A 144179-nucleotide genomic window follows, 5' to 3' on the forward strand; every position below is an offset into this window, starting at 1 on the left:
ACACCCTAACCTAAACCTAAACCTAAACTTGAAAACCCAAACCTAAACCCAATCCTGAACCCGAACCTGATTTCCTAAACCTAAACCTTAACATATTATCAATTCCCTAAAGCTATAACCTATAACCTATAACCTAAACATAAACCTTAACCAAAACCTATAACCTATAACCTATAACCTATAACCTAAACCTATAACCTAAAACCTAAAACCTAAAACCTAAACCTTAACCTAAACCTAAAACCTAAACCTTAACCTAAACCTAAAACCTAAACCTATAAACTAAAACCTAAAACCTAAACCAAAACCTAAAACCTAAATGTATTTTTAAATCCCTAAACCTAAACTTACACCTAATCCTAATCTCAACTCCCTAACCTAAACCTAAACCTAAACTTGAAAACCCACACCTAAACCCGATCCCGAACCCGAACCCGATTTCCTAAACCTAAACTTATAACCTTAACCTAAACCTATTCTTAAATCCCAAAACCTATAACCTAAACCTAAACCTAAACCTAAAACTTAACCTATAACCTAAACCTTAACCTATAACCTAAACTTATAACCTAAACTCAATTTCCTAAACCTTAACCTATAACCTAACCTAAACCTAAACCTATAACCCGAACCTGATTTCCTAAACCTAAACCTTAACGTATTCTCAAATCCCTAAACCTAAACCTACACCTAATCCTAATTTCAACTCCTTAACCTAAACCTAAACTTGAGAATCCAAACCTAAACCCAATCCTGAACCCGAACCCAATTTCCTAAACCTAAACTTATAACCTTAACCTAAACCTATTCTCAAATCCCAAAACCTATAACCTAAACCTATAACCTATATAACCTTAACCTAAACCTAAAACTTAACCTATAACCTAAACCTTAACCTATAACCTTAACTTATAACCTAAACCTATAACCTAAACTCAATTTCCTAAACCTTAACCTATAACCTAACCTAAACCTAAACCTATAACCCGAACCCAATTTCCTAAACCTAAACCTTAACGTATTCTCAAATCCCTAAACCTAAACCTTAACGTATTCTCAAATCCCTAAACCTAAACCTACACCTACACTTAACCTAATCTCAACTCCCTAAGCTAAACCTAAACCTAAACTTGAAAACCCAAACCTAAACCCGATCCCGAACCCGAACCCAATTTCCTAAACCTAAACTTATAACCTTAACCTAAACTTATTCTCAAATCCCAAAACCTATAACCTAAACCTAAACTCATTCTTTTGAAAAATAGAAAAATGAGAATATTAGTAAATATGGATTTTCTTGTTAAGAAGAAAATAGAAGATGGATTGAAAAAACATAAAAAAGATTTTTTTTTCTTCTTTTTCGCTTCAAGAGAGAGAGACTAAGCTAACAATGAGCTTCTTTCAAAGGATCAATTGGTTTTGTTTCACAATAAACCAAACTTTACAACTAAGCTAACAATGAGCTTCTATCAAATGATCAAAATTGATAGCACTCTTACCTAAAAAGTATTGAAGGTCTTTAAAGTCCTTTATCTTAAAATTTTGAGAGAGATTTTTCAAAATTTTCACATATCCTACAACACCACTTGTGATGATCAAATTATCTATGTCAACAACACAAAGTTTCATTTATATATTTCTTCATAAAAGTGCATGTATTAGTAAAAGGGAAAATAAAATCACTTGAAGAAAGTATTCTCTAACCTTTGTAACCAAGCTTTAGATGCTTGTTTTAGATCATGGAGTGCCTTTTTTGGTTTGCATGCATGCCTTAGCTTCATATGATCATAATATTCCATAGGTTGATTAATATATATGATGAAACCCTACTCTCTCACAGCAGTGTGACAATAACAGCATTCCAGATATGCATATCCTTTATCTTTCTTGTATGTAGTTACATGTCGAATTTCTTCGTTCTTTGATTCATTACACTCAATTCAGGTATGGTTTGTACCAATTCAAGAGACTGTACATTAGGCATTCAATATATAAGACTAGAGTGAGACTGATTAGGCATTTAAATGTGTTGCAAGATGTTGTTTGAATTGCTTATCCTAACAGGTGCACAAGTTGGGATGGATCGGACTTCTATCTTGAGAAAATGTCATGATTTCAGGTAGTTATTATTGTAATGGAAAGTTAAAAAATTAAAAGAGAGAGAGATAATGAATTCATGGAAATAAAAGTTCTTTATCATTAGGGCTGCTTTCGCCGGGTTTGATGCAGAAATCGTCGCTAACTTCACAGAAAGGCAAATAGCATCAGTGGCCACAGATTACAACCTGGATTTAAACAAGGTTCGAGGTGTCGTCAACAATGCTAACAGAATCCTCCAGGTCAGATTGTTGATTGGACTTGATTTTATTTAAATGATCTTGATAATCCATTTTATTTAAATGAGCAGACCTAGATGTGCGTTGGAGTTATCCGGATGTTGAGCAGGGGTCCCTGAAAGGTGGGAACCGCTGTTATGACCATGATGAAGCTATCCATTTTCTATGGACAGCATTGGAGTGGCCTGGCCATTTAGACAGGGCGTGTTTATATCTGTATTTGCTCGAAATTAATGGAGCAGACCCGGATGTACGTCGGAGCTATCCGGATGTTGAGTGGGGGTCCTTGGAAGGTGGGAACCACTGTTATGACCATGATGAAGTTGTCTATTTCCTATGGACAGCATTGGAGTGGCCTGACCATTTGGACAGGCCGTGTTTATATCTGTATTTGCAGGGACCACACCCTTAACCTATAACCTAAACCTATTCTCAAATCCCAAAACCTATAACTACAACCTAAACCTTAATCTAAACCTATAACCTATAACCTAAACCTATAACCTAAACTCAATTCCTTAAACTCTAACCTACAGCCTAACCTAAACCTATACTTATAACCTAAACCTATTCTCAAATCCCAAAACCTATAACCTAAACCTAAACCTTAACCTAAACCTATAACGTATAACCTGAACCTATAATCTAAACTCAATTCCCTAAACCTTAACCTAAAACCTAACCTAAACCTATACTTATAACCTAAACATATTCTCAAATCCCAAAACCTATAACTATAACCTAAACCTTAACTAAAAACCTATAACGTATAACCTAAACCTATAACCTAAACTCAATTCCCTAAACCTTAACCTACACCCTAACCTAAACCTATACCTATAACCTAAACCTATTATCAAATCCCAAAACCTATAACCTAAACCTAAACCTTAACCTAAACCTATAACCTATAACCTGAACCTATAACCTAAACTCAATTCCCTAAACCTTAACCTATAACCTAACCACAAACTGAACCTATAACCTACACTTATAACCTAAACCTAAACCTAATCCTAAAACCTAAACCTAAACCTAAAACCTAAATGTATTCTCAAATCCCTAAACCTAAACATACACCTAATCCTAATCTTAACTCCCAAACCTAAACTTAAACCTAAACTTGAAAACCCAAACCTAAACCTGATCCCGAACCCGAACCTGATTTCCTAAACCTAAACCTTAACCTATTCTCAATTCCCTAAAGCAATAACCTATAACCTAAAACCTAAACTTAAACCTAAAACTTAAAAGTATTCTCAAATCCCTAAACCTAAACCTACACCTAATCCTAATCTCAACTTCCTAACCTAAACCTAAACCTAAACTTGAAAACCCAAACCTAAACCCAATCCCGAACCAGAACCTAATTTCTTAAACCTAAACCTTAACCTATTCTCAATTCCCTAAAGTTATAACTTATAACCTAAACATAAACCTTAACCTAAGCCTATAACCTAAACCTTAACCTATAACTTTAACCTAAACCAAAACCTATGACCTAAACCTTAACCTATAACCTATAACCTATAACCTAAACTTATAACCTATAACCTAACCTTAACCTTAACCTAAACCTAAAACCTAAACCTTAACCTATAACCTAAAACCTAAACCTAAACCTAAAACCTAAATGTATTCTCAAATCCCTAAACCTAAACCTACACCTAATCCTAATCTCAACTCCCTAACCTAAACCTAAACCTAAACTTGAAAACCCAAACCTAAACCCGATCCCAAACCCGAACCTGATTTCCTAAACCTAAACCTTAACCTATTCTCAATTCCCTAAAACTATAACCTATAACCTAAACCTAAACCTAAACCTTAACCAAAACCTATAACCTAAACCTTAACCTATAACTTATAACATATAACCAAAACTTATAACATATAACCTAAACCTAAAACCTAAACCTAAACCTATAAACTAAAACCTAAACCTAAATCTAAACCTAAAACCTAAATGCAATCTCAAATCCCTAAACCTAAACCTACACCTAATCCTAATCTTAACTCCCTAACCTAAACCTAAATCTAAACATGAAAACAAAAACCTAAACCCGATTCCGAACCTGAACCCGATTTCCTAAACCTAAACCTTAACCTATTCTCAATTTCCTAAAGCTATAACCTATAACCTACAACCTATAACCTATAACCTAAACCTAAACCTTAACCAAAACCTATAACCTTAACCTAAATCTTAACCTAAACCTTAACCTAAACCTAAACCTTAACCTTAACCTTAACCTTAACCTAAACATAAACCTATACTTATAAATCCTAATTTATTTTATAAAAGTTCATTTACGGTTAAGTTATTTTCTTAATAAGTTTATTGCCTTAATCTATTATTTACAAAATTGCAGGATAAATTTGACTTGGATTTGAGTGTTCCACACATCTCCCATGCTGTCGATGACATAATCAAGGAGCGGTTTAAGAATTATCGCGGTAAGTTGTTTCAAGCTCTCGCTGCACGCTTACCCACCAATGCCCCACCACCTCCGCTTTCATCTTTGTTATTTTTTATATTTTTGTTTATGATGTTAAACTTATATGTATTTATGCGTGAATGAATGTGGTGTGGATAAGATTGTTTGTGTTTGGATGAATGTACTTTTATGTTTGGATGGATTTACTAGTTTGGGTTTATATGGATGTGTATGTGAATGTGAATATGATGAAATATATTATATAACAGGTGTATTTCAGGAAGAATATGATGAAATATATTATAACAGGTGTATATATTGTAACAGGTGTATATCAGGAAAAATATTTGTTTGTGCAATTTTGTGCTTAAAATTTTTTTTTTTAAAGAGACTTTTAGCTACGAAAATTTTCGTAGGTAAAAGTTTTGTAAATATTTGTAGCAACGAAAACTTTTGTTGCTAAAAGTCTAACAACTTGTTTTTAGCAACGAACATTTTAATTGCTAAAAGTTGAACGAATATTTTTTATCAACGAATATTTTCGCTGCTAAAAGTCTTGTAAAGTTTTTTTAGCGAGCTAAAAGTGGAACGAATATTTTTAGCAGCAAAAATTTTCGCTGCTAAAAGTCTTGTAAAGTTTTTTTTAACGACGAAAATTTTCGTCGCTAAAAGTGGAACTTATATTTTTGGCAGTGAAAATTTTTACTGCTAAAAGTCTTGTAAAGCTCTTTTAGCGAGCTAAAAGTGGAACGAATATTTTTCGCTACTAAAAGTCTTGTAAAGTTTTTTTAGCGATGAAAAGTTTCGTCGCTAAAAGTGGAACGTATATTTTTGGCAGCGAAAATTTTTGCTGCTAAAAGTCTTATGAAGTTTTTTTAGCGATGAAAATTTTCGTCACTAAAAGTGGAACGTATATTTTTGGCAGCGAAAATTTTACTGCTAAAAGTCTCGTGAAATTTTTTTAGCAACGAAAATTTTCGTCGCTAAAAAGATTGCTTTTGGCGATGATTCGAATTTTTCGCTGATAAAACCCTTTTACGCCGGTCTTTTAGCGACGAAAATTTTCGTCGCTAAAACTCTTTAGCTACGAAATTTTGGCTTTTAGCGATGAAAATTTTTGTCGCTAAAAGTGGGATTTCTTGTAGTGAAACTAGCATGTGTAGGACATCTGAGCTGTATAGATGACAGAGAGATAACAAAATGGAAAATGAGAAGTTCTGGTTTAATACAGTTTTGAACTTTTTTTTTAAAAAAAAAAATGTCCATATATCCACACGTGTGATTACATATAAATAAGGTTAAAAGAGAAAACTTCCATTAAAAAATTAGACTTTCTTTTGAACATGTTTAATTCATTTTCGCCCCAAAAATCTTTTTTTTTTCTTCTTTCCTATATTTCAAAATATATGGAGTTTTAAATGCTTAATCAATTATATGAGGTTTTTTTTTTTTTTCAAAAATACAGAGTTTTGCTACCTATGAGATGACTTGGCTAAAAATCAGGCGGGTCAACGGGGCAGCAAATGTATGAAAATGATGGCTGGTTTATAAGAACTTGTCAAATTCTTTTGGACCGTCCATTGTTTCCTTACATATGTGGCCTACCTGGTGATTTTTTATGGCCAGATTACTAGGCTAGTTCATCAAGATAGCAATCCCTCCTGTTACATGGCCCAGGTGTCCTACACATGTTAGCCACATACAAAGTTTAAGATCATAAAGAAATGATTGTCATTGGAATGGAGTACAGATGAAATGACCTGAAGCCCAAGCGCCCACTTCCTTTCTTCAGAAGGAAACTGCAACCGTGGAGATATTTCATTCGGATTCTATACTCATTTTGTTGTATACTGTGTACAGGGACTGAAGTTGTGGGACCACTGCAGTTTGAACTAGAATAAGTGCTTCCCTGGAGAAACATTGATTGAGAAGAAATGATTTGTGAAACAGACTCAAAACACTTGAAGATTTATATATCCAACAAAGATTAAAATGCCAACTGCCTAATCTCGTGACTGCAATTCAAGACATTGTAGTTGCAACATTAGCAAAAGCGAACAAAACTGTCGAGACAACAAGTGACGCAATTTGCAGGCCAAGGACCAAATGGTTAGAATGGTCAGAATGTGATGACGTTTTTGGGCTCATGGCCCATCCATGTCTAGATCACCAAACCATGTGCCCCTCTTGTAGAGACTCAAAAGGCCTGAGGATACTTTAAATATCCTTGGGTTCGAGCATTGAATCATTCTTCTGAAGATGTTGCCAACTACTTGAATGTCAACTAAGCATTTTGTAACTGCATTTTCAGATTTTGAATTTGTAATGATATCAGAATTTAATGGAAACTGTCACAACAGTAGCAAGAACGTCAATCTAAAACTTAATTTGCAAGCTTTAACAAGAAAATTGAAGTTAATTTGCAGGCACACAGGCCACCACATTGACAACAATAAAATTGAAGTTAATTTGCAGGCACATAGGCCACCACATTGACAACAACAAAAATTTTCAGCAAGGGAATGCATTTCAATTCTGACAGAATATTTGAAATGCAAATCTGCCTTTTCTGAAATGCATTTCAGATGGCCCTAGGGTGTTTCCAGCTACCATGGTCAAGATGAACTATTTCACATATGTAGGTTACAACTACCATCAAGAAACATGTTTTCCTGAATGGTGTGGATCTATTACCAAAGAAATCAATCAGATACCTATCCATTTCACACAACCAATTGATATTTAGTGCATTTCAAGGTCACACATTAACTAGATTTTATCATAAAACTACCCCAGGTGCCATTTTTTTAATTCTATATATTTCTTTATTTTTCTTTCTATTTTGAGAAACATGGTGGTGACTCAGCTGAGTCACCCCAACTCCAGTGCAACTCATCTCAAGACCAAATGAGTTGGTGCAAGTCTTAAAACCATGCAGACAATGGATAACTAGCATAAGTCTGAGCCCAACCTCTCACCTATGGAGCCATGAACACAGAGCCCCGATTAAAGCTAACAGGTATGGATCTCTCATTCTCCACAAGCACATCTTCAGATTTCAACAATACAATGTACGGATCTATGGCATGCATACAAGTTCCAATAGAATCAAGTTAAGAAACCTAACTGTACAAACAAATGAACAGATCCAGAAACATACATGCTTCAACAACCCAGTTTCGATTCTATAGATAGAGAAAGGATCTAATTGAGTCCAAAAGCATGAAAACTAGATCAGACATCAATCAATCACCAAAAACATACAGAATTACACAATCTGGGTTAAAAAAGAGAACAAAAACCATCCAGCATCCAACATTGAGAGAGACAGGGGTGAGATCTGATACTAATAGTGGGGATGTTGGTGACAATCTCTCCAAGCTTAAGCTTGTAAAGGATGGTTGTTTTACCGGCGGCATCAAGACCGATCATCAAAATCCTCATCTCCTTCTTTGTGAACAAACGGCTGAACAGCTTCGTAAACGTGAGCCCCATTTTCACCTACAATCCAAAGTTGAAAAAAGAAAAATATAGAGATGATCAGATCAAACAAAAGGAAAGAAAGAGATGGAAGACAGAATATCAGATCTGATTAGATCACTATAAATGAGAAGCAAACGAGAGAGAGAGAGAGGGACGTGAGAGGGAAGTGGGAGATCGAGAGAGAGAGAGAGAGAGAGAGAGAGAGAGAGAGAGAGAGAGAGAGAGAGAGAGAGAGAGAGAGAGAGAGAGAGAGAGAAGGGGCGTGGGAGATTGAGAGAGAGAGAGAGAGAGAGAGAGGGAATGGGGTTTTTTTCCAAGGAGCGGAGGGAAATGAAACGTTTCGTGAGAGGGGGAAAAGAAAAAGGTAGCGTGGATTCTGCATTTTTACTTGCTACAATTTTAAACTGTAGCTAAAAGCCCTCAGACTATAGCCATTGTACATCCTTCATAGCCCCTCCGCGTTCACACCACGTCTGACGGTGCTGGACGGACGGTTTTGTCAAGGGCTTTGTGGGGTCCATCATGATGCATTTGATATCCACTCCGTCCATTAATTTTGTAATTTTTTTTATAGGGAATGACCCCAACATCTAGGCAAATTGAAGGTTCAATTGAACCACACCATCAATCAATGGTAGGAATTAATCTCCACTGTTTCCTACCGTGTGGTCTACTTGAGCATTCGATCTACTTCATTTTTTGGACTCTTGCCCTAAAATTCTATTTCAAAATGGATAGACGTATTAGATGGAGCACACACATTTTAATAGGCCTCGTAGAGCCACTTATGGGGCTATCCCAGGCTAATTGAACATTTAGAAGTGTTACCTTTTAGCTACGGTTTGGGGATCTTTTAGCTACAGTTTTAAGACGTAGCAAAGTAGCTACGGTCTATATCCGTAGCTAAAAACTAGTATAGTCCGTAGCCTTTGATCATTTTTTTGGTAGTGTTGGATTTCTGTCTCTTATCCCTTTCATAATTTGTCAAGTCTTTTTCAGTGCAACCTATATTTTTGTACCCACCCAACTGTGCTGAAAGAACGACCACTGTTTGCGTTGTCTTAATGTTGGATGCTTGGAAGTCGTCTTGTAAGCTTCTCTGTGTTTTTGTCACCATACGGTGGGAGTTCAATAGATGCTTCTTACAAGGTGTGTCTAGGTCATGACTATGCACCTCAATGAATTTTTTAACAATGTATTTAGAATTGGATTTTTGAAATGCCACAATCATAACAGCAGGACAATTATCTCTTGTTTCACCCCTTCTCCTTTTTAGTTGGCCTTTTTTCTTTTGTGCCTTCTGATCTGTATTTCCCTCTCTCGCACATACAAATCTTTTCCAAACTATCAATCTATTTTTCTTCAAGTTCAATTCATCTTCCATTGCACTATTGCTATCATCCATCTTACTTTTGTGAGCATACTTGCAAGAGCATTTCCTAACACTAAAACCAACACATCTTGCATAGTTATTGTAAAATTCATAGGCTTCTTCCAATTAAGAGAATATAGTTTTCCCTACAATTGGTTTTTTAGATTCTTCTGCTTCAGGAATCCATTCACTTCTAGAAACAGTTCCTTCACATGATTCAGTCGCCTTAATGTGATCCTCTCCATTGGCATTCATTTGTTAATAGTAGTACGACCTACAAAAAAATTTGATGCTTTCTTAGAGGCATTGTCCAAGTCCCATATGAGGAATAGAAAATAGCAAAAGTACCATAAAACAATAATTTCATTCTACGCGGCCTTTGAGAGTAATTCATCTGAACTAAAAAAGAAATTACATGCTAGCATATGTTAGGGGATTCGCGGGAGTAGAGATTTAGGATAACATTAGTCACAATTGTGTCAATGTGGTACACATTTTTGAGATCCAGGCCACTCATCAGGTGGGTCCCACTATCAACAGTCCCTGGACCAGAAAAAAACCCCACCAACTGTACTAGCATGTACATTGAATAACCTATTAGTCCTTTTTTTTTGGTTACAACTAGGGCTTGATTTTGGGTAATGTGCTATTCATGGTGGACACGTCTAATGAGTGGAACGGATCTCTTCCTAGACCACCATGACTCCCGCATATGCTGAGAACAACATCTTCTTTCCTATTTAGAATCTTATATCACTTCACTTGTAATTAATTCAATCTCATTGTTCCCTCGTCTCCTTTGGCTTAATTGAAATTCTTCCTTTTGAAAAAAAATAATAATAATAATAATTCAATCTCATTGCCTATGCTAAATAGATTATTATTATAATTATTCATTGTTACACATTTCTTCTTTTGGATATGTTTTTAATTTTAAGACAATGTTATCAATTTTTTTCCTTATAAGTTTATAATGTGAAGTTTTTTCCTTATAAGTTTATAGGAAGCCCTAACCAATCCAAAACAATAAAGAAGGGGGAAGAGAGAGAGAGAGAGAGAGAGAGAGAGAGAGAGAGAGAGAGAGAGACTAGATTCTTGGAGAACGGAAGAATGACACAATTAGAAAGCTGTTACGGATGTCGAGCTGAGAGAGAGGTGTATGGTGTTTTTAATAGGGTGGGTTTGAGAGAAGATTTTGTTTAAGGATAGAGAGAGAGTATGAGAGAGGGGGGCTTGCATGTGAGAGAATCGGAACACTGATTTCCTGCCTTTTGTAGGAAGTTTCTGCGTTGGAAACCTAGGTGGGGCCCATCATCATGTTTGTGAGAAATCCAATCTGTCCATCCGATTCGTGAGATCATTTTAGGACATGAGGCCAAAAATGAACAGGATCCAGTACTCAAGTGGGGCCAACAGAGAAATCCACACGTTCCATCCATTTTTTCTTATCATTTTAGGGCATTATCCCAAAACTGAGGTAGATCCAAATCTCAATTGGGACCAACACCCTCAATTACTCTTAATGCATCCAACCCCGCCCCTACCCAGCTCAAAATGGGTAAGAGCTTTGAGTGGCCATCGTGAAGTATGGGTTTTATCTACATCGTTCATCCATTTTTCAGCATCATTTTATTGCATAGAACCAAATTTAGTCAGATACAAGGCTCAAGTGGACCACACCATAGGAAGGAATAATAATTCTCATCGTTGAAAATTTTCTAGGACACCATGATTTATATTTGCCATCTAACCTATTCATAAATTTACATATATAGATCTGGATGAAGAGAAAATACAAAATACTTCTTTGGCCCCCATGAATTTTTCAACAGTAAGGGTTTAATCCCCACTATGTAGCCCACATCTATCTTGGATCTGCCACATTTTTGGGCTAATAGCTTAAAATGATGAAAACAATGGATGGACGGTGTATATAAGACCATAGAAAATATCACGGTGGCCACTCAAAGCTACCGCTGTTCCCAGAGACAGGCGGAGGTAGGATGGATATGCGTCCCTCACCTCCGGCGCATATTAGCTACTGATAAGAGTAACCAGACTCCCTAATGAAGTGAACGTCACCAAGTTCTATGGGCCACACCATGATGTATGTTTTTTTTCTACACCGCCCATCCATTTGGAGAGATCATATTAGGGCATGATCTAAAGAATGAGTTAGATCTAAAGATCTAGTGGACCCCACCACAAAAAATAGTGGGAAGAGTGACGCCCACCATTAAAAAGTTCTAAGGACCACAAAAGTTCTTGATCAAAGCTAATATTTGTGTTTTCCCTTCTTTCATGTCAGCGTTAACACATGAACAGATTGGATCTTAAATAAAAATTATGGTGGACCTTTTGAAGGTTTCAACGGTGGACATCACTCTCACCACTATTTTCTATGGTGGGGTCCACCCCAGCCTTGGATCTACCTCGTTCTTTAGACAATATCCTAAAATGATCTCTCCAAATGTATGAACGGTGAGGATAGAACACATACATCATGTGGGGCACACAGAACTTGGTGACGTCACTTCAGTAGCGACTCTGGCTACTCAACCTCTGTCAGTATCCAATCCGTATCAGCTACTCAGCCTCTGTCAGTATCCAATCTATGTCCCCTAATGACGCACTCAATTTGTAAAGTTTGCTGGAAATTTAGATGGGGCCTACCATGATGTTTTTGAGAAATCTACCCCATCCATCCATTTTTCCTTATCATTTCTTGGCATTATTCCAAAACTGAGGCGGATACAAATCTCAAGTGGACCACACCACATGAAGCAGCAGTGATAATGATTCTCACCGTTAAATATTTTTTAGGGCCCACCGTGATATTTATTTGACATCCAACATGTAGATTAGGTCATACAGACCTTGATGATGGAAAAAAAAAAAAAAACAAATATCAGCTTGATCCAAAAATTTGGTAGCCCCAGAAAGTTTTTAATGGTGAGAGTTCAATCAACACTATGTGGCCCACTTGAGAATTTGATCTACTTCAGTTTTGGGTTCATTCCATAAAATTATTTTTAAAAATGTATGGACGGCGTAAATTTATCACTAACATTTTGGTAGGACCCACCTAGCATCCTAGCAAAAGAATTTGATGTGAAAGGCTTCCGCTGCATCCTTTGGAGAGTTAGAATAGGGTGAAGAGGTGGGAGAGAAGGAAACTCGCTCTTTTAAGCTCGCGCTAAGAGCGCTTTCATCTAGACTATCTGCCTTATCTGATCTTCATCTACACTGTCTACCTTATCCGGTGGTTGATAAGAAGGTTCGACGTGTGAACTAGTGCGTAGCTGAGCATTCCTCTCTCTCTCTCTCTCTCTCTCTCTCTCTCTCTATTATATATATATATAGTCAAACTCACGCATGAAAATGTGAAGTTCCACGTTGATATTTTAGGCTCCAGCACATGATGGGTATGTGAAATTTATTACCGACCATTACATGTGACATCCCATGTTAAGTCCAATGAAAAAATAATAATAATAATCTGACTAGTGATTAGGGTGGCCATCAAAGAAAACAGTTGGGAGAAAGATGTGCACCGTTTGATTTTATTTTATTTTTAAGTCCCACAGTGATGATCATGCTTACAGTGAATTTCCTATAGGGCCCTGTAAATACCTACGGCCTTCTATTTTTACATAGTGGATTATTATTATTATTATTATTATTATTATTATTATTACATGGGAGATTTTCAACATGCCTATATGAACATTGAAAGTCAAAGCCCCTCCAGAACTAAATTGTCTATTTTATGCACTCTCTCTCTCTCTCTCTCTCTCTCAACAAAAATGTCTGTTACCTCTTCATTGCACTACAGACGTCTTGCGTTTCTCTTCTACATCATTTTGTTACACCAAACAATGCTAATGGCCGCCCAAGGCAACAACAATAAGCAGAAAACAGGGTCGGCAGGCAGCATTGGTGCCATCATAGACTCCACGACTCGAGCCGGAAAAGAAGAGAAGATTGCCATCGAGATGGCCTTCAGAGATTTCCGCCGCTCCACGGGTTTTAAAGCAACAGCACACTTGAGAAATTCTAGAGGCGATCCGGTTCAGGCAGCCTCGATTGGTACCCATGTTTTCTAGATTCATGGATTATTATTATTACTATTATCTGTATTATTATTAATTTTTCTTTAGCTTGATTGTAGATTTTATTTTTATATATTTTTTTAATATAAAATGGGAAACTCGACTGAATTTTTACTCTAAAAAACTCGAAAAAACCCAAACAATCGAAAGGAAAAATTTTTAATGTAAAACGGGTTATCAGTTTACTCGAATGCACTCCCCGCCAAGATTGGTGGCCTGATCTTCCTTGACAGAACAGGCCCGGGCAGCCTTCGCATTGTTTAGGCTTTTTTGATCTGTTGTACACGATAGGCGTGGTCCGCTACCTTTTTGTTGGGACCTGCCCGAATGACTGTATCTCCTTTTCACATATATATATATATATAGTCTTCTTTAAAAATAATAATAATAATAATAAAATAAAATCAAGTGACTACACAAGTATTATATGTAAATAGGCACAACTTCGGTACACACAGTGCTCACCAAGAGTCATGCACCCATTATTTCTCACCATTCAAAGATGCTTGGCTAGGATCCAGTATCATCCAATAATTTGATTTTTGAAAAATCCAGTTGGAAATAACCATTTATCACGAAGGGTCAACATGGCACTCACACGAGGAGCAGCCAATCTTCTCTACATCGCTCAGGTAATTGTATGCAAGCATCTCTTTATGTACTTATATGTATTACTAGGAATGGGTATAAGAAATTTCCATCTTCTAACAAAAAAATAAAATTATAAACAATGCAACCATACAGATGAAATAATCATCCTCCACTTCCCATAAAATGTTTTGGATCATACAACAATTCTGATATCCTTCTTCTTTTTCTTTTTTTTCTTTTTTTTTTTTTAAAAGCAAACAAACCACCTTCATCTCTTCATCAATACCTCTCTTTCTTTTTTTTCAAAACCCAATTCAATCATACAAATAAGCTCACATGGATACAGTTAGCAAAAGCCACAGAAAACCAACAAAACAAGAGAGTCATAAACAAAATTCATCAGATAAATCACACAAATATGCTGAGAGCCACGGCTCACACGTATGAAATCCAAACCATTCATCAGGTGGGCTACACAATGTGGATGGCCCTGTCCAAAAACCAGGCCAGTCCACTCATAGGGTGGACCATACATAAAAGAAGCTGATGGTAAAACAAAACTGGTCTATGTCCACATCCAGTGCACATGGGCAGCCCTCCGGACAACTTGGCCTGATTTTTCAAGCTGGGCCATCGACATCTTCGATTGGTCAGCAACAGATGGGGCACCGGATCAAACCGTTCTCGTTGCATTCCCCACATTTCACCATCTTCTTCTTATCCTCATCCAGACCTTGCAGCTCCCACTGCAATCCATGCACATGACGAACCGCATCCCTCCACACCCATCGCACGATGCTGTGGCCCGCGGGGTACTCTCGAGCAAAATCCCCAATTTTCCCTCTTCTTCCAGCTTCATGACCTCATCTGCACCCCCAATAAGCCTCCCTTTGACAAAGGCCATAGGAACTCTAACCTCCTGTCCCATCAACACCCTCAGCTCCTCCCGAAGCCCCGAAACCATTGAGACGTCCCGCTCAATTGTCCGGACACCGTAGGATTCAATCACTGACCGGGCAGCATTGCAGTCCTCGAACGTCTTCCTGATCCCCCTCAATGTCGTCGTGTAAAGTACAACTGCATTCTCGCCACCCGGCGGACACCTCTTCTGGAACGATTCAAGCATCGTCTCTGATTCTCTTGACTTTCGGCTCTTGGGTATTGGAGACAACATCTTCTTGATCTGTTCTCCCTCCTCCGACAGCTCTCTTTCCATAGACTCAAGAAGATCCGGATCGAACAATGGGCTAAAGTTCCGCCTCGACATCGAGAACCCCGAATCGCTCCTCTGGATTTTAATATCGGCTGGAGCATTCTTCAACCAAAATTCTGATCTTGGCGCAGCCGGTTTTGAATTCTCCAAAGAACTAAAAGGCCTCAACACCTGTTTTTCATTAAAATCCAACCGCCCACCGCTGCCAGGCCCGCACTCTTGTCTCCTAACATTCTCCTTCCCCTCAAATTTCTTCTGCCTTTTTGGGGATCGGGTCTGCTTTCTTCCATCGAACTCTGAAACAGTATGCATAAAAACATGGCTTTTAAGCACCGTCTTCGCTGGTGGGGAGATGGGCATTTTTGGGATTTCGTCTTCGAGGTCCTGCATCAGCTCCCAGGTATTGATGATCTCTGGTTCTTGTTCTGGAACCTTCTTCTGGGTGAGATAAGGGGGTGATTTCTTGGGTTCTTTGTTGGGTCCGGTGGCATCGAGCTGAAGAGCGCCGTTGGTGCTCGAAGTGAGGGAGACGATGTGATTGGAAGTCGCCTTTGCTGAAGAGAATTTCTTGCTTGAGATCAGTTCTTGCCAGCTTAGATGAAACACAGCCCATCTGAATCCGACTGAGATTTCTTCAAATTCAACTTCTCTCCACCTTGAATTCTTGATCCTTTCTTTTTCTTCTCTTGTTGTTGTAGATTTCAAAACGTCTGTTTGGGGAGGTTTTGAATCTGAAAACGGTTGTTTTCTTTTTCTTTTCTTCTTCTTTCTTTATGTTTGTAATTCTGATATCCTTACCATCTTGATGAATTCATAGATCTAGAATTCATTTCATACAAAATAGTCAGTCTTCAGTATTTCAGAGGATGATCAACCACGATGGGGCTGAGACATGGCCCCCTCTTATAGGAGGCAACAAATGAAAATTTTCCACAATAGACGAAATCCTAAATGAGCAAGTCTGCTCTAAGATAGAAGGCGCAATGTTTTCATTCTGTGGCCGATCCATTGCTGGATCAATTCAGATGGGCATGGGTTCATTTAGAAAATGAGGTTTGAGGAACCATGTGTCATGCAATGCGGCCTAAGTTGTAACTTCAAATCCATTGATAAGCACTTATGATTTACTTTTTATTTTTGGGTGTATACCGTGCTTCCTTAAGTGGATAGACATTAAAGGTTGGCCCAGGCAAATGATGTAAGCCATCGTGCAGTACGCCCCGTGTACCATGTACCGTACGTATGGGAAGTTGGAGGATGAAAATTCACCTGCATGATTGGACTGCATCTCCTTTTGTGTACAGAGGAGTTGATTTGTCTGGTAGGGACATTTCAGGACTAAACGGACAAACAGATTTGCGCTGATAAATTATATAAGGTTGCAGCATGCAACACAATGCGTGGTGGGTAATCTTCATCTAGGTGTAAGCACTTTACCCCAGCTGGTTGTGCCTGGTGCTTGCAGTGTGTCGCAGATTTCTTTGGCTAGTGGCTTGTTGATATGTGGTTGTTTGCGGTGCAGTACAGTAGTGCTGGTTTTCAGGTTGTCTCAGGAGAAGTTTCGCTTGGGTAGTCTTGGTTTTGCAGTTTGGAGAGGCTGGTTGATTCTTTTCTTCAGGGTGTCTATAGCTTTATTTTCCTTTTTGAGTTCCCTTTTTAGGCATTATGATAGGTGAGGCCTGACATTTTTTGTGGAGCCCACCTGAGAGTCTGGTTGATGGGGACATCATGCGCACATGCACACGCACACCCCATACGCACGTACGTATGCAGAAGGAGGGCCCCACCATCGATATAGCTCGATAACGACGTCCAGGGAGGGCCGCCTACATAGAAGATGAAGTTTTGGTTCAAAAGGGCGGGCCCGATAGTCAAGAACAGCCCATCATGGGATCTCATGATTGTAGTCTACTCGTCGAATTGATTTCATATTTTAGGTTTTGTTTATTGTTATTATTTAGAACATCATGAACGCTTTAGATTTCTTTGCTTGGTTTTTATTTTAGTTTACTTCATCGCCAAGTAATAAGTTGCGCACATGGTACGAGTTTTTGGGATATAGGGTTTTCTCTATAAATAAGCACCCCTTGTAGTTCTTTTCATTCATTCAAGTTTAATAAAAATTCATATTTTATTTTTCTGCTCTCTTCATGAGTTGTAGAAGAATTCAAAAGTAGGTGCGAAGCCCTCCATTCTTCGGAGGTCTAACTACCGTAGTACGAAGCCACATTTATCCTCATCCGCCCCTACCCTCTTCTATCCATATATCTCATCTTCTATCATCATTATTGCTTTTAATTTCTCTACAGCCAGTTTCCAAAATCTATACCTGTACGATGACTGAAACTTCGGCGGGGCACTATGCCTCGACCTTACGTCGGATTATCGTTAAACTTGGAAGGATTGGAGGTCTCCCCTGGCCGACCAAGGCCTAGGTGTAACTTTAGGGAGGCAGGCTTCCATCACACGTGCGGCCAACCCACCCGCGCACGTGCATCAGCCCCGGGTCACCATCTGCATGTAGGAGCTTTCTCCGAGTTAGGTTTTCCTCTGATTTTTCTCTTTTCATTCATATTTCCTAAACCCTAGCCTTAGTTTGCATTAGATCTAATTTATTTGCTTATTTTTTTCACCCTAGAGTTCCTTGAATTGAAATTGGGGAATCCATTAGATTAGCGACTGATTTTTATGCATGTGTGGTTGATTTCTATTTTCTTTTGATATCGTTTGATTTATAATTTTTATTGGTCTAGTCCTAGCCTGTGTCGGCCTGGACCCGCATAGATTCTCCTTTTTAATTGAATGATTTAGATTGTCATGTAGGATGTGGAATTTGTGCAACTGTTTCTGAATTGGTATGATCTAAGCCTAAATTCTTGCATCTCATACTTAAATTTAATGTCCTGCATCAAATTTGGTATCAGAGCCTAGGGTTCTTATAAGGGGATTTATTACATATTTAGCGTTTAGTTTATTATGTCATCATGCATCCAGTCTCATCATATATAGTTTTTTAGAGGTCCATAAATCCTGATACAAGCTGTTGGAATTTCTGTTATCCCTTTAGTTGATAGCTATATTGCTGGATTTTAGTAACTCTGCATAGTTCCCTCATATAGAGTCACAAAGGATCATTTAGCCTTACTTAGTTGCATATAGTCGTCATAGAAAGTCCTTAGGTTGAGTTAGCTAGTGTATGCCCACATGTACGGGTCATGATTTTGGCTTGCACCCTACACTAAACATGGAGCAACTGCTAGAGTCATTGAACAAGTTGTCCTAACAGATCGAGTATTTGGGTAAGCGCTATGAAAAATATATAGACCAATGCTTTGATCAATTTGATGTGCGCATTACCTAACTAAAGGCCTCCGCTGGGACAAATCACAGCATTGGGGTAGATATCCAACCTCAGGCAGGTGGCCAGGAGGATAGACCAATGAATGGAGGTGGCCAAGTAATCAGTCATGGGCATGCACCAGTGCACCACCCCAAGAGGGACATCAAGACTACTATTTTGAGTGGCATTACATGTACGTCCTTGTGGCTAGAGAAAGAATGCCACAAAGGCTAGTATAGAGTTACCCACTGTGGTCATTCCGGTAGTAAATGAGTTTCGTGATGTCTTTCCTGATGATCTACCAGATGAGTCTCCCCATATGAGGGATATAAAGCACACTAGAACATGGGACACCATAATACCTACAGTCGAGTTTGCATTTAATAATTCTGTCGATAAGTCTACAAGTCTCAGTCCTTATAAAGTCGTTATTGGTTATAAACCTAAGAAACTTATTGATCTTATTCCTATGTCACTATCTCATAGGCTGTCAGAGCTTGTAGAGTCTTTTGTGCATCACATTCATTCATAGCATCAAAAAATCAGATAGAAGATCACTACTAGTAATGAACATTACAAATTTTCTATAACTACCGTGGTACGAAGCCACATCTATTCCCATCCACCCCTACCCTCTTCTATCTATATATCTTATCTTCTATCATTATTATTGCTTTAAATTTTTCAGATTTTGCAGTTATTCATCCCCCTACAGCCAGTTTCTAAAATCTAGACCTATATAAAGGCTGAAACTTCGGCGGGGCACTACGCCTCGACCTTACGTCGGATCGCCTTTAAACTTGGAGGGATTGGAGGTCTCCCCTAACCGACCAAGGCCCAGGTGTTACTTTGGGGAGGCGGGCTTCCATCACACGTGCGGTTAGCCCACCCGCGCATGTGCGTCAACCCCGGGTCATCATCTGCATGCAAGAGTTTTCTCCGAGTCAGGTTTTCCTCTGATTTTTCTCTTTTTATTCATATTTCCTAAACCCTAGCCTTAGTTTGCATTAGCCCTAATTTATTTACCTCTTTTTTTTCACCCTAGGGTTCCTTGAATTGAAATTGGGGAATCCCTTGGATTAAGGACTGATTTTTATGCATGTGCAGTTGATTTCTATTTCCCTTTGACATTATTTGGTTTATAATTTGTATTGGTCCAGTCCTAGCCTGTATCGGCCTGGACCCGCATAGATTCCCCTTTTTAATTGAATGATTTGGATTGTCATGTGGGATGTGGAATTTGTGTAACTGTTTCTGAATTGGTATGATCTAAGCCTGAATTCTTTCATCTCATACTTAAATTTCATGTCCTGCATCACTGGTCTGTTCATCTTCATATTCAATGATATAGGGGCATGACCCCTCCTTTTGAAAAAAAAAACTCTTTACCCCAGCAAACTGTGCACCCATCCAAAAGGAAATAAATTTTGAGCTTTGAACCTTTAGGAAACCAGCCTAACCAACCAAACTCTTCATTTACAATAAGGCTCATGGGCCCCATTAGGCCGATATGATTCGTAGGTAAACTTGGAGTGTAAACCCTTGCTTGGGCGACTCATATTATCCCCCATGCTATTTACAATGGACAGTAGCCTGCCATGGAATCACAATAGGTACAGGTGGCAATAAGGCTACTAGCTAGCCCGTGTAAACAAGCCAATACAATAAACCCCCCCCCCCCCCCCCCCCCCCAAGTCCCTGTGACAAAAAATGCAAAAACTGTATACAGGAGGCTTGATTACCGCCCCAGGTTAAAACAACAATCTCATCTCCTTGAGGGGTAAAATTACTTGTTTTACCACCTATCAAAGCAAATCCATACTACCAAGTATCCTCCAACCATTCACATCATGCCAAATAATATGTTTATCCTCCAAATTATTAAAAATTACCAAATTATCAGGACAACCTCTATAATTAGAGGATTAGTCCTCTCATTTCCACAAACTAGCAATACTAAGCACAACATCTATCAAAAGCAAACTAATGAGATATAACATCTAACTAGAGTAATAATGAGTGTAGGAAGAAGTTTGAGAGTAAGAGTGAAGTAAAAGTACATCCTATCCATCTAAACTTTCTAATTCAGCCTATACTTTTTTTTTTCAAAAAATAACTTCGTATTATATATCATCAAAGGAGAATAGATTTACAACCTAAAGCTATAAGGACAACCCTGAAATAAAAAGACGGGCTGACCTATGCAACAACACTACTGAACAACAGAAAAGAGAAAAGAAGGGACGGGGAGAGCTAAATGGCGGTACGAATCGTTCCAAGCCCAACCTTATCGAGAAAAATTAGGCCCCTAATCTCCTTGGGTATGGAACCAAAATGCTCATGAATGATTAACGCCTGAGACCCACTCCCTTCTTTTGCCAAGCCCTTAGCCGGATCATTACCTTCACAAAAAATGTGATTAAAGGAAAAGATTCTGGATTTTTTCAAAGAGATTATCCTGTCTACCCAAGGCTTCCATTTCCACGGGCACGTCGTTTCACCTTGCAGAATGCCTTTAGCCAACTTTGAATCCATCTCGACAATTACCCTGTTCATACCTTTTTCTAAATATATCACCATACCGTCATAAATAGCACGCAATTCCGCGAGGTTATTCGATCCAAAACCATAACCCGCAAAGAAAGTGAAAAGAAAAGATCCATCATCCTTCCTACAAATACCACCACCGCCAAAGTTACCAGGGTTTCCCCTCGCGAACCCATTGACATTTAATTTTACCCAACCCAGGGTTGGATGCATCCATTTGATCACCGAGGAAGCTGATCTAAGAAGCCTGGGAGAAGGAGATACTGGAGGTGCTCTGTTCCGAACAGATGGCTGAGATAGCAGCTGAAAGTTATGGAGAGTTTGCGAGGCCCACCAATTGATCCGACTAATGGAATGCCGGGCGTTCATCACCTTTTCTCCGAAGGTTGCTTCATTCCTAGCTCTCCATAATTCCCAGAGAATAAGCAGAGGGAGGGTGAATCTGATATGTTGAGGAGTGGAACCTAGCGCGTCAGCACTTCTCCATTGAAGGATTCTAGCAAGCACCGAAATTGTGGAGGAGGCAGATACGCCACAAAGCCTTTCAAAATGCGCCCAGATTTGGACCGCTTGTTGGCCCTCTAGGAAAAGGTGGTTGAGTGTCTACCTGTTGGGTAGAGAAGAACTACCCTGATGACAGCAATGGCAAATGGAAGCCAGCGCAATACCCTTTGATTGGACTCTGCTATCAACCGGGATGGCATTTTGAAGCAGCCTCCACATGAACACAGATATTTTTGGGGGCAAATGGTTATGCCAAATCCAGTTTCCCCACTTAACAGAATTGGAGGAAACTCTGAGAATTCCACGCAGATTTTAGAGCGAAATCGCCTGACGGATCTTGGTACCAAACACAAACAGCCAGTTCGTCGGACGTAGCAAAACCCCTTGAGAAGATTTCATCTATGATATGCTGTGGCAGGAATTGAAATATCCTGGATGGAGGCAACGGGCCTGCCCTGCCCAGAAGGTCCTTCACCTGCAGATCACGCAATTCATTTGGGATCTGTCCTTCTACGTACTGCTCCAACGGACCCAAATCACACCAGTTGTCTCTCTAGACATTTGCTTCTCCTCGTCCCACTGTCCAGTGGGAATATTCTTGGATAATAGGGAGGAATGCCCTGATTTTCTTCCAGATTGGAGAGGCGTTTTGTTGGGCTGACGTAGCTTGGATCTCCTGCAAATCTCTGGCGTGTTTAAGATGCATCAGATTAGCCCAAGGCCCCTACGTATTTCCATGTTTGAAATTCGAAGAAAGCTTTAAGCGAAGGACATTTAAGACCTCCCTAAGATTTCGAATTCCTAGACCCCCCTCTTCTTTTGGTTTGGAAGCTTTTTTCCACGCAATCTAATGAAACTTCTTCTTTCCTTCGGCCCAGCCTCAAAAGAAATTAGCAAACTGACTTTCTAGTTTTTGAATTACCTGGGTAGGAATGTGCAAAGCTGCTATTATATGGATCGGATAATTTGCTAAGACATGGCGGATCAGCGTCGCTCGACCAGCCTGAGAAATGTGTCTGGCCGCCCAGCCCGCAACTCTATTGCTGACCTTGTTTAGTAAGACTTGAAAATCTGAAGATTTAATTCTCCCTCTGAGTAAAGGGGCCCCCAAGTAAATCATACCATACCAAATTCAGCCTATACTAGTATCTAAGCCATCTCTACCATTTAAGATTGACAGAATAGAGTTTTCATCCGAGATTTACGATCGTCTTCTCCTTGGAGGAGTATCCTAGCTCTCCTTTCCTTCTCCTACATCTCCATGTGCATTGGCGACAATCTGGTCATCCATCTTACCTCACATCTCCTACTTATGGTTTAGGCAATTCCCTATGGTATGCTCTATACCTTACAATGCATTAGGATCCAGTGTATTGTAAGTCGAGTCCTGTTTGGACCTTTTTGTTTCTTTGATCATTTGCAAACTGCATTAGTTTGTTTTTTACCGGTAGATACACCTCCTTGAGCTCACCCTATGTTGAGACATTGCGATCTTCTTAGTGGTGATTTGAGCGGATAGCAATATATTAGATCATCAATCTACATTAATTGTTACATCATTCCCATATTGCATCTACTTTTTATTTCTTTTCTTTGTGACTACTATATTCTTTGAACCTACCCTAAGTTGAGACATTGTGATTTCCTTACCGGTAATTTAGGAGAATGGTAGCTTAGTAATTATTTTAGCATTGTCAGTAACTAGTACATTAATATAAGGCTTTTTGAAATCCTGAAAATCTTAAAAATTAAAATTCTAAATTCTGTAAAGACCATGCGCAAATATTAACGGTTGAGGTACCTAACCCATTCGATCATTTCTTTTTATCGTATATTAAAGGACGTAGCTAATGCATGGAACTCTAAATGCAGCAATGTGCCTCATCAACGATCAGCACGTGCAAGCAATCCTTGGTCTCCACACCTGGGAGGAGACAATGTTCGTGGCCCAGCTTGGTGACAGATCCCACGTGCCAATTCTTTCCTTAGCTGACGATGCCCCACCTTCGTCCCCTCACCAACCATTCCTAGTTCAAATGGCCCCCAGTCACCGGTCCCAAATGCAAGCTGTGGCCGCTATCGTTGGTTCATGGGAGTGGCAGAGGGTGGTGGTCATCTACGAAGACTACAACTACGCCGCAGCCGGAGACATCGCCGATCTTGCGGATGCCCTCCAAGAAGTGAACTCCAATATCGACCGTCGATCAGTCTTCCCCTTCTTTGCCTCCCAACAGGACTTAATCATTGCAATTCAAGAAGAGTTGGACACCTTGAAAAGCATGCAATCTAGGGTATTTATTGTCCACTCATCATTCACCTTCGCTGTTCAATTGTTCTCACAGGCCAAGAACATGGGAATGATGGGAAGAGATTATGTGTGGATCACCACAGACAGCATTACAAATCTCTTGAACACCGCCAACCTGTCCATTATTTCTTCCATGCAAGGTGTTGTCGGTGTCAGGAGCTACTTCCCGCGGACCAGTTGGCAGTTTAAGGATTTTTGCATCCGATTCCGGCAACGTTTTCGTAAGAAATATCCCATAGAAGATAACTCAGAACCCAGTAGTTTTGGAGCCCGAGCATATGATGCTGCATGGGTTGTGGCTCAAGCCATGGAAGGGCTTGGAGAAGGAGCTTGGTCAAAAAGTCAATGGTCAAACAGTTCTACCGTGTTGACTGATCTTAGGGTTTTCTCAGAGGGTAAACAGTTGCTACGACGTATTGTATGGAGTAATTCAGCTAGATTAAGTGGCCATATCCGCTTCTTAAAGGGTAGATTGGTGCAAGCGGCTGCTCTTGAGATTGTTAATGTGGTGGGAAGAAGTTACAGAGAACTTGGATTTTGGTCACAACAATCTGGTTTTTTTGGCATGGATGGAGTAGAACTGAACAACAGCACATTTATGCCCATTTTGGGCCATGTGTTTTGGCCGGGGGGCTCTTATGTGCGCCCTAGAGGATGGGCCACCCCAACAACCGCAAAGCCTCTGCGGATCGGAGTTCCTGAGAAAAGTTCATTTAGCGAGTTTGTAAAGACGAGATTCAATGCAACTTCGAATGAATCATATTTTGAGGGCTTCTCCATCGATGTTTTCCGGAATGTTGTGAGCAACTTGCCGTATGATTTACCTTACAAGTTCGAACCTTACAGGGGCACCTATGACTCTATGGTTGAGAAGATTCATCTCAAGGTTAGTTATTTCTTTATTTTTTTAATCGTAAGCCTTTCATTGACTAACCGACAGCTGGCGTATGCTTTTAATCGTAAGCCTTCACTTCATCCTCTTTGGAAATGGGAGGTATTACTATAAGGAAAAAAAAAAAAGAAGTTATTTATTTATTTATTTATTTATTTATTTTAACATGGCCTCAAATATTATTGATTAAAATAATAATAATAATAATAATAATAAATATAAATAAAACCGGATGTACAACTGCAAACTTCGGACAGGCCTAACAAACAAAACGGGACCCACCCATCGTATACCAATAGACACCGCTACAAAGAAAACTACACGACCAGCCAACCAACAAAGACTCAATCGAAAGGGAGCACAACCAGAGAGCCCCCACGGCTCTTTTTTATTATTATTATTTTTTTTATTTTTATTTTTATTTTTTATAAAGGAAAAGTGGAATCAGTCCACTACCAATTAATAAATGAACATGGGATATACAACCATCATGGCTGGGCCTAACAAAAAGGAATTGGACCCATCCTATCATATGAGACCTATACAAGGCTAAACAGAAAACGAGAGAAAGAAGACGCTCCTAGAGAAGCAGGAGGGGCTGATCAAGGCGAGCCGAAACACTCAAGGAAGGCAGGTCTTCACCGAGCGAAGTGTTCACCACCCCACGTATAGGGTTGTGATGTAGTAATAATCTCGGTAAGACTGAGGTCGAATCCACGGGGACTGAACCTTGTACGTAATTTGAAAGTAACTCGAACTAGAACTATGTGAAGATATAATCTAAATTAGAAAATTTTAAATGAATATTGGTGAAATATTAGACTAAAACTTGTAAAATTCAAAGGTGGGAAACTAGGGTGCCAAGGATCCACTTGTAGAGATCAAGGAGATCTATGCTTGATTTAAGAACACAACTGGATTCAGAGTCCCATCTTCATCCAATTGGAAGATAATTCATTAAAAACCAAATCTAAACTTCCTTTGATTCAGTTTTCAATAGCAGATAGGTATGAGAATTAGAATTGATTCCATCATAAAACCATGCCTATGAGACAAAGCAAACAACAAAATTTAACCAATCCACCACCAATTTAAGAGAGTTACAAACGTTAGGAACGATTCCATCATCCAACCATGCTCAGGAGACGATGGTAAACAACAGGGCCTCGTATATTCACAATCTCATAATGAAAAGAACATACTCAAAGCTATTGCAGATCTACTATAATTTGAGTCACAATAAACCATTAAAAACTAAAAATATATCTTATAATCAAACTAGTATCAAAGAGAGCTCATTGCATGAATCAAAATCATAGAAACTCACCCATCACGCTACAAGCTTCACCTCTTAGTCATAGCTAAGAGGTTTAGCCAATCATAGGCATAATTAGGCTAAAAATCTCTTAGAAAACAATAAAGGAAGGAAAAAGAAAAGCAAGGAGAAAGAACAAAAAAAAACTCCCAGCTACTAGCCGTCCACCTCTCTCTTTACATCCTTGAATTGCCTCCACGGCTGCCCACGTCCAAGATATCATTCCAAAGCTCTCTCTCTCACATCTCCTTTTATAGCAACAGGGAGCAAGGTCGGTTTGGAGTTGGACGAACCGACTTTGCTTACACACGAGGGTTGCGCTGAGCTCTCAGTGGGACTTACAATGATATTTTCAGTGGAATCCACCCCATCCATTAAATTCCTAGCGAAAAATCAGTCGGGAAGGAGTGGTTTTGGTCGAGTTTTAGTGCAGTCCACTGTATAAAATCAATTCACCATCCATCCTACGTTTTCTAGACTATATAAAATCAATTTGCCGTCCATCCTAAGTTTCGAGATGAATGGATGGTGGGAACCCTGTGATCTTGCATTTTCAGGCTTGTTTAATGTAAGTGGCTTGATTTTTTCAGATCTCTGGCATGTAAATTCTTCGATTTCGGTCCTCTAAGGTCCGTCCCTTACCTTGGTAATTTCTGAGCATTAAATCCAGGCTTTTAATACCCTTTTCAGTCCAAGCTCTTTGAATTCTCCTTACAACAAAACACGATTAAAATAGGACGTTAAGCATTATCATGTACGTAAAATCAGGTAATAACTGGGGTCTAATATGCAATATTTGACCCTCAACACAATCCCCAACCAGCATTTTACTAATCTTGAGCACAGTATGCGAAAAATAATTTACAAATTACGGGACAATTTCTATAAAACCGAGTGATATGTGAAAAAAAATCCGGTCAATAGAATTCTAGGATTCATGAATGTTGGGCATTATTTTCTCATAGACTCAAGCGCATAGTAAACTTTATAGTCAAGTTTAAAGCATTAATATATCTATCAGAAGAATTCTAAACATTGAGTTCCATGGGTGTACAGTGCAACCTTGATTTATCACTATTAAAGTTCTAATCGTCAATTTTCATGATAACATTGATATCCAAAAGGAACACTCCGGATAACCGAACCTAAACCAAAACTTGTCTTACAGTTCAATTTCTTTTTAATTGACAGCTTTCACGCCGTGTTAACCTTGGAAAATCGAACCCTCACCTATAGGGAGCAGACCTATGGTGAACACCATTCGCCCACAACCACATTTATCGGGTAGAGTTAAGGAGGGAAATCGAACCATCACCTATAGGGAGTAAACCTATGGTGAAGATCATTCGCCCAACCCTTTCTAAGGACACCTTTTTTTTTTAATATGATGGACAAATTCCTCGGGTTAGCTCCTTCCATGTCTAATAACTATCAGGTTAACAATTCAATATCGAACTGAAGCCTTAATGTATAAGATAGGTGTGACATGTGAAATCATGAATCAATCAATATTTAAAACTTCTAATCATGGATTAACAATTCGACTTAACTATGAAATCTAACAGATGGCTGAATCCAAGAGTCATAAATTAGCAACATTACGTATCTTATAATTTTAAATCAAAAGATGGCCGTCAACATCACTTCGAATTCACAAGAATTTTCATAAAAATTTAAAAAAATTTCACAATTTTTGCACATGAGACAACGAATGTAAAGGAGAAGTGATGGAAAGATAATACCTGATAATGGAATTAAGCGGCTTCTTCCAAAGAGATCTCAGCAAACTATCCTAAAACAACTGGCAAGCAAACTATCCTAACGGCATAAAGCCGACTAACCTAGAATGATATAAAGTAAACTACCCTAGTCCTATGAAAGTAGGGAAAAAGTTACTTAGTCATGCCACAAAGTTCCTCTTCCGGCTAATATCTTGATAAATTTCTCAGTAGGATTTTCAACAAGATCATCCAAAAACCCTTTTTACAATAGGCTTGGATGCCTTGGAGCATGAATTTCCAGAGAAATTTATGGACCTCAGCATGAAATTGTCGCTGAATCGCTTGAGGTATCCAAAGTATATATGATTCACCTGTGACTGAAAAAGTTTCAGAGTTAGTATCCCATGGTGAATCAGAAACTACAAGTAAATATAATTCAAAAAAATTCTCAGCAGATGATGTAGTCTCAACACAATCCGAAGTTTCAGACTTCTGTTCAATTTTCAGCTCCTTTTTTAATGATAAACATTCAAGATCTGGTGAAGAAGGGGCTTCTCGGTCCGTGACAACTACCGAGATATTGTCTTGCAAGGCATTCACTATGTCTCTTATCATGAGATCGTTTTAAGTGTGCTAAGCAATCATCTAAAGAGTTGAAAAATTCAGTTGAGAGACTCATTTTCCATATTAAAGTTTGTGATGATCTGCCCAAGGATTCCATCGTCTCTAAAAGTAGATGGACGCATGCTCTCTTGCTCTTACCCTGCACAAACAGATTAAAAATCAACAAGGGAAGCATTGACGTGAAAACTTTGTTCATTGAAACTATTTAGTTGAGGCATTGAATCATCAAATGTGTACAGCTCAGATGATGATCTCAATTGTGTGGTTTCAAATTCTAGAGTTGTATCAAGCAACTCGTCCCCCTCCTGAATCATATCATCATTCAATTCAGGGGAGTGGTCCAAATATGTCTCACAAGAGTTAGAGGGGTCGGTTAAAAGGGGTTCATTCTCTACATTTAAATTAGTCATGTTAAATGGGTGGAGTAAATCATTATGATCAACCACTTCCTATTCCCTTGATCATTGACCTGGACCATACTTGAGATTGATTCCAAGGGAATTTGGGTTACACATTCATAATCGTCATCCCAATACTCATCATCGTCTAATTCCGTGTAATGCACACTTGGGATGGGATCACATTCCTTACATTCTCTTTCTAAATTGGGTTGATGTTTGAATAAACTGACCTCTCCCTCATCATTGAAACCTAGAGTGTTATGTGAGTGAAGTGTGTCATCATCATTATATTTGAAAGACACCCACATCTCTTGATCATTCTTTTGAACCGTCATTGAGATTGACTCTTCGAAAAATTGAACCATATGCTCATTAACGGAATCCAACTCTTCATTCCAAATTCCAAAGTTCTTTAAAAATGAGTTAGCTAGGATCACTTTCCTCACATTTTATTTCTGGATTGGGTTGTGGTTGGGATGAATGAGCTTCCTCTATCTTATCAAGGCGTGAATTAAATGCTTCCAACGTTTTTCTAATTTCCGCAAGATAGTCCATGTTACGCTGAAATGAATCCTCTTGGATCGTTTCTGATTGGATCTTAAAGGTAGGGTATCCAAGATAATAATCATTATAAAATGTTGTTGGTTCATCTTCCCAATTTTGATGTTTTCACTGGTTATAGTCATACTGATTATATGTGAGAGAATATGATGGTTGATAATAGTCCTCATTCCCATAATTATGATCGTGTAAGGACTTATTAACCGATAGAGTATAATATTCCAGTTGGTTCTCGATGATGGTTTTAGAAAAATCTTGAGATATAGGTTGAATTACATCATAATCATTATGCATCCCTCCCCATTATCACTTATCCATCTCAACATAGTGACGTACCCGCTCATCCATGGTGAAACCTTAAACTCTAAATCTAATCCTAAAAGAAAATAAAAGAAAAATCCTATAGCAATAAGAGATCTAGATAGAGAAGAAGTTAGAAAGAAGTTAGTAGATTGGAGGTTTCAATGTTAGATCCTGCAGAACAAAACAAAACAAGTTAATTTCTAAAACAGAAATTCTAAAATTAGAAAGTTTCTAAAAATAAAAATAGAAAAGATGAGTAAACTAGAAAAAGGAAAGTTTTTAAACCTAGAAATAGAAAGCTAAGTTAGTTTCTAAAAAGAAAAGTTCTAAAATAAGAAAGTTTCTATAAAAAAAAAAAAAAAAAAAAAAAAAAGAAAAAAAAAGAAGAAGAAGAAGAAGATGAGTTAGTTTCTATGACTTAAAAAAAAAAAAAAAAAAAAAAGAAGAAAAGAAAACGAAATAACTAACCTAGTTTCTAAAAATTAATCAGGAAGGTTCTAAACCTAGAATTAAAAAGTTTCTAAAACAAGTTAGGTAAGTAAACTAATTTCTAAAAAAGGGGAGTTTCTAAAAATAGAAAATAAAACCCTAATCCTAAAAATAGAAAAATAGAAAAATTAGAAAGAGATTACCAATTTAGAAAGTTTATGTCAAGATCCTACAAAACAGGAAAGTTAGGTTAGTTTATAAAAATCAAACAGAAAAACCTAAACCTAGAATTGAAACTAGAAAAAAAATCTTAATGTTAACCTAATTCTAAAACTAGTTAATCTCAGAAAAATGTAACCGTCAATCCCCGGCAACGGCGCCAAAAACTTGTTCACCACCCTAAGTATAGGGTTATGATGTAGTAATAATCTCGGTAAGACCAAGGTCGAATCCACATAGACTGAACCTTGTACGTTATCTGAAAGTAACTCGAAATAGAACTAGGCGAAGAAGTAATCTAAATCAGGAAATTTTAAGGGAATAATGGTGAAATATTAAACTAAAACTTGTAGAATTTAAAGGTGGGAAACTAGGGTGCCAAGGATCCACTTCTAGAGATCAGTGAGATCTTTGCTTGATTCAAGAACACAACTGAAATCAGAGTCCCATCTTCATCCAATTGGAAGATAATTCATTAAAAACCAAATCTGAACTTCCTTTGATCTAGTTTTCAATAGCAAATAGGTATGAGAATTAGAATTGATTCCATCACAAAACCATGCCCATGAGACAAAGCAAATAATAAAATTTAACCAATCCACAACCAATCTAAGAGAGTTAACGAGTTACGAATGTTAGGAAGAATTCTATCATCCAACCGTGCCCAGGAGACGATGGTGAACAACAGGGCCTCCTAGATTCAAAATATCATAATGAAAAGAACATACTCAAAGTTATTGCAGATCTACTGTAATTTGAGTCACAATAAACTATTAAAAACTGAAAGTATATCTTATAATCAAACTAGTATCAGAGAGAGCTCATCGCATGAATCAAAGCCATAAAAACTCACCCATCAAGCTACAAGCTTCACCTCTTAGCCCTAGCTTAAGAGGTTTAGCCAATCATAGGCATAATTAGCTAAAAATCTCTTAGAAAACGATAAAGGAAGGAAAAAGAAAAACAAGGAGAAAGAACAAAAAAAAATTCCCAGTTGCTGGCTATCCACCCTCTCTCTTCACGTCCTTGAATTGCCTCCACGGCTGCCCACATCCAAGATATCATGCCAAAGCTCTCTCTCATGTCTCCTTTTATAGCAACAGGGAGCAAGGTCGGTTTAGAGTCGAACAAACCGACTTTGCTTACACATGAGGGCTGTGCTGAGCTCCTAGTGGGACCTGCAATGATATTTTCGGTGGAATCCATCCTGTTCATTGAAGTCCTAGCGAAAAACTAGTCAAGAAGGAGTGGTTTTAATTGAGTTTTAGTGTGGTCCACTATATAAAATCAATTCGCCGTCCATCCTGTATTTTCTGACGATCCATGTGTGTACATGTGCATGAGAACAAAAGGAAAGCATGGCTGGGGTCATCTTCACCTCATGAGTCGATTGAACAGGTCAGATCATCCAATAAAATGATGAATGGGGCCCACTATCAAAATCCAATTGACTCGGGTGCATCCGCTGGGCATTTTACGCGAAAAGGGCCATGTTTAGATGTTTTGTTCAAAAAATAGGTGGGGCCCATTTACACAAAGATCCAAGGGCTGAAATTCGACGTGTATGGTTAATTTATGGTCCTCAGGATAGATATAAAGTTTCGAGCCGAACGGATGGTGGGAATCCTGTGATCTTGCTTTCTAGATGATTTTCAGGCCCATTTAACGTGAGTGGCTTGATTTTCTCGGATCTCGGGCATGTAAATTCTTTGATTTTGGTCCCCTGGGGTCCATCCCTTGCCTTGGTGATTTCTAAGTGTAAAATCCAGGCTTTTAATACCCTTTTCAGTCCAAGCTCTTTGAATTTACCTTGCAACAAAAACACGATTAAAATAGGACGTTAAGCATTATCACGTACGTAAAATAAGGTAATAATTGGGGTCTAATATGCAATATTTGACCCTCAACACGAAGCAACCACAACTCAGCTACCCAAGAAAGAGAAGAGATCCAGCAGCCTCAAAGTGGAGCTGCACACAGCTTTTTTTTAGGGGGGGGAGGAATAGACTGGATGATAGTAGTCTCGTCAGCAGGTACAGATGATAAGGGGCCTGAGAGCCCCCATAGCTCAAAAATCACTATAGCATGAGACGTAGTTATAGTTGTAATTCACATTATGGATGTAGTTGTAGTTGTGTGAATGAATAAACGGTTAATATCAATAATAGGTTACAACCTACCTAAAGAATAAATTCCATTCTATCATATTCATGTGACATCCAACCCCTCCAATACATTAGACTGACCATAAGGGATCATCTTGTGCAGAAATTAGCCCCACACTATTGTACAGAAACTGTTCTCATTTTTGAAGATTTTTTCATGTTATTTTATGTTAATCAAATTGATTATATTGTTTGCATAAGGTTAATAACTTGCACTTAGTACATAAGGATTTTAAATATGTTGTTGGTGGACTTAGGTATGCCCTTTTTTTGGGGTGGATTTGGGTATGCCCTCTTACAAATAACATGTGTTAAGAAAATGAACACAAGCAAATAAAATGGAACACAGCTCTAAAACTCTTTTTTTTTTTTTGCCCAAGAACTGTGTATCAATTGAGTTCTTAAGCTCGCATCAAGTTGACTAAGGCAATGAGCAAGTTTTTAATCCCACGACTTCTTTGAGAGAGGAGTGTTGGGGATTATGCTGTGGAATCACATAGATATGGATCCAGGATAGCAATCCAAGAGCACCAAGCAAACACAAGAGAACACAAAGATTTAACATCGAAAATACTTTGGGAAAAAAACCACCGTATAAAGTGATAAATCTTCATTATGAAAGCAGAAATTACAATGAGAAAGAACTTACCAGACTTGAGTAATCCTCAAATCTCTCCCTTGCTCTACCCTTTTAGAAACTCTAGAACCCTTTTAGAAATCCTTAGAACCCCTTAGAATGCCTCCCAATCTCATTTATACTTATATATATATATATATATATATATATATATATATATATATATATATATATATATATATATATAGTTGTAGAAAGAATATATATATTTCAAGTATTATCATCATCGTCATCATGGAATCCTTATCCTAACTAACTAGGGTCAGCTACACAAATCTTTTTATCCCATATTTGGGCTCTTATACATTATTGATATTTTAAACATTTTATTTCTCTAAATATAATTAATTGAATTATTAAATATCGACTTAAGTAAATACTTGTCCACATCTCTGAGTTGAATTTTAAACATTTTATTTTTCTAAATATAATTAGTTGAATTATTAAATATCAACTTAAGTAAATACATGTCCACATCTCTAAGTTGACCGAACAAGCTTGAGTATTAAGTTCGTGAAACGTAATAATAGGTAGGCCCTACTATTAAAAAAAAAAAGAAGAAGAAGAAGATAAAAAGGTGGGCCCTGCTTTTTCGTCTATTAGAGCCCTACCCGAATGTGTCTATGTTGTATCAAATATATATATATATATATATATATATATATATATAGTTTGCAAAGCGTAAATATATATGTTGTTGATGATAAAATCTGGATCACCCTCCACTCGGTACGAGGAACCTCCAAGGAACCCTGGTCCTACACAAATAGTGAGTAAAGGAGACCCAGGCTAGGCTGGGGGACCCTCCAATGCCTAAGTCAGGTCAAGAGAATCTGGGTCTATGTTGAAGAATCGAGGGAGAATGTCAGATGTTGCGTACCTGTAGCAATGGAGTCTCATCGTATTTATACTTGACTATCGGGCGGTCTGGGTCCGTTAATCTCAGCACGATTCGCTCAATCAGCGGGATACTATGATCGTGGAGATACGGCCCGTAATCCAAAGATCGTGTAACATATCGTGCGTATCTATGGGCGAAACAGTCAGTCATGTCTGCTTAAGGTAGTTTCCTAGTTTAGCGCATGCATGATGCGTCCATATTCAGCCCCGGACTCAGCTCAGAGCCTCTGGCTGTAGGGGCCTCAACTACCGTACACGAGGGCCTTAACCGTTTGTTTGTTAAAAGAAGGTCGCGTCTCAAGTCCGAGCCGAGCTCCGGCATGGACTTACAATGGGCTTGGCTTTTCTTTCCTGTCGGGCATTCTAGAGGCCTCCCCTCAGAGTTCCGAGGCAGATGGTTAAGTCATCCGTTTCTAATCAGACAATAGCGAGACAGTTTGAGATCTCACAAGTAGATTCTGGTATGACCTTTATACCATCTTAGTCTTGGGATACTCTGAGCTGATAAGCTCAGAGCTGAAGTTCCGCAAAAGTCGAGCCGAACATCCTCCTTAAGATCAGTCTTGTCTTACTTTTATGTATCCGATCTGATTAATGTTGTGTCGACCCTTAGAATAAAAGGGGCTCAGATCTTCTCATAACAGAAGCCCCCTACTCTTTGAGTTTGGACATGGACTCGGAGAGTAATCATATACGGAAGATCAACTGCTTCCTCCGTTTCGTCTTCCACGCGTGCGGTTGCAATTATGACTCCTACGTTAAAGGGACGCGTCCTCAGCATTTTTCGTTTGTGGGTTAATCTCCATCAGGCACGTGGTGATGGTTAAGATTTCGTATAACGGTTGAGCCTATGGGTGGCTGCCACGTATGCCGTGGGGGACGTTCGAATGACGCTTCCCCTGCTCGAGCGCCGCTTCCACTATTCCGAGCTTGTAATCCAATAACAAAGGCATGTGGCCTGGCAAGGGTTGAACCAGTGACCTACAGCCACGTATGTCCCTGGAGTCGGCTATCAACGGTTCGACGGTGGCCATTATGTTTCTCCATTAATGCAGAGATTCTTCTTGGGCTATATAATTCTCAGCATTTTTGGAAACGCTTTTTACTTTCACATTTTGAATTTGTGTTCCCTGAGGAGGCAGTTTCCGGCGAAGGCGATTCTGACCGATTCGAATCTTCCGGCAAGGCGATTTTGACCGACCAGGGGTTTGATGGTGAAAGCGATTCCTGGTGATCGACTGGTGAGTCTCCCTCTCTAGCGCTCTTCCATTTTCCTTCGTTACAAGATCTCGTTTGATTTGGAGATGGTCTGAGGGGACTATGATGATTCCAAGTAGGGAAGCTTGGATGACAGGAGAGGGGCATCTGAAGGCCCTTTAGAAGTTGTGCCTCTATACCCTCCGTCCCGAAGAAACAAGGAGGCGGGGGCTCGGACTCACCGGGCAGGCAAGAAGAAGGCCGCCCGAGCCCCCCAAGGCTTATCTTCAAAGGCCGGCGAGATGCCCGCGAGTGGACAGGCCTCGAAGGCTGTCCATGAAGGCTCTGTGCTAACGGAGTCATAGATGGGGTGAATCCGCTCGGAGTTTAAGATCTCAAACTTCGTTCAGATAAGGGCGCTAGAGCCCCTTGACACCGCTGGCTCGCCAACTGAAGGGGAAGTCTCCATTTTTCTCTATGCATTGCAATGTGGGCTCCGACTTCCCATGCAACCTTTCGTCCATGCCCTAACTGCTTACCTGGGACTAGCTCCCTGTGAATTTACCCCCAACGCTTAGAGGGTTCTCATCTCTTCTTTTATCATCTGGCGTCAAGTTGGGAACCCCGAGCTAACACTAGAGGAGTTAATTAGCCTGTACTTGGTCAAGCACAATAGCCACGAGCCGTGGTACTACTTCGTGACCCGAGGCAGCAAAGAGTCAGGGCTAGTGATGAATCGTTCGTCCTCTAATAAGGACTGGAAGAATAAATGTTTTTGGGCTTCGGGCGAATGGGAAGCACCGGTGGTGGAGCTTGGAAACTTGGTAATTCGGGTTCCCACCCGATTCACTACACTAGGTCGGACCCTTCACATATATTTTTTTATATTCTTCTTCATTCTGTTGTAGACGGACTAAGGTTTTCCTTTTATTCCTGTAGATTTTTCAAGAGGTTCGCCTCTCCTCACCTCGGACCAGAAAAATCAAGTCACCAAGGCTAGGGCGCGATTGGGAGAACTTCCCTCCTGATCAGACCTGATCATAGCCGTCAATCTTCACTAGTCTGGGCTTTACAAGTCCAAGCCTCTCCCTACCTGCTTCAGTAAGTTTCTCATACGTCTCTTCCCTCGTAATGACTGAACTTCCTGGCTTGCTAATGATTCATTATTTTTCATACAGGCATGGCCAAGGCAGTCGGGTCCCGAAGGAGGAAAGCCGCCCCAACCGTTGACGAAATGTTGAGGGCCAAACCTTGAATGAAGATAATCGTTCGGAGGAGGCAGGCGGCTCCTCACGGTGAGGGACCCTTGGCCCCAGTTTCTGTTGTTGCAGCTCCAGCTGCAGCTTCAATTTTTGTTGATGCAGCTCTAGTTACAGCGCTTATTGCAGTCAAGGCCGTTGTTAATAATGCTCTAGCTCCACTCCCTCCTCCTGCCGCTACCCCCATACTATCGAGGCTCCTCCTATAGCCCCTGAGCCCTGCATTATCGTCCCCTCTTCATCCAAGTGAGAAGAGGCCGTTTGGATGGCTGACGTCATGCTCTCCCTTCCCGAAGTCAGGAATGACCTCAGGGCTGAGGCTCAGGCCTCTGCAGGGAGCAGGACTAAGGCTAGGGAAGCCATAAGATCGGCCTAGGTGGGGATGAGCGGAGGGAGGTTCCAGCCGGGCTACCATATGTCTTGCCTGGTTCACTGGGTGACGAAACATGCCCCGGAGGAGGAGAAAGCTAGCCTTCTCGATAAATCGGATGAGTCTTTCGTCAATGATATGGCTTCTGTTTTCTACCGAGTACCTTCGTTATCATTTCTTGCCTTCAGTTTTTACCACATTTGGATGCTCATTCTCTCTCTTTTTATTTATTTATTTTTATTTTTTATTCCGTCCTGAGGCTTCTTCTGACTTGGGAGAGAATGAGGGAGGCTGCTAAGAAGGATGCCGAGATGGAGGCCCTCAGAGGCGAGGTGGGGATCTTGCAGGATGAGGCTGCCTTCCTCCAATTGAAGCAGGCTAAACTGCGTCGGCAACTTGGGGATGGGAGAGCCCGAGAACTCCAGCTATAAGGGACCATGGGTGATCTCGAAGCCCGATGCGGTGCGGTGGCGGCTGAGTTAACACGGGCCAGGGCCCACGCGGATTCTCTGGCCAAGGAGAATGCCCGATTGGGAGAAGTCTTGGAGTAGACTAAAGCCGAGGCAGCAGAAGAACGGAGTCGAGCCATCTCTCAAGCGAAGGAGGTTCAGCGAGTTGAGGATGAGGCCTCCTTGGTCGTAGCGGTGGCTGCTGTGGTGGACGCCTTCAAGGCTTCGAAGGAGAGGGCAGCCAAAGCCACCAAGTTTTACTACTACGGCTTCGATGCTTGTGTTGAGCCGGTCCAGGATTTATACCCGGACCTCAATCTTGAACCTCTACTGCCTAAAGATGTGGGAGAGAAGCCCTCCGTAGATGCTCCCCCGGATCAGGCTCCTGGCTCCTAAGCTCCTCCTCCTCCTCCGACCGAGTAGCTTTCAATATTTCTCTTTTTATGGTTTTCCTAAACTTGTCTTTTCGCTAAATGGTTTGGCAGAAATTATTTTTTGACCCTCTAGAGAGGACGCATGGATGATGATTTCTTTATGTGTTAATCTATGGTCGGTTTTTGAATGTTGATTGTTGATCGTTAATTGCCGAATTGGTTTATTGACAGGTCAGTTTACTTCAGGGCATTGTTGAGCCGGCTCCTTGACGGGTTAGCTCATTTCAATGCTGCCTTATAGAACTTTAAATCTTTGTAGTATTGCCATTGTTAAGTCCGAATCCTTAGGGGATCGGCTCGTCCCATGATTAGTGAACAACCCTTAATTTATCCGACGATCTGGCTCCTTTATTAGGGAGTCAGGTCATCCATAGGGATACCCTGTCGAATTTCCATGGGATAATGTTCTAACCCCTTCTCTAAGGGATCAGTTCGTTAAGTCTGCCCCTGCTTATGAGAGGTGACTTTTTCTTAATAGATAGTCCGTTCGTGTAGATGGGAAGAGATGTAAGTTTTATTGAGAGCCTTAAAGGCTTGCCGCCCAGAGGCGTTGGTTGAGATCCTTAAAGGCTGACTGCTTGGAGGCATACACTTATTAGAGGCCTTAAAGGCCATTACATCAAGGATAGTAGACATTTAGGTGCTCGGCGTTCTAAGGGTAGGGGAGTTGACGGCCCTCAAGATCTTCTAAGTGATAGGAGCCTGATTTAGTCGATCGGACCACACGGTAAGGCCCTTCCCAGTTAGGCTCGAGTGCCCCTACCCCCGGCTCAGCGGTGTTCTGGTAAACTCGGCGAAGGACTAAGTCTCCTGGACGAAATCACCTGATCTTGACCTTAGAATTGTAAAATCGTGCCACCTATTGATGTTGAGTGGCGACCCGAAGTCTGGAGACGTCTCTGGCTTCTTCAAGTAGATCTAGGTTAGCTGCGATTTGCTTGGTGTTATGATTTTCTTGATAATTTCTAACCTAAGCTGTAGGAAGGACAATTTCGACCGGCACCATTTCCTCCGAGCCGTAGGATAGCGAAAATGGAGTCTCCCCAACAGACGACTGAGCAGTGGTCCTGTAGACCCATAGGACGAATGGGAGCTCCTTGGCCCAATTGACTTTTGCTTTCTCCAACTTTGTCTTGAGATGATGCTTAATAACTTTATTAACTGCTTCAACCTGTCCATTAGATTGCAAATGTCGAGGCGAAGAATACACGTTTGTGATTCCGAGCCCCTGACACATGCCTTGGAACTTGTCGTTGTCAAACTGCCTGCCGTTATTAGACATAATAATGCAAGGAATCCCGAACAAGTAGATGATGTTTTTCCACACAAAGTCAATCACCTTTTGTTCTATAATTTTTGCAATGGGCTCGGCATCGGCCCACTTGGTGAAGTAATCGACTGCGATGATGGCGAACTTGACTTACCCCTTTCATGTAGGCAGGGGGCCGATGATGTCAATCCCTCACTGAGCGAACGGCCATGGACCGCTCATGGGAGTCATTTCCTCTGCAAGTTGCCTCAACACAGCCGCATAGCACTGGCATTTGTCGCACTTTCGAACGTAGTTCTTTGAGTCTTACCTGAGGGTCGGCCAAAAATATCCTTGTCGGAGTATCTTCAGGGCTAGGGCTCTGCTGCCAGAGTGATTTCTGTAGATTCCTTCATGAATCTCCTGAATCACATAATTTACCTCGTCGGATCAGAGGCACCTGAGGTATGGCTGTGAGTACCCTTTCTTATATAGTATTCTGTCCAGGACTACATACCACGCCACCCTGACTCTTAGGCACCTAGCTTCCAGCTTATCCGTGGGGACTTCGCCAGATGTGAGGTAACTGTAGATTGGATCCATCTAATTTGGAGTATCATCTACTGGATTAACTATTTTCTTTTTCGTCTGGTCGATGCTTGGATGTTCTATGAACTCCACGGGGATTATTCGTGGGATCTTCCCTTCCATGGCTGAGGCTAGCTTTGCTAGGGCATCAGCCCGTGAATTTTTCGTTCTAGGGATTTGGTGGATAGTGCAACTCCAGAATCATTCTATTAATTTCCTTACCTCGTTTAGATAAGCAATCATCTTCGTCTCCTTGACCTCGTACTCAGTGGAGATATGATTCACCACTAGCTGAGAATCGCTTCGTACCTATAAGGACTGGACCCCCAGGCTTGCTGCCAGTTTGAGTCATGCCAGTAAAGCCTCGTACTCCGCCTCATTGTTAGAGGCCCTGAAGCTGAGTCTGATCGCGTACTGGATGGGCGTGGAGTCGGGCGCAATTAGAACAATTCCTACTCCGGCACGCTTGGCATTGGATGACCCATCCACATAGAGGACCCATCCTAGTTCCGATACCGTCTTGGGACTACGTGGGGGATCAGGCGAAGGAGTCGCTTCGGTTTCTACATTAATCCTTTCTTCCTCCGGGGTGGTAAATTCTACAATGAAATTAGCCACTGCTTGGCCCTTAATTGCTGTCCTTGGCCAAAACTGGATGTCGAACTCCCTAAGTTGAATGGCCCACTTGGTCAACCGACCCAACATTCGAGCTTCTGGAGGACTTGCTTAAGGGGAGAATCAGTCAACACCACAATGGAATGAGTTTGGAAGTATAGACGTAACCTCCGAGCTTAGACGACGAGACTGAGCGTTAGCTTCTCCAAAGCCAGATATCTTGTCTCGGCAGGCACTATGGCCTTACTCACGTAATACACAGGATGCTACCTACCCCCTACCTCTTTAATCAGGGCTGAGCAGACAGCTGAGGCCAAGACTGCAAGGTATAGGAATAGGGGTTCACTTTCTTCAGGCTTAGACAGTAGGAGTGGTGAACCTAAATACTGTTTGAGCTGCTGAAAGGCCTGTTCACATTTCAACGTTCATTCTTCCTTCTTTTGACCCTTCAACTACTGAAAGAAGGAGAGGCATTTGTCTGTAGCTCCGGATATAAACTGTCCGAGCGCTACCACTCGTCCGGTGAGGCATTGTATCTCTTTGACAGTCCGAGGCGAATTCATGTCGAGGAGTGCTTTGATCTTGTCGGGGTTCGCCTCGATACCCCTCTGACTAACCTAAAACCCAAGGAATTTTTCTGAGCTGACTCTGAAGGCACACTTCGCGGGGTTTAGCTTCATCTGATATTCTCGAAGGATGGTGAAAGTTTCTCCGAGGTCTGTCAGGTGATTGGATACCTTAACACTTTTTACTAGCATGTCATTGATGTACACTTCCATGGTATGTCCAATCTGCTTGGTAAACATCTGATTCACTAACCTTTGATATGTGGCTCCAGTGTTTTTCAGGCCAAACGGCATGACCCGGTAACAATAGAGTCCCTTATCTGTGACAAAGGTAGTCTTCTACCTATCTGGGGGATGCATTGTGACCTAGTTATACCCGGAGTAAGTGTCTAGGAAGGAAAGTAGTTCGTGCCTTGCCGTGCTGTCTACCAACTGATCAATCCGAGGCAATGGGAAATTATCTTTCGGACACACCTTATTTAGATCCGAGTAAATTTATTGAGTGGAATGAATTTTTAAATGCGTGAGCATTGAGAATTCAACAGACAGGTTCTCCGTTGTTGAGGTTGAAAATTTATCCCTTGGGGTTTAATGAGATTCCTCATCACAAACTCCGAATCCAATCCATGCTGGAGTCTAGGGCATCCCCATGGATCCCTAGACCTTTTGGATTCTCAGTTTTTATTGGGAATCTTCCTTTTGATTATTCGTCTGCTGATGTCTTCGCGATTTTGGGTAAGAATGGGCAAGTAATCGATGTATCCATCCCAACTTTCCCCCGAACGACGAAACCAAGGGGTTTTCCGTTTGCCACCTTCTAATACAAGGATGATGCTCACGTGGCCATCGGCATTCTCGACGGGAAGCGGATCGACGATCGGATCGTCACCGTTCAATATGCCAAATCTAAGCCGCAGACCCAGGAGAAACCCAGCCTTCATCCCCAATGTGCTCCACTTCCGGCACCTCCCAACCCTCGCTCCTTCAGTGGAATCCTTCGGCGCCCTCCCCCTCCAGCTTTTCAGGCCCACGATACTTTGGATTCGTCCACGGTTACTGCTGACAGGGCGGCAGTCGCCGTTCGGAGGTGCAGGCTCCAGACAACCCTGGTGGGGTTCTCCTCGGTCACATTTGCTTTGGTGACTAACATTGCTCGTATCCTGAAAGAATCAAGGTTTGATGCCTCCGTCATTGAAATCATCTGGCTATCTCCCATAGCCATCCTCTTCCAATTCAAATCTAAGGAGGCCCTCACTGACTTCTCCTTAGACTAATTACTAGCAGAGATGGGCATTCGCGACACCCACCCATGGGACCCGTCCGTGGTTCAGGGCATTGGCGGCAGATGGATCAAGCTTCATGGTATTTCCTCCCACGCCTGGTTTGAGTCCACCATCATCTACATTGGGCAGCACTACGGTAAGGTCGTGTAGTTAGATTCCCTGGCTAGATCTGACCTCTTCCAGGCGTTTGCAAGGGTCAAGGTGCTCCTACGGACAGGGGTCGCTCTGTCCATGGTGGTTAATCTCAATGTAGGGAAGGAGGTCTACCCCATTACTGCTACTTTGGAGGACCTGGGGGGTGAGTTAGCCTTTCCTCAGGATGGGCATCTACCCTTGAAGGACGGGGTGGCTGCTGCTTTCCCCCCCATTCAGAGTATCCATGTAGGATGCCCTCCCCTTGTTCGACCAAATGCCCCAATCAACAAGCAGTCCCCGGACCCGTTCACAAGCCCGGTGCCCAGGTCTGATGCGAAAAACCTCTCTGATGATTCGTTGCATCAGACAGAGCATCCATCTAGTGGTTCCTCCTCTCAGAAGGATTGGATGGGAATGCCCAAGCATCCTCTTCTGTTCGATCTTCCATTGAAGGATATTGCCCCCGCTACCTCTCCTCTGGCCAGCAGTGCGCGCCCTGCCCTAGTGAACTATGTGCCTGCCCCAGAGAACAATGGGCCTGCAATAGTTAATTCCAAAGCAGCCTCTTCTATCCTCATTGCTCCCAGGGCAGGCCCTGCTATGGCTGACAGTGATACCCTAGCCTTGAATCGCGATGACCCCCCCTGCCCATTGAAGAGCGCTGTGATGTTAAGTGCGGGTACTGGCATCTATCAAACTGAGCTTGTGGCGCCTCCTCCTCAGCATAGACGTTTTCTCTCCCTGTCAGAGGGAGCCAAACCCAGGGATCTCTCCACGTTCCACCCTCTGGAAGGTGAACTCTCTTCCTCTCTCATGGTGCCTCTGGTTAGAGCGGTTCCTCCCTCCCCTCCCTTCGGCCACTTCCACATAGACCTCTCTCCCTTCTTCAACAAGGAGAATTCAAACCCCCATCCTCCCCTCCCTGAGCAACCCCCTAACCCCTTTCCCTTACATGCCCAATCCAAGGTCCCCTCGCAAACTCAGAATACAATTCAACCCCTAGCAGCCAACCCACCTCTGGCAGAGATCCACTTGGCTCCCCCTCTCCTGCATCAGGCTTCCGATGAGGCTGAATTCTCCAAGTCAGGCCCAGAGTAATTGAGTAATCTCCTAAAATCCTGGAGGGCATATCTAATGCTTCTCATGGTGGGAAGATTTGGGCCTTCCACCATCACTCAATTTCAGTTGACTTCATTTCAGCTTCTGAGCAATTTCTTGCTTTCGTGGCTATGATGCCTGCGCTCGGCGTCTCTCTTTTCTTCACCTGCGTGTATGCCAAGTGCTCTTATGTGAGGAGGAGAGAGCTGTGGGGGGATCTGGCTACTCAGTCCTCGGTGTTTGCCGGCCCTTGGATTGTCTACGGCGATTTTAATGTAGTCACGTCTAATGTAGAAAGGAATGGTGGAAATTCCTCGTCAGCTACTAGCTCCAAGGAGTTTCAAGATGCTATCAATCAGGCCATCTTACAGGATGCAGGATTCTCAGGCAACACCTTCACCTAGTGCAACAACAGGTCAGGGCCGAACAAAAAGTGGGCTAGGTTGGACTGGGCCCTTTGCTCCTCTGCTTGGCTTCACCTGCTGCCCTCGTTCCTAGTCCAGCACCTCCCAAGGATCCACTCAGACCATTCTCCACCACTCCTCTCTTCACCTACGGCCCCTCCTTCCTCCCCAAAGCCATTCCGGTTCCAGAGAATGTTGACTCAGGACCAGAGTTTCTTGGCCCTCGTTGAGTCGGCCTGGAAGTCGGACACATTCTTAAACCCTATGATCCATCTCCTAGCCAAGCTGAAGAACACTAAGAAGGCATTGAAAATCTGCAATAAAGAAATTTTTGGCAACATTTTCTCCCAAATCAAGCTCTCCACGGCAAAGGTTGAAATCCTCGAGCAAAATGCCTCCCACGCCCCCTCCCCATCGACTTTGGATAGCCTTCACTAGGAGAAGAAGAACTTGGAGTGGCTGGAGCTCCTGGAAGAAGTTTTCTGGAAACAAAAGTCCAGGAATAGGTGGCTCAAGGAAGGTGATCGAAATTCGAGGTTCTTTCACGCTTCCACCTCTGACCGCTTTAGGAAAGCTCAGATTAGGGAGCTGACGTTGCAAGACGGATCCAAATCTTCGGACTTATCTCAGATGAAGCAGGTAGCCTCTGAGTTTTTAAGGTCCTATATTCCGTGGAGACCACTGACTCACCCGACAATTTCCTTGTCAGCATTCCAGCGCTGGTCTCTAGTGCTGACAATGATTTTCTGCTTGCGCCTCCCTCCATGGAGGAAGTGCACCTTGCAGTTAAAGCTTTACCGCTGGAGGGTGCCCCGAGCCCCGACGGTTTTTCTAGTGCTTTCTTCGCTAGCTGCTGGCATATCATTGGAGTGGACATCCACAGAGCAATCAAGTTCCTCCTCCAGGGAGGTAAGATTCCTAGAGCCTTCTCTGCAACCCTCCTTTGCTTAATCCCTAAGTGCGCCGCCCCCAAGACCCTATCTGATTTTAGGCCGATAAGCTTATGTAATTGCATATATAAGATTTTTTCTAAGGTAATTGCAACCAGGTTGAGCTCCATTCTCCCCAAGCTCATTTCTAAAGAACAGATGGCCTTTGTACAAGGTCGGTCTATTTCTGAGAGCATTGCTTTGGTCCAAGAGTTACTCAAGGACATCGACAGGAAGGTCAGAGGGCACAACACCATTTTCAAAATTGACCTCGAGAAAGCCTACGATCGCCTTAGCTGGTCCTTTCTCAAAGATGTCCTCCTCAATTTTGGCTTCTCCGCTGCGTAGGTTGCCATTGTTGAGGGTTGTTGGTTGTCCCGTGGCTCTCAGTTCGCCTCAACGGTGAATCCTCGGGGTTCTTCAAGTCGGGGAGAGGGCTTCGCTAGGGAGACCCCCTCTCCCCAAGCCTCTTTATCCTGGGTCTGGAAGCGTTGAGCAGGGCCCTCTCGGCCTTAATCCCATCCATCAAATGCTAGCCCTTCAGATCTTCCAAGTCTGCGCCGACCATCTCTCACATCCTTTTCGCGGATGACACGATGATTTTCACCAATGGTGGGGCCAGGTCAATCAGGAACCTGATGTCCTTCCTCCAAGGCTTCTCTCGAGCATCAAGTCTCAAGATTAACTCGGCCAAGAGTTGCCTTATCTCCTCCTCCAAAATGTCGTCTGCTCGAATATGCAAGCTTGAGGGTCTATTAGGCTTCACCCGTTCGCCTCCGTTCTTCACCTACCTGGGGGTTCCCCTCTCCATCGGGCATCTCAGATCCTCACTCTTCTAGCCTTTGGTTGACAAAATCCTCTCTCGCATCTCGGGATGGACGGCCCGCTTCCTCAACCAGGCTGCCAGATCCGTCCTGATTAAGCACGTCCTTGTGGGTATCCCCATCCACACCCTTGCTGCGGTTGATATTCCTTCCAAAACGTTGGCTATGCTGGAATCTGGCTTTGCGAACTTCTTCTAGGGGTGGACCGAAGGTAAGAAAAAACTCCACTAGGTCAGCTGGAGCAGGATCTCAGTCCCCACTGACGAAGGTGGTCTAGGGTTCAAAAAGCTGAAAGATATCGTCTTCTCGTTCAGATTGAAAAGGGCTTGGACAGTCTTCTACGACCCAGGTAACAGCCTTTGGGCAGTCTGCATGCACACAAAATATGGGATTGCCAGCTCCCGTCCTCCTCTCGCCCAGCGCAGCGCTGCGTCTCCTGCTTGGAAGAAACTCTCGCAGCAATCTGAGTTCCTAATGGATCACTCTCATCTACTCGTGGGAGAGGCATCAAGCAGTTTTTGGGATACCAACTGGTCCGGAATGGGCCTCCTCAGAAACCATATCCTAGGGGACATTCCGGTGCATCTTCAGGAATTACAGATCAAGGACCTCATTAGCCCTGAGGGCCTGCGGCCAGAAGTGACCGTCCCATCCTTCCTTCCTGCTGAAGTTTGTGACCAAATTGCTTCGGATGGTATTTCCCTCACCTCTGGCCAGGAATTATGGGTGTGGACAGCAACCAACTCTGGTGAGTTTTCCGTTAATTCAGCTTGGCAGATTATCTACCACCGAGGTCTCCAGTCGGCTTGGGCCAAATGGGCCTAGAACTCCGTCCTCCCGCCAAAACTCGGGTCTCTTCTTTGGCATGTGCTTAACGATGCAGTGCCTATTGATTGCAATGTCTAAGGTAAAGGCATTCAGCTCGTGTCCTCCTGTATTTGTTGTGGCCAAGCGTATCGGTAGGAGGAGTCCTCCGACCACCTTTTTGTGTTGGGAGAGCTTGCAGCTGCACTCTGGGGCCACTTTAGGGTGATCCTATCAGTTGACCTTCTCCCAGGCCAATCGCTTTAGGCCCGGGCAAATCAATGGTGGGCTGGTTCGTCTCCTTTCTCTCTCTTGGGGACCCTGAGAGGCCTTACCCCTGCCTTGATGCTCTGGGTAATCTGGTCCGCCAGAAACTCCGCCAGATTTGATAAGGTGCAGACTTCCCATGCCAGGCCATCGACCTAGTTTGTAACTGGTTTTTCCGCATGGCCTCAAATTTCCCGCTTCCCCCTGTTAAAAACCAGAGGGATAGAAATGCCATTTCGGACCTTCGGCTCCCCCTCAGGGAAGGACCTCCCCGTCGCATCTCTCTCATCAAGTGGACCTGCTTGGTGATGGGTTGTTTCAAGCTGAATGTTGATGGATCCTCTCTTGGCAATTCAAACCCCTCGGGCAGCGGAGGAGTGTGTCGGGACCATTTGGGAGAGTTTCGGTTTCAGTTTTTCCAAGGGTTATGGTCACGGCTCTAGCTTTTTAGCGGAGGTTAAAGTGGTGCTTGACGGGCTCTCCCTATGCTTCTCCAATGGTTACACCTCTGTTGATGTGGAAAGCGATTCCCTGGTGGTGGTTGATCTGCTCTTGGAGTCTTCCAAACCTCCGTAGTTCTCCTTTTACTGGCTGAAGAAAATTACTGCCCTGAGAGAGAGGGGATCCATCGCCATTTCCTACATCCCTAGAGAAGGCAATCGGGTGGCGGACTACCTAGCTCGTTGGGCTAGCACTTCCCAAACCCAATCCTTCTTCCTCTCCCACTCTCAACTCCCTTGGTTAGCTCATGGTGAGCTCACCCTAGACAGATCGGGCCTGGGAGGGGTGCGCATATCTTAGTTTTCCCTAGTTTTTCATTGCTCCTTATGATAGGTGGGCCATTCTAGTGCATGGCCTTCCCGAATGTGCATCTGGGTTTGTGATCTGGGTCCACGTTCAGCCTGTGGACCATGACATCCGGAGAGATTCCGGGCATATCTCCATGGGACCATGCAAAGACATCTTTGTGTTGTCGTAGGAAGGCTAGCATTCCAAACTGTTGCTCAGGATTCAACGATATTCTGAGCTGAACAGTTCTACTCGGGTATGCCTCGTCGAGCTATACTTTCTCCAGGTCTTCCACGAATGAGTCCTCCGCGGGTCTTCTGGGATCCAGAACGTTGACGGTAAGGGCTTACTTCACTGACCCTTTCTTTACTGCTATCGTGTAGCATCCCTGGGCTTCGCGTTGGTCACCTCAGAGGTAACCTATCCCGCCCTTGGTGGAGAATTTCATCATTAGATGATAGGTGAAGACGACTGCCCTCATTGCATTGAGAGAAGGTTCGCCTAAGATGACGTTATGTACAGATGGCATATTGACAACGAGGAAGTCCACCATGAGGGTGACTCAGTGATGTCCTTCTCTCGTAGTCACAGGGAGGGAGATGGCTCCCTCGGAGATCACCCTTTCTCCGACAAAGCCGTGTGGGGTGGTCTTCACGGGTCTGAGGTGCAACCTCAGAACCCCCATTCTTTTAAAAGCCTCGGAGTAGATTACATCTGTTGAGCTTCTGATGTCGATCAGGATGCAGTACACCTTGTGGTTGGCTATAGTCATAGTAACCACTAGGGCGTCGTCGTGCTGATGTTGGGTCCCACGTGCATCATCTTCTGAGAAGGTCATGCTGCACAGACTGACACGGGGTTCTTTGCTCGGCCGCTCGGTCAAGTGGATGTAGTGTTCCGGATCGGACCTCTGAGAGTGGGCTTTTCGAGCCCTGTTCGAATTTCCTCCACTAGACGAGCCCCCGAAGATGGCACGGATCTCGGCTGGCTCTTCCATGGCATTATTCGACTGTTCTTGCTCTCGCTCTTCTTTTCGAGCGATTTTTTCTCCCTTAGCGTATCGACACAGATGTCCCTTACAAATAAGAGTCTCGATCTCATCCTTGAGATCCATGCAATCAGCTGTGTTGTGGCCATGATCCCAATGGAAGCGGCAGTACTTGCGTTTGTCTCGATGATCTGGGTCGGCCCTCATGTAAACAAGCCAATTCAGAAACTTGTGCCCTCTAATGTCTAATAGAATTTGCTCGGTTGACTTGTTGAGGGGGGTGTAGGAACAGAATTTACCCTTCGGTTTCTTGCTCGGATGACGATCGCGAGGGGCATGGTCGTGTAGTCCTTTACTGGATGGCTGAGGTTCTTCGTTCCTTGGCCTCTTCTCCTTACCAGTCGGCTCTGTCACTTGAACATTTTTGCAAGTGTTAGAGAATTCCACAGCGTTACTATACTTCTGAGCTCTGACGACGAGGTCAGCTAACGTCTTCGGTCAATTTTTTCCAAAGGAGAAAGTGAACTTCTCCTCTTTTAGGCCGCTGAACACGGCAGTAAGTGCCATCTTGTCGTCATAGTCTTCCTCCTATAATGCTTCCTCATTGAAGCGAGCAATGTAGTCCTTTAATGACTCCTTAGGCTCTTGCTTGATGGTGAACAGGTGAGTATTGGGCTTTTGACTCTTCTTACTACTTATGAATTAGGTAAAGAATAGTTGGCTTAGTTCCGCGAAGGAACTAACGAAATTTGGTTTAACCTAACGGTACCAACTCTGAGGGGATCTTATGAGTGTGATTGAGAATCCCATGTACGTCATCGTGTCCGTCACTGTCTGGATTTGTATCTATGAATGATAAGCCTCTATGTGTTCGGATGGGTCACCAGACTCAGAGTATTGGATGATAGGAGGTATCCGGAACCTCTGGGGCATCACCTCGTCCATGATCGCAGAGGTGAAGGGAGGCTCGGTCTCTTCCATCATTGCTTGAACAACAGCGGGAACTGACGATGGCGGTTGTTTCTTTTCTAATGTCAGGATCTTGTTGTTGAGCTCCGCGAATCATGTTTCCCAAGGATCTTTATTCTCAACTACTATCTCCTGGGTGTTTTTTATTTTAGGAGTCCTCCTTCCCCTCCTCCATTCCAACTCATGGCGGAGATCCATCGGTGCCAGGGCTGAGGTGACCGAGGCGTCCATCGGAGCTCGACTTACTGTGTTCAGAGCCGAAACTCATATTTGGGTCGGGGGAGGATTCTAAGCCGAGGTCGGTGCCCGAGGGGATTGACGTGAGGGCCCCTCAGGTCTTGTACTCCTCGGCACGGAATGAGCTTCCACAACCGGACCAATCGGCTCATGAACAGTGTTTTCCTGAGCAGGATGTGGTTGCTACTCCTGTCGCTGCTTCATCTGTTTGATTTCATCACGTAGGGCTTGTATCTCGCTTTGCATCGCCCGATACTTGTTTGCCCGATTGCGAGAATGCTGGGAAGGTCGTGGTGTTGATTTGGCGTGAAGTAACGAAGAGGAACAGGTCTGCTCATTTTGCTCTGGTTCCGCAGTTACTACTTTCTTCTTCCCTCTTGCCATGATGCTTAAGAATATGAACTGACCTTTCGTATCAGATTCCTACAGACGACGCCAAAAATGTTGATGAACAAATCTAGATCACCCTCCACTCGACACGAGGAACCTCCAAGGAACCCTGGTCCAACACAGACAGTGAGCAAAAGAGACCCTGGCTAGGCCTGGGGACCCTCCCATGCCTAAGTCAGGTCAAGGGAATCTGGGTCTATGTTGAAGAATCGAGGGAGAATGTCAGATGTTGCGTCCCTGTAGCAATGGAGTCTCATCGTATTTATACTTGACTATTGGACGGTCTGTGTCCGTTAATCTCGACACGATTCGTTCAATCAGCGGGATACTATGATCATGGAGATACGACCTGTAATCCGGAGATCATGTAACATATCGTGCGTATCGGCGGGCAAAACAGTCGGTCATGTCTGCTTAAGGTAGTTTCCTAGTTTAGTGCATGATGCGTCCATATTCTGCCCCGGCCTCAGCTCGGAGCCTCTGGATGTAGGGGCCCTGACTGCCGTGCACGCGGGCCTTAACCGTTGCTTTGTTAAACGAAGGTCGCGTCTCAAGTCAGAGCCGAGCTCTGGCATGGACTTACAATGGGCTTGGCTTTTCTTGCCTGTTGGGCATTCTGGAGGCCTCCCCTCAGAGTTCCGAGGTGGATGGTTAAGTCATCCGTTTCTAATCGGACAACAGCGAGACGGTTTGAGATCTCACAAGTAGATTCTGGTATGACCTTTATATCGTCTTAGTCTTGGAATACTCTGAGCTAATAAGCTCGGAACTGAAGTTCTGCAGAAGCCGAGCCGAACATCCTCCTTCAGATTAGTCTTGTCTTACTTTTATGTATCCGATCCGATTAGTGTTGTGTCAGCCCTTAGAATAAAAGGGGTCGGATCTTCTCATAACATATGCTATAGATGAATTCTTAGAAGAAAATTCAACTGTTCAAGCAAGCACAAGTTCCTCACCCCTCTAAACCTGACTTTCTTGTATAAAGAAAACCACAAGAAATGCTTTACATGTATAAATCAACTCAATTAAATTGTTCGAATTGTGTGACCAGCTATATATATCGATAGGTTATCCAAAACCCGGATTGGTTGGAGAATCTTAAACTCTAGACGCTCATTTGCTAAAACCAAACAATTGGATATCTTTCATCTCAACCATCCAACAAATGTCTACCAATCAACTAGTTAATAAAAAGCTAAATTATCACAACTTTTGGTTTATGATTCATATAAAGTGAGGCCCACCATTTGGACATTTTAATTTGAATAACCTGTATGCTGCATGCCCAATTTCGTAGAACCCTTGTGTCAAGCACCACAGTCAATCATAGTATCAAAGTTCTTCTCTACATTCCCATTGCACAATAAAATCTCCTGCCGAAGTAGGTACTAGTTTTAGTGATTATGGATACTTTTCAACTATAAAATTCACCGACTGTAATCAACCTATGCAATAGATTATTGATGGTGCTTTACTTGTAATCAACCTATGTAACAGTCTGTTACAATATTACGTCTGTTGCAGTTTTGTGCTTTTATCGCCAGTCCCAAACTCAGATAATGAATGAGGATTATATCAAGTTGGCAGCTGTTGTCAAACTAATGTTGTAACTTACATCATGAATCTAAACAAAATAATCTGGCATTTCAAAAGGCTCATGATAGAGTAGACTGGTAGGACATGATTCACATAGCCGACCCTAATTAGTTGTACAAACCTTAGATATGATGATGGTGATATTTCGCAACTCAAACTCACAACCTGTATATTTCATGGGTCATATTTTAGAAGCTCAAAATTTTAAATAGTCTTGGTGGGTTGAGTCAAGTTCCGTCGAACTTCTCCAAATCTTTTTTAGTCGACTATTGTCCAACTCAAGTTTTTTTCTAGTCTTAACAACACCATGATGAATTCGAGTTTTCCATGAGTCATGATGAAATCTGTTCGAATTCGATTTTTCCATGAGTCATGATGAAATAATCTGTTCGAGTCGAGTCGACTCGTCAGAGTTGAGTTGAGCTCTTGGAGTTTTCAAACTATGTGAATGGGTTGTTTTCAGCTTCCTAACAGTTTCTTCTTATCTGAATACTAAGACATGTTTGTTATTGAGAAGACCTTTGATGCAGTAGTTGGGGATACAGTGATCGTGGCCCACCGTTGTAAGTATGCTGAATTCACTCATCCATATGCAGAATCAGGGGTCAAAATTTTGGTCCTTGAGGAACCAGAGGAATCAAGGGCTTGGATTTTCATGAAGCCATTCACGCTGAGATTGTGGGTTCTAGCAGTAGCAGTGAACATCTATAATGGAGTGGTGGTCTGCTTGATCGAACGTAACAGCGGCAATGAATTTTTCAGGACGGGTTCGTTATGGTATCAAGTTGGTTCTTCCATTTGGTTCTCCTTCACCACCCTCTTTTCCAGGCATGGTATGAAACATTGCTCATTGGGCTTGATCATCATGCACATTTTTGCACCATTTATTGGATGGTGGTAACCCATTCACGGAAAACGTTTATGATAATCTAGGCCGTTCAAATAGTTGGCCCCTAGATAGACGTTCTGACTAATCAGACTTCTATCTTAACCTTATGATTTTACTCGATATTGAATTTGGGACACTGGCAATTTTCACTGAAACACATTGACTGCATGATGCAATTTTTGGGCCATTGTTCATACAAACTGGGGCCTAATATTTGAACGCTGTGGTTTCACAAATACGTATACCATCCGGAGTGGATGGGCCATGATCCAAAACTACCCAGATCAAACAACCTGGTTCATCCATTTTGTAGCTGGCAAATGGATGGATAAACTATAAGTAGGCAAGAGTCTACATTTATCACAGGAAAATTGATTCGATGGTCAGAAATCCATCTCAAGAAGTTGCCCATTTTGCAGGTGGGGAACTCCACCGCAATCTGGCTCGAATGGCTACAGTGGTGTGGCTCTTCGTCGCACTCATATTGACGTCGAGCTACACGGCTAGCCTAACATCCATGCTTACCGTCAAACGGCTCGAACCGCGGCCCATCACGGTGGAGTCCTTGATCAGGTCCAGATCGATGGTTGGCTGTGATAGTGATTCTTTCGTGGTTAAATACCTGGAAGTTCTGGGGTTCGAGACCAAGTACATAAGGAAATACGACAATGGGGAAAAAAAATACCCAATGGCCCTCAAGACTAGAGAGGTAGCAGCCGTTTTCCTGGAGGCCCCTTACGTGAAGTTGTTTCTGGCCACTAATTGCAAGGGCTACGCCACAGTGGGCCCCACATTGGAGGTGGGGGGCTTCGGCTTTGTAAGTACATGAAAATGTGTATGTGATGGATGTAGCTTATACCACCCGAAATTGTAGTCTACATGATCTCCAATGGACATGGAGCCTACCCTCTCTCTGATCCGAACCATTCATCCTGGCGTCTGGCCGTGGAAGGATCATGGAGCAGAATCACACACCTAGTAGCCAATCCCTTCTTTAAGCAGAAAGGCACAATTGTCGATTGGTAGAGTTTTGGCACCATGGAAAATCCATGAAGGGGGCCATTGGATGAACAGTTTCGATCATCGTGGGTAGGCAGCCATTGGATGAATCGTTCGATCATCCTAGGTGGGCCGACACCTGCTCACTGTACAGGGAAGGAGGCTGAGGGTTACCATTTTGGATGGCCTCAAGAACTTCTAAATTAATGTTGAAATTGCAGTGATCCTATATTCCTAAGCATTTGATTATAAGTAGATCTTTTACCAACTGAATGTGGGCCATTGCCTGTTTTATACTAGCCGTCCTTTTCCAGGCCACCGATGGTTAGGATCATCGAATCAGTGTAATTTTCAGCCTTGGCCCATCCACAATGGGCCATTTGATTAGCAATGTCACACAGATGAGATTGTGGCCCTTTATAGAAGTACATTAACATGTCAAGGGCATCTTGGTCATTAGGAATTTATAGCGATCCTCGGCCACGTCTCAGCGATCATGACCCTTGATATGGTGGTGCCTACCATGGATGGACCATGCTACGAAAATCTCCCCATCGAGAACCTTTGATCAGTGGCTTGCAAATTGCGGTTAAGAAGAACAACAATAGTCCAAATTTGCTGATTTAGGGCAAAGATTGGATGGTGAGGATCTTGCAACAGCGGCATGGTCCATCCATGTAGGGGACCCATCAGATCAACTCCTGGGAGAACATCTTAGATGGGCATGGACACAATACTATATGCTGACTAAATGATATTATCCATTCAATTAACCGGCCATAATGGGAACCGTTGTCCTTGACTTTCTTGACCAATCTAAAGCAGTCTACATGCCATTTTTTATTTTTTTTAAAGCTAATGTCCTACCGGTGATATGTCCGCTGATTTGAACAATTTGAATCGCTAGAATTGAATCCACATGCTTGTGCGTGGAGATGGCCTATCAAATATCATGAAATTTTATTTGTTTATTTCTTTTTTCAAGTATTATCATGAAATTAAATGATATTTGGTGAAAAAAAAAAAATGATATTTGGTGCAACAAAACACGCCCTTATACACTGTCTATATATAACATATATATTTGATGGAAAAGGATTGTTGAATTGCTTACTTTGATTAGCATTGAACAATTAGTCCATGGACGTGTCTCAGGTGTTTCCAAAGGGTTCGCCTCTTGCAATCGACGTCTCAGAAGCGACCCTGAAAGTGCGGGAAAATGGCCTAATAGGCAAACTTGAAGATAGCTTGCTGGCCTCTTCCAAGTGTCCAAGTTCAGGATCCAACGGTGAGAACGGTAGCCTCACACCAAGTAGCTTCTGGGGACTCTTCGTTATCACAGTTGGGGCATCGACGGTGGCCCTTGTACTCTTCCTCATCTGTCGGGTTCATGAAAATTGGATAGTTTTGCGCACATACATGAATATTCATGGACTCATATGGGCCCTTGCCGAGCGTTGGATGGAAGTGATGCACCATTTGTCCACGCAGATACCTGCTATGTATAATCTAGACCGTCGATTCAATGGCATTGAGTTGACCCAACAGAGAAGGGAGTGAAGCACCGGAAGATGTCTTAGTAAATATATATGAATTATTGATTTTTGAGAGAGAATGACATAGTGACCCTTTTTCGTGTAAGCATACAGATTTCGACTGTTGATATTTATAGACAAAATGGACCATTGAAAGGAGATACTAGTGTGGTTCACATTTAACAAATTAATGGTTATATCATCCTTTTAGAGTGATTATGATGCGATGGCTCATCTACAATATCAATGGTGATCAGTGGTCCCTACCTTTGAGATATATAGTTCATACCCATCGGTGTGCTAAACTTGTGCAGAAGGTTGCCGACGCAGCTATCTTTCAGGATACAATGCCTCAACAAATAGATCTTTATAGCATGCACTAGCTAGGTGCAAGAATCTCAACACCAACACCGTGTGGGTAGCCATCGTAGCCCCTGGTCCAAGTGGGAATGGCATCCGAAAGTTCTGCCACTACAGGAAAGTAGGCCTTTAGCCTCAATTTTTTAGCCTCGGTTCAAAAAAAGGAGGCTAAATATGGTTTTTAGCCTCGGTTGTAAAGGAACTGAGGTTAAAAATTCACTTTTTGCCTCGGTCGATGAAAAACTGAGGCTAAAAGTCTGTCATTTTGCCTCGGTTGGTGAGAAACTGAGGCCAAAAGGCTGCCCTTTTGCTTCAGTTATTGAGCAACTGAGGTTAAAAGTCTTCCCTTTTACCTCAGTTGTTGAAAAATGAGGCCAAAAGTTTGCCCTTTTGCCTCGGTTGATGAGAAACTGAGGCCAAAAGTCTGCCCTTTAGCCTCGGTTGTTGAAAACTGAGGCTAAAAGTTTTCCCTTTTGTCTCGATTGGTGAGAAATTGAGGCCAAAAGTCTACTCTTTTGCTTCGGTTGGTGAGCAACTGAGACCAAAATTCTACCATTTTGCCTTGGTTATTGAAAACTGAGGCCAAAAGTATGCCCTTTTGCCTCGGTTGGTGAGAAACTGAGGCTAAAAGTTTGCCCTTTTGCCTCCGTTGGTGAGAAAATGAGGCCAAAAGTCTGCCCTTTTGTCTCGATTGGTGAGCAACCGGGGCTAAAAGTCTGCCCTTTTGCCTCGGTTGTTGAAAACTGAGGCTAAAAGTCTGTCCTTTTGCCTTGGTTGGTGAGAAACTGAAGTCAAAAGTCTGCCCTTTTGCCTCAGTTGGTGAGCAACTGAGGCCAAAAGTCTGTCCTTTTGCCTCGGTTGTTGAAAACTGAAGCCAAAAGTCTGCCCTTTTGCCTCGGTTGGTGAGCAACTGAAGCCAAAAGTTTACCTTTTTACCTCGGTTGGTGAAAAACGGAGGCCAAAGTCTACTCTTTTACCTCAGTTGTTGAAAACTGAGGCCAAAAGTCTACCCTTTTGCCTCGGTTGTTGAGAACTGAGGCTAAAAGTCTGCCATTTTGCCTCGGTTAGTGAGAAACTGAGGCCAAAAGTCTGCCCTTTTGCCTCGGTTAGTGAGCAACTGAGGCTAAAAGTCTGCCCTTTTACCTCGGTTAGTGAGCAATTGAGGCTAAAAGTATGCCATTTTGCCTCGATTGGTGAGCAACTGAGGCCAAAAGTTTACCCTTTAGCCTCGGTTGGTGACAAACTGAGGCCAAAAGTCTACCCTTTTGCCTCGGCTAGTGAGAAACTGAGGCAAAAAATCCACCCTTTTACAGGCCATATACCAAGGTTGTCACTCAAAGTTGTTGCCCATTCCTAGCTGGAGACGGGCTGGGGTACGACACGATCCGTGTCCAGAGGGTCATAAATGACATGCAAACACTTTTAATACATGGAATACAAGTAATTAAAATTAAATGGTCCAAACTATTTATGAAATTTCAGGTGTATCATCAACCAAAAATTAAGCTTATTCTATTATCCAACTATTATATTGGTGGACATTTATTGGACAGTTAAGAATTTAAAATATCCAAGGGCCCTGTTTCAACAAATAAGTGTCCAAGAATCTGTGGCCAGGATTGTTCAAACTCGACTGTGACCTAGTGTTACTGATTTCTACGATGTAGATAGTTTGATTTGAGTTAATGTATGCTCAGTATACAGTTTCTGAGTGCATGCGTATCAAGCGTGGTATGCAACCGGAGCATAAAATAAAACTCCCCTGTATAAATTCCTCTATTCATTTTCTCACTCTCTCAAACTTTCGCGCCCAGAAGATGAAGTCTTCTACTGTCCAAACACCTCAAAAAGCTGCCATCCGTCGATCGAAGGAGAAATCCCACAAGGTGCGTTTGAAATCTCTCTCTCTCTCTCTCTCTCTCTCTCTCTCTCTCTCTCTCTTTCCCTTTCTCAGATCATCACAAAATCCCTAAATCCAGCTTTCTTAGCTGCATCCGAAGCCGATCCGATCGATTCTTCATTCATCTCAGCAATCACAGAAGGAAATCAAGAAACTGATCTCTCTAAAGTATGTTTCATATCCCAATTCTCCGAAATCTGTGTTGAAATCCATGCAATCTCTTACGTTTGTATGTCCCGTCTGCAAAGCGGTCCAAAACACTCGTTTTCATCTCCGTCGGACGCGTTTGACCCCACCGATGCATTATAATCCTTCTCTCCACCGTCGATTACTGATGGGAATCAAGGATCTGGTGGATCAGAGGTTTTCAAGACGGAGAATGTGTACATTCAGGTGGCCGTTGATTTACTGCTTGCCGCTCATTTCCAGGTCCTGAATTCTCCAAATGTTGATCTCCAATGGAAGAAGCTTCTGGATTGCCTGATCAAGAGCGCAATCGAGCCGTTAGATTGGCTACCAGAAGAGCAGGACAGGTTTTACAGGCTTCTCCAAGAGAAGGTATGGATCGGATTACTCCGTGTTTTCATGTGGATCATTTCGGTGTCAGTCATCATGGATCGAGATGCCCGAACTGGGACGGGATTTCCTGGCATGACGCCTCCTACATAACGGTTTCTAGGGATGGCACGTGCGTTGCATGTGAGACGGAGGCCGAAATGAGATGACAAAGTGGTTAAAAAAAAAAAAAAAAACACAGACAATTGATACACATTACCTCTCTTTTTTTTAAAGCTCGAAATTCAAGGTACTGAAATTGGACGGATCTAGTGGATGAACTTACTTGTCCAGGCAAGTATCTATTTTCTCTTATACCTTATGAAAACCTCAGAGAATTAAATGATTGTAATTATATGGAGATTGATTGAAACTGAAACTCCTGTTCTTAATTATGTTGTAGGCAAACTGTGAGATTACTAATGCAAGAAACTAGGTGATCGTTGTCAAACAAATATGAGTTTTCCACTTGCTATCCTAAACATGACCCCTAATAATGGAATCCATGCCTCAACATGATAAAAATCATTACCTTTCTTTTCTTTTCCCTTGGAATACATGTATCCAGACAAGTATCCAAGTTATGAAGCACTCCATCTACATATCTATGCACCGAAATACAAGGTCTCAACCATTAATTTGTCATGCCCTACTGATTGGAACAACTTTGCCACCAATTGAAAGGCTTCTGTAAATTGAATGTTGACCATTGGTTGGAGTTTTCCTAGCCATCCATTTGCATCCTCAAAAGTTCTCTGAACAATGGATAGGATCACCCGAATTGTGTGATTTCTGGAGAAACACTTTTTCAACTTCAAATTTGGAACATTTTCCTAATCCACAGTGGGCCCATTAGGTCAATGGTATGGTTCACCCAAAAATGTTCCATGGATCACCAAACAATGTTAGAGACTTGTATGAATGGGCACATCCAGACCCGATAAATCCTCATTGTTTAGAAGAATTTGAACAGGGCAGATCATGCTTCACAGATTCTGCATGTTTTCACTTGCTAACAAAAACAAGCAGTATGTTTGATAATTCAAGAAATAACAAGACTTGTTAGTTAAAGATATACTTCCATTCTAATTAGTGATTGTTGATGTAGGTTATACTCTGCATCTTTTCTGTTGCAAATTCCCTTTCAACCTTAGCAAGGGCATTCTCATTTGCTTTTGGTGATTTACGTGCTGCAGTTCAGGTGCATACTAAGCTTCTGAACAAGCTTATCAATGCACCTGTAATATCTTTTGATCAAAATCCAAGTGGAAGGATACTTAACAGGTCAGAATAGGATATAGCATCTCAAAGCTTCATTCTCTTTTGTATGGTTTTGGTGAGCCCTCATGAACCTCTCTACATGCAGCTTACATGCCAACCTGGCACATGTAGCAGACATCCGAACCATGCAAACAGTGGGGCTCACTGTGTAGATGAACTGGCCCAAAAATTGGCCTTGTCAGCTCATCAGGTAACACATCTATGGGTGAATCTTATCCACTGACAATTTTTTAAACCCATCCATTATGTTTGTAAACGTGTGGCCACCTTATGAGTTGATCTGCCCTTCTTAGCCATGTATCTACATACATGTCCACCTGATGCATGGCCTGGACTTCCATATCATGAAGTTGCCATGCGTGTCCACATATAGAGATACATGTGGAAAGGTGCGCGTGGGCTTAGCAGAACTCCTATATGGTGTATTTGTTTATATATTAGTCTTTAATATCTGATTGGACTATTTTAATTCTTTATGATCATATTTCTTAATACTACCTAGATAAAGTATGTTGTTAAGACATTTAATTGATATGTGCAGATTCTGTTCTTGCTTCTATTATGACCGTTTTGGTATATCTACAAAAAATTGCAGGTATGTGTCTAATACAATTTCTTTCTGCTAATATTTATTCCTTAATGATGAGCATACTTGGGATGATGATGATAGTAAAAAACCAAATTATTTATTTTCAAGTTAATCTGTATGGTTTTATGATTATGTCCATTTTCTTAGTTTATTTCTAAGAAAGTAGGCAAAACTAGTATTTTTAAGAAAGCAGAATAGCAGTAGGCAAAAGAGAGCATGCATGTAGGTAATTTTCAAGAACCGAGCTGAAAATCATATAATTCTGTAGAGTTTTTATTTGCATATTCATTTGTCTATGGGTATGACGAAGAAAGGGCAAGTCATACTGGTTTTGGTACCCAGACGAGTCACGTTCTGAAACGCTACTTAAATCCATGCCCAGTGGGGTACATGGAGCCCACAAATAAATGATAATAAACATCTAGTCATTGTTTTTGCTGAAAATACTAATCATTTTCACAAATTATTGTGGCAATGAAATAAGCACACTGCTGATTTTTGAATTTGGAGCATCACCACCAAGAAGCTAAACTGTTGTTTGGAATAATTCTAAGATACATTCAAGGTTTTTCTTTGTTTGAGCCTGTTTAAACTTGTGTGCCATGTGAGGAGTAACTGCCAAGTTCAGAATGGTAACAACTCTTCCAACAGAACAGGGAAAAGTTATATGATAATCTAGATTGTACAAATAACTTAACCGATTGTGCTTTGAGCATAAAACAGAATTTCACCAGCCACATGAAATTAATCATTTGATTTTGCCTTGGAATTTAAACCATTCACTGTTAACCATCCATTTGATAACCATCAATCAAATGATGATTATCTTTGATTTATTAATGGAATTTTGAAATGATAAATAGCCATGCATGAGTGTCACATTTGAGGAAGATGACTCACAAAACTACCATTTTCAAGATGTTTGTGAGCTCTGACATGTATGATGACTCCTTTGATAGTTAACTACAATTTTAAGAAAAATGGTGGTAACTCTTCCAACATACACATGTCACGGTTATATGACAATCCAGGCTGTCCAATTGCTTGCCCAATTGTGTTCGGAGCATAAAGTTACACAGGTAACCACATATCCGGGCCATCCTAATTGCTGGCCCAACTGATATTTCAATTTGGCCCTTTGGAATTTGAGCCAATCGCTGTTTGACTTTTAACCGTCAAATGGTTGGTTAGGATTGGTTGATTAGTGGGAATTTCGTCACATGGTCCATTCATTAGGCCCTGAACAGGCCTTCAATGCAGGAGGAACTATTCCTAAATCATTGAAATCTGTAAAAGAAACCGTGGTATCCATGCTTCAGCTTAAATCAGAAACAGCTGGGGCTAAAAATCAAAACAGGGATTTTCTTCATCATTGGTGTGGTGCTAAATGCAGTTGCCTAGGACCTTGCCATGCTCATTATAGGAAGGATCTTCCTGGGGTGTGGAGTCGGCTTCACTAATCATGTCTTTTTCTAGTTCCACTTCCGATTTATTCTTTATTTTATTTTAATTTAGTTCTATTTAATCAACAAATCTGGCCCACCACCAATTTCCCATATCGAATTACGGTGGTGGTGCGGACCAGAACTCACAATCCATCTTAGGCTAGCTGGGATCCCAACCCTCCTCCTGACTGTCAGCTCCATTCTGGTTGTTGACACTCCTAAAAACCTCATAGAGCGTGGCCACCTCAAAAAATTGAAGGTAGTGCTCAAGAAGATCTGTGGAACCAGCAACGTTGAGCCTGAGTTCCTGGAGCTTATGGAGGCAAGCCGTGTGGCCAAGGAAGTAAAGCACCCATTCAGGAACCTCCTCAAGCGATGCAGCCGCCCACAGCTGATTATTGATGTGGTCATGCAAGTCAGCCTCCCTGGCTTTATAAGTATAAAACACCCATAACAAATGACAAAACGGGTCATTTTCATAGCTAGACCTGATTAGTCTGATTTAGTTATCTTTAATTTCAGTGATCCACTGCAGTACCAAACACCCACAATGATTAACGATGTGGGTCATCTTCATTGGTAATGCTAGTGCCCAGTTTCTGGAATTTTCTTTCCTTTTCTTTCTTTTCTAAGTCTACAAGAGCATCCTGTAAAATCCTTCAATTTCTCATTGTGCAGGAAGGATGTGGTGTCACTGCCGAATGATTTATCTGCCCATGTCGTACTATGGGAAGAGGTTTGTTGGTCCAATCACACCATTAATTTTTTCATTGAGAAAGGAGCTCTACATGACCCCGTATCAACAAGTAGATTGGAATCAAGCCTACAATTTTTGTGCAAAGGTTAGGTTAGTTACATCAGTGTCTTTCTGATGCACTCCTCAATAAGTTTGTTTTTGTTGTTTTTTTTTAAATAAAAAATTTTAAAAAAATTCTTGTATTGTTTACCTATGGACGTGAACACTGTAATCAGCCATTCAATCTTTTTGTAAATGGATTATTGGTAAAACTTCATGATTTTGGGAAACAACAAGTTGGGTGAGTGGCCATCACTGTGGGTTTGAGTTTACTAGAACTAGATAGCTCTTACTTCACTCAAAACCTACATCAACAAAGAGGAGTAATGTTTTTTCTTCCATTTTCTGAAGCTGTTATAGTTTTTGAGTTTACTAGAACTAGATAGCTCTGATTTTACAGGACGATTGTTTACAAAGGTCAACTAAATCCAGGTCAGCTAAATGGCTACTATTATGGAGATCTTGGCCAGGAAAGGTTTACAAGCTACATGGCCCTGGTAAATATACTCACCATTCTCCATAATTTTTGATCGAAAACTCCACATTTTAACAGCAAGGAAAAAAAAAATTGGGAATTCATTGGTGAAGGGACATACATAAGGTTGAGCAATGAGTTGGAATTTGACCGATTTTTAAGTTGTCCTACTGTCTTATTAGTTATTACTTTATTAAATTTCCTTGCTGGATGCCTTCAATAAGTTTGTGAAGAACCATGGTGTGTGCATTGAATAAACTTGATGAAGTGCTCCTATGACAGCAATTAAGGATGGTATTCCAATTTAAATGTGGATGAGACATTTTATTAGGTTGATGTAGCTTTAGGTTTCAGTGATACTTGTTTCCATCTTCTATCTGATCTTGGAATACTTGCGTTCTTCTTTCATCCTATTTGAATTGCATGATCTTTGATGGTTTTTACTGATAATCTTCAATCTATTTGAGCCTACACCAACAAATTGTGCTGCGAACTATGAATTTTTTTTATTTTTTATTTTTATTTTTGACAATTGATTTTATTCAGAAACAAAAAGGAAACAAAGGCAGCAACAAAACAGGGATACCAAAACAGTGATCATCCAATCTCATGCTCTATTTTCTTTAGATTCTTTCATTTGATATTTCTTTTTATTTGCTCTTTTAAATTCATCCCAGACCGTTTGTTTGATTTCTTTTTGTGCAATCTATGGGGTATATCACGCTTTTGTATGATCTCTCTTGATTTATGTCTATCCTCTTACAATTTTGTGTTTCTATTTTCAGGCAAACATAGGTACATATCTCGTATCAATGGCCAAACAGCACATTATGTTGCTTCCTCAAGAAGGAGACCTCCAACAGTCCCAGTCTCAGTGCCCTGTGGTGCAATTCCCAAAAAAACACAACCAAGGAAAAATTCTCTCAATGAAGCCAGCAGTAGCAATGACAGAAATCATGGATGTACAACAACAGCAGCAATGGCAGTTTGTTTGTTTTGAAAACTTTAAATATACCATTAATTGTTTTGTTGGTATTGTGTTGATTGTTGTCTTGATGGATGTTAAATGCGTGAAACATGCACAGGTTCCATCATTGGTTGATTATAATATTGTTAGCTTTTGTTGATAGAAACTAGATTTAGCCTCGGTTATTAATAAATGATGTTAAAAATTGAATTTAGCCTCAGTTGACGACAACAAAGGCTAAATTCATCTCTAGTCTCGGTTTTGCCTCAGTTACCTAAACTGAGACTATAACTCCCATGGCTAAAGGTTGTAGCCTCGGTTATTGAGAACCGAGGTTAAAAATAGTTTTAGCTTCGGTTAGAGGCAATTGAGGCTAAATTTGGATTTAGTCTCAGTTGGAAACAATGGAGGCTAAAATTTTAATTTAGCCTCATTTCGAGAAAACTGAAGCTAAAATATTCTTTTAGCTTCACTTGAAGAACCAAGGCTATAAATGTCATTTTAGCCTCGGTTGCTAAAACTGAGGCTAAAGCATTTAGCCACGGGGGTTTCAACCTCGGTTTAAATAACTGAGGCAAAACTGAGGCTAAAGGTTTTAGCTTCAGTTTTTAACCTTTTTAGCCACAGTTTTGAACTGAGGCTAAAGCCCCCTTTTCTTGTAGTGTGCTGAAGATATCACTATTCTTGTGGAGGCTTTGGTCGAACGCTGTGCTGGTGGACAGCACTATCAGATCCCATGGCATCTATCTCCCTTCTAGGTGCATCCGCTGCAATAAAGGTAGAACGCACCGTCCATCTGAAGAGGCTCTTTCTCACCTTTTCCTGTCCAGCAAGCTGGCGGCATCAGTCTAGAGTTTTTTTGGACACTACAAAAAATATAGTTATTAGGGGCGTTTTTAGCACAGGCGGCCACAACAAACCACCACTGTAGATGAAATGGGGGGCATTTTTACGTAGCCACCGGTGTATAAAATGGGCCACCACCGCTAATTTGAAATTAAAATTTTTTAAAAAAAAAACCAAAAGCCCTAAAACTAGCGCCCCATCCCCAAATGCGCGCTTATTCAAGAAAAAAAACCCTGATTTTCATTTCCCTCTCTCTGTTTCCTCTTTTGACGTGCGCGCACCCTCCCTTTCTCAAGTCTCTCTTTTCATGCGCTTCTCCCATCTTGGATTCAGATATTCAATCTCCCATCTTACCTCCAAATCTCATTCTCTTTTATTTCTCTTCCTTTCTTCTCATTATCGGGTTCTTAGATTAGATCTAGAGCTACAAATCAAGTAGGGCCGACAACCTGCGGATGTGGTCATCAACGGTGAGCAATCAAGGACTCTAATCAACGGTCAGTGGTTAACGGCCAAGAAAATTGATGTCCTGCATCTTTTTTATTTTTTTGGTTTGGATGTCCAGCATCTGATCCGAAGATCATTCTAATGGATCGAGGGTACTCTCTCTTTCTCAACGGTGAGCATCAAGGACCATAACTCGTTCTCTTCACTCGAAGGTACTCTCTCTTTCTCTCTATTTTCCTCTTTTGATGGCCAGATATTGGGCAACAGCCATGGCAGCGGAAGCCATGTCCACCGTTGTCCACGGCCCCCCTACATGTTTGAAGAAATGCTTCAACCAATATTCTCGATTTTGTCACGTACACTTTTAGAATATGGCCCCCTACATGTTTGAAGAAATGCTTCAACCAGACCTAGATTATAAACATCTCTTCATCATGGACCCCATCATCATCAATATAGGTAAGGATGCCATTTCCAAAGAATAACCTCTTGGGTCTCAAAAATCAATCCACTGACCTGCTGGACTTAACCCTGTTTCACCTCTAATGGTGCTTCCCCCATTAGAGGTGAAACAGTGGTATTGTGTACTTCACTTAGGAAGGACATATAACAATGGTGAAACTTAAGTCACAAGTTTAACTAGTCATGATATATGAAATTATTGAAAACCCAAGGTATCAGTTAGGAGTCCTTTTAACTATGAAAATCAGTTTATTCTTGGTTTATTGTAAGAAAAAAGAGAGAGATTGTTTTAACCGTCCTTTCAAGAGTTGAGATTAGATATCCTTAATAAATTTAAAAAAAAAAAAAAAAGAGTTGAGATTAGATTAGATGGTTTGGAAAAATTGTGTTAGAACCATAAAAGATGGAGACGTGTTTTGGGTCTATGTCAACTGTAACTTACGAATGTTGTTGATGAGAAAGGGAACTTTATTTTTCTCTTGAGAGTGATTTTCAAGATGTTTGGCTAGTCTTGTTTGATGCCTTTCTCATCTGTTTAAATGAAACGTATTTTGGGAATTTCATACCCATTGTATTGTACATTGGTTTGAACATAAGTACTCCACAGACTTGAGGTATCATGCTAGAAATTGTAATTTGAATGCCCTGAGACATCTCATTAGTTAGAAAGTATACTCCCACAAATTGCAGCTATTAGAACTAATTAGTGGTGTTACAAACCCTAGACTAGGTGTATGGGGACTAGATTTGAGAACATGAATAAATTTGGTAATTTCAAAGCACCAAAGTGCATTTGTATTAAGATGAGAACTCGGGAATCAAATTAATTACCAGGATTTTTTTTCTTTAATTGACATAGCTGAAGTTAACAAGGAATGAAAGTGTTGCATTTCCAATCTGTAAACATACTTCTGTTGAATGACTGATGACTTGTATGCCATTGATGGTCTGTAGGAAACACTAGATCCTAGTCCATTGACTTTGACATACAATTTTTGTAAAGTGCCATTGGTTTGAATGTTTTTAATATATGTTTTTATCATATTTGTTGTCAATGAAAGAGTTAGCACTCACACAAGCTACTAGCCTTACCCCTAGATAACTAAAACCATAGCATGGGGTCTTTTTGTTCCATCATCAAGACAAAAGCTGTTGGAATTACTCCTAGTTGATAAAACAAAAATACTCTAGCTACCAGAAAGGCTACATGCCAACTTATCTTTGCTTTCTGGTTTTGTAACTGATCTAAATGCTTGTTGATACTTTTTGGATTGCAGTACGTCTATGGTTTCTAGACAATATATATTGATTAGGTGACTGGGTGTTGTTGTTCTGATTATATATTTCTTATCCAGAGCTTAAAACACAACCCAAATGGGAGGTTTGTTGTGGTTTGTAGGGATGGAGAATACATTATATATACAGCTTTGGCCTGGAGAAATAGATCCTTTGGTTCAGCATTGGAATTTGTTTGGTCATCAGATGGAGAATATGCAGTTAGGGAAAGTATATCAAGGATTAAGATTTTTGAGAACACATATAACAATGGTGAAGGCTGTTGTTGTTCTTAATAGCAAGGAGGGAGTTAGTGGCACTGTGTACTTCACTTAGGAAGGACATGGCCCAACTACAGTGACCGGAAGCCTCTATGGTCTTAAACCTGGGCTCCATGGCTTCCATGTCCATGCTCTTGGTGACACAACAAATGGTTGTTTGTCCATACTCTTTTACATTTAGTCTCTATATTATTATTTTTTTCCTTTTTGTTGATTGTCCTATTGATGATCGATTGCAAGTAATATATAGCCAATGGTCCTATGTGCAATGGGAAGAGGTCTGATGTTATTTTTTAATGGAGAAGAGCAGTAATATTGGTCTTCATTTTTTTAATTGGTAAAAGTTACATGCATTTTGAGGTTTTAGGAGTTTAAACTGACACCCTATTGTTTTCTTTTGTATTGATATTTGGGGATGGATTTGCCATTGCAGCTGGAGGTAACCAAAATTTACATCTTCTTCTTTTTTGGTTATACACAGGTTTGGGTATATGCTTTAGGTTATATATATATATATATATATATATATATATAATTCTTTAAGTGGAACTTTTGATAGGGTGATATTAAAGGACCTGCCTAGGCTGGCGATGGATTTGGCAAAAAGGATGTGGTTGCAGTGCAGCCTGGCCTTAGCAACCAGGTGGAATTTAATAGACCCTTATAATTTATTATTATTATTTATTTATTATGGTGTTCACATCACATGGTTATAGTAGATTTGAGTGTGATTTGCGTGAGCTTATCATAATGTCTTCTGATTGTTTTGGTGGTAAATGAATTTGCTAGATTGCTCATCAGGGTTCTCAAGGAATGAGCTATATGCATTCTCAAGTAAAGATTTCTTTTCAATATCACTTGCTTACTGAAAATATAAATCTTGAAATTTGATTTTGTATATACTATTCAGTGGCATTTTTATATGGATGCAAAACTTTTTTCTTTAAAGGGCATAAAGACTTCATTTTGTAGGAAGCCAAATCCTTGGAGAAAGATTCTATTTGTCACATTTGGGCATGGGAAATGTGATGTTGTTGAATCCATAAAATTTGTTTGGATACTGGGAAAGAATTGGAAGGACTTCTATGGTGGAGGTACCTATTTATATAAAAAAAAATTCAAAGAAGTGACAGTTGGGAAGGAATCCATTTGCTTGGAATTTCCAATTGAACTTGTGGCTAGGGAAAAAAAATGCAAAATGCTGGAATTTCTAACTGGAAATCGTTTCTAGGCTTTCCCAATCCCAATCACAGGAATTTACCCCTACTTAGATTCTATTTCGAGGTGGGTACTTTTCCAAGGAGCCAAATGACCCCTTACGATCTTTAATTTTCTTGTTTTGTTTTGTTTTTTTTTTTTTTTTTAAATCCATTTTTTTATGAAGAAGGGAAGTAGGTGGCAATTTATGATATTGATTTCTAATGGGCTTATGTAAATTTTTTATTTAGTTTTGGTCTCTTCTTGTACCCGTGAAGTTTCTGACCATAAAGGATTGATTTCTGTTGGACTCGTTGATTGAAAGGAAAGCAGAGGTCCTGTTTTGTTGTTCATGCAAAGACGCGCAAAATTTTCTATATTAGTTTTGCTCTTCAGCCTCTTCTTGAACTCGTAAAGCTACTGGTAAGATTCAACATCATAAATTGCTACCTATTGCTCTACCTACTGGGAATGGTTGGCAAATGACAGATGGTTTAAAATAAATGAGCAATCGCCAAACTTTAAAGTCAACCTCAGATGGGATCCTCAAATGAACTGTCAATAGAAATTAAAAATGATAGAGTTATTTATCCATCGAAGTAAACCTAGGCCCTATTTGGATACGAGGAATCTGTGGAAAAGAATTCTTTTAGCAGAAAAGTACTGTTGTTTTTTGTTTACACTATTTGGATTGTAAAAGAGTTTGTGTAGGTGTGATTGTGGATGTTCTCTGTCAAGTAGCATAATTTTGATATTTACAACCAATGTGGATGTTTCCAACATAATGAAAATGGCCATTGGGTAATATTCTGTAGATCCAATGCAGTTTGGCTGTATTCCCATTATCTTTGTATTTGACAGTATTTCCTTAGTTTCATTTGTTGAAACTCTTCTTTAACAGGAGTGGCTTATCTGAATCAGAAATACATTTTCTTGAGGAACTATTTGGCTTACTTTTTGGCTGCGAGTTCCTTTATACTTTTTTTTTGGTAGCATCTTTTTAAGTTTAGAGTCATGAATTCATCATTAGAATATGAGATAACTGTTTCAGGTTTCCAAAATTCTAATGAAAACTTTCTATATGTTGATTAATTTGTACCATATCTTCAGATTAACCTAGAAAAAAAATTGTATAATTCTTTTACAGCAAAAATTAAATTTCTCAAATTCCTAACCTTGTCATCTTTTTGGCTGCCACATGACTGATAAATTGAGTGGAAGTTTTCTCGAGTATAATTCTTTTACAGGAAAAATTAAATTTCTCAAATTCCTAAGCTAGTCATCTTTATTGACTGCCACATGACTGAAAAATATGAGCAGAAGTTTTCTTGAGGTGCTTTTCTTGACCCCATCTTTTCTTTCATTCTCCTACCTTTGGAGGGTGGCCTCCACACTCCATAGTATTTGGAAAGGACCAATCCATATTAGACTATCTGTGTTTAATGAGAATAGTGAGGTAGTGGATAGTAACTCATTAGGTGGGAATTTTCATTCCGTACCTAATCTAATTACCTCCGTCGAGATACCTCTTAAAGATTTTAGATTCTGGTACCTTCCATTAGATTGTTGTAATGAATGCTAGTTGAAATGGCCTTCTTTTTCTTAATGACGAAAATGCTTCTCTCTACAAGGACAAACTTGAGTAATTCGATACACTGCATATCCATTAATTGAGTAGTTAATGTGCGCCTATTTATCACACTATCCCACAACTATTCCAGGGCCGTGGAATAAAAAAATGTTGACCTGCTTCAATAACATAACCCATTTTCAATCTCTATCATGGCTATCAACTAGTTCCAACTTGTAAGAGGTTGTACAGAAAACCTGTACTTGACTTCATTTAGCATTTTTTTTTAGTTACAGCATAATGTGGTTGCTTGTGAACCTACATCAACTCCCTCATACAGCTTAGCTACCATGACATTTTTGCAACCAATTAATGTTTTTTTTTATCTTTTATTTTGCATGCTCCAAGGAAATCTATGCAAAAATGTAGAGGCATTGAGAACTCTGCTACTTACTCTGTGATTAAATTAATTATCTAGTGATTCTATTCTTCAATCTCTTAGGGAAATGGCTAGAAAGCCAGCTGAACAATTATTTGTAAATAGTCCTATGGTGTTTTTGCATCTTTTTTCAGCATGCATAAATTGGTTCAAATCAGTTGGTACAAACAATAAGGTTATAATCCTCATGTAGATCCTCAATTTACTTGCATTTCTAGATGCGTCTTTAGGATGACTACTTTCACGCTATACTTATTTGTATGCATGTTGCATTAAATATTCATGAAAGTGTGCATGGATGTAAATGCATGATGTATCACTATGTGAAAATGGAAAAAAATGACGGATTTAGAGACGGTTCTGGACCGTCTCTAAAATTGTTTGGTTTAAAGACGCTTTAGAGACGGTCGTAAACCGTCTCTAAAATTTTAGACGGCCCTTGACCGTCCTTAATATTGTCTTAAAATGTTGAATGTCCAAAAATCATTTAAGACGGTCAGAATCCGTCGTTAACTGCTGAGAAAAGACGGTTATCGAATAAAGGACGGTCTTTGACCGTCTTATATGTAGTAATCTAAGACGGTCAAAGACTGTCCGCATTAAAGATGGTCATTGGCCATTGTTTACTAGTAATCTAAGACCGTCAAGGACCGTCTGCATTAGAGACGGTTACTGGCCATCTTTTACTGGTAATCTGAGATGGTCCTTAGCCGTCTTAAAGCAGTCGGATGAGACGGTCAAAGACCGTCTCCATTAGAGACAGTCCTTAGCTGTCTTAAAGCTGTCGTATGAAACGGTCCTTAGCCGCCTTAAAGCGGTTATATGAGACGGTCAAAGACCGTCTGCATTAGAGACAATCCTTAGCCATCTTAAAGCGCTGATATGAGAAAAGAATTTTGAATAAATTAACAATAATTAACAATATTTAAGATTAAAGAAAAAAATTAACAATGTTTAAGAAAAAAATAATTAACAATGTTTAACAATAAAAATTAACAATGTTTAAGAAAAAAAATTTAACAATGTTTAAGAAAAAAAAATTAACAATGTTTAACAATAAAAATTAACAATGTTTAAGAATAAAAAAAATAATTAACAATAATTAACAATAATTAATGATAATTCACAATAAAAATTAAAAATAATTAACAATAATTAACAATAAAAATTTGAATAGATTAACAATAATTAACTATGTTTAACTAAAAAAATAGTTAACAATATTTAAGGAAAAAAATTTAACAATGTTTAAGAAAAAAGTAATTAACAATGTTTAACAATAAAAAATAACAATGTTTAAGAATAAAAAAAATAATTAACAATAAAAATTAATAATAATTAACAATAAAAATTTGAATAGATTAACAATAATTAACAATGTTTAGTTTAACTTTAAAAAAATAATTAACAATGTTTAAGAAAAAAATTAACAATGTTTAAGAAAAAAAATAATTAACAATGTTTAACAATAAAAATTAAAAATGTTTTAGAAAAAAATTAAAATAATGTTTAAGAAAAAAAATAGTTGAGAAGCTTAGAAAAATAATTAACAATGTTTAAGAAAAATTTAGATTTTGAAAAAAAAACTGTGATTTTATAAAAATCTAGATTTTGAAAAAAAATAAAATTAAGAACTTTGAATAATGTTGATAATTTTGAAAAAAAAAAATCGATAAAAAAATGATATTTTGAAAAAGAAAATTTTTAAAATTAAACAAAATGGTGAAAAAAGATAAATCCAAAGCTCCAGTGGACCCCAGCACAGAAAACAGTGGGGACAATGACTCCCACCATTAAAAACTTCCAAAGGCCACAAAAGTTTTCGATTAAGCTGATATTTGTGTTCTACCTTATTTCATGTCTTTTTTAACTTTTGAACAGGTTGGATTTCAAATAAAAATTTTGGTGGGCCTTAGGATAGTTTAAATGGTGGGAATCACTCTCTCCACTGTTGTCTGTGGTGAGGTCCACTACATGTTTTTATCTACCTCATTCTTTGGGTCATGCCCTAAAATAATATCTCAAAATGGACAGTCAGTGTGGATACAACACATAGATCCTAGTGGGGCCCAATATATGATTATGAATGTTTTAAGGAAACCCTTCTCCACTACATTTAAGTGAGTTACTCATTACCCTTACCATAGTAAACTCTATGGGGTCCACTGTTATTTATTTATTTTATCCACTCCATTCATCCATGTTAACAGATAATTTGAGGTCTAAAGAATAAAAAGGAAGCATATCCAAAGCTCAAGTGGACCACACCACAGGAAATACTGTGATTGAACCTCTACCATTTAAAATTTCATGGAGGCCATAGAAGTTTTGGATCAAGCTGATGTTTGTGTTTTCTATTCATTCATATATTTTTGATATTATGAACAACCTTTAACTGTTTTTGGACAATCTAATCAGTTCAAATTGAAGAGTAAATAGCTTCAGATGTTTAATTCAAAATTCGCTCAAATTGTTGATCAATCTTGTTTGCCCAATATCTTTCTCATATATATAGTATGATCGAGGTGAGTAACCATTTTTGGATGTTGGTCGGTGCTCTATGGGTCCCACCATGATGTATGTGTTTCATCCATGCCATCCATCCATTTTTACAAATCATATTAGGGCCTAATACCAAAAATGAGAGGGATATAAATCTCAGGTGGACCACACCACATGAAAACAATAGTGATTGGATATCCACCATTAAAACCCTCCTAAGGCCCACTGTACTTTTTATTTGACATCCTATTTGTTGATTAGGTCATACAGGCCCAGATGAAGGGAAAAAAAATATCAAATTGATCCATAACTTTATATGGCCCCCAAAAGGTTTTTAATGGTCGATGCTCATTCAACATTGTTTCCTATAATGTGGTCAAGTTGAGATTGGGATATACTTCATTTTTTGTCTCATACCATAAAATGAAATGAAAAATAGATGGATAGCAAGGATGAAACACATACATCATGGTGGGGCCCACAGAGCACCGACCACGTGACCCATGACCGCTCGTGAGAGAGACTTGAAGTCTCTCTCGCTCTCTGTCCTCTCTCACTCTCACTCTCATGCCCTCTCTCACTTTCTTGCTCTCTGTCCTCTCTCTCTCTCTCTCTCTCTCTCTCTCTCTCAGATGGACGACGTGGACGAAGTGGATCATACCACAGGAAACAGTGGGAATAATGATTTCCACCGTTAAAATCTTCCTATGGCCTACAATGATTTTTATTTGTCATCCAACCTCTTCACTAGATCACAAATACATGGATGAAGGGAAAACTAAAATGTCAACTTGATCCAAAACTTCAGTGGCCTCCCAAATTTTTTTAATGGTAGACTGAATGCAATCCCTAAGCGTACGAACCAAATCCAAACTCCAGCCGATCCAACACTATGATGTATGTGTTTAATCCATGTCGTCCATCTATTTTTAAAGATCATCTTATGGCATGAGACCAAAAACGAGGCATCTTCCAATCTGAAATGGACCACATTACAAGTAATAGTGTTGAATGAACGCAACCATTTAAAACATTTTGGGGGCCATAAAAGTTTTGGATAGAGATGATTTTTGTTTTTCCCCTTCATCTAGGCCTATATGACCTAATAAACAGATTGGATGCCAAATAAACAGTACCGTGGGCCTTACGAGGATTTAAATGATGGATATCCAATCACTATTGTTTTCATGTGGTGTGATCCACCTGATATTTATATACCTCTCATTTTTTGGCCCCACCATGATGTATGTTTTATATCCACACCTTCCATCCATTTGGAGAGATCATTTTAGGGCAATATCCAAAGAACGAGTTAAATCTAAAGCTCCAGTGGACCCCAGCACAAAAAACAGTGGGACAGTGACGCCCACCATTAAAAGCTTCTAAAGGCAACAAAAGTTTTATATCATTGAATGGTGGACATCCAACCGTCCAGCATATTCTCCTTTTGTGGTCCACCTGAGACTTAATTAGGGCTTAATTTCGGTTATCTATCCTAAAATGATGTGGAGAAATGGATGGACGGCATGGATGAAACATATCCATCATGGTGAGGCCCATAGAGCCCTCCCATTTCCAAAGCTATTTTTACCATTTTTCTTTTTTTAAAAAAATTGCAAGTTTTGTATAGAATGTAAAATGGTGGTGACTCGTTTATGAAATTAGTGGAAATCATATAGAGTTATCCAGACCATTCAAATAATTCGTCTAGTTATAAATGTTTAATATTTTAATTTTATTATTAATACATCTGAACTATCCAGAAAATGGTCCCTCTTGCATGTACAGTTGTTATCAAGTTGTTTGTTATAAACAATGGTAAACAAACACTTGTTCGGATTTGAAACATTTATGAGATTTAGAAGAGGAATGCCAAAATGTTGAGCGTCGTTTCCTATTTTCCCATTTTTATCAAGCAGGAGTTCAACCTTCCATCGAGCGCATCTTTAACCTTTAATTGGCAGCGGCCTCTTCCATCGAGTAGCGTCTTTAACCTTCCATTGAGCGGGTCATCTTCCATTGGCAGCGTCTTCAGCCTTCCATAGAGCAACGTAAGCTTCTCTTTTCCCATTCCCTCTCAGTCCTGCTTTCGTATGTTGAAGATGAAGAAGAACTATTTTTCTTGTTGGGTTTGTTCTGTTTGCTTTCTTGCTATTTCTGTTGTTGGGTTTTCTTCTTCTTCTTAGTTCTCTCTTAATTTTTGGGATTTTTGAGATTATACAAGCTGTTGCTGTTGGGTTTCGAAGGGTGTTTGACTAATGCGAGATAATCTTTCCGAGCATCTTCTGCTATGGCAGTGATTCTAATGGGTAGAAATGCAAAATGTCATTTTCTATGTATGTTGGATTGGGATTTGTAGTTGTCTGTTTGTTGTGCTATTTTACGAAATACAATTATCGGTTTCAGACTGGAAATTGGTAATTTTGTGCTGGATGGATTAGGACTTTTAACTGGCACGTCCTACTCACAGCTGCACTCACGGGGCACCTACCAATGTGTCACGTGTGTATGGAATCTGAACTGTTCATAGGTGGGCCACGACATGCAGATGCTCTAGTCCAAAAATAGCATGGGTCATTCTTCCATCATTGGGTGTCCATGCGCGTGTGATGGCAATGGATGGTTAGAAATGATTGTTGATGACCCACTTCCAACTTATGGGTGTGGATGGTTCTTGGGGTGGATCCTGCCTGATGAATGGATTGGATCTTGCACAGGTGAGCCATGTTGTCATATGAGCCAGCCAGAGCACCTGCAAGTCCAGATATATTCCTTTCTGGAGTACAGAAGAAATATGAGCAACCTGTATAGATGGTGTTTGAGGCCCCTTATGGATGACTCCGTTGATATCGGAATCAAGTTAATCAGGCTCATTTGAGTTCTTCTCAATATGCCTCTACTTCACTAATCTACAATCATCAATTTTGATTTTCTTGTTCTTGATTGTGCCTTGTAATCTCTTTTTTTTTCAATCAGCTATGATGATTGTGTTTGGGCGTGCATTCTTTAATCAACTATGCTTTTGGTGTCGTCTGATCCTCAGCACCTTATCCTTGACATGCGCGTTCTTTAATGAGCAATGTCCTTGGTGTCATGTATGTATGTATGCACGCATTCCTTGGTGTCATCTGATCCTCGGCATCTTTTCCTTGACATTGATGATTTTGTGTGTGTGCTTGCATGTGTGTGAGAGATGTAGCTTGCAAGCATTCTTGTTAACTTGGACCAAAGAAATGTTTATGAGTACTTAAAAGGAATGGTGAATTGTCATAGGATGCATCTTTTTTATGTTGTTAAAAGGAATGGTGAATTGTCAAGATTGAGGATTTCACCTTGTCTTTCATTCCCCGTCCTTAAAAAAGGGCGCCTCTCTGCTTTTTCTTACTTTCTCCTTGATTTTTCCGTAAGACTTAGCTTTTCACACTTTTTTCCTGGAGGAATTCAAAATAGCATGTAAAAGTGCTTATTGGGGTGAAATAGATTATGTCTCGTCCACTTAAGTGCTGATTTCTTGAGTTTGCTGGAATCCTTCAATATCTGGGTCACTTGGTTTTGAGGATTTTTATGCACTTGAGCTCACATGGTCTTTCCTTCTCACTATGTCCATTACTTGTACCCAGTCTTTTAGACAGTGCAACCGCATTTAGTGAAAAAGTAATAAAAAAATGGTGAAGTATAGGAAAAGAAAGACATTGCAGGGCAAAGTTAGTGGGATTTGGGTGTGGGAGTGCAGAAGTGGCTATAACAAATGGCTAGCAGGTTTAAACACCGAAGAAGCAAAAACATACTTTCCACTTTGAACCAATATGCTTTTCAAGTGGCATTGAGAGATAATAGCATTAATGTTCCAAAGAACAATCAGGAATCTTATAGCTGGTAATTAATAACAGCTTGGACAATGGTCATTCTCTCCCTTCATCTCTGCATTTTTTAAAATGATCTATACTTTGTATTCAAACAACTGTCATATCTGTTATGAAGAAAAGAATAAGAAAATCACCATTATGAAGGTTGTCCTAATGGTTATTTTCTTCTTTTTTAAATTTGATCTTTACATAAAAGAGATTTTTTTCCTTCTTTTTTACTTCAAGAGAGAGAGAGACGGAGAGGTGAGAGTGGGGAACTCGAGGGAGAGAGTGGGGGAATGAAGTGACCGTGTGAGATTTGAAAATGGTGAGTATAGTTTGGTTTGAAAATGACGTTTCACATGCGTGGCGTGCATGTCTATGAGAGGTGTTTACGGACGCGGATTAGCTAATGAACGCAACAGTAGCGAGTTTGCAATAGATTTTTGTTTGACGATTTCATCATTTGGGGTCCCACCAAGAGGCCCACATGCATGTTGTTAGGTGTTCAAGCAGAGTTATCAGTGATTGTTTCGGACCTGACTATGGTATTTGTTCTGTTCCATCTAAATTTAGAATCCAGGAATCTGCTTTTTCCAAAAGAGAACTGTTGAAGTGATTTGCATGAGGAGAGCTTGAGGTCAACAACACAAAGTTTCATTTATATATTTCTTCACAAAAGTGCATGTATTAGTAAAAGGGAAAATAAAATCACTTGAAGAAAGTATTCTCTAACCTTTGTAACTAAGATTTAGATGTTTGTTTTAGATTATGGAGTGCCTTTTTTGGTTTTCATGCATGCCTCAGCTTCATATGATCATAAAATTCCGTAGGTTGATCAATATATATGATGAAACCCTACTCTCTCACAACAATGTGAGAATAACAACACTCCAGATATGCATATCCTTTATCTTTCTTGTATGTAGTTACATGTCAAATTTCTTCGTTCTTTGATTCATTACACTCAATTCAGGTATGGTTTGCACCAATTCAAGAGACTGTACATTAGGCATTCAATATATAAGACTGGAGTGAGACTGATTCGGCATTTAAATGTGTTGTACGATGTTGTTTGAATTGCTTGTCCTAATAGGTGCACAAGTTGGGATGGATTGGACTTTTACCTTGAGAAAATGCCATAATTTCATGTAGTTATTATTGTAATGGAAAGTTAAAAAAATTAAAAGAGAGAGAGAGATAATGAATTCATAGAAAGAAATGTTCTTTATCATTAGGGCTGCTTTCACCGAGTTTGATGCAGAAATCGTCACCAACTTCACAAAAAGACAAATAGCATCAGTGGCCACAGATTGCAACCTGGATTTAAACAATGTTCGAGGTGCCATCAATAATGCTAACAAAATCCTCCAGGTCAGATTATTGATTGGACCTGATTTTATTTAAATGATCTTGATAATCCATTTTATTTAAATGAGTAGACCCGGATGTGCATCGAGCTATCCGGATGTTGAGTGGGGGTCCCTGGAAGGTGGGAACCGCTGTTATGACCATGATGAAGTTGTTCATTTCCTATGGACGGCATTGGAGGGGCCTGGCCATTTGGACAGGCCATGTTTATACATTTGCTCGAAATTAATGGAGCAGACCCAGATGTGCGTCAGAGCTATCCGGATGAGCGAGGGTCCCTCAAAGGTGGGAACCGCTGTTATGACCATGATGAAACTGTCCATTTTCTATGGACAACATTGGAGTGGCCTGGCCATTTGGACAGGTCGTGTTTATATCTGTATTTACAGGGACCACACCCTTAACCTAAACCACACCCTAAACCTATAACCTATAACCTAAACCTAAACCTATACCTATACCTATAACCTATAACATAAACTTAAACCTAAACCTAAACTTATAACCTATAACTTAAACCACATATAACCTACACTTACAACCTACACTTATAACCTAAACCTAAACCTAAACCTATACTTATAACCTAAACTCAAATCCCTAAACCTTAACGTATAACCTAACCCAAACCTATACTTATAACCTAAAACTATTCTCAAATCCCAAAACCTATAACCTAAACCTAACCTTTCCCTAAACCTAAAACCTACACTTATATCCTAAACCTAAATCTATAACCTAAACCCAACCTAAACCTATACTTATTCTCAAATCCCAAAACCTATAACCTTAACCTAAACTTATAACCTATAACCAAAACCAAAACCTATAACCTAAACCCGAACCCATTCTCAAATCCCAAAACCTATAACCTTAACCTATAACTTATAACCTATAACGCAAACCAAAACCTATAACCTAAACCAAAACCTATAACCTAAACCCAAACCCGAATTCCTAAACCTTAACCTAAACATATAACCTATAACCTATAACTTAAGCCTATACCTAAACCTAAAACCTTATAACCTAAAACTATGCTCAAATCCTTAAAAACCTTAACCTATAACCTAACCTAAAACTATACTTATAACCTAAAACTATTCTCAAATGCCAAACCTTAACCTAACTTTTCCCTAAACCTAAACCTAAACCTATAACCTTAACTCAAATCCCTAAACCTTAACCTATAACCCAACCTAAACCTATACTCATAACCTAAAACTATTCTCAAATCTCAAAACCTATAACCTAAACCCAAATCCAAACCCAAACCCAAATCCAAACCCAAACCCAAACCCGAATTCTTAAACCTTAACCTAAACATATAACCTATAACCTATAACCTAAGCCTATAACTTAAACCTAAACCTAAACCTATAACCTAAACTCAAATCCCTAAACCTTAACCTAAACCTATAACCTTAACTCAAATCCATAAACCTTAACCTATAACCCAACCTAAACCTATACTTATAACCTAAAACTATTCTCAAATCCTAAAACCTATAACCTAAATCCGAATCCAAACCCGAACCCGAACCCGAATTCCTAAACCTTAACCTAAACATATAACCTATAACTTATAACCTAAGCCTATACCTAAACTTAAAGCCTAAAGCTAAAGTTAAACCTATAACTTAAACCTAAACTCAAATCCCTAAACCTTAACCTAAACCTACAACCTAAACCTAAACTTATAACCTTAACCTAAACCTATTCTCAAATCCCAAAACCTATACCTATAACCTAAACCTAGACCTTAACCTAAACATAAACCTATACTTATAACCTAAAACCTAAACCTAAACCTAAACCTATTCTCAAATCCCAAAACCTATACCTATAACCTAAACCTAGACCTTAACCTAAACATAAACCTATACTTATAACCTATAACCTAAACCTAAACCTAAACCTTAACCTAAACCTATAACCTATACTTATAACCTTAACCTAAACTTATAACCTTAACCTAAACCTATTCTCAAATCCCTAAACCTATACCTATAACCTAAACCTATACCTTAACCTATAACCTATACCTATACTTATAACCTTAACCTAAACTTATAACCTTAACCTAAACCTATTCTCCAATCCCAAAACCTATACTTATAGCCGAAACCTAAACCTTAACCTTAACATATAACCTATACTTACAACCTTAACCTAAACCTACAACCTTAACCTAAACCTATTCTCAAATCTCAAAACTTATACCTATAACCTAAACCTAAACCTTAACCTATAACCTAAACCTATACTTATAACCTTAACCTAAACCTGTTCTTAAATCCCAAAACCTATACTTCTAGTCGAAACCTAAACCTTAACCTTAACCTATAACCTATACTTACAACCTTAACCTAAACTTACAACCTTAACCTAAACCTATTCTCAAATCTCAAAACTTATACTTATAACCTAAACCTAGACCTTAACCTTAACCTATAACCTATACTTATAACCTTAACCTAAACTTACAACCTTAACCTAAACCTATTCTTAAATCCCAAAACTTATACTTATAACCTAAACTTAAACCTTAACCTTAACCTATAACCTATACTTTCTCAAATCCCAAAACCTATACTTATAACCTAAACCTAGACCTGAACCTAAACCTAAACCTATACTTATAACCTATAACCTATAACCTAAACCTTAACCTATAATCCAAACCTTAACCTATAACCCAAACCTATAACTTATGACCTAAACCAAAACCTATAACCTAAACCTAAACCTTAACCTAAACCTATAACCAAAACCTAAACCTAAACTTATAACCTAAACCTATTCTCAAATCTCAAAACCTATAACCTAAAACTAAACCTTAACCTATAACCCAACCTAAACCTATTCTCAAATCCCAAAACTCATAACCAAAACCTAAACCTTAACCAAAACCTATAACCTATAACATAAACCAAAACCTATAACCTAAACCCGAACCCAAACCCAAACCCGAACCCGAATCCCTAAACTTTAACCTAAACATATAACCTATAACCTAAGCCTATACCTAAACCTAAAACCTAAACCTAACCTAAACCTATAACTTAAACCTAAACCAATAACCTATAACCTACACCTATAACCTAAACCCTAACCTAAACCCTATAACATATAACCTAAACCTATAACCTAAACTCAAATTCCTAAACCTTAACCTATAACCCAACCTAAACCTATACTCGTGTAACTTGGTTAAATATGAAATTTATGACCTTCAGTAACTTGGTTAATTAAAAAGAACTACGTAGTGGCTTGATCCGAATCTGACTTTTTGGGTACGTAGGCAGCCGTTCGTAATGTACTAGAATATCGGTGCAGCCACAAATCTTTTTTATCCTTTGAATTGTAACAGACTGTATCGGTTGCATTTTTCTCTGTCATACAGGTTGTGGCTATCAAAGATATAATATCACCTCCTTATAAGGAAACATTTAATAATGTGTACAGGTAAATTCATTTTTTTCTTATTCCTTATATTGTTTCCTAGTTATATTTGTGTTGGTTTCAGAGTACAAGTAGCAATAGAAAGTGTCAGTCGATTGTGGCTTATAGACAAAGGGATGCGTAACCAACAATACGAATATGGGAGGCCTTCCCCAGGTATCCACATGCTTTTAGATATAATTATGTTATTTTTAAATGTATTACTTTAAAATTGATGGAGCAGACCCGGATGTGCGTCGGAGCTATCCGGATGTTGAGCAGGGGTACCTGGAAGGTGAGAACCGCTATTATGACCATGATGAAGCTGTCCATTTTCTATAGACAGCATTGGAGTGGCCTGTCCATTTGGACAGGCCATGTTTATGTATTTACTCAAAATTGATGGAGCAGACCTGGATGTGCGTCGGAGCTATCTGGATGTTGAGCAGGGGTCCATGCAAGATGGGAACCACTTTTATGACCATGATGAAGTTGTACATTTCGTATGGATAGCACTGGAAGGGCCTGGCCAATTGGAGTAGGCCATGTTTATATTTGTATTTGCAAGGACTACAACCTTAACCTATAACCTAAACCTATTCTCAAATCCCAAAACCTATAAATACAACCTAAACCTATAACCTAAACCTAAAAACTATAACCAAAACATATAACCAGAACTCAATTCCCTAAACTTTAACCTACAACCTAACCTAAACCTATACTTATAACCTAAACCTACTCTCAAATCCCAAAACCTATAACCTAAACCTTAACCTAAACCTATAACTTATAACCTATAACCTGAACCTATAACCTATTCTTAAATCCCAAAACCTATAACTATAACCTAAACCTTAACCAAAAACCTATAACCTAACCTAAACCTAAACCTATAACCTTAACCTAAACATAAACCTATAACCTTAACCTTAACATATAACCTTAACCTAAACCTACAACCTATAACCTAAACCTAAACCTAAAACCTAATGTATTCTCAAATCACTAAACTTAAACCTACACCTAATCCTAATCTCAACTCCCTAACCTAAACCTAAACCTAAACTTGAAAACCCAAACCTAAACCTGATCCCGAACCCCAACCCGATTTCCTAAACCAAAACCTTAACCTATTCTCAATTCCCTAAACCTATAACTTATAACCTAAACCAAAACCTAAACCTAAACCTATAACCTATAACCTAAACCTAAACCTATAACCTAAATGTATTCTCAAATCCCTAAACCTAAACCTACACCTAATCCTAATCTCAACTCCCAAACCTAAACTTAAACCTAAACTTGAAAACCCAAACCCAAACCTGATCCCGAACCCGAATCCGATTTCCTAAACCTAAACCTTAACCTATTCTCAATTCCCTAAACATATAGCTTATAACCGAAACCTAAACCTAAACCTAAACCTATAACTAATAACCTTAACCTAAACGTAAAACCTAATGTATTCTCAAATCCCTAAACCTAAATCTACACCTAATCCTAATCTCAACTCCCTAACCTAAAACCAAACCTAAACTTGAAAACCCAAACCTAAACCCGATCTTGAACCCGAACCCGATTTCCTAAACCTAAACCTTAACCTATTTTTAATTCCCTAAACCTATAGCTTATAACCTAAACCTAAACCTAAACCTATAACCTAATGTAATCTTAAATCCCTAAACCTAAACCTACACCTAATCCTAATCACAACTCCCTAACCTAAACCTAAACCTAAACTTAAAAACCTAAACCTAAACCCGATCCCGAACCCGAACCCGATTTCCTAAACCTAAACCTTAACCTATTCTTAATTCCCTAAACCTATAGCTTATAACCTAAACCAAAACCTAAACCTAAACCTTAACATAAACCTAAACCTAAACCTATAACCTATAACCTAAACCTAAACCTAAAACCTAAATGTATTCTCAAATCCCTAAACTAAACCTACACCTAATCCTAATCTCAACTCCCTAACCTAAACTTAAACTTAAACTTGAAAATGCAAACATAAACCCGAACCCGAACCTGATATCCTAAACCTAAACATTAACCTATTCTCAATTCCCTAAACCTATAGCTTATAACCTAAACCTAAACCTAAACCTAAACCTTAACCTAAACCTAAACCTAAACTTATAACCTAAACCTAAACCTAAAACCTAAATGTATTCTCAAATCCCTAAACCTAAACCTACACCTAATCCTAATCTCAACTCCCTAACCTAAACCTAAACCTAAACTTGAAAACCCAAAACTAAACCCAATCCTGAACCCGAACCCGATTTCCTAAACCTAAACCTCAACCTATAACCTAACCTAAACCTAAACCTATAACCTACACTTATAACCTAAACCTATGCCTAAAGCCTAAACCTAAACCTAAAACCGAAATGTATTCTCAAATCCTTAAACCTAAACCTACACCTAATCCTAATCTCAACATCCTAACCTAAACTTAAACCTAAACATGAAAACCCAAACCTAAACCCGATCTCGAACCTGAACCCGATTTCCTAAACTTAAACCTTTACCTATTCTCAATACCCTAAACCTATAGCTTATTACCTAAACCTAAACCTAAAGCTAAACCTATACCCTATAACCTAAACCTAAACCTAAAACCTAATGTATTCTCAAATCCCTAAACCTAAACCTACACCTAATACTAATCTCAACTCCCTAACCTAAACCTAAACCTAAACTTGAAAGCCCAAACCTAAACCCGATCCCGAACCCGAACCCGATTTCCTAAACCTAAACCTTAACCTATTCTCAATTCCCTAAACCAATAGCTTATAACCTAAACCTTAACCTAAACCAAAACCTATAACCTAAACCTAAACCTTAAACCTAAATGTATACTCAAATCCCGAAACCTAAACCTACACCTAATCCTAATCTCAACTCCCTAACCTAAACCTAAACCCGATCCCGAACCCGAACCCGATTTCCTAAACCTAAACCTTAACCTATTCTCAATTCCCTAAACCTATAGCTTATAACCTAAACCTAAACCTAAACCTAAACCTATAACCTATAACCTATAACCTATAACCTAAACCTAAAACCTAAATGTATTCTTAAATCCCTAAACCTAAACCTACACCTAATCATAATCTCAACTCCCTAACCTAAACTTAAACCTAAACTTAAAAACCCAAACCTAAACCCGAACCCGATTTCCTAAACTTAAACCTTAACCTATTCTCAATTCCCTAAACCTATAGCTTTTAACCTAAACCTAAACCTAAACCTGTAACCTATAACCTAAACCTAAACCTAAAACCTAATGTATTCTGAAATCCCTAAACCTAAACCTACACCTAATCCTAATCTCAACTCCCTAACCTAAACCTAAACCTAAACTTGAAAACCCAAACCTAAACCCGATCCCGATCCCGAACCCGATTTCCTAAACCTAAACCTTAACCTATTCTTAATTCCCTAAACCTATAGCTTATTCTCTAAACCTAAAACTAAACCTAAACCTAAACCTATAACCCATAACCTAAACCAAAACCTAAAACTTAATGTATTCTCAAATCCCTAAACCTAAACCTACACCTAATCCTAATCTCAACTCCCTAACCTAAACCTAAACCTAAACCTGAAAACCCAAACCTAAACCCGATCCCGAACCCAAACCTGATTTCCTAAACCTAAACCTTAACCTATTCTTAATTCTCTAAACCTAAACCTAAACCTTAACCTTAACCTATAACCTATAACATAAACCTAAACCTAAAACCTAAATGTATTCTCAAATCCCTAAACCTAATCCTAATCTCAACTCCCTAACCTAAACCTAAACTTGAAAACCCAAACCTAAACCTGATCTCGAACCCGAACACGATTTCTTAAACCTAAACCTTAACATATTCTAAATTTCTCAAACCTATAGCTTATAACCTAAACCTAAACCTATAACCTATAACCTAAACCTAAACCTAAAACCTAATGTATTCTCAAATCCCTAAACCTAAACCTACACCTAATCCTAATCTCAACTCCCTAACCTAAACCTAAACCTAAATTTGAAAACCCAAACCTAAACCCGATCCCGAACCCGAACCCATTTTCCTAAACCTAAACCTTAACCTATTCTCAATTCCCTAAACCTATAGCTTATAACCTAAACCTAAACCTAGACCTAAACCTAAACCTATAGCCTATAACCTAAACCTAAACCTAAAACCTAAATGTATTCTTAAATCTCTAAACCTAAACCTACACCTAATCCTAATCTCAACTCCCTAACCTAAACTTAAACCTAAACTAGAAAACTCAAACCTAAACCCGAACCCGATTTCCTAAACGTAAACATTAACCTATTCTCAATTCCCTAAACCTATAGCTTATAACCTAAACCTAAACCTAAACCTATAACCTATAACCTAAACCTAAACCTAAAACCTAAATGTATTCTCAAATCCCTAAACCTAAACCTACACCTAATCGTAATCTCAATTCCCTAACCTAAACCTAAAACCTAAATGTATTCTCAAATTCCTAAACCTAAACCTACACCTAATCGTAATCTCAATTCCCTAACCTAAACCTAAACCTAAACTTGAAAACCCAAACCTAAACCCGATCTCGAACCCGAACCCGATTTCCTAAACCTAAACCTTAACCTATTCTCAATTCCCTAAACCTTAACCTATAACCTAACCTAAACCTAAACCTATAACTTGCACTTATAACCTAAACCTAAGCCTAAAACCTAAACCTAAACCTAAAACTGAAATGTATTCTCAAATCCTTAAACCTAAACCTACACCTAATCCTAATCTCAACTCCCTAACCTAAACTTAAACCTAAACTTGAAAACCCAAACCTAAACCCAATCCCGAGCCCGGACCCGATTTCCTAAACCTTAACCTTAACCTTAACTTATTCTCAATTCCCTAAAGTTATAACCTATATACTATAACCTATAACTAAAACCTAAACCTTAACCTAAACATATAACCTAGACCTAAACCTTAACCTAAACCTAAGCCAAAACCTATAACCTAAACCTTAACCAAAACCTATGGCCGGTTCTGCAACAGCCTCGTAGTACCCCATTCTCGCTCCCGAGGTAGGTTCCGATCCGGGATCCTACAAGGAGGATTTTCATAACAATATAATCACTTCCAATGCGAGCATACTCAAGATCACAACAAGTACATCTGAGAATAACAAAGGCACACATCACAAAATCCACTAAAAATTTAAACTTTTACAATCATCCAAAAGGTCCAAAAGGACATACATGAGAATAAAAGGAAAAGAGAGAGAAGTCAGCAATACTGGAGTCCTCAATGCTCAACTCTACTCCACGCTCTGTACTACGACGCCTGCCCAGAGTCTCCTGCACGTATCAATCGTGCATAAGCTTATAGAAGCTTAGAGGGTAGTGAGAGTGTGTGACAATGGTGCACGTAAGAATAGTAGGAGGTATAAGGAGAGAAGCATAATCAATGAACATATCACTAGTCTTACCAAGGCTTACCATGAATGCGATGCAATAAGTAATGAGTGTCATACCAAGGCAATGTATGAAAGGGGGCTTGTACAACCAATGCTAATGCGATGTAAGGGATGTCAAGTCTCATATCCAAACCATAAGTCAAGTATATTTTCAATCATAAGAAAATCACCGGGGTCCATTACACTGCTGAATGACTGCCGCTCTGCAGACCCCGTACAGTCAAACGAGCGTAAGAGACCTCACTACCCGCCTGTGGACAACCAATCACCAATAAGGCCTGAAGGTAGCGGACCCATTTACGAGCTGGTCAGACTCAGCCTAGCAATGCCTCCTCACACCAGGCGGTAAGGCCACACCCCTATCCAACCGACTACACGACAGTGGGAGTCACGGCCTAACGGTATAAGGCCCTCGTGCGCTCATGTATTCCACCCGGTCACGACGTTGGAGCAGATCCTTGGTACCATGAAAGTTTTGGGAATTTCACTCATGGGCATCCTACGCACCCAGTATGCTCAAGTAATATTTTCGGTGTCCACACATGCGGCCATCCACAAATGTCCTGTGGAGGCAAGGCCCTGATGAAGCAAGGGCGGTATCCTCATGAAATGCGATGCCAATGCATGAGTCGCACACACAGATCATGCACAAGTTTCGGGCACTCAATGTGCAAAAAGGGGAGAAACTCCATCCCCTGAATGACCACTATACAATGCAATCAATTCATACGGATGATGCATATGGGTCGCAACGATGTAAGTGTGCTACCTGAGGAATATGAAATCGTGTCCCAAGGAGGGTCAAGATCTAGGCACATCGACAGGTATTCTAAGAAGAAGAGAAGCCCTTTAGTGGGAGCCCAGTACTTTGGGATGACCCACAAACTAAGAGAGTCAAAATCCTAAGGAGTAACAGTCCTACTAGCTGGGCCCAAGGTGGGCCTTTAACCACCTATAAGGGCCTCTATGGGCCTACCTTAGGGCCACCAAGGAGGACATCCAACCTCAACTGGGTCCCAAAAGGTAGCCTACTATATATGTAAAGAAAGGTCCAAGGCACAATCAACCCATGGCCTAGTGGGCCATACACTAAGCCCAAAAACAAAGGCAACCTGGTGGGCCCTTAAGCAAGGTTAGGGCCCAACCATAAGGGTCATAGGTTCATTCATTGTAGTAGGCCTAATGGGCAGCCCATTATCCCAACATATGGGAAATTCTTAAATTTTTAACACATGTAAGTTGGGCCTCACATCTCGGCCCAAGTATGGATTTATTATAGTGGGCAAACAAGGGCCCAACTACTTGAGTATTTGGCCCATAAGGCCCATCACAATGACATGGTAAATATAGGACCCAAGGGTTCAATGGGCCTATCAAAAGTTCCAGCCCAACCAAGGCTATAAGGCCCTTACTTGACTAAGAGACTAGCCCAAGAAGAATCCTATTTGGGATGGGCCTTTAATCATACACTAATTAAGCCCAAAAAAATAAAAATTAAGATGATAAGATACTGACATAAATCCTCCTCAAATCTAGTGGGCCATATTGCCCCAAAGAACATCTATAGGCAACAATTATTGGGCTCAATGCCAAATTCCAGCCCACCCAAATTTCTGGGTTGGTTGGAGTTCAGCATTAGAAGTATTTCTTAGTATAATTAATTCTGGATGGCTCACACACATCACTGTGGGCCCCACCAGATGAGAGAGGATATACAATACATATATGAAATGGGCCAGACTGTTAGAATGCAAGCCCAGCGGTAGCCTAAGGCAGGGGATGTCCCATGGGTAGGCAGTCCTATGGGCCTGGGGTATATGGCCCAAAAATCCACCTAATGTGTTCTAATTGAATAAAAAGGGGGCAAGTATGATCAATCCCCTAAGGACCCTACATGGATGGGTGGTGGGACATTCAACACATCGAGGTGGGCCCACGAAGCAAGCTAGATGCCCCAGCCTGGGCGTCCCTGCCTAGCAGACCACTTCCAGCCATACCACGGGTAACTCAAATGTATTTTGGATCTGAAATTTTACAGAGTGATACTTCCATAGGTGACCTACACCCCCACAAAATTTCAAGATTTTTGGACACTTAGAAATATTTTAATTTATTTAAATAAAATAGACTGTCCAGAAAATCGGACTGACCTGGACGTCCCAACGTGGTGGGCCAGTCCGGCCCTTGCCATGGTGTACACAGAGGTCCATTGGCCCTGAAATTTGGTAAGTGGGTCCTAGAATGGGTGGAACATATCTCCACAAAATTTCAAAATTTTTAGACATATATAAATATTTTAATTTATTTAAAGAAATCAATCTGTCCTAAAAATCGGACTGATCTGGACACCGTATTGTAATGGGCCAGTCCAGCCACCACCATGGTGTGTACAGGTGTCCATTGGCCCCAAAATTTTGTAGGTAGGTCCTAACATAAGTGAACCACCTCTCTGTAAAATTTTATGATTTTTGGATACTCATAAATATTTTAATTAAATTAAGAATTTCAATCTGTCCAGGAAGGGATGTTGCTGTCCATGCATTGTTTACCCAATAAGGTGGGCCCAACCTTCATCCAAGAGGGGAAAAATGGAGGTTTAGTATTTTCTTCATAAAATAAGGTAAGGTGGGGTCCATAAAAGTGGCCCATCCTTCAGAGAAACCAAGCTCAAGTGTATGTTTTCCCTCCATACATGTGGGTTGGACCGCCCACCCCTATGGGCCTCCTTTTGGGTACCATATCATGGACCATCTGAGGTATGACCCATCACACCTCATGGTGGGGTCCACACCTTCTCATTACACTCCATACTTATAAAGAAAATGATGACAATCATGATCCAAAAATCCATGCCAAAGATTGAACATGACAATCCATGCAACAGTCCAAGTTTTTGGACAGCAATACATGGCTGGACACATCAGCCTATATCTCAATAATCTCAGCCATAATAAGGGTGTGTGGCCTTCCTCAGTGGGCCCCACATAAGTCCAAATCACATACTAGAACTAGGACACTTGCATGCATTTGATTAAGGTGTCCGATGATCATGGAGTTAGGTGATAAGAGCATCCCACCTTGCTGGATTTTTATTTTTATTTATTTTGGGACATCCAAGGCCCACTATAAATGGGCCACACACACACTATCATCCATACATCAGAGAAAAGAGAAGAAGGAAAGAGAGTAATCCGGCCATGGGGGTAGGGCCCCGCCACTAGTGGGCCCTCCCAAGAGTGAATCATACCCATACAACTACATTGATTTTACATGCAACAAAAAAATCACTACATGCATGATATATAATTGTTATGGATGGTTGGGATGCCATCCCAACATGATCCTTAGGGTCTAGATGACCTTAAGATGGAGTGGATTATAAAATACATCATGATGGGGTCCATGGAGAATGGCCCCATCATGGATCATGACATGCATGTAGGATGGGCCAAAGGGCCACATCCATGGGATCAAATGGGATCCCCACCATGGATTGGTGGGTCCCATATGATCCATCTAGAAAGAAAAAAAGATCAAAGGTTAGAAAATAAGATCAACAATTATAATCACCCACCTTGAATCTTCAAGCTACCACCAACACTAGGTACTCCAAGCTCCAAGCTTAAAGGTTCAATGGTCAAGATGAGTTTGTGATGGCTAGATGGAGGAAGAAAGGAAGGGAAAGTTGCTGGAAATTGGGAGAGGGAGGGCTGAAAATTCTTCCATGAAAGAGGAAAATGAGAGAATGAAGGAGGAGAGAGAGAAAGGAAAGGTTGTAGGGGAGTCATCATTACTCTCCCTCCTTGGTTAGAGAAAGAAATCATAACCTATGGTGATACAAACAATGCTTGCTAGGGTAGGTTAGGTGTGGGTAGTGTTTAGGATGGGTAGTGTTTATTCCATGGGAATTATAGTGTGTGTGGGTGGTGTGCATGGGAACTTGTGCATGAGAGTGGTCCATATGCTTTTGTACAAAAAGTGGGCCACATGATGAAATGCTCACAACTTTTGATCTATAAGTCGGATGAATGCACAAGACGCGTCGTTGGAATCGCAACGACGATGCGGTCACAATGGTATAGGTCTCAACTCGATCCGAGTCGGGTTTACATGACCAAACTCAATGGTATCCGCAAACACTATCCAAGGGTCACGGGTCGCCGGGATTCAACCGGTAGGACCGCGGGATCAAGATGGACGGAAAGCATACTCACACACACACATGCACACATGCGAACTCGGGTCGGGTCTCACAAACATAAACCTTAACCAAAACTTATAACCTAAACCTAAACCTATAACCTATAACCTATAACCTAAACTTATAACCTATAACCTAAAACCTAAACCTAAACGTAAACCTAAACCTATAACCTAAAACCTAAAACCTAAACCTAAACCTAAAACCTAAATATATTCTCAAATCCCTAAACCTCGACCTACACCTAATCCTAATCTCAACTCCCTAACCTAAACCTAAACTTAAACTTGAAAACCCAAACCTAAACCCGACCCCAAACTCGAACTCGATTACTGTAATAATGTAGCCCAATCACATGGCAAGAAACAAGAACGTATCTCTTTTAACACATGCCCCTTTTTACAAAGCTTTAATTTTTGTTGTTGTTTCTATTAACTTGAATTGTAGCCCAATCACATGGCAACAAACAAGAATGTATCCCTTTTAACATATGCCCCTTTTTACAAAGCTTTAATTTTTGTTGTTGTTTCTATTAACTTGAATTGAAACACTTTTTTGCATTATTTTCTTGCATTAGTTTTATTTTAATGATCAATTTTACTTTTAAAAAGTGTCCACTTTTTTGGAAGAAGTTTATGCAATTCTTCATGATTCTGAATTATAATGTTTTGTTGGTTTAATATTTTTTTTAGATGAAAGACACAAAAAGAAAATTGTTGCTTGTTTTTTTTTCCTTTTTTTATTTATGATTTTATACTTACATGTATTTATGCGTGGATGAATGTAATGTGGATAAGATTGTTTGTGTTTGGATGGATGTAGTTTATGTTTAGATGAATGTAGTTTATGTTGGATTTATATAGTTTGGGTTTAGATGGATGTGAATGTGAATATGATGAAATATATTATATAACAAGTGTATATCAGGAAGAATATAATGAAATATATTGTAACAGGTGTATATTGACCCTCTTAAATTTGAAAATGTGCTTTGAAGGCTCATAAGGGACGGTCCAAGACAGTCCTTTTTAAGGACAGTCCATGGTCGTCCTTTGAAGGCTCATAAGAGATGGTCCATGACAGTCCTTTTTAAGGACGGTTCATGACCGTCCTTTTAAAGGACAGTCCATGGCCGTCCTTTGAAGGCTCATCAGAGACGGTCCATGATAGTCCTTTTTAAGGATGGTCCATGACCGTCCTTTTAAATGATGGTCCATGGCCGTCCTTTGAAGGCTCATCAGAGACGGTCTATGATAGTCCTTTTTAAGGACGGTCTATGACCGCGCTTTTAAAGGATGGTCGATGGCCGTCCTTTGAAGGCTCATAAGAGACTGTCCATGACCGTTCTTTTTAAGGACGGTCCATGACCGTCCTTTTTTCATCAATAAGAATGACGGTTTTTGACCGTCCTTTAAGTAATACAACACGTCAAAATTTGACGGCCCATGCGACGGTCCATGACCGTCCTCTTTGGTCATTTGAGATAGTTTTGGACCGTCCTTTTTTTGATGTTTTGGCGTAGTGTATAGGTGTGAGCAAAATGCATATGTTGCAGGAATTAGTGCATATATTGGTACAGATTCACTGTTGGCAAATCCTTGCATATGCACAATCACACCTACACATAGATGCATGTTGACCTACCTTTGCATATGTGAAAATTATTTGTTTACAGGTATGTAATGCACTTTGACAACTATCCTGTAAGTACCATAATTCCACCAATGCCAGCTTTAATTTCCCTAGCTACTGTGTGGAATTCTGCTCAATACATATGACGTCCTGATCTCATTTGTTTGATTGTTTTTCAGTCCCTCTTCAATATCTGGTGTGGAACTCAAGGTACCTGTCATCCTTGATCCCTACTCTGATTAATTGTCTGTTTGCTGAGTTTGGAGTTCCCAAAGCACCAATTCACATAGGGAAAAATGTAGTAAACAGCTCCACTGAAATTCTTATTCCATGCATATTCTATTTTTAGGCCGTTTGCATGAAGGGGAGTGTCACCCATATGCTAGCAATAGTTAACTATGTCAAAAGATCCAAAACCTTCAACTGGAGTATGGCAAACATATTTTCCAGTTCAGGACTAAAAATTAGGCAATGTGTTTCCTGAACAGAGGATCCGCCGTGTGTGAAGCTCAGTTACATAGCTTACTATGAGCAGTCCTAATAACAAGGTAGAATAGTAAGCATAGCATCCAATGTTTGTATGTGATCGTTCCTCATTAATTAGAGAGAATTTTCTTATGATTAAAAGCAGGAATCGGGTCATGGGTTGGCTATTGGGTAATCCAAATTCTTGTCATTAAGTCATAGGGGTTTTGATAGTTATGCAAATATTAATTTGATAGTTAGAACAATGGAGATTTGATTGTAGGACAGCAGTTATCGGAAAAGATTAGTCAAAATCAATAGGAATTTGTGTGAAAGGATTAGTAAAGAATCAGTAGGAATTTCTATTGTTGGCACTTTTATCGGCGCTTTGTACAGCTTTTACTAGCATTTTTTCAATCTCTTATTGGCACTTGTTACATCTTTTACCGGCGTTTGTTGCAACTTTGGCATTTGTTACAAATTAAACATGTGTTCTCATGGCTTTTACCGGTGTTTCTCATAGCTTTACCGGCACGTTATAGTTTTTACCAGCAGTCACAGAAGCATCGGTAAAGGATAATAAGCGCCGGTAAAAGTTTGACTTTTAGCGGCGGCCATAAAAATGCCGGTAAAAAGGTGCGACCGTCGGTAAAAAATATAGCGACGCCAACCTTTAGCGGCACGTGTCCGACCGCCAGTAATTCTTATACAGGCGGTTTTTGGGACTTTTAGGGCCGGTTTTGGCCGCCGGTAAAAGCTATTTTTCTTGTAGTGGGAGTTTGTTGTGCCCTTCCTCCTTCCAGTTCTCAGTCGATTCATAGCAGGCTGATGCACTGGTGGTCCTTGGTTAGTCCAAGGAATAGTGTCTCAACTCTTGTAGGGCTACTCCCAAGGATTATTTGTTGGGAAATCTAGAAGTCCAGAAATGCTGCAAAGTTTGATGAGAAACCCATTTCTGCTTCCTCTACGATCTCCAGGATTAAGTGGGGCCTCTCCTCTCTGATTCATGAGGCCCTTTCTTCCAGCCGCATCCCTTTCTCTGTTCGCCATTCCCTTAGGGAGCTGGGCATTGAATCTCCAACTCTCCCTAGGGAGCCTGTGTGCTTAATCATGTGGGTTAGGCCTGATTTGGCTGGGCTAAGCTGAATATTGACAGCTCTGCCATCCACAACCCAGGCTGGTATGAAGGTGGTGGGGTCTGTAGGGACGACCATAGAAACTTCATCTTCACCTTTTCCACGGGTTACGGGATGTGAGAAAAATCAGTTTACAAAAAAATCTGTGTTTTTCTCTGTGTGTATTCGACAGTCAAAATGGACTGCTATATATAAGCTTACAAGAGCAAATCAAGATCCTAAATTAGATCCTAAATTACAAAAAAATAAAATAAAGATCTATCTAATACCCTTAATTAAAGGGATTACAAATCTCCTAAATATGTACATGAAATAATATCCCTTAATTTAAGTTAACGTAATCTTAACACTCCCCCTCAAGTTGGAGCATGTATATCCAGCATGTTCAATTCGATTCTTAATTATTTAAACACATTTCCTCCAAGAGCCTTCATAAAAACATCTGCCAGCTGCAAATGAGATGGAACAAATTTGGTAATAATCTGACCATCTTGTATCTTTTCTCTTACAACATGACAATCAAGTTCTATGTGTTTAGTGCGCCCATGATATACTGAGTTTGCTGCTATGTGGAGAGCAGCTTGATTATCACATAGCAACATTGCTGGTCCTATAGAAACTCGCATATCATTGAGCAAAAATCTGAGCCAAGTTAGCTCATAGGATGCTGCTGTCATGGACTTGTACTCAGCTTCTGAGGATGATCGTGAAACTGTTTTCTACTTCTTTGCTTTCCATGAAATCAATGAATTCCCTAAGAACACACAATAACCTGTAGTTGATCTTCTTATCATAGGACAGTTTGCCCAATTAGCATCACAGTAAGCCTTTAAGGCAAAAGAATTGCTTGAGGAGAACAACAATCCTAAACTAGGACTGCCTTTCAAATATTTGATAATGCGAAGAGCAGCATCCCAGTGAGGCATTCTCAGAGCATGCATAAATTGGCTTAAAAATTAACTGAGTATCTAATGTTTGGCCTTGTAATTGTGAGATAGATTAGTTGTCCAACTAACCTCCTGTAGCAAGCTGGATCATGTAGCAGATCACCTTGATAATCTGTGAGCTTCAGATTCATTTCCATGGGAAAGTTTCATGGTTGAGCACCCAAGTATCCAACATCTTCTATGATCTCTAAAGTATATTTCGTTGAGAGATAACAATACCTGCTTTGGACCTTGCAACTTCTAGCCTAAGAAAATACTTAAGGAGACCAAGATCTTTAATATGAAATTGTTGATGAAGAAATTGTTTGAGATTTTATATAGCAGTTACTTCATTTTCAGTTATTACTATGTCATCTACATAGATAAGCACCATAGTTGTAGATGAGCCTTTAGTCTTCACGAACAAAGAATAATCTGAATGTGATTGAACAAAGCCAGCTTGTTTGATAGGATGCGAGAATTTTGCAAACTAAATTTGAGGGGCTTGTTTAAGCCCATAAAGAGACTTATGCAGTCAACATACGAGTTTCTCCCCCTGTCAACAAGGACCCTGTGGTGGAGTCATGTACACCTCTTCCTCTAAATCACCATGTAAGAAGGCATTGGTCACATCCATTTAATACAATGGCCAATGTCTAGCAGCAGCAACAGCAAGAACACAGCGAACAGTAGTTAACTTGGCAACAGGAGTAAATGTTTTAGTGTAATCCAAGCCTTCTTGTTGAGAAAATCCTTTAGCGACTAATCGAGCTTTGTAGCGTTCAACTGTGCCATTAGAATTGTATTTGATACAATAGACCCATTTGATATCAATGGGGCGATGACCAGCAGGCAAGAGAGCCAAGGACCATGTCTTTTGGGTAGTGAGAGCATTAAGTTCACGTTGCATTGCCTCTTGGCATTTGGGATCTAAGGTAGCCTGAGCATATGAGGTGAGTTCTAGGACACTCGAAATAGTATTAACAAAGTGTTTATGAGCAGAAGACAAAGAATCATAGGAAAGATAGGTACTTAAGGGATACCGAGTACCTGACTTAGTCAAAGATGCCTGTTTTAAAGTTGCAGTTAATGGCGTTGTACTAACTTGTCCACAATGAAAATCTTAAAGGAGGGTGGATGGTTGTTTGATGCGTTCACTTCTATGAAGAGGAGGTGCAGCGGGAGATATAGAGGAAGAAGGAGAAGAAGGAGAGGATGGAGGAGTGATCTCGGATGATGAAGAAACATGAGGAATTGCAAGTGGAGGTGAATCACTGATATATTCAGATATCTCAGGTTGGAAAACAATGTTTTCTGGTGAGGTTTTTGGAGCAAGAAAAGAAAATTTTGATTCATGAAAAATGACATCACGGTTTGAAAAAAAATTATCGAGTGTTGAGATCATATAAGCGATAGGCTTTTTGGCCTACAGGATAACCGACAAAGATGCATTTTCTAGCATGAGAGTCAAATTTGTGAGATAGTTGCAAATTGGTTGCATAACAAAGACATCTAAAAACTCTCAAGTGAGAATAGATAGGTGGTTTGTTATACAACATTTCATATGAGGATTTATGTCATAGCACAGGGGTGGGAAGATGATTAATAAGATAGGCAGCGGTTAGTAAACTCTCCCCCCAAAAACGCAAGGGAAAATTAGCATCAATTCTTAAGGCCCTGCCAACATTTAAAAGATGTCGATGTTTTCGTTCAACTACACCAATTTGTTGGATAAGGTTGGCCTTGGAGCGATCAGAAAGAGGAAGATTTAATGCCTGCCTTCCTTTTGATGTTCCTATTTGGGTTTTTGCGCTTTTGGTCTGATTGTCCTGGCCTTTTTACGATAGGTCTTCTTTAAGTCCTTTTTTCCTATGAAGACCCAAATTCTGTAAAAAAAAAAAAAAAAGTGTGGCCCCCTCCCTTTTTGTAGGGACCCACCCGAAATGTCCGTAAATCTTGATGATCAATGGAAAATTTTCTTTTCTTAAAAAATAATAATAATAATAATAATAAACTACACCATTTTGTTGAGGTGTAGATGGGCAAGAGCTTTGAAATAAAATGTCAAGGTTGAAAAAATAAGATTTCATGGAGAGAAATTCTGAGCCATTACACTTTGAATGCATTTAATTTGACAATTAAACTGAGTGTTGACAAAAGAGATGAAGGGTTTTAGTAATCCTTGCATTTCAGATTTGAATTTCATTAAGAATATTCACGTGAATCAAGTATAGTCATCAACAATGGTTAAAAAATAATATGCCCCTGTATGAGTTGCAGTACGAAGGGGTCCCCAAATATCACAATAAATAAGATCAAATGAATGTAAAGTTTGAATAGAACTTGAAGAGAATGGTAGCCATGTCTGCTTAGCCAAATGACAAATTTCACAAGAATGTTTAGAATCAAATACAAATGAGGGAATAACGTGGCTCAAAAATTATGAAGGTGCCTTGGAGGGATGTCATAACCGCTTGTGTCATGGAAGGTTTGTAGTAGAATCAACATGATAAGAAGTTGGTGGAGACTTCACTGGAGGAACAAAGTAGTACAAACCAATAAGTTGCTTCCCCAATCCAATCATCTTCGTCGAAGGTAGGTCCTGTATGGTTTATTCTGGCAGAATTTTTACCATTACAGAAAAAGGCTTTTATTTGGGCAAGCTCTTCAAAGGTGAATTGGGGAGTTTGTTCTGTTGGTATCATGATTGAGTCCTGATGCATCTCGGCACCGGTTTGATGTGCGGCAAGTTTTCTGCTTCGATTTGGTGGCTGGACATCTTTGCCATAGAGCTTGTGACCAATTGGGAATCCATTCAAGTAGTAGCAATGATCCATAGTGTGAGTTGTGCTCTCACAATAAGAACATAACAGAGATTTTCTAGTGTCTTGCGACTTGGAATGAGAGGATGACCACTGTCTGTGTTGTCGTTGAGCATCAGGCTGTGATTCCTCAGAGTTGTCATAGGTTTTGATACTCATAACATGAATGAGATCAGTACCCTTGGCCTCAGTAAGTCCTCGCTGCTTTTCTTCTTCACATAGAAGTGAATATGCCTTTTTGACAGTTGGTAGAGGGTGCATTAACATGATTTGCCCTCACACAACAGAGTATGTCTCATTCAATCCCATAAGGAATTGTCCCAGCCGGATCCTTTCTTCCTTTCTTCCTTTTCTTTTAGATCTTTTTGTCCTCCACAAGTACACATGATTGAAGGACTACAGGTAGTTAGCTCATCCCACAACATTTTCATCTTTGTATAGTAAGAAAAAATCGATTCTTGATTTTGTTTCAATTTAACAATAGATCGTTGAGTTTGATAATGATGAGAAAAATCACCTTGAGAGAATCATTCTTGAAGATCTATCCAGATCTCTGAAGGCGTTTTAGCATAAAGTACACTGTTTGTAAGCTCCTGACTTAGAGAGTTGAATATCCAGGAAAGCACCATATCATTGTAGCGTTGCCATAAAGAGTGTTTTGGATCTTTTTCATCTAGCGTGGAAATTGTTCCTTTGATGAACCCCCTTTTGTTTTTAGCACTAAGACTTACCAGCATAGATCTCTTCCACATAGCATAATTGGTTCCATCTAAGACTTTTGAAACAAGAATCATGCCAGGATGATCAGAAGGATGGAGAAAAAAAGGATCCACGGAATCAATCGTTGACGTAGACATAGTGTGATCAGAGTAGGCAGAAATGATTTACAGAGGCAACAAGATCATTGGCTCTTTGATACCATGAGAAAAACCAGTTTACAGAAAAATCTGTGTTTTTGTCTATGTGTATTCGACGGTCAAAATGGACTGCTATATATAAGCTTACAAGAGCAAATCAAGATCCTAAATTACAGAAAAATAAAATAAAAATCTATCTAATTCCCTTGATTGAAGGGATTACAAATCTCCTAAATATATACATGAAATAATATCCCTTAATTTAAGTTAACTTAATCTTCATAGGGTGGGGTCGAATATTAAGGCAAAGCTAAGAGCAGTCTATGATGGGATGCATCATTGCCTGAACCAGGGGCTGATTAAGCTGGTCATTGAATCTGACTCCAAGCTTGTAGTGGACCGGCTGAATGGCTCCTCCTCTCCCACCTGGTCCTAGAATTACTGGCTGACCAAGATTAACTCAATGAAATCCAGGGGTTGTTTTAAGTTCTCTCATATTTAGAGAGAGGGGAATGGCTCGATAGACAGAATGGCCTGCCAAGGTAGATCTCATCAAGTAAATGCCCTCATCCGTCTCCCTCCCCTCCTACCCTCCCATATTAGGGGGCTTGGCTTCTCTTTCTAGACAGAGTCGGTCTGGGTTCCATTAGGACCTCCTCGGTAGTTTGAGTTTCTCTTTCCATGCGTTTCGTTTATGATAGGTCCTCATTGGATTTTTCTCTTGGGGTGACCGGAATGTAAATCGATGTATATTTTCTCGTGGAATGAATATCTCTTTTATTATTATTTTAAAAAAAAAAAGATTGCCTAGAAGAGGAAGTTCGATCATAAGATAGCATGGCAGGATATTTTTTTACCATCATGACGTTTTGATATGCCCCATCAACTTAAGGAGACTCATCTAACCAATCGGGGTATGATTCCATCTTTTTAATGAGGCAATCTAGTAGCCCCACATAACATCGCCAAGGGAGTCCACTAGCACTTGGGACAAAACAGTGCTTCTGTTCAAAAACAAAATGCTCCAAATGTTCCTAAAAATTCTTGTTCCCATTGGACCATTTGTATTTATATGCATAAGGATCTCCTTTTTCACAAACAGGAAGTTACAAATCAACTTTAGGTACTAGAAGGATCACCATATATAACACAAAACTTCTCCTCCAATTCCTTATAGTTAAGCTCATGGCTAAGTGGTATACCCAGTGAGTTTCAACACTGAGGTCAAGGTGTGTGTGTGTCTGTGTGTGTGTGTGTGTGTGTGTAATAAAAAAAAGAAAATAATAAACAAATAAGGAGCCATCTAGTATTTGGGATTGATGATTTTCTTTTGGAGCCACCAGATAACTTCATGTGTGTTGGATAACCGGCCCTGCAGAAGCACCTTAATCTAAATTGAAAAAAATAAGAGAAAATGAAAAATCCAAGTAACCATAAAGAAAACATGATTTTTACTTGGAAAATACTTTTGGAAAAAAAAATCACAGCATAAAGTGACGATCAATCTACTATTCAGAGAAGATTATAGGGATAAAGAGAACTTACAGTAAAAACCCCAATCTCTCTCTCTCTCTCTCTCTCTCTCTCTCTCTCTCTCTCTCTCTCTCTCTGAGGCTCTTAAAATACCATAAAACAACAAAAAATCCTAACTCTCCCCTAACCCTAACATTACTAACCCTAAAAGCCACCATTTCAAGAGGGAAATGTCAAAAATACTCATCTAAGGGTCAACTAACACTTGGGCCTTGTTAGCATGTGAAACATGGGTCATACGGGATCATAAAAGTGAATAAACTCTTAGTGATTTGGTGTCACAATTTTAACAATTTCCACCTCAATAGAAAAATTACTTCATTTCCTTGTCAAACTTCTTCTAAGCATCACCGTCATTGCTTTGTGCACAATCCATCTCTATTTATTTTTTGCTAAGTCTAGAGAAGTTGAGAAAAAGTTGAACTTCTCTATATGAACGACCTTCATAATCATGTCTGACGAATTCTCATTAGTATGAATCTTCTTAATAGTAACATCTCATTCTTCTAACATCTGTTGGATAAAGTGATGACGAACATCAATGTGTTAGTCCAGGAGTGATATACCGAGTTATTTCTCAAATTAATCATGCTCCCACTATCACAATGCACAGGAAAGACATCCCACTGAAGCCTTAACTCATTCATCATCACTTTCAACCAAATAACTTCCTTAAATGCCTCCGTCATTGCGATGTATTCAACTTCAACAGTGGAAAGTGTAACAATAGACTGAAGCTTAGAGATCCAACTGATAGCTCCACCTGCTAGCATAAATGAGTAACTAGAAGTAGACTTCTATTGTCCACATTCCTTACATAATCCGAATCAACATATCCTATGAGTCTCTCGTTTGAATCTCCAAAACACAAGACGTAGCCATCGTACCTCATATATTTTGAAGTAACCATTTCACCGCTTTGTAATTTTGCTTTCTGGGGTTTGACATGTATCTGCTCACAACACCAACACATTACTAAAAAACAAGGCAATGCCAATGGTTAAAAACCAATGGCATAAGACTTCTCCAACGGCTTTTAATCGTCAAAAGGGCCATCAGGAAAGAGAGAGTCAACATAGCTCACTGACAGTTTAAAGCCATCGGCATTACCGACAGCAAATTCCAATGGAATTTGCTGTCGGTAATGCCGATGGCTTTAAACTGTCAGTGAGCTATGTCGATGCCCTCTTTGCTGATGGCTAATTTGACCAACACCGCCGATTAAAAGCCATCGGTGTTTCTCATTAAAAAAATACAAATTATTGGTTCTAAAATTCCTATAAATTCATATCTGATTCATTCTCCAAATCTAATGTGCTGCTTGCGATGTGTTGAATAAATTAAATACCCAACTTTTGGATATGTTTTTTTTTTTTTGTAGAAAGGTGGGAGCACACCACCTGGGATTCATTGATCAGAAAAGTTTCTTTACAAAGAAATGGGAGGGCACCACAAAATGATCGGGCCTCACCACAATATGAACCTCATTTGGGCGGTAACTAGATACAAAAAGCTAGCCCGCCTATCATATCTATACAAAAAACTAACTCCTAAACTTTCCTGAGTGAGTTTAAACCCGATTTATCCAAAAGGTAACTACCCTTAACCAACCTGGGGAGATCTAAAACTTCCTTTTAAAGCTAGGTAGCTTGAGACAAACTTCCCTGGTTAGCCAATCCGTCAGTCAGGATGTTATCTTCTTTAGCAATATGGGAGATTCGAAAAGTGCCCCCGAGATTAAGTCTCTGAATTCTAGATAGCCAGTATTTTCATGTCCAAGAGCTAGTGAAATTAGCGATGACACAGCCCACCACCCATTTAGAATCAGATTCTATGATAACATTGTTTAAACCAAACTTTATATAGTGCTTCATGCCGTCGTAAACAGCCCTAAGTTCAACTTTGTTGTTAGAAACATCTCCATACCGGCTGTTAAACACAAATATCAAAAGACCTTAGTTATCTCTGTATATACCACCCCCACCTACAGGCCCTGGGTTGGACAGGGCTGACCCATCCACGTTTAGCTTGTACCAGCCCAGTTTGGGTCTGAACCACCTGATGATCATGAATTTTGGGGAAAGCCACGAAGTATGGGATTGAAGAATATTGATGAGGTTTGAGTGGTCAGCCGACAACAGATTTGAGCAGTTTTGGGGACTAGAGAACAAGGTGATCAGCCACCATTTGGCTTTCTTATCACATCTAGAGATGATATAGGACGTCCATCAAATCTTGCCTTATTTCTTGCCCTCTAAATCCCCCAAAGAAAGAAAACAGGGGCTAACCGGGAGGGAGCTGTGAACTTGGTGCGGGGAAATGGCCTTTGTCACCACCAAACGAGACTGTCTTGGATCGATGATTGGTGAAACAAGGGATAGCCAAACATACCTGATATGTGAGTCCAAATACTACCAGCAAGGTCTCCTTCCAAAAACAAATGCGCTTGAGATTCCGTATACAACTCCTAGCCCTGGATGCCGTCGTAGCAGTTACACTTTGACGCTAGAAAAACACCTCTTAGCTGAGTATTATTCTCATCGACTTGCAATATACCATGCATCAACCTCCACATGAAAATGGAGATCTTTGGGGGGATTCTGGGGTTTCACACCCACTTGGTCCAGGCCTTCTTCATCCCTCTGACTCTGCTGACACCCCAAGCTAATTTTGCTGAGAAAATACCTGAAGGGGAGTGGGGCCAGAAGCGTTGGTCCTCAGCCTCAGAGATACGGAAACCCCCCTGCTGGATGTGAGCCTTAATCCACTTAGGAAGGACTGCAAGGGCAGCAGTTTTTAGCTTGTCCTGATCAAGAAAGTAAGCAACTATGAGACTACGAAGATTGGAGGGGATGGTGAGGGAGGGGATGGATTCTAGAGGGCCCAGACCGAACCAATTGCAAGATCACATATTGCACGGACCATGGTCCACTTCCCATTGGACGTTCCTATCCAAGAAAGGGAACAGGCCCACCATAATTTTCCAAAAAGGAGAGCAAAAGGAGTTGTGACTATTGTAGGCAGCATCGTCACTAGCTATATGGTATTTAGCTCTCATAAAAACTGCCCACAAGCTATCCTTCTTTTTGAATCTTGCTGCCATGGCCATCTTACACTACAAAGCTTGCATGACTTCTTTCAATTTTCTGATACCCATCCCACCCTCATCCTTCGGCAAGCATATGGAGCTCTAATTTTTCCAATGCATCTTCTTCTTCCCATTATACCACCCCCCAGAAGAACTTCGCAAAAGCAACTTCCATATCTTTCATCACTTTCTTAGGATCGCTGACATCGTGTGGATTGGGACGCTGCCAAGAACCAAAGATATCAAGGTAAGCCTACCTGCCGCAGAGAGGATTCTTGCATTCCAACCTTTAATTTTGGCCTTCAACTTATCAAATAACAATCTGAAGACACTACACTTGATTCTGCCTTTCACAATCGGGACCCCCATGTACGTGAAATTACCATTCACTTTTGTGACACCTAGAATTCTTTCAATGGCTCTGATCCTGCTAGCTGGCATCTTAGAAGAACAGAGGAAAGAGCTCTTCTTGTAGTTAACTTTTTGGCCAAAAACCACTTGGAAACTTGTAATGAAACGTTGCATCTCAACCAAGGACTTAAGGGAGTCGTTAAGAAATAAAACCCAACGTTTTACCAACTTTTTGGATATGTTATCATTCTAAATAGAAACCCAAAGTCATGCATGATTTCCCTCCTGCACAAACAGGTCTTTACCATCCTATGATAACTCACAAATGTCATAACAAAGGTGCAAAGTTTTTTTTTTTTTTTTAAAGGAAGTTTTTTTTTTTTTTTTAAAAGGTCGGGTCCAACTCCAAATTTTATATAGGGTAGTGGAAAACAATTTCAAAGACTAGAATGGGTCACTCCCTTTAAACAAAGGTGGGTCGCACATCTACAAAAGACATGAAGATACATTGCACTTATATCTAATGCAATCATAGATGTGCAGGGCTACCCCTGAATAAAATTTACAAAGATGCAGTTTGCTATATCAAACTCAATTTTAACAATACTAAATAGAATTAAATTAAATAAATAAAGACAACAAGCTTAAGATATGAGTAAAGAAGACCGTCAAGAATCAAACAACAAAGAAATACTCAACATGGGCTAAAAATTACAAGACCAGCAGATTTTCCACCCCGATATAAATAAACATTATTCGCAGCTTTATCGCTCCAAATATGTAAATTGAATATCAAAAAAATATAGGAAATGCTTTTTTCTTCTTCTTTTTCCTTAAAAATAAAAAATAAAAAAATTATTGACTAGCTAAGCTGGGATTGAATATGTGATCTCTGGCATGTGATGCAGATCAACATCCGATCAAACCTAGGAGCTTTTTTTTTTTAATCCGAAACTTTTGTTGCCCCGAAGAAATTTCTTCTTTTTTTTTAAAAAAAAAAAGAAAGGTGGGCATATTCCACCAACATTTTATTGAATTGACAGGATTTACAAACATTCGGGGGGGGGGGGTCCGAACAAAAAAAAATTGGACCACACCTATCTATACCAAGACAAGAAATAGGCTACACATCAAAACTAACTAACAAGGGGAGAAGCAGGAGTGCTCGACTTTTAGGCTTGCTGTAGAAACTAGACGAGAGGAAGATGAGAGCCAGCCCTTCCCAGAGCGGTTACATCCAGACTAAAAGGAGACAACCCTGTTGAAAAATAGAGGAACCACCAGCAGCCATCTCCTCCCCGGGAATCTGATAGTAGCTCCAACAACGAACCTATCATGAGCCAAGACAGCACCTGCTGCCCTTGCAGTCACACCTATCATATACCATGACAACACTTGCTGCTCCTGCTATTCATCAGGTCGAGGAGCAAAGTTGTCAACAGCAAATCAGACTCTCAACCAGCAAGAATCTGACCTAGCAGAACTCCCGATAAGGGAGGCTCCAATAGCCACTAGAACTGGTTGCAGCAGGGCAAAAAATTGCTCATGATAACAACACTAGAAGAATTGGCCAAAGACCAGCAAAAAAATAGATAGCAGGGCCTGAACAGGGGCACTGCCCAGTGAGATCCCCTGATAGACATTGTCGACAAGGCTAACCCACACCCATTCTCAGTTTCCCTATCCTCAGCTGCCCCACGTTCACTTTGTCTAGCAGCAGGGAACCCTTGATGACATGAGGAAGCAAAGAGCAGGAGAAGAAGGTTTTGTCCATAGCTCCACCAATGGTGATCTTAGCTAAACCGTTCGCCACCGAGTTGCCTTCGCGATAAGTGTGAGAAAATCAGATGTTGACTAAGCGAGCTGAAGAATAGTGCCAAGACGATATACAAGTTCCAGCTGCAAGAGGGAGGAGCGGAGATAGCTTGAAAAATGATACAGGAGTCAGTTTTTGTGATAACATTCCTGAGTCCCGTATCAGCACAGATGTGGAGCCCATCAACCATCACTTACACCTCAGCAATGTTGTTTGAGACGGTGTCATACTTTTTGTGAAAGCAAAGATCAGATTACAAAAGTGGTCCCTGTAAACACCACCCCCTCCTCCAACTCCTGGGTTGCCCCTAGCTGAGCCGTCAACATTAAGCTTAATCTAGTCCCTGCTCGGTTTTGCCCATTTGATAACCTAAGTTGTAGCACTAGGAGGGGAAGGTCGGCTATTAATGCCCAACGCTTGCATGATCCGGAGTTCTTTTGAGGAGATATCAACAAAAACTGGGCATAGCTTCTCTATCTCGTTCAGCCAGTTGAAGATTTTGAGGATCGTCTAAGATGATGAAAATCTGGAATTATCAAATCTAGCCATGTTTCTGCCTAACCACATCTGAGAATCATATGTACAAGATTTCTCTAAGATTTTCATCAGTTTAGTTTTAGTAAAGTCCATGACTACAGCACGGGAGACATGCCTGCGATGCTTTGTTCTCACCAACTTTCCCACTACCTCTCCTCCATATCGTGAGCGAATCTCAAACTCAATCCTCAATGGAACTTTGCTGTCGGCACTGTTGGTTACTACTATATGGGATCTCGATCTTTTGCAACACTACTCGTATGTACACATGTCCCAACTCACACCGTTGATGGACTATACACTGCACCCTAGTGCACCTAGAAAACTCACCAAAATGATTTGTTCTGGATGATCTTGAGACCTCTATCATGTGGACCGCGTTGTCGTTGCAGTCGCAATGGTAAAAACCGCGATCAATCCGACGCTTCGTTAGTGAGATATGACACATTATGTATCCAGTAACACAAGCAACCTTTATTAGGCTAGGCCCATTGGACTTAAGCCCATGTGGGCCTAAAGCCCACTTTTAGAACATGGAAATTACCAACAAATAGGACAATTGCTACATGACAAAATAAGAAGCTAGCAAATATAAGACAAGCATTATATACAAAATTGAATTCTCTCCCAAAACCTATCATTAGCTCTCTCCATATGCCTTAGAAACTAATCATGACTCATGTCCACCTCATCCTATACATGCATCTAATGCATATATTAATTTGTACTACATCACTTCAAACAACCAATTGCAACACTCTACTTCATCATCCACCATGCATCACCTACAACCCATAACTTTTATCCATCCATTAGCCAATGCATGTCTAGATTTCTTTCACCTTGGCCAATGTATGCTTAGCACAATCCACCTCATCTATCCACTACCCATGCCATGCACCACCTTCCACCTCACTTTTAGCACCAATAAGATCCCATAAACTTGCCACATCATCTTGCCACCTCAACCCCCAATTCTCTATATAAGAGTAGGAGCTCTCTTGCACTTATTCTTTTCCTATACTTAGAAAATTTCTGAGATTTTAAGAGAGTGTGAGAGAGAGTGGAGCCAAGGTGTGGCCCACCATCAATCTCAAAGGGAGTGAACCACACATCATCATCCAACCATCCATCCATTGAGGTGAGTCTACACTCCTCCTTCCATCTTCCTTATCCTCCTCTTTCTTTCTCTTTTATTTTCTTGATATGTGTGCACCTCACTGATGTGGAGTTCTTGTGTGCATGTATTTATATCTATGGCGGTCAGCAAAGTAGCTCATGTCAGTATGGTCCACTATGATGAGCATCATATCCACACCCTTCATATGTAATCTTGCTTTTTTGTTTCTGGACAATAAGTTCTAAAAATCTTATAAAATCAATCATGCTAAGATCAGAGTTGAAACTTGGAAACAATATGAACCACAATATGATCTAACTCTGGACCAAATTTCGTATCCATCCAACGGTCCAATCATCTGTAACATCAAGTTTACTTGGCTGCTGTCTAACAGCACATGCAGGATTCCAATTTACCTAAAATGGACCCATTTTTAACTCTTTTTAATGAATGAATTAAAAATATATGTTCCATTGGATTCGTAGAAAATCGAACTAGCTTTCCACCGGTTGGCCTTATATGATAGATGTATTTTGGGAGCTTGTTATGACCATTCTTGTTTGGGCCATATCCGTAATTTCAATGGTCATATGTATTTGATATTTGCTCTTAGCTTACTTGAGATAGTTAATAATCATATGTATGGTCTCTATGGTTAGATTCTTTCATGATAAGATTTAGAAAATTTTGGATCGATAGATACTTCTATAAGGACAAATCTTGAATTTCTATGTATGGTCCAGATGGATCCAAGGCTCTGTATGGTTGGAAACCTATATATAGCCTAAACAATGTATTACTAAGTTGGGCCCTAAGTTGTAACAGACCCCATTTCTGAAAACTGTCAGATTATTTGTGTTTTGTACCAACTTTGGGCCTCTGTAGTGGACCACATGTTGGAGGTTTGAGTAGGCCACCACTTGGAACCTCTAACCTACACTAATGAATAGATAAATAATATTTTAATTGGGCCAAATCAAACCTTACATGATCAGGGAGTGGATCTCAAAATGTGGCCAGGTATGGTTGTGCAGAAAATTAAAGTACTTATGGTTGGCCCCATACTAAATATTACGTGCGCACAACTAGTTGATCCCAACTTATAGTTTTTGAAGTACATATATAGTAAAACAAAGGGCACCTGATGGGACACTGAAAGGTGGTCCCCTATGATCATGAGACGTACTTAAGATTGGGCCAAAACTAATTTTGCACTATATTCCCTGCACAGTTTCTCCAAGTACCCATGTTTAAGCCATCACTGTAAATTGTACTCACCCAACCAATGAGGCCTGTCTTATAATTTGTAAAGCCTATACATAGAGCTACTAGGTGGTTATTTTCTTTCACCATATGTAGGCCCTCTAAAATGACCCAAAACCAACACTGTACCAAAAATCTGTTTCATGTAAATTTATGTAGGGCCACGTCGGTGGGGTCCACCACCATCCTAAAGCATTTAATGCAGCATCTAAACTCTTAAAAATAACTCTCAGATATTGTTAGGCTTAAAAACCTTATGTGGGCTATCTAGTATGGGTTGTCTTGTATGGGCCTTACCTTTCATGTAATGAAGTCTACTTGGCATGTTTTGTAAATGGGTATTGTATAACTTGTAAAATATTTAGTAGACAGATCTTGCTGTCCAAATGTTCTATTAAGACATAAGTGGCCTTGGGCCCATCTAAATGATGCAACTCTAAGGCCCAAGCAAGCCCAACACTAGGAGAAATCGTTGGAGAATGAGAAACCTACAAAGGTAACCTTCCTTGAGCCTGTTGGGCAGGCCCATTGCCTACTGGGCAGCGTGTCTTGTATACTACCTCTAGTCAAGTAGACCACGCTTAGAGAGACCTATTTTATAATGCATAAACTAAATAATTGGGCTTTTTCTTGGTTTGCTATGTATGTGGCTAGTAGGCCCAATATGATATATGACATGAAAGATGTTAGCATGTTATCCTTTGTGTTTAAGATTGTGCATTGTTTCTAGTTGGTGGAATGTGTGGAGCCCACTTAGTTGTGGAATTAGATCCACACCATTGAAAGCATTGTGGTTGAACATTTATGCTCTTGTGTTGGCCTATTGGTTTACCAAGTGGGACTCACACTTGACCTATACGACCCCATGCCTTACATGTAGTTCAAGTCCAGTGTGGAAGTCACACTAGGTAAGACGCACCTAGTGATGGGTGAGATGATGATACATGTATGGTAACATGATAATGATGATTGTGAGTTGTTGGTTAAAATGATAGATATGATTTAATGGATAGTGAATTATAGCATATGCATTGATGATGGATGAGTAATTATTTATAACACTTACATTGTTTATGTTAATTATGAAGTGAAAATGATCCTCATGGTAATGATGATGATATTATATTTATATATATATATATATATATATATATATATATATATATATATATATATATATATATATATATATATATATATATGCATGATGAAAAAACATGTTAGTTGACCACCATCCAAAGTGGTGTATATGAGGCCCAAAGTGATGTATATGAGGCCCATGAGTGAGGCCCAATGTGATGTATATGAGGCCCAAGGTGATGGATATGAGGCACAATTGTGATGTGTGATTCCACCATGATGTATGTAAAGATGTTTATGATATCCATTCGTCTTCCTAATTGGTATTAAAATGAGTCATACCTTAGGAGCAATGATGGTTAAATGTCCACATTGTAACCCTCCCTAAGGCCCATTGTTAGGCCCATTCTTATCTCCTCTTAATGGGCTAACCCAAATTATTGAGCCCTCATAATTATTAAGCACATTCTTGATATGAGTAGGCCGTCTAGGCCCATCCTTGATATGAGGAGAGTACATCATCACCATGATTCATGCCCATACGCATCATCTGCATACTTGATATGAGATGTGGTTGACCATTGCATATGCCATTGGGTAGGTTGTTTATGGGACTCCCTGATAGGTGGAGTTGTCCCACATGAGCGCACGGTATACATAGGATTGATGCATGATTAGACTGAGTGACTCATGCATCTTGCATTATGTTATTATGATTACTGTATGCCTTAGCGACATTAGGGTTGTAGCCTCCACAGATACAGTGTGGATGGTAGGATTGGACACCGAAAATTCTTGTTAAGCATGGGGGCGCGAAGGATGTCCTAGGGTGAAAGTTTTCAAACCCTTATGGTTCCATGGAGGATGTTCCAATGCCTAGACCGAGTGGATGTATAGCGCATGAGGGATGAATACCAGGAGGTCACATCTCTCACTGTGTCGTGGTTGGTTGGAAGGGGGTGTGGCCTTACCCACCTGAGGGGAGGGGGCATTTTCTAAGCTGAGTATGACCAGCTCATAAATAGGTCCGCTATCTACATGTCATATAGATATTACCTAACTATTGGCCAGGCGGATAGTGAGGTCTCTTTCGCTTGCATGGTTGTGCGTCCAGTGTAAGACAGCAATGTGGTGTATAGTGTATTACACCTAGGTGATTATCCAGAGAGAACTATACTGATATATGATGCTCCAGAGATGAGCTGAATTGATATGTGGATTGGTATATTTGAGTTACATCTTGTATATGACATTGGCTATGTAAGCCTTGCATCGCATCGTATGGCCTTGGTGTGGCCGATAACATTCATGCCTTGCATCGTAAAGCCTTGGTACGGCAGATAGCATTCATACCTTGCATCGCATAGCCTTGGTACGATAGATAGCATTCATGTCTTGCATCGCATAGCCTTGGTACGAAAGATAGCATTCATGCCTTGCATCACATAGCCTTGGTACAGTAAATAGCATCATGCCTTGCATCGCATAGCCTTGGTATGGCTGACAGCATTGTACTAGTCCCCAGTGATGATCCCAAAGATGTTCGGTACTGGTATTATGACACCCCATCACTGTTGTATACGTGGGCGGGCAAATGTGAGCAGACGCTAATGTGGGCGGGGCCTAAGGGCCTGAGCGAGCTATCAGTGGTTAGCAGGCTACTATGCAGGGGTTGCATACTCAGCATTTGACTCATTTATTCATTCATCCACTATCCACTCGGGCTGGTGGTGCGCAATCAAGTTATTATGTGTACCTTCACAATGGCCAGGATTTCAGTTGGGGCGCGTAACCAACCTGAGATCAGGAGTTTACCACATTGAGTCTAACATTCTAAATTTAGGTATGGGACAGGTTTGGATAGAAGTCCCTTGTGATGAACCCCACAGCTTGCAATACCATGTACTATCATCCCGACTACACACTCCAGCTTGTTAGTTCTTTTGAATTGCATATTCCATTGCATCCTCAGCATATGACATTTGGCTTACTATGACTACACACTCCAGCTCTGCCATTTCCCTTTCATCGTATGCCATATAGTAGAAAATGGAATTTGATTATCTTGTTCATGATGATTGGCTATTTTAATGATTCATGGTCGCTTGTTGAGTGACATGTTTATTAATGATGTCATGTTCATAATAAACTGTGTAGTTATACGACATGCTTAATTGATAGCCTGCTCACATATGATAACATGCTCGGTTGATAACATGCTTATGGTTGTTTTGGATGTCTTTATGGGAGCGCCCTAATAAGACATGTTTTACTCCCAGCACATAGTAGACTCACGAGCTGTGGTTTGCTCATATGTATGACTTACACTTTTTCAGGATGCATGTAAGAGCTGTTGGAGTTTGTTATTGTTTCCTTCATTACTGTTGAGCTGGTGCACCATATCATGTGTGACATGTCGAACAGGTTCGTCTCTTCGATATGCATTGATACCATGTACAAAATGTGTAATCGTCTAAACAGATTAACCGTTAAAAAAATCACATTGAAAATCCTCCTTGTAGGATCCTAGGATCGGAATTTGGCATATAGGTGTCGGGAGCCAAGAATGGGATGCTACAGAGGCTGTAAGTGCCGAATTCAACAATCAGGAATTTTGTGAGCCCGGTTTCCAAGTTTGGAGCGTGACATACTAGGCTGGCTCTTACACCATACAGAGGAACCTTGAATCCTTCGAGGGTCACAGATAGTCCAATGGCTCTTTCTTCATTAGTAATACTTCTTCAACTACAAAAAAAAAAATGCAGATCACATCAGGCAACATTTCAAAACATCAGTCAATACCAAAAATTTCAATCAAATGTATATCAAATTGAATTGCAATAGACTAAAAAACCAACTTGAAGTTTTCTTCCTTACCATTCACGCTAAAGATTTGGGCTCTAAACTGAAATTACACTACCTACTAGTTAAGTTCAAAGAAGCATAACTACAAAACGAGGGATACTTCCTCATTATTTAAAATGGGAAAAGTCATTAAAATTTTCACTCTCTATTCCAATTGAATTGAATTAATCGAGAATTTGCGACGGACTAAATCCGTCGTAAAGACAAATAAACGATGGTTTTCGTCTGTTGCTTGGTTCGTGTCTGTTTACTAGGTCATTTTTTTTAAGGCGGATAAAATCCATTGTTAATCTGCGACAGATAAGGTCTGTTGCAGATTGCCGACAGATAAGATCCGTCGCAAAATTAAAAAATTTGTCACTAAAATTTGAAAAAGCCCACCCAAATTATTCGTCATTAAAAATATTGGCGATGGATAAGGTACGTCACTAATATGAGGAGAGCGACGAACCTCAAATCCTTCGTTGATTTTCAACTTGTTCTAAAATTAGCGACGGATCTGGTTTATTGCTAAAATATCTGTGAATAAAAAAAAATATTGTCAGATTATTATTATTGTTTATTTATTTATTTGAATCTTACACCTAATAGTCATTCAAAAAATAATTCACACGATTGTTTAATAAGAATCCTATTCACAAAATTGCTGACAACTCAATTCAATAAAGAGGAAATGGCGTGAGGCTTACCCAAACAACAATTCCCATAGTTTCAAGTTGGACGTGAAACACAGAATTGCAAAGAGAGTTTGATTGTCGCTATGTCTCACCTTCATCAGATATCTTAAAACCTCAATTTTAATTGTAGAAACCACAATTAACCACAGCAATTTCACTCCCCTGAAACATTCATGTTCACCCAACACCGATACAATAAATTGAACATGAGACCAAATTCAACAAGAGAAATAAACATTCATGTTCACCCAACATCGATACAATAAACATTCATGTTCACCCATTTGGTCCAGAAGGATTTGACACATTTATGCCATGTATATCTTGGATGAGCTACAAAACACTGCCTGGTAGCAATTGCACTAGATGTTCTCATTTTGGGCAATGGCCCATCATCAGAGAGTCTAGATTGATGATAAGTTCCAGTTAACACTTCAAGCTATCCTTTTTCCAAAATGGTTCATTTTGCTTGGATTCTTTGAATCCCACTTAAATCTTTTGTTTTGACCATCAAAATAAGCCTAAATCTACAATGACTTTCTAAGCTTCCTCTATGGTTGAAATGAAAAAAGAAGAAAATTGAGAGAAATTTTGGAAAAGAAAAATCAAATTTGGGCCTTTATGGCTGTATCGGCCTATAACAACACAAATATGCTCGTACAACCAATATAGCCTGATATAGCCCAGTTTTTCACTGGGACCTATATGAAATGGAAACAACTGTGTTAATCCATGTTGTTCACTATAGATATTTCAATCCATGTTGTTCACTAATTAAATCCTGAAATGGAAACAACAGTGTTAATGGAACTTACATGAAAAGGTATATATGTCTGCCATTAACAAATCCCACAGTGGAGCCTGTGTATCCAGCCATAGCACCATGAACAGCACTTTGAGTAAGGAGTGTGCAACATATGTTATCTGATCTGATGCATTGCTTGGAATAGCCCGGATCATATATGTCGGACCTATGAAACATCACATAATTAAATAAGCTCACTTGTCATAATTTTTGTTAAATATCCTAGGAGAAAGAAACTAATTTTTTTTGCCACAGACCTATATATTTGAGATTTATCACCATCTTCTATCTTCTTGAGAAATAATCCTACATATTACAAACAAAAGGCCATCATGATGTATTGATCATTTATTTTTTTTCCACATCAGTTTAGAATATGAGCCAAAAAATGAAATAGATCCAATCTATAAATAATAAATAAATAAATAAACAGAGAGAGAGAGAGAGAGAGAAAAGAAAGAAAAAGAGGACATTAAAAAAAACACAAACTAGTTGCAGAGTTTTGCAACGATGTAATGGAAAGAGACTTGGACCTTCAGTGCTATCCATGCCCGCAATTCGATCAAGCATAAAAAATTAATTGTAAGATAAACTTGTACAAAAAACAATAACATATTAATAAGCATATAGTACATCCAAATCCAGTTTCCATAGAAATGGGCAACCAAATCATAAGAGGGCTTTAATTGAAAGAGAAGATATGAGCAGTATATAGGAGTTTTCAACTGCAAAGGCTGATACACAAAAAATATTTTGGACTTCTCCATGCTGTTGCCGCTAAAAAGAGCACTATTCTTCAATAAGGGAGTTTCATCAAAATATAGACATAGAGCAAATAGAATCATTATCATAAATTCATGTTAATGAATCTCGTAAGTTCGGCAAAACTTCCATTACCATATGCGGTTGACACTTAAGACCAAATTAATAACAATAAAGATCTATAATAATCATGCTTTCTTTTTTCTTTTTCTTTTTCTTTTTTTTTTTTTTTTTGGGGGAATAGAGATGATTCCCATAAATATTGCCATATCACTAGATATTACACATTTCGAGATAAATTGAGAAAATACTTGATTCTTGAGATATAATTTCTTTTCTAGTTCAAATGGCTATCAGGCACCTTTTTTTCGAAAAATAAAAAGTAAAATAATAATCACATATCTAACAAAAAAAAATAATCCATACATGCATGTAGACAATAGTCAAACTTCAACAAGGCGTAGGTTATAGAATATTTCAACTTTCATTGGTTGATAGGAACCTAGCTTATTTGTGATTACTTTCCTAAATGTTTCTTTGTTGGCCCCCAATTGAAAGATGTACGATTTTTCCCATCTGGGAGATTTTTGGTGCATGGAGTATTCATACTTCATACTGAGGTCTATAATATAAACGATTTGGATCATTGAGAAATACGCCCCACTTGTACAAAACTGAAAACCTGAGCGGTACCAAACAATCATTAGTCTGTAACTGTAAAATACCTCTACTCAAAATACTCTCTACTAATTCAAATCATGGCAAAGTAGATCCAAGGTAATAGAGAAGCAAACTAAAATCATATATTCACCTAATGACACTACGTGAAAATTGGAAAAAAAATGACGGATTTAGAGACGGTTCTAGACCGTCTCTAAAATTGCTTGGTTTAAAGACGCTTTAGAGACGGCCGTAAACTCTCTAAATTTTTAGACGGCCCTTGACCGTCCTTATTATTGTCTTAAAATTTTGAACGTTGACAAATCATTTAAGACGGTCAAAAACCGTCGTTAACTGCAGATAAAAGACGGCCATTGACCGTCGGGAATAAGAGACGGTCCCTGACCGTCTTATATGGCAGAATTTGAGACGGTCAAAGACGGTCCCTATTAGAGACAGCCATTGACCGTCTCTTACTAGTACTTTAAGACTATCAAGGGCCGTCTCAATTAGAGACGGTCGTTGGCCGTCTTTCCCTGTAAGTTTAAAGAGAGACTGTAGTAGGGACGGTCCTTAGCAGTCTCTATTTGAGACTGTCAATGACCGTCTCTATTAGAGACGGTCCTTAGCCGTCTTGTTATGATTATTTGAGACTGTCAAGGACCGTCTGCATTAGAGACGGTCCTAAACCGTCTCTAATGCTCAAGTCAAACAATAAGAATATAAGAAATTATGAATTTCCAAAAAAAAAAAAAAAAGTTAAAAAACTTAGAAAAATGACTAACAATGTTTAAGAAAAAAATTTAGATTTTGAAAAAAAATGTAATTTTATAAAAATCTAGATTTTGAAATAAAAATTAAAAACTTTTAATAATGTTGATAATTTTGAAAAAAAAAATTCAATAAGAAAATGATATTTTGAAAAAAAAAATTAAACAAAATTGTAAAAAAATTTGTCAAATTGCAAAAAAATATATATTTTAAAAAATAAAATTAGATTTTGTATTTTGAAAAGAAAAATTAAAAAGTTGTATAACAAAAGTGATATTTAAAAAATGATATTTTGAAGAAGAAAATTTAAAAAATTAAGCAAAATTGTAAAAAAATTGTCAAATTGCAAAAAAATATATATTTTAAAAAATAAAACTAGATTTTGTATTTTGAAAAGAAAAATTAAAAAGTTGTATAACAAAAGTGACATTTAAAAAATGATATTTTGAAAAAGAAAATTTTAAAAATTAAACAAAATTGTGAAAAAATTGACAAATTGTAAAAAAATATATTTTTTAAAAAAGAAAACTAGATTTTGTATTTTGAAAAGAAAAATTAAAAAGTTATTTAACAAAAATGATATTTAAAAAATGATATTTTGAAAAAGAAAATTTAAAAAATTAAACAAAATTGTGAAAAAATTTACAAATTGTAAAAAAATATATATTTTGAAAAAGAAAACTAGATTTTGTATTTTGACAAGAAAAATTAAAAAGTTATATAACAAAAGTGATATTTTGAAAAAGAAAATTTAAAAAATTAAACAAAATTGTGAAAAAATTGACAAATTGTAAATTATATATATATATATATATATATATATATATATATATATATATATATAAGAAAACTAGATTTTGTATTTTGAAAAGAAAAATTAAAAAGTTATATAACAAGATTTCAATAAAAAAATGATATTTTGAAAAAGAAAATTTTAAAAATGAAATGAAATTGTGAAAAAATTGTCAAATTGTAAAAAAAAATATATTTTTTAAAAAAGAAAAAAGAAAACTAGATTTTGTATTTTGACAACAAAAATTAAAAAGTTATATAACAAAAGTGAGATTAAAAAATGATATTTTGAAAAAAAAAAAAAAGAAATTAAACAAAATTGTGAAAAAATTGAAAAAATGTAAAAAAATATATTTTTTAAAAAAGAAAACTAGATTTTGTATTTTGACAAGAAAAATCGAAAAAAAAAAAAAGGATCTATACCAAATTGAATGGATGTGGCCTACAATACACAATGTGGGATAAAAAACATGTAAACGTGAAAAGAAAAAAGAAAAAGAAAAAAAAGAAGAAGAGTGTTAACTCAATGTTAAAAAAAATATATACACGTTTAAGAAAGAGGAGTGCAAATCCAAGTTCCTCAATACCTTGGTAAAAAAGAAAATGGTCTAAATTCAACGGTAATATCAGATGGTTGAGATTATCCAATCATTATGATATTAAAATAAGTGTTCTACCCAACAGAATAGACGTGCCCTTCAACCCAAGTGCAGACCAAAGAAGATTGAAGCATATAGATGTTTAAAAAGAATAATACAAGTCAATGTTCCTCAAGATAGTAAAAAAGAAAATGGTCCAAATTAATCCAACGGCAATTTCAGACAGTTAAGATCATCCAATCAGTGTGACCTTTGGAGAGGGTACAGGTATGCCAGGGGTTGCCAACATTAAGAATTGGTACCAAATGCATACATTAGTATAGGCCATTCTCATGTTATCATTTTTCGGCTATTAACTCATCTCCAAAGCAATGAGATGTAAACTTGCACAGCTTAGATATAGTTTAAACTGCTTATTAATTAAAAAGGAACTGGAATATAGTTAATTAAGCCAAATGAAATCTCAAAAAAAGAAAAAAAAAAAAAAGACGACCAACATCCATCCAATCGTACCAAGTCCACCAATCAAGTGGTAGAGATTGTTTCATGAAAGACATTCACAGCTCTCCACCCATCCACAGTCGGCCCCCACATATTAGCTCCAAGGACTCCAAAATAGTAAAACATAACACATAAGTCTCACTAGAAACCCTAGAACTTACAGAAACACAAGACATTGACACAGACAGAATTTTTTCTAAATGGAATCAAATTAATATCAGAGGTTAGTTTCCAAACACCACTAGTAGAATCGAACAATCTTTAATAAGAAAACAAAATCAAACCCTACAACCCCTGGAATTCAACATACAGCCTCATCGAAACAACAAAATTCAAAGGTGAAAAAATCATTATAAGAGCGATTTCATGACCCACCTGAGATTATTGAGTTCTTATGATTTGAAATCACATCCTAAATATATGATGGAAAAATATATGGACGATGTCGATATACATAAAATATATCAAGGTAGGCCATACACGGTTAGAGTAACACCTATGAAGGAGTTATCTAAATAGTGAAATGGTGCTATAAGGTCACCTCTTGGGAACTTCCCATGAGGTTAATCTGTGTGCGCCCCACCATGATGTATGTAGAACATCAACACCATGCATTTGATGTGTCCCATTTAAGTCCAAAAATAGTCGTATACAAAACTCAGGTGAGCCATAGCATCTAAAACTATTTGAAGACATCCCTAAAACATATAAAAGTATTCAATTGGTGGGGCCCACATGAGTTTTGGATGTGTGTGAAACTTGGGTTGACTCCTCATCCAAGTGGGACACGTGTATAATGAATGGGTTGGATCTATGAACCACATCTAGGTGGGCCCAATAAATGATTATGAATGTTTTAATGGGAGGGTAACCCTCTCAACTATAGTATGTGGTGTGGCCCACCCAAGTCATGGATTGACTTTATTTTTAAGGTCGTAGCCACCATGGAATGGTGCATCTGACTGACAGGGCAAATCCAAAGTTCAAGTGGACCCACCATAGAAAAGAGTGGGATAGTGACACCCACTATTGAAACCTTCTTAGGGCCCGCCGCGATGTTTATTTGAGATCCAACCTGTTTATAAGTTAATACAGACATGGATGCAGTTGAAAATTGGTCTGACCCCTCATCCAAGTGGGACACACATAATGAGTGGGTTGGATATGTGAATCACATTTAGGCAGGCCCAATATATGATTATGAATGTTATAAGGAAACCCCTCCATTATATTATGTGGTGTGGCCTACATTTAGACTGATGTTTGTGTTTTCCCTTCATTCATATTTTTTTTTTGATATTATGAACATGTTGGATGACAAATAAACATTACTGTGGGCCCAAGGAAGGTATCAACGATGGAAGTCATTATTCCACACCGTTTTGTGTGACATGGTCCACTTGAATTATGGATTTACCGAAAATTTGGGATCAACCCACACCATTCATCTATTTTTCGATATCATTTTATAGAATTATCCAAAAAATGAATCATATCCAAAGATTAAATGGACCACACCACAAATAAGGGGAACGAATTGGCTCCTCCCCTACATCATCCAATGGCTTGTGGTTGGTGCTATGTGGGCCCAACCATGATGTATTTTTACAAATACATGGATGAAGGGAAAAACTAAAATATCAACTTGATCCAAAACTTTAGTGGCCTCCCAAAAATTTTCAATGGTAGACGTTTAGTTTATATTATTTCCTATAATGTGGTCCACTTCAGATTTTTATAGGCCTCAATTTTGAGCTTATGTAATAAAATTATATGTTAAAATGGATGGATGGAGTGGATAAAATGAATAAATCATGGTGGGCCTCACAGGATTTACTTAGTACGCTTGGGATCAGATTGGCTGTTCGCCCAACACCTACCAATGGCTGGTGGTCGATGCTCTGTGGCCCCACCATGATGTATGTGTTTCATCCATGCCGTCCATATATTTTTTCCAATAATTTTACATTATGAGACCAAAAATGAGATATATCCAAATCTCAAGTGGACCACATTACAGGAAACAATGTTGAATGAGCGTCGACCATTAAAAACATTTTGGTAGCCATAAAAGTTTTGGATCAAGCTGATTTTTGTTTTTTTCTCTTCATCTGATCTTGTATGACCAAATCAACAGATTGGATGTCAAATAAACAGTACAATGGGCCTTTGGAGGAATTTAATGGTGGATATCCAATCACTATTGTTCTCATGTGGTGTAAACCACCTGAGATTTATATCCCTCTAATTTTTGGCATAAACCTCTAAAATGATCTTTAAAAATAGATGAACAGAATGGATGAAACACATACATCATGGTAGGGCCCACAGAGCACCGACCAGCGGCCAGCCCAAACTTGGGCGCGCGCTCAAAACAGACCGCGCGTGCGCCCATCTTTCATTCCCTCCCTCTCTCTCTCTCTGTCTCTCTCTCACCCCTGCTGTCCCTCGCCGCCCTCTCTCTCTCTCTCTCTCTCTCTCTCTCTCGCGCGCGCGCGCATCCTCTCTCTCTCTCTCTCTCGGTCCTCTCTTCACCACGCCGTCTCTCTATTTCTTTGTCTCTCTCGGTGCTCTCTCTCACGCATCCACACGAGGTATCTCTCTCTCTCTCTCTCTCACTCTCTCTCTTTCTCTCAATCTCAATACCGATTGAAACGATTTGGGGATTTGGGGATTTGGGGATTTAGGGATTTGGGAATTTAGGGATTTAGGGATTTGGGGATTTAGGGATTTAGGGATTTGGGGATTTAGGGATTTAGGGATTTAGGGATTTGGGGATTTAGGGATTTAGGGATTAAGGTGGGCCCTACTGAGTTTACTCAATACAATAAGAGCGTACTGAGTAACTCAGTATGCAATCCGATTTCCTCTGCAGCATCACCGTGATCTATGGCCCCACCATGATGTATATATTTTATCCATGCCATTCATCTATTTTTACAGATCATTTTAGGGCTTTATCTCTCTTGGAAAGCCTTTTGGAGGACATGTGTGAGATGGCCATGCATGCTTATGAGAGTATCAAAGTTTCTCTTTTGCAGGCCTGTTCCACGAACGGGGTTTGATACTCTGGCAGAGTTTAGTGAATGATACACATGTACACAAACATCTTTCAAGTAGCAGATTTTTTCTGAAATTAAAAATTCTTAGAACTCTGTTGATGTGGCCACTGGCTTTAAGATGGAATGTAAAGATCAGAGATTTGGACATCAGCAGTATTTATGCATTGAATTAGTCGTAATTTTTGATGTAATATTGACGTGTGGATTCTCTGGTATTAGTTCATAACATAGATGCCAGACAGGCAAAGCTTGTTATACACTGACAGCTGCAAATATTTAAACTTATCTAATGTGTTTTGTGATGTGTTCTTATGCAAAACCAAAAGAAAATGTCATCTAGAAAGTTTCAGATATGTATTGATCAGGTAAAATATTTATCTTCCTTTAGAGAGATTGTGATACTTTAGCTGATTGGAAATGAAATTTCATGAAACATGATGAAGCAATTGCATCATAAGAATTCCAAAGTGCTGTATTTCATTTAAAATAAAATAAAATAATTCGTTGTGGTTAGGAACATATAAGGTGTGTTTAGATGCATTATTGAACTGAATTGCAGCTATTAGTCTAATAGAGTGGAAATTAGACAAGTTGTGATTTCCTCAGCAACTGTTTGGGCTCCAAATTGTGGTTATGTTGCTTCCAAGTTGGACTTGAATAAAAAATAACTACCAATTTTGTGGGTTGCTTCCTCATCATGAATTCTAGAAAATGTCGATTACTTTTGCCCATTCCTATAGATTAATAAAGTGAAATTTCACAATTAACTTTGTGCATGATTTTTGTGTTTTAACCCATCATAGAGGTAACCCATTGATTGGACAATTGGAGTCAATGAGGATGTTGATTGGATGGTATACGGGGCTTCATACCAAATCTTAGTATATTGCTGATGAACAGGATCATTTCTATTTCTTACACATTTACACTTTGATTTTCAAATAGCCGATGAGTTAGAAAGGCCCATTGCTTGGTGATCTAGACGTTGAGATGGGTTTTCATCGTGGATGGACCATGCTTCCAAAATTTTCCCTACTAAAGATCCTACCTCTTAAAAGTTTCTACTCCTTTTCCTATTTGCTTTGAATTGTGTTGGAACTAAGAGATTCTTTAGATACATCTATTTAACCTTATTTTCATATGTTCTATTTGACTGCAAGAGATGATATCCAAGCCTGAAATTGGACAATCACAAAGGTTTTATGCATGAAACAAAGCTAATTTTTCCCTTCCTATGTTGCTTTACTATTGATTCCAAGTAGCTTTTTCTTTCTTCTTTATTTAGTTTTTATAATGATTTGTATTTTTTAAAAAGGTTTCTGGGATATCAAGCTGATAAATATGGGTGGACTAGCATGATTTTTTTGAGGTTTTATATTTTTCTTAGCTCCTTATTGATCTAGCATATACGGAAACATGGCCACTTTGATTGCGGTAATTTCAGCCTAAGGAGTATTATGTGGGTTTTTTCTATTATATGTAACAGAATCTCATTTGAGTGCTTTTGCATTTATCAGTTCTTCAAGTCTGTGTAATCATTTGATGTGAATCCATTTGGATTCTACTGTAATAATTTTTCTATTGTCAAGAAGGAAATCTCATATGGGTATCTCTCCTTTTGAACTTTCTTTGATTTGGTGAAAATCAATGTGACTTTAGGATGATGTGTGGGCTGTTTTCAATTGTTTTGGGATGAAAAACCAATGAAATTTGGGATGTTCCTAAGTAGTTTGATGCATATTGGTTGAAAAATGAAGTGTTGTGCAGATTTATTATAATTTTTTGTGGTTTAGATGATGGAATCTTGTGTGGGTGCTTTTGCATTTATCAATTCTTAAAATTTGTGGGATTACTTGATGTGAATCAATGGGAGTTTTTGATGATTAGTAGTTGCTTTTGGGTGTTCTTGGACTGAAACCAATGTAATTTGGGGCACTTTCAAGTTATTTGGACTTGGCATAATTAATGGAGTGTTGTACACATCATTTATGTTACATGTAAGCGAAGCTCATGTGGGTGCATTTAGCAGTTTTTGAAGTTTATGTGTTCATGTTATATTAATTGATGGGAATTTAAGATGATGGGTACTTGTTTCCGGGATTTTTTTTTTTGGGACCAAAATAAAGGGAACTTGGGATGTTCTCAAGCAATTTGATGCATATGTATTGACCCAGATGTTCTTCATACTTGGATTATCTAAAAAATGGAGTGGTCATGTAGATACTTTTCTGTTTATTAGTTTTTGAAGTTTGTGTTTATTTGATGAAAATCAATGGGAGTTGAGGATGCCGGGTACTTGTTTTCAGGTGTTTTGATTGGAACTAAGGTAATTAGAGACTTTTTCTAGTTATCTGATGCACATTGATTCATTTTAATGTTTTTCAGATTTTAATGATTGTATTTATATGCATGTGGTGTCCTCAAGTCTTACATGAACTAATTTATATGCATGTGGTGTCCACGAATCTTACATGAACTAATACGATGCCCCAACTAGATTATGTGGAGCAAGAAAGAAGTTAGTTTTCTTCCCTTTACCATTGTTCTTTGATTGTTAATCCATGCAACGATTATTTTTTTATGCCATAGGTCTTGGCACTTGCTATTTTTCTTAGAATTTATTAGTTTAATAACCTAGCTATGTAAACTATTAGACTTTGTTTCATAAGCATAAATATGAATCACCTTCTTTCTTCTTTTTGCTAGGTGGCATCAAATCTAGATGTCGTAATGGATGCCTATGATTTCGTCCATTTGGTAAGCACTATTTCTAATGAAAAAGAAGTAAGCAATGAATGTCTAGGTGCAGATGCTGATGAAAAAGAAGTAAGCAATGAAGCAAGCCGTTCAATCTGATCAATCTACTCCCTGGGGAGGTTGGAAATCAAATGATGTGTACAACAATTCAGGTATGGTTTGCACCAATTCAAGAGACTGTACATTAAAGGGTACAATTAGCCTAGCATACAAGTTGAGACGTTTCCATGTATGCTGATAGTTACTTTGTTTCTTCAGGATACATTCCGTGGAAGGGTGTGTGAGTGTCCGTTGGTTCAGGAAGTGGAGTTTAAGGGAGATGTTTATAGCAATTGTCAAGGTAAACCTCTCTCTCGCTCTCTAGGGTATATCCTATCTCTGTATCTCACACACACTTTCTTATAAAAGAAAGTGAGTTTTTAGGTTGTAGAAGGGTGTCCTATTTCATGGGATTGCTACTTACTAGTTTTACTTCTTTTCCATTACTCTTACCACTATGTTATATGCAGGTACCTATGGTCTCCTATACATTTGTTGTATATGATTACTTGGAACTGAATGTGCAAGCCTTCATTACTAGCTATAGTTGCTAGATCCATCTATATGATGGATGAATGGAATGGTTTATTTGAATGTAAAACTGTCATGATATGTTCGTGTGATGTCTGGACAGTCTCTGTAGGTATTTCACACCCTTTTATCATACTTATCTACAAAATGCACTTATCCACAATGCCTTCAAATTGATTTTGATATATTCTTTGGTGACATCAAGATCTTATATATATGGCTTTTATCATTTATGCAAAACATGCTTATATATAGTGTTTTCAAATTGATTTTGAAACCCAACATTGTTTCAAGAAGAACCTTCATTTTGTTTCATGAACAGAGGATGGACAAGTGATGAGCTTTTTTGTTGTATTATAAAGAAAATTTGTTAGGAGATGTCTGAGTGAGGCACATGGCATAATTGTGAGTCCATCTCTCCATATGTCACATTAGTTATATATGAAAAGATCATCAACTATCTACCTTATTTCAATCTAGAAAAAAAGAAGCAGTATTTGGTCTAGCTGGATGTATCTGACTAATAGATTGAACCTTACTGATAAATTGGAAATTTTTTATTTAGTAAATATTTTCCTTATTCCTTATATTGTTTCCCAGTTATATTTGTGTTGGTTTCAGAGTACAGGTAGCAATAGAAAGTGTTGGTCGATTGTGGCTTATAGACAAAGGGATGAGTAACCAACAATACGAATATGGGAGGCCTTCTCCAGGTATCCAGATGCTTTTAGATATAATTATGTTGTTTTTAAATGTATTAGCTCGAAATTGATGGAGTAGACCCGGATGTGCGTCGGAGCTATCCGGATGTTGAGCGGGGGTCCCTAGAAGGTGGGAACCACTGTTATGACCATGATGAAGCTGCCCATTTCCTATGGACAGCATTGGAGTGGCTTGGCCATTTGGACAGGCCATGTTTATGTATTTAATACAAATTGATCGAGCAGACCCGGATGTGCGTCGGAGCTATCTGGATGTTGAGCGGGGGTCCCTGGAAGGTGGGAACTGCTGTTATGACCATGATGAAGCTGTCTATCTCCTATAGATAGCATTGGAGTGGCTTGACCATTTGGACAGGCCATGTTTATGTATTAGCTCGAATTTGTTGGAGTAGACCCGGATGTGCGTCGGAGCTATTCGGATCTTGAGCGGGGGTCCCTAGAAGGTAGGAACCGCTGTTATGACCATGATGAAGTTGTCCATTTTCTATGGACAGCATTGGAAGGGCCTGGCAATTTGTGTCGGATGGCCGTGTTTATATCTGTATTTACAGGGACCATACCCTTAACCTAAACCAAAACCTATGACCTAAAACCTTAATCTATAACCTAAACCTCAACCTTAACCTAAACCTAAACCTAAACCTAAACCTATAGCCTAAACTCAAATCCCTAAACCTTAACCTATAACCTAACCCGATCCCGAACCTGAATCCGATTTCCTAAACCTAAACCATGACCCATTCTCAAATCCAAAAACCTATAACCTAAACCAAAACCAAAACCAAAACTTATAACCTAAACCCGAACTCATTCTCAAAACCCAAAACCTATAACCTAAACCTGAACCCATTCTCAAATCCCAAAACCTATAACCTAAACATAAACATTAACCTAAACCTATAACCTAAACCCGAACCCATTCTTAAATCCCAAAACCTATAACCTAAACCTAAACCTTAACCTAAACCTATAACCTATAACATAAATCAAAACCTAAACCTAAACCTAAACCTATAACCTATAAACTAAATCAAAACCACATTTCCCTAAACCTTAACCTAAACCTATAACCTATAACCTAAATCAAAACCAAAACCAAACCTAAACCTAAACCTAAACCTAAAACCTAATGTATTCTCAAATCCCTAAACCTAAACCTACACCTAATCCTAATCTAAACTCCCTAACCTAAACCTAAACCTAAACTTGATAACCCAAACCTAAACCCGATCCTGAACCGAAACCCGATTTCCTAAACCTAAACCTTAACCTATTCTCAATTCTCTAAACCTATAGCTTATAACCTAAACAGAAACTAGAACCTATACCTTAACCTAAACCTAAACCTAAACCTATAACCTATAACCTAAACATAAACCTAAAACCTAAATGTATTCTCAAATCATTAAACCTAAATCTAAACCTGAACCTAAACCTTAACCTAGACCTATAACCTATAGCCTTAACCTAAACCTGTAACCTATAGCCTTAACCTAAACCTAAAACCTAAATGTATTCTCAAATCCCTAAACCTAAACCTACACCTAATCTTAATCTCAACTCCCTCACCTAAACCTAAACCTAAACTTGAAAACCAAAACCTAAACCCGATCCCGAACCCGAACCCGATTTCCTAAACCTAAACCTTAACCTATTCTCAATTCCCTAAACCAATTGCTTATAACTTAAACCGAAAGCTAAACTTATACCATAACGTAAACCTATAACCTAAATCAAAACCACCTTTTCCTAAACCTTAACCTAAACCTATAACCTATAACCTAAATCAAAACCAAAACCAAACCTAAACCTAAACCTAAACCTATAACCTATAACCTAAACCTAAACCTAAAACCGAATGTATTCTCAAATCCCTAAACCTAAACCTACACCTAATCCTAATCTAAACTCCCTACCCTAAACCTAAACCTAAACTTGATAACCCAAACCTAAACCCGATCCCGAACCCGAACCCGATTTCCTAAACCTAAACCTTAACCTATTCTCAATTCCCTAAACCAATTGCTTATAACCTAAACCAAAAGCTAAACTTATACCTTAACCTAAACCTATAACCTATAACCTAAATCAAAACCACCTTTCCCTAAACCTTAACCTAAACCTATAATATATAACCTAAATCAAAACCAAAACCAAACCTAAACCTAAACCTATAACCTATAACCTAAACCTAAACTTAAAACCTAATGTATTCTCAAATCCCTAAACCTAAACCTACACCTAATCCTAATCTAAACTCCCTAACCTAAACCTAAACCTAAACTTGATAACCCAAACCTAAACCCGATCCTGAACCCAAACCCGATTTCCTAAACCTAAACCTTAACTTATTCTCAATTCCCTAAACCTATTGCTTATAACCTAAACCGAAACCAAAACCTTTACCTTAACCTAAACCTAAACCTAAACCTAAACCTATAACCTATAACCTAAACATAAACCTAAAACCTAAATGTATTCTCAAATCCTTAAACCTAAATCTAAACCTTAACCTAAACCTATAACCTATAGCCTTAACCTAAACCTGTAACCTATAGCCTTAACCTAAACCTAAAACCTAAATGTATTCTCAAATCCCTAAACCTAAACCTACACCTAATCCTAATCTCAACTCCCTCACCTAAACCTAAACCTAAACTTGAAAACCAAAACCTAAACCCGATCCCGAATCCGAACCCGAATTCCTAAACCAATTGCTTATAACCTAAACTGAAAGCTAAACTTATACCTTAACCTAAACCTATAACCTATAACCTAAACATAACCTAAAACCTAAATGTATTCTCAAATTCCTAAACCTAAACATACACCTAATCCTAATCTCGACTCCCTAACCTAAACCTAAACCTAAACTTGAAAACTCAAACCTAAACCCGATCCCGAACCCGAACTTGATTTCCTAAACCTAAACCTTAACCTTAACCTATTCTCAATTCCCTAAACCTATAGATTATAACCTAAATTTAAACCTAAACCTTAACCTAAACCTATAACCTATAGCATAAACCTAAACCTAAACCTAAAACCTAAATTTATTCTCAAATCCTTAAACCTAAACCTAAACCTTAACCTAAACCTATAACCTATAGTCTTAACCTAAACCTATAACATATAACCAAACCTAAACCTAAAACCTAAATGTATTCTCAAATCTCTAAACCTAAACCTACACCTAATCCTAATCTCAACTCCCTAACCTAAACCTAAACCTAAACTTGAAAACCAAAACCTAAACCCGATCCCGAACCCGAACCCGATTTCCTAAACCTAAACCTTAACCTATTCTCAATTCCTTAAACCAATTGCTTATAACATAAACCGAAACCTAAACTTATACCTTAACCTAAACCTATAACCTATAACCTAAACATAAACCTAAAACCTAAATGTATTCTCAAATCCCTAAACCTAAACCTACACCTAATCCTAATCTCAACTCCCTAACCTAAACCTAAACCTAAACTTGAAAACTCAAACCTAAACCCGAACCCGAACCCGAACCTGATTTCTTAAACCTAAACCTTAACCTATTCTCAATTCCCTAAACCTATAGCTTATAACCTAAACTTAAACCTAAACTGTAACCTAAACCTATAACCTATAGCATAAACCTAAACCTAAACCTAAACCTGTAACCTATAACCTAAACCTAAACCCAAAACCTAAATGTATTCTCAAATCCTTAAACCTAAATCTAAACCTTAACCTAAACCTTAACCTAAACCTATAACCTATAGCCTTAACCTAAACCTGTAACCTATAACTTAAATATAAACCTAAAACCTAAATGTATTCTCAAATCCCTAAACCTAAACCTACACCTAATCCTAATCTCAACTCCTTAACCTAAACCTAAACCTAAACTTGAAAACTCAAACCTAAACCCGAACCCGATTTCTTCAACCTAAACCTTAACTTATTCTCAATTCCCTAAACCCATTGCTTATAACCTAAACCGAAACCTAAACCTATATCTTAACTTAAACATATAACCTATAACCTAAACATAAACTTATAACCTAAATGTATTCTCAAATCCCTAAACCTAAACCTACACCTAATCCTAATCTTAACTCCCTAACCTAAACCTAAACTTGAAAACTCAAACCTAAACCCGATCCCGAACCCGAACCCGATTTCCTAAACTTAAACCTTAATGTATTCTCAAATCCCTAAACCTAAATCTACACCTAATCCTAATCTCAACTCCCTAACCTAAACCTAAACCTAAACTTGAAAACCAAAACCCAAACCCGATCCCGAACCCGAACCTGATTTCCTAAACTTAAACCTTAACCTATTCTCAATTTCCTAAACCTAAACCTAAACCTTAACCTAAACCTAAAACCTAAATGTATTCTCGAATCCCTAAACCTAAACCTACACCTAATCCTAATCTCAACTCCCTAACCTAAACCTAAACCTAAACTTGAAAACCCAAACCTAAACCCGATCTCGAACCCGAACCCGATTTCCTAAACCTAAACCTTAACCTATTCTCAATTCCCTAAACTTTTATCTTGTAACCTAAACCTAAGCCTAAAGTTATACCTAAACCTGTAACCTATAACTTAAACCTAAACCTAAAACCTATTGCTTATAACCTAAACCTAAACCTAAACCTAAACCTAAACCTAAATGTATTCTCAAATCCCTAAACCTAAACCTACACCTAATCCTAATCTCAACTCCCTAATCCAAACCTAAACCCGATCCCGAACCCGAACTCGATTTCCTAAACCTAAACGTTAACCTATAACCTAACATAAACCTAAACCTATTACCTGCACTTATAACCTAAACATAAGCCTAAAACCTAAACCTAAACCTAAAATCGAAATGTATTTTCAAATCCTTGAACCTAAACCTACACCTAATCCTAATCTCAACTCCCTAACCTAAACTTAAACTTAAACTTGATAACCCAAACCTAAACCCAATCCCGAACTCGGACCCGATTTTCTAAACCTAAACCTTAACCTTAACCTTAACCTATTCTTAATTCCCTAAAGCTATAACCTATATACTATAACCTATAACTAAAACCTAAACCTATAACCTAAGCCTAAACCTTAACCTTAACCTAAACCAAAACCTATAACCTAAACCTTAACCTATAACCTATAACCTATAACCTAAACTTATAACCTATAACCTAAAACCTAATCCTGAACCTAAACCTAAAACCTAACACCTAAAACCTAAAACCTAAACCTGAACCTATTTTAATGATCAGTTTTATCAGTTTTATTTTTAAAAAGTGCTCACTTTTTTGGAAGAAGTTTATGCAATTCTTCATAATTTTGAATTATAATGTTTTGTTGGTTTAATATTTTTTTTTCAGGTGAAAGACAGAAAATTGTTGCTGATTTTTTTTCTTTTTTTAGTTATGATGTTAAACTTTTATGTATTTATGTGTGGATGAATGTAATGTGGATAAGATTGCTTGTGTTTGGATGAATGTAATTTATGTTGGATTTACGTAGTTTGGGTTTAGATGGATGTAGTTTATGTTTGGATAAATGTAGTTTATGTTGGATTTACGTAGTTTAGGTTTAGATGAATGTGAATGTGAATATGATGAAATATATTATATAACAGGTGTATATCAGGAAGAATATAATGATGTAACAGGTGTATATTGACCCTCTTATAAGGGACGGTCCATGACAGTCCTTTTGAAGGACGGTTCATGACCGTCCTTTTTAAGGACGGTCTGTGGCCGTCTTTTGAAGGCCCATAAGAGACGGACCATGACAGTCCTTTTTAAGGACGGTCCATGACCGTCCTTAAAAAGGACGGTCTATGGCCGTCCTTTAAAGGCTTATCAGAGACGGTTTACAACAGTCTTTTTTAAGGACAGTTCATGACCGTCCTTTTAAAGGACGGTTCACGACCGTCCTTTTTTCATCATTTAAAGACTCATAAGAGACTGTCCAAGACCGTCCTTTTTAAGGACGGTTCACGACCGTCCTTTTTTAGGAAGGTCCATGATCGTCCTTTTTTCGTTAATAAAAATGACGGTTTTCGACCGTCCTTTAAGTAATACGACACGTCAAAATTTGACGGCCCTTGCGACGGTCCATGACCGTCCTTTTTGGTCATTTGAGACGGTTTTGGACCGTCCTTTTTTCGCAGTTTTGGCGTAGTGTGATTCTTTAAGCATTATGAGCACGCATGAAAGTCGTTTCTACACGTTTAATAGGCTATGTTAAAGATTAATTATTTTCATGCCCAACAGTCCTATTGCCACAAATAAGTGTCCACAAACAAGCTCATTCCCATGGCCGATTGCAGCTCATTTCAATGGTCGATCACAGCTCATTTCAGTTAAAACACTTGATATGTAATTGGACCAACAACAATTCAATTCTGTTCTAAATACATTTGCTGCATATGTATCCCAATTTTTCTTAATCTTTCATCTGCTAAAACTCATTTTTTACATGCTTATTGATCTCTGAATTGACTAACAGATTTTTAATGATTTAAATAGGACCGCACATTTAATCATCTAAAGTTCAAATCAGCCATGCATTGTCCAAGTTGTTTAAGTGTTGTCCACGATCATCAACAAAAAAAGGTTTCTTACTTCCATATCTGGCTTTCATCTTAAATTATAGCTAGTTTTAACCTCAGTTCGAATCTTATTTACGCCCAGAATTAGTTTAATTCTCAGGTGTGGATGCTAGCATTTCTGGTTTTAACCTTAGGCCTCCATTAACATATGCTCTGGACAGACTGTGGATGCTAGCATTCCTAGCCTGCAAATTGGGAGAGAGCCTAGAGCAGAGGAAAGATTGTCCAAGTATCTTTTGAATTATAGATGGATGATGGGTTCCATCCGCCGTTTTTACTACTCAAGTATTGGGCAAGTTGGTCTTGTTTGTTCTGGCTTCAAGTATGAGTTAGCATGTTGAAATCCCAAGTTTATAAAAGGCTGGAATTAGTTTTTCATTACCATGTGAGTCAATCTTGGAAGATTGAAAAATGGATGTATGAGTTGAGTCTAAGTTTTTTATTTTTATTTTTTTTTAATTTAACATTATTATTATTTGACATTTTCTAGGTTCTTCCAAGTTCAGTGCAGTGCTTAGTAGGAGAGTGATCCAAACCCAATTATGCTGTTGGTCGATGAAAATCACTTCCTGTATCCCTACTAAGCAGGCATTATATTTGGCAAATTCTTATATTTTGTTTAGTAAAACCATGATAGTCAGCTTCATTTACTTTGAAATATATATCATCAGTGTAGCAATTGCTGACACTTTGCTATCTTTCATTGGATGTCCATTTAAGGGTTAGAATTGTTCAATCAGCTTTGATCCAGAACTTCTGTGGTCCCTAAGAAGAGTTTTAAATGCTAGATATGTTCAATCCTCGGTGCCTGATATTGTGTGTATGTACAATTCAAAAAAGGGCCTATTGATTTTTTTTATCTTTTAGTCATGATTTCACCGAATTAGGCCAAGCACTGTACCATTATAACTCCAGGAAGGTCAGACATTATTATCCCTAGTGTTTATTGTGGTGTGGTCCACTTGAGCATTGGATATGCTCCAGTTCTAGGCTCATGCATCCAAAGGTGGGTAAGACATATACATCCAAGGTGGGCCCTACAAAGGATAGTCAGCTCAAAAGGTAGGCATTGCAAAAGAAGAGACATAAACAAACATTAAAAAAGTTTTTCTAAGCCCTCTACCTACTTCTAGCATTGATGCTCATCAGCAAAGCAGACCAACCTGATTTTTGGGTTAGATGATCTACATGTTGTCATGTTAATTGGATTTTCCAAAACTCAGTGCCCATAGCAAACAATGAAAATCCACTGGGACCTCTAAATTCATGTGGGCTGAATTGATTTTTATTTTTGGGGCATCCGAATTTCATGGTGGGGTAACTCTTTTTTGTGGCAAACAAACATTGCAGTGGACCTCATGTCAGCCCTTGTAGAATAAGCTTTTTCTATAAGGACCTGCAGAGGAGCCAGCCCATGAGAGTCCAATGGTATTTTCCAAATTTTTTATTCATTTTCTAGTGGCCATTTTGATAGACCAAAAATCATCAGTTCATTACATTCTAGTTGATTGTAATTTTGCATTAGTATTGGCTATCATGATAATTGGTAATCCATACCAAAAAGAAATATCATCTCTAGTGGCAAATTTATGTTACCATCTAATTCATTCAAAGGAGTCTTCACGCTAAGATGAACCTAGTATTATCTACTACATACTAGTAACATACAACCAATATTGGGGCATCATACCATAAGCTACAAGAATTTCATGTCTTCCTAAACAAGGTATCCTCCATTGATAACACACACACACACACACACACACACACACACACACACACACACATATTAAGTTTTTTATTTTCATTTACATTCACAAATACATTCATCATAAATGGAACTCTACAAAATACATTACAGATACCATAAACAAGACAAAGCAAAGACCTGGTAACTTGTGTTGTTTTCCTGCAACCAGTCTCACTAGATACCGACACCACCTGTTCTCCATACATAAACAGATAAACAGAACTCAGAGCATGACATTGAATAACATAAGAAGTCCATCAAACAAATATGAACTCAACATGTATGAAGTATACAGTACACAAGTGTGTGTCTATAGAAACTAATAGGCATCTCAATGTGGAATACTCACACATCCACCCACATTACACGGTCATTTGACCCGATGGCATTGTAACATGCACTCAAGAGTAGGATTGGCATATAGATATGGTCAAGGTCTAATTAGGAAATCCTGTTATTTAACAGTTTGCTTTTGCAAGTAAATAAATGGAGTCTTTTAGGGTATGTAAAATTTTAATTACAGTTTTTCTGGAGTCTTTTAAGGTAGGAAATTTCTAATTATATTAGTGTTTAAACTTTAGTTTTTAAACTGAGATAGTATTTGACCGTGCCAAAGGAAACTATTCCAGATTGATTTTTTTAAGTCAGGGCATGTACACTATGGCTCCCCAATTGATACACTGAAAGATGGAAGTATGTGCAAATCTGGGAAAGGTATGCTCACATTGAATCCCATTGATTAAAATACTGTAGAAACTGAAACAAATGTATTAGACGTGACCATTCATCAACTGGAACATATCATGAATGTGCCTCAGCCCAAAAATTAAGTTGGCCACTCATTAGGTGGGCCACACATGTATGTTGAATATAGACCCTTGGTCATTTGCTTCGAACCATCCATATTTGTCATATATGTGTTGCACACTGAAAAGTAGACCAGCCTGATTTTAGGCTTGGGGATGTTCACAATGGGCCAAACTTCACGTGATGAATGGTCCAGATCTTGCACATGTATCTTGTTGGCATGTGTGACCTGGATCTCCTTGCAAATTGTTTAGTATTTCTCATTTTCTAGGATACCGAAAGGATAAGAAATGCTAGTTCCATTCTTTGACTCTTTACAACAATTCATCAACCTTCTCCAGCCATACATTGTAAACATCATCCGAGAACAGAACAAAATGCACCTGCCAACAACATTTACAAAGGTTAAGTATTTTTTTTCCTATGATGGCAATCTCATTCCATTAGAAAGCAAAATATACAAGAGGAAGTTATATCATTACACATGCCTTGAAGTGCAAGTTTGTGTGTGCGTGTTGTACACAGGTGTTAATGTAGAACCTCAGGCATTGTGTTTTGTCCAAATGGTCTCAGAATTGGAGATTTAAACCATTGATCTGATAGACCCACCATGGATGGACCATAACTAAAAATCTCAGTTTTGAAGATCCAAGCAATCCTAGACTACACTTTTCCAATCAAATGTGGACTATAGATGTATTTCTTCCTGACCTCAATGACCAAAGTGTTGGGACTTGAGGAGTGTCCCTTAGGGGGATTTTTAGGGCATGGTCAGATCTTTTGTGAGGACAATTAGTTCGAGAATGTGAGTAACCAAACCATGGGCCCTATTACAAAAGACATGCCAATACAATCAAATCAGGAGCTGGCGTCAGGTTGACCCCCAGGCCAACCAGCCCAACTAGTTTAAAAGACACCTCAGGCCAAATTATGTTGGGCATCCAGTCAATCAAGTAAAAAATGTGGCCCATCGAAGTATGCTCAGGTTGACTATATATCCCCTTAAAAAATTTCTAATTAAGAGTTTTGAATTTTGAATCCCTAATTAGGGATTTTCAGTTTTTTAATCTATAATCCACAACTAGGGAATCGACACTACAAATCCCTAATTAGGGATTCGAAACTCAAAATTTCCAATACACAAATCATTGCAGAATGTTACTTTAAGGATTAAAAATGCTATAAAAAAATGCCCAAATTAATATGAATAGATAAGGAGAGAGAGAGAGAGAGAGAGAGAGAGAGAGAGAGAGCTGACGTTTTAGAATGCTCCTTGATGTGCTGAACCAAAGAAAATAAGAAAATAAAAGAGGGAGAGAGAGAGAGAGAGAGAGAGAGAGAGAGAGAGAGAGTGAGGGAGCGGTAGATCGAGCAAAGAGGGAGAGGGGAGGGTTCGAGAGTGGAGAGGGAAAGAGAGAGAGATCGAGGGAAGAGGAAGAGGCAGAGATAGATCAACCATAGAGGGAGAGGGAGAGGCGTAGAGAGAGAGAAGGAGAGATGGATATCCGACACGGATTAGCTACTGCCAGGTTGAGTAGCGAGACTCACTACTAAAATGACGTCACCAAGTTATGTGGGCCCCACCATGATGTATGTTTTGTATCCACACCGTTCATACATTTTTAGAGATCATTTTAGGGTATGAACCAAAAAATGATGTAGATCTAAGCCTGGAGTGGACCGCACTACAAAAAACAGTGCGGAGAGTGATGCCTACCATTGAAACCTTCCAAAGGTCCATCATGATGTTTTTTTGAGATCCAACCTGTTCATGTGTTAGCGAAGACATGGAAGAAGGGAAAACACAAATATTAGCTTGATCTGAAACTTTTGTGGACCTTAGAACTTTTTAATGGTGGGCGTCACTCTCCCCACTGTTTTCTGCAGTGGGGTCCAGTCGAGATTTTGATCTGACTCATTCTTTGGATCATCCCCTAATATGATCTCTCCAAGTGGATGGACGGTGTGGATATAAAACATACATCATGGTTGGGCCCACAGAACTTAGTGACGTCACTTCAGTAGCAAGTCTCGGTACTCAACCTGTCAGTAGCTAATCTGATATCGCCGATGGGAATGGGCTGGGTGATGTCAGCAAGTTCTATGGGTCCCATCATGAGTTATGTGTTATATCCAAACCGTCCATCCATATGGCAAGCTCGTCATAAGGCTTGAGACGAAAAATAAGACAAATATAATTATCAAGTGGACCACACGATCAAAAGCAGTGGGGGATTGAATGTCTACCATTGAAACCCTTTTAGGGTCACAGAAGTTTTGGATTAGTAAGAAAATTATTTTTCCTCTTCATCCAGGTCTTTGTGACCTTATGAACAGATTGGATGGAAAATAAATGTTATGGTGAGCCCTACGAATTTTTTAACGGTGAAAATCATCACCCCTGCTGGTATTTGTGGTGTGGTCCATTTAATCTTTGGATATGATTCATTTTTTGGATAATTCTCTAAAATGATCTCGAAAAATGGATGAACGGTGTGGGTTGATCCCAAATTTTTGGCAAATCCAAAGTTCAAGTGGACCATGCCACACGAAACAATGTGGAATATTGATTTCCATAGTTGATACCTTCCTTGGGCCCGCGGTAATGTTTATTTGCCATCCAACCTGTTCATAATATCAAAAAGATATGAATGAAGAGAAAACACAAACATCAGCTTGATCCAAAACTTTTATGGCCTCAAAGAATTTTTCAATGGTAGAGGTTCAATCACACTATTTCCTGTGGTGTGGTCCACTTGAGCTTTGGATATGCTCTCTTTTTGTTCTTTAGACCTCAAATTATCTATTAACATGGATGAACAGAGTGGATAAAATAAATAAATAACGGTGGACCCCATAGAGTTTACTCATTATGCTAAAGGTAATGAATAACTCACCTAAATGTAGTGAGTAGGGGTTTCCTTAAAACATTTATAATCATATATTAGGCCTGCCTAAATATGATTCACTTATCCAACCCACTCATTATGTGTGTCCCACTTGGATGAGGGGTCAGACCAAGTTTCAACCGCATCTAAAACTCATGTGGGCCCCACCAAGTGCTTTTATATTTTTTAGGATGTGTTCACATAGTTTTAGATGGTATGGCCCACCTAAGTTTCGTATACGGATGATTTTTGAGATATCTCTCATAACCTAAAGGGGACACATCAAATGCACAGTGTTGATGTTTGACACACATTATGATGGGGCCCACAAAACTTACTAACATCAATTCTTAAGTTCTCACGAGGTCAAAAAGTTGGGTCACAATTTTGACCAGAATATTTGGCCCATTTTACATGTCTAGTCCATTCACTCTATTTTACTAATTAATACCCTCAATTTGACTAGTTACTCGCCCCGATCAGGCTACCTATGAGAAAGATATTGGGCATACAATATTGGTCAACAATTTGAGTGAAATTTGATTTAAACATCTGAAGTTATTTACTCTGCAATCTGTACTGATTAGATTGTCCAAAAATGGTTAAAGGTTCAATTAGTGGATGTGCCTGATAATTTAGTAAAAAATATTTTTTTCACAGATAAATCTCAATTTCCATATAAAAAACACATTTCTTTTTCAAAATGTATACTTTTTTTACATTTAATTTTTCTTTGAAAACTTTTAACAAAATATCATTTTTATTATCAAATATTTCAAAAAAAATAAAATACAAATTCTGAATTTTTATTTTCAAAATCTCAAAAAAAATTCTCAAATTTTAATTTTTTTCTCAAAAATTTCAAAATGTCGATTTTTTTTCTTCAAAAGCATCATTTTGTTTTCAACTTTTCAATTTTCTTTTATAAAATGATTTTTTTTTTCAAAATCTCAGTGTTTTTATAAATAACTTTCTTTTAATTTCAAATTTTGAACATTTTCAATTAATTTTCAATATCACAAAATTTTTCAACTTCTTTATTTACCGTTTCAAAATGTTTGTTTTTTGTTAAAGTATTGATTTTTTAATATCGTTTTATCTTAAAATTTTCAATTCTTTCGAACTTCTCCATTTTTTTTAATGCATTTTTTTATAACTTGTCAATTTTTATCAAACTTCTCAATTTTATTTTAGTTTTCAAAATACAAACTCTCATTTCTTTTTCAAAATTTTTTCATTTTTCAATGTTGTCAAAATTTTCACATTTTTTAAATCTTTTTAATTTTCTTTTTCAGGATATTATTTTGTTCTCAAAATCAAATTATTTTTTTTCAAAATGATCAACTTTATTCAATATTCTTTTTTTCCCCCACAAAATAGATTTTTATTAAATCACGATTTTTTTTTTCAAAATCTCAATTTTTCTCAAGCATTGTTAAATTTTCTAAACTTCTCAATATTCTTTTTCATGTGAAATTACAAATCATTTAAATATTAGTTTTAAATTAAAAAAATTAATAATAATTTCCACTCATTTAATATAAAAACAAAATAAAAAATTCTTTGCATTCAATCAATTGTTAAAAAATTATCTTAGATACAAATATGTACAATTAAACCACTTAAATTCAATTTAAAAAACATTCTTAGACTACAAAAAAACATAATTTTCTACCATATTCTATAATAAAAAAAAAGTGCAAAAAACAAATGTCCTTTTACGATGGACCATGATCCGTCGCAAAAGGAACTAAAAACCGTTACAAAGTGCTATTTTGAGCGGTAATTTGCAACTGATCATATTCCATCGCAAAATCAAAATCAGCAACAGATTTAATCCATCGCAAATTTACGATAGACCACAATCCGTCGTAAATCCATCGTAAATTAGATTTTAGTCCATCGCGAAATTCCACGACTTTTGAACTACGGATTTTTGAGAAAAACGGGATTGACGACGGACGTTTTCTGTTTGCGACAGATTAAATCTGTCATAAAACAGACGAACTCCATTGCAAATTCGTGATTTTGGTGTAGTGAGCTGTTAGTCTTGTATAGAAAACATTTGTTCTTGACAATATGTAATGTGAGTTCCTTTACATTTTTTAGTTAATCCACATGCATGTTATCCCAAGCCACCAAGCTGCTGCCACATGTGCCAATATGGACGTGTGCAAGATCTAATATGTAGATGGCCCTTGCCCAAAAAATCAGGCCAAGCATTCATCCAATGAGCCACAATACATAAAGCAAACAAATGCCTGAAAAAACTTAACTTATTTCATAGAGGCCCACCTGGTGAGTGGATGATCCAAAATTTCTACATGACCTGTCCTATCTGATGGACAGCTAAGATGTTGAAATAGTTCGAGATTGTTGGCATGTGGTGCCCAGGACATGCATACGTTTGGAATTAGCAAAAATCCATTAATGAATCTTAATTGACGAGTGGGAACGAGGGAACGCTAGCTTTGCCACTTTAGGAGATGGTGCATAATCAACTGGGGCCAATTTCAATCACCAAATAACATGATTCACCATGGCAGAATTTGGTTATTGATGATTCACCATAGCAGAAATTTATTATTGATGTTTTCACAAATAACATGAATCACCATGGAATAATCAAGGAGACTTCCTCAACGTCATTCCACACGGTGTATCAGAAGAAGATAACGGGGCCCTCTTGCTAAAACCATCAATCGAAGAGGTCCATGTGGCTGTTAAAGCCCTTCCGCTAGATGGTGCTCCCGACCCTGACGGATTTACAGGGCCCTTCTTCCAAACCTGTTCGGACATTGTCGGAACAGATTTATTTCAGGCAGCCCGCTCTTTCTTCAGTGGTGGCTCTCTCCCCAGAGCATTCTCTTCGACCCTAATATGCTTCATTCCAAAAACAACCTCTCTTGTTAAATTTGCTGATTTTATGCCCATTAGTTTATATAACTGCATCTATACGATTTTTTTCAAAATTATTGCTGAGAGGTTGGGGAGCATCCTACCCAAAATCATCTCTGCTGAGTAAGGGGCTTTCGTGCAGGGCAGATCCATAGTTGAAAACTGTGCTCTGATGCAGGAAATCTTTTGTGATATTAACAGAAAAGTTAGAGGAGGAAACATTATACTTAAACAGGACATGGAAAAAGCCTACGATAGGTTCAACTAGGACTTCTTGTCAAAGGTGCTTGCCAAATTTGGGTTCAATAAGAAATGGATCAACATGTTGGAAAAGTGTTGGTCTAATGCTTGGTGTTTTTTTCCTCATCAATGGTGAGGTATGCAGCTTCTTCAAGTCATCGCGTGGACTTCGCCAAGGTGACCTGATTTCGTCGGGCCTTTTCATCCTGGCAGCGGAACTCCTTAGCAGAGGCTTCAACCATCTAGTGGGGAGTGGCCACTACCAGCTATTCAAGACCCATAAGAGTTGCCCGCTAATCACTCACCTTCTCTTCACCGATGACATGGTCCTCTCCGCTAACAGCAATAACGATTCCCTGAGGAAGATTGCCGGGTTTCTCAACAAATACGAACAAATCTCAGGTCAAAAAATTAACACGCAAAAAAGCTTCTTCATCATGTCGGCTATGCAATAAGAGGCTCGTATGAGATCGCCCAGCAACATTTTGGGTTTCAATAGAGGCCTCTCTTGATTCACCTACATGGATATCCCCATCTTCCAAGGAAGACCGTGGAGGGCGTATTTTCAGGCGCTGATTGATAAAACACACAGCAAAATTTCAAATTAGAAAGGATCTTATCTCAAGTGGGCAGACCAACATTGATTAATCACATGTTGTCCAGTGTTCCCATCCACACGTTAGCAGCCACGGATGTTCCCTCCAACCTCTTGGGGGAGCTTCAAAGAGCCTTCTCTGATTTTCTTTGGGGATGGGATGGGAACAAGAGGAAGTTCCACTGGCGTAGTTGGCAGATGATTGCTCTCCCAAAGGCAGAAGGTGGACTAGGGTTGAGAAGCCTCAGCTTGGTGATGAAAGCTTTTCGTTTGAAGATGGCTTAGTCTGTCTGATTCAGGGGAGAAAATAGTTGTTGGAGCAAGTTCATGCGAACGAAGTATGCTCCAAATATCCAGGAAACAAGAACTAAAACCCTTACCGCGTTTGCATCTCCGCTCTAGAATCACATCTGCAAATTGAGCCCGATGCTTGCTACCCGCTCACGCTGGATGATCGAAAGAGGTGAATGAAGCTTCTGGAACTCTGCTTGCACGAGGTTGGGACAGCGAGTGGTCTACTCATCCCATCTCCCCCTCCCCTTCAATCTGCCAAAGTTAGAGAGCGGATTGGGGCACATGGATGGAGATTGCTCACCCTGGTGCGTCACCTCTTGCCGCAAGTTGTCATCAACCACATCTCAGATGAAGGGATCTGCACCTCCCCTATGGAGGATAAGTGCATCTGGATTGCCTCGGTCATGAGTGAACTCTCTGTTGGGTTGGCGTTGCAGCTATTTAGAGCTCATGCCGAGAAGAAGGCCAAGTTGAAACGGGTGTGGCACGCGAAGCTCCCTCCTAAGTTATCCCTCCTTACATGGAAAATAATCCACAAGGCTATCCCAGTGGATGACAGAATCCAAAGTAAAGGGGTCTCCATCATGTCCATGTGCAACTACTACTCTTCTTCGTCAACAACCCAGATTGAAACCATCGACCACGTCTCTCCTTGGGCGGCAAAGCAAGGGAAGTTTGGGCTCACTTTGGCATGCGCGGGTCTACCCCTATATCAGCGATTGGCATGGCCATCATATGGTGGGTTGAAGCCTCATCCGTGCGTCGGAGATTTCCCCTGAAGGGACTCATCCCCTCATTCATCTTTTGGGAGCTGTGGATGGCTAGAAACATAACACGCTTCGAAGGTGCCTAGAATTTTGTTGCTGAGGTTATCTCCAACATCCAACGCTGGCTCAACCATATTGGCCCACTCCTGCCTCCACCTACATCCATTAATCTATCCTTATAGTTACACTAAATGCCTTGGGGATCGGTGCTCCAATTTTCGCAACGATTAAAGTTCAAGTCGTCAAATGGGCAAGATCGCAACATGGTTGGATTAAGCTAAACGTTGACGGATCGGCACTAGGGAACCCGGGCCCCTCAAGGTTGGGGGGGGGTGGCAGGAATAGCTCTCGCTCAGGAGAGATCCTATTTTCTTTCTCTCATGGTTATGGTGTCAGGTCCAATACGTTGACCAAAATTAGGGCGATCCTGGATGGCCTAAACCTATGTGCGAGGCTCAGGTTTACTAAAGTGGAGGTGACCAGCAACTCCAAGTCAGTGGTGCTAGCCCTCTCAAATGAATCATCCCTCTCATACTCTATGTGGTAGTGGAATGCTAGGATCAAGGCTCTCATTCTTAGTGTCGATGTACAGTTTGCCCACACCCCTAAAGAGGCGAATTCCCCTACTGATGAACTGGCTCAGTTAGGGAGTGCGGGTCAAGTGGACAGGTATTTCCAAGCGTCGGGAGACCTCCCCCTGAGACCTCCCCCCAAAAAGCACTCTCTGATTTTTTCTAGGGTTGGGAAGAAAACAAGAAACATTACCATTAGTTAAACTGGCACAAAATTGCTCTCCCAAAATCTGAGGGTGAGTTGGGGGTGAATATCCTGAAAACGGTGATGAAGGCATTATGATGAAGATGGCGTGGATTGTTAGATTCAGGGGGAAGTCTAGTTGTTGGGTTGCTTTCATGGAGGCGAAGTACTCTAGAGACTTCCAGACAATAGGAGGTACGAGTCACACATTTTCGCTTCACCCTTGTGGAAGTAAATCTGCAAGTTAATCCTGACTGTTGCTGACCAAGCCCGTTGGTTAATCAGTTGTTGTGAGTGTAGCTTATGGGATGACGACTAGTCGGGCTTAGGACGCCTCAGCGCTTAGAGACTGTAGTCATCGCCACCTCAGTTTCTGTCACACCCTGAAATTCGAGTATCTGAATAGAGTAATCCGAACCGAATCCCCAGCCCGTGAGGTACAAGATTCATTTCTATTTAAGTCTAAATAACTAATTTTCATTCTCAATATACCAAGATTCCTCATAACATCATTTACATCAACTAAACAAAAATAAAAATTCCATGCCACAATGCCAAAATAATTAAGTAAAGTCACTCGAATTTAATGCATCATTCTTTCACTAAAATAAAATTGAGAAAAAGAAAATACATAATCTATTACATCTAAAATAAAACTAAAATAAAAGAAATCTTTAAGACTAAGTATGACTTTGGCTCATCAATAATAGCATGCCTCCTCAAAGTATTCATACTCGATATCTAAAATAGTTTAAACACCCTTAGTACAACAACTCAATAAGATCATTTTCATCCCAATTGAAATTTTTATGTTAGTACCATAACACACCTTCATAATAATAAATAATAATAATAAACAACCTTTAAGGAGATAATAATTATTCACAAAAAGATTTTAAAATTAAAGAAAATGATTCCATAAATAATTGAATTAAAAGTGCACTCCTCTACAATTAACTTGAAAATATATCTACCATGACGATCTGTTAGGGAATGACCCTGGGCAAAGCACCACGTGATATCTTTTAGGGAACGACCCTAGGCAAAGCACCACGTGATATCTTTTAGGAGTAAATCCCGAGCAAGGCACCCTTGTGTGTATCTTTTAGGGAATTACCCAGGACAAAGTACCCATGACGATGTTTTGGGAGTGACCCCAGGTAGAGCACCCGGGTGTGTATCTTTTAGGGAATTATTCAGGGCAGAGCATCTGTGTCGATCTTTCGAGAATGACCCTGGACAGAGCACTCGTATCACGATATTTTAGCTATACACTCTAAAATTTCACAATTTTTATATACCAAATATAACTAATTACAGCTATACCAAATATAACTAATTATAGCTACATTACATCAACAATGTATTCTCTCAAAAATAGACATACCACATATATAACAGTTCAGATT

At 39.2% G+C, this 144179-nt stretch overlaps 2 protein-coding genes, 2 long non-coding RNA genes and 1 pseudogene across 4 annotated transcripts; 3 read left to right on the forward strand and 2 right to left on the reverse strand.

Annotated features, from left to right (window-relative positions):
* Window positions 1-2024: 2024 nt before the first annotated feature.
* On the forward strand, window positions 2025-4956 carry LOC131237030 (uncharacterized). Its single transcript, XM_058234645.1, has 3 exons — window positions 2025-2119; window positions 2204-2339; window positions 4709-4956. The coding sequence occupies exons 1-3, from the start codon at window positions 2025-2027 to the stop codon at window positions 4916-4918; spliced, it is 441 nt and encodes a 146-aa protein (XP_058090628.1). The 3' UTR covers window positions 4919-4956.
* An 8480-nt stretch (window positions 4957-13436) lies between these two features.
* LOC131237028 (glutamate receptor 2.9-like) lies at window positions 13437-55459 on the forward strand. Its single transcript, XM_058234643.1, has 5 exons — window positions 13437-13718; window positions 23809-25130; window positions 52369-52684; window positions 53160-53557; window positions 54895-55459. Exons 1-5 carry the CDS (start codon window positions 13508-13510, stop codon window positions 55297-55299), a joined length of 2652 nt encoding a protein of 883 aa, XP_058090626.1. The 5' UTR covers window positions 13437-13507; the 3' UTR covers window positions 55300-55459.
* On the reverse strand, window positions 14624-16511 carry LOC131237029 (uncharacterized protein At3g28850-like; annotated as a pseudogene).
* A 21803-nt stretch (window positions 55460-77262) lies between the features above and the next one.
* Window positions 77263-77827, forward strand: LOC131237031 (uncharacterized). The gene is made up of 2 exons (XR_009166986.1): window positions 77263-77657; window positions 77771-77827. It is a non-coding gene; the product is annotated as an uncharacterized LOC131237031 (long non-coding RNA).
* A 36181-nt stretch (window positions 77828-114008) lies between these two features.
* Window positions 114009-114565, reverse strand: LOC131228582 (uncharacterized). The gene is made up of 3 exons (XR_009163009.1): window positions 114513-114565; window positions 114237-114285; window positions 114009-114145 (listed from the first exon to the last, which is right to left on the reverse strand). It is a non-coding gene; the product is annotated as an uncharacterized LOC131228582 (long non-coding RNA).
* Between the last annotated feature and the right edge of the window lie 29614 nt (window positions 114566-144179).

Source organism: Magnolia sinica, chromosome 2 (assembly GCF_029962835.1).
Source record: "Magnolia sinica isolate HGM2019 chromosome 2, MsV1, whole genome shotgun sequence".
Lineage (NCBI taxonomy): Eukaryota > Viridiplantae > Streptophyta > Magnoliopsida > Magnoliales > Magnoliaceae > Magnolia > Magnolia sinica.

Bases quoted from the DNA above. Each gene is read 5' to 3' on its own strand.
- LOC131237030 (XM_058234645.1), top strand. From the start codon at position 2,025: ATGTGTTGCAAGATGTTGTTTGAATTGCTTATCCTAACAGGTGCACAA. The intron at 2,120-2,203 runs GTAGTTATTATT...CTTTATCATTAG, and splicing joins AGAAAATGTCATGATTTCAG to GGCTGCTTTCGCCGGGTTTG. The intron at 2,340-4,708 runs GTCAGATTGTTG...ACAAAATTGCAG, and splicing joins ATGCTAACAGAATCCTCCAG to GATAAATTTGACTTGGATTT.
- LOC131237028 (XM_058234643.1), top strand. From the start codon at position 13,508: ATGCTAATGGCCGCCCAAGGCAACAACAATAAGCAGAAAACAGGGTCG. The intron at 13,719-23,808 runs GTACCCATGTTT...CTCTAAATGCAG, and splicing joins GGTTCAGGCAGCCTCGATTG to CAATGTGCCTCATCAACGAT. The intron at 53,558-54,894 runs GTAAGTACATGA...GACGTGTCTCAG, and splicing joins AGGTGGGGGGCTTCGGCTTT to GTGTTTCCAAAGGGTTCGCC.